Genomic DNA, 116,992 nt, shown 5'->3' with positions numbered 1-116,992 from the left:
GTTATTAATTAATTAAATGCTTTATTACTATTGCTGTGACCCTTGTGGTCCTCCATACCCCTGCGTAAATCATGCGTATGATAATGATTTTCACTGCCACACAGATGTGTAGCTTGGTATTACTGATGTGTCCTTTATTATGTCTTGCTGTGCCGAAATTAAGAAAAAGATGTCCAAACATTTCCTGTAGTTGCAGTTCCCTGCACCAAATTATACATAATTGTAATCACTGCTTCTGGCCCCAGCACCTGGCCTGTAACCTTCAGTTTTCAAAGTCTGACACTGTGGGCTGACCTCAGACAAAATTGAGATAACTGCACCCTGGCCAGCAACCCCATCTACTGTGACCTCCTGTGAAAATTGCATATTGTGATGATGTGAAATTATTGTTTGACTGTATGTTTACTGGCTTTCAATACAGGGCATATATCTGTATATGAATGGAGCGTGCAGCAACTCCCCATTCCTTGGGTTACCTTGCCACCATGCCTGTCTGATCCAGAGCTACACCTTCTGTCCCTGCTGGTGTGCGGCAACCTCCTGTCCCTACTGGCATGCGGCAACCTCCTGTCCCTGCTTGTGTGCGGCAACTCCCTGTTCCTGCTGGCGTGCGGCAACTCCCCATCTTGGCTGAAGTGCGGCAACTCTCTGTCTTGGCTGCCTGCAGCATCCCCAGTGGCGTCACCTTCTGAGCCTGCAGCACCCCCCGTGGCATCATCCCCTGGGCCTGCAGCACCCCCGTGGCATCGCCCTCCGAGCCTGCAGCAGCATCCCCCATGGTGTCGCCATCTGTGCCTGCAGCAGCACCCCCTGTGGCGTTGCCCTCTGAGCTGCCTTCACTGCCAGCCTGCAGCCCAACCACCAGAGCGGCTCGTCACCATCTGGTCGCTCTCCCAAGTGACTTCTGCCATCTGTCCTGCACCCCAGTCGCCCTCCAGAATGGCTTCAGCCTTTGGCCCTGCCCTCCGGTTGCCGGTCTGAGACCTTTTTCTGTGCCCCTGTTCAGCCCCCAGGCTGTTCACCTGGGACTCCTTGCTCTGTCTCTGCTCAGGCCCTGGGGCGTCCCCCTGAACTTTCTGACTCTGCCCCTGTTTGGCCCACGGGTCTTCCACCTGAACTTTTGCTCTGCTCCTGTTCAGTCCCCCGTTTGCCTGGGGCTCCTGGCTCCGCCCCTGTCCGGCTTCAGGCTGCCCATCTGAGTGCCACCTCCTAGGTTCCCAGTGTCCTGGCTGCCTGCCCGAGTGCCACCTCCCTGGCTACCTGCACCTTGTCCTGGCCTGTGGACTGTCGGTTTTGGCCTCCTCCTCCCCCGTCTTGCAACGGCCATCCATCCTGTGTCCCTTGATGGCATTTGTGGGACGTCTGGGATCCGTCCCTTATGGGGGGTCTGTCAAGTCCTGCCTGGACTTTATCTGTTATTTTTGGACTCTTTGTGTATTTTGGTCTCTTGAGTTTTCAGTGTTACACTTATGTTGCCTGGTTTTGGTTTTCTCTGTGTTTCCCTTGTGTGTTCCTTTACTCCTCCTGTGTTCATGTACACCTCCTCTCACCTTTGTTAGCTCAGCCCTGCTCCAAGTGTCTTCCCCAGTTTATCAGCTCCCAGTCTGCCCGTGTGTTGTCACCTGTTGTCTGATTACTTTAGTTCCTGTTTTATTTTGAAATGTTTTCTCCTCGTGTCTTGTGCGCTTTACTTCCTGGGTTTTCCCATTTTACATATATTTTACTGAAAGGTGGGGCTCTGAGGAGGCCCAAAGTGTTCATAATTAAAGAAATATTATGAAAACAATATCATCAAACAAATATTATGAAACAAATAGGTTAATCATATGATTAAATACAGACTAAATATAAAATATATCCATAAAAATGTGAAATAATCCAATAGCAAAAATTTAAAAACTCAGTCTAATATTATTCAAACCACAAAAGAGTGTATTGCATACCATTTTATTTCACTCCAGCACTTTTTAATATTGACATTTTTTCCCCTCAAAGCCTATTTATGTCTCAGTTTTATTTTATGTCATGTTTCATGTCTTTAATCTAAGTCTACAAATAGGGCAGGTCCAGTTTTGTGATTGACTGTTGCTATGTGGTCAGAATGAGCGAGAGGCCAATCACATTGTAGCTACCTGCAACGTCAGGTCACAGTCATGGGTCATTTTAACGTCAGCTGTCACATGTTCAAACTGAGCTTGGAAAAAACCGGTTTCAAATACTTTGCTCCCTACAGATGGAATAAATTATAATATTTGCAAGAAAAGAAGAAAAACAGAGAATTAAAGAATTAGTCAGCAACCCACAAAATACGTGTTAATTCAACCGTCAGAGAAGAACCAGCGTCAAGGATCAAGTGTTGTGGTCATTACTCCTGGAATTAGAAACCTGGTAATATTGCAGGGAAATGTGTGTCATGTAACCTGTATAGCACAGATGTTTGTGTTTATGGAAAATTGGCATAATCTCACCATTTGATTGTAAAGTTTCATCTCTCCCAATAGAATTTTTAAATAAATCTATAGCAGTGAGCAATGCTGTGAAGAACATAACACACTTATATCAAAAATTGAGTTGTTGTAAAGGTAATATCTTAATTTACCCAACACAGTTTCATTCAAATCATAGAAGTCTGTTTTACATTGTACATGTGTTTAGTGTTTAATGGAAACAGTTCTGAAATAATCATCGGGGCACCTGTTTAATTGAAAAACTATGATGTTTTCCACAGATGATGTGCTTCTAACAAAAAGAGACAGGACAGAAAATGCATTTACAGGAAATTACAGGAAATCCACAAATGCTGTGGGTAAGAAATATTTGACAGTCACCAATGCCAGGAAGAAAACCACACACTTACAAAAAACATTTGGCTGTTGTGAAGGTTATCTCTGAGTTAAAGTTACTGGTTAAAAATGTTCACACAAAAAGTTTATTTGTGTTGGAAAAACACATTGGATACATTTTAAGAGTGGAATTATAAAGGAGTGATAGATTTCTGGAGGATCTGGAAAGGATCCAGTAACATACTGAACAGACACAGAGCTCTACTGTCTGAAACATGTTAGTTTAATGTCTGAATCTTTTATTATGTCATCCAGATGTCCCTTAATGTATCCGGGATTTCACACAAACATCTGTACCGATGTTCTATTTGTTTCCCACAGCTGGCTGCGCAACAGCAGCTGACACAATAAGTGTATCTGAACTTAAAAAGAGGCTGTGCGAATTTAAGCATGTGGCACAGCAGATGTAATTTCATTAGCACTAGTTTGGTCAGGATCTAAAGGTAGTTAATGCTCTGTGTTTTGCCACACATCTACACAGGTCAACGGTTACACACAGATTCCAGGTTGATATGGTGGAATTATTTGTAATAAAGCAGCCCATATGAATGTGGATGCCACTGTCAGCTGTAATGACCAAAATAAATATTCTTCTTAGCCTCAGTGAGACACTTTGACTTGCTTCTGGGAAATAATGAGACCAAATTGTCGATGGACTGGTGAAAGTAAACATGTCAAATTATCCCTCCTTGACTCTTTAGTTCTTGAAGCCCTCAATTTGATCTGAAACTAAAAACAATTAGCTGTTTCATTGTTGCACTGATATATTGAGCTGATTTAACTGGTCAAATATTTCTGATAAGCAGGCCAGTTTTGCACAAAACAGTAAAACACCTTGAGTTGAGTGCATTTTTCTGACTATAGTTAACAGTTTCTACAGCCATGTTCACGACTTTGTTGGGACTTGGTTAGGAGCAGGTTTGGTTATCAGCAATAATTAATGGTTATCAAAGATTACCACAATATATATACAAACAATACCAAAACAACTTCTCTTTAAGGTATAACAGAGTTTATTAATGTTAGCGATGTAAATTAATCAATAGCACTTCAATCAGTAAAGTAAAATCAAACACAAACAACTATAAACAACAAGTAACTACAAACAACAAGCAAGCATATGGTACATGTAGATGTGTGTGTGTGTATGTAAGAGAGGAAGAGGAGAAGCAAGATGACAGATGGAAGAGTTCCGGTCAGAGGAGGTGACCACAAGATTTGAACAGAGACAATGGCTAATGGCGTCCACTGGCTTAACACATGTCTCTGACAATAAGATAGCTTGGGGACAAGGCTAAGCTCTGGTACTGAGTTATCTACTCATCAAATGTGTTAGTGTGAGAGTGTGTGTGAGTGTGAGTGTGTGTGTGTGTGTAGTGTGTGTATGTGCATGGTTAATAAAAGGAGAAAGGGGCCAAAATATGAATCAGCTTAGCGTGATAAACACAACCAAAACAAACAGCAAGCAACACGAATACTTCCACGGTATTATGAGCAGCAACAACTAGACTCATGTTCTGTTAATTCACAACAACAGCAATAAAGCTTAAAATAACACACACTTTAGTAATTTATCTCTGCCCAGACTCAAGCCTCTTACTTGTATTGTTTAAGGAGGCAAGTAAAGTGTATTTCAGGCTGTCTTTGGGGTCCGGCTCGGTTCCTTAGGCTTGGGTGATGACAGGGCCGTGTTCCTGCTCTGTCGGCCGGTTTTACAGCAGCTTATCCTCAACGGGGTTGCAAAGGAACAGCAGAGTCAACTAATTTGAAAAGAAGTGGGGTTATCCTACTTTTTCACTTCTGCAGGACAGGGTGAGAGCGATGGGTTGCACAGTGGTCTTCTTCTTTGGATTGAGTAATGTGCTTGGTTGAACACAGAAAATCTGCTCATCCAGCTAGGTTTAGATTGTGTGTCCTAGTTAGAGTACATATGGGGGTACTTCCTATGGTAGCAGAAGTCACAACTGGAAGCATGGTTTTGGAAGTGTCTCAGGTGTTTATATCCTTGATGATGACATGGTCGAAGAGTGGGACCCCTCATAGGTTCCGGCAATCTTGTCCAATTGGAGCCAAGAGTTTGAATCTGCTGGATTTCGCACCTGGGTGTGAGTTGAGCAAAGTATGGTGGGAAGTGAAGTTTGTATTGGACTCCTTTTGCTCGACTTGGTATAAGGGTTATAAGGGTGAAGAGTTCCCTACAGGCTTCAGTCAGGCTTTATGACTGTGTGCAGGCCTGCCTTTGTCTCGTACACAGGGCGTATGAGGCCCAACAACTTCATGCAGTTCTGGTGATATCTGCTTTGTTGCTAGACTTTGTTGCTTCGTTTATGTATAAAACCTGTTTGTTCCATATTGATAAGTTTGGGGAGGAACCTGTTTAATCTGTTGGTTAAGGCCTTAGTCTGAAATTTGTCCCCAAAATTACCCTATAGGCTATGACAGACAGACAGACAGACAGACAGACAGACACACACACACACACACACAATCACTCTCTCCCCAAGTATCTCATGGTGACTTTTCCTGTCCCTCTCACTTCAAAGTGTCCTCAGTGAAAAGCTGGCCAAGTTACTTCTTGTGTGTAACGGTACGTGTAACCAGGGGCGGTGAGTACAAGGCTAGACAAGGCTAAGCCTTCCCTAAATTTACTGCTGGCTATTGTGCACCCTACACTGCATACTGGTAAAGTTTAAATAATTAAAACACCTGTGTCAGCAGTTCAGCAGTTGAAAAGACAGCAACACATTATGTAGCCCTGAAGTTAGCAACAACTTGTTAGCTACGCTGTTAGTTAACATTAGCGCTATTGAATCTCAAGCACTCGTGGTTAGAATGCCTATTTTGTCAGTCAAATGTATATCGAACCTGTGAGTGCTATAGCTCATTTTGGTCCGAAAAATTAGGACTTTCCAGTCAATATAATCTCACAAGCAAGTGGACATATCTGAGAGCATGACAAGTGAAATAAAAATACATGGGCTTTACTAATTTGGGAGGCTTCCTGCAGCAACTTCTAGTGTGGCATGACTGACATTATAAGCTATTGTATGAGGTAAACCGTCATTGTTCATTTTTTATTGGTAGAGAGCTTATTGGCTCTGAGGAGACCCAAAGTATTCATAATTAAAGAAATATTATGAAAACAATATCATCAAACAAATATTATGAAACAAATAGGTTAATCATACGAATAAATACAGACTAAATATAAAATATATCCATAAAAATGTGAAATAATCCAATAGCAAAAATTTAAAAACTCAGTCTAATATTATTCAAACCACAAAAGAGTGTATTGCATACCATTTTATTTCACTCCAGCACTTTTTATTATTGAAATTTTTTCCCCTCAAAGTCTATTTATGTCTCAGTTTTATTTTATATCATGTTTCATGTCTTTAATCTAAGTCTACAAATAGGGCAGGTCCAGTTTTGTGATTGACTGTTGCTATATGGTCAGAATGAGCGAGAGGCCAATCACATTGTAGCTACCTGCAACGTCAGCTGTCACAGTCATGGGTCATTTTAACGTCAGCTGTCACATGTTCAAACTGAGCTTGGAAAAAACCGGTTTCAAATACTTTGCTCCCTACAGATGGAATGAATTATAATATTAGCACTTCCACTTCCATGCTTAATCATATATGTTTATTCTTTTATACAGGTCTCTAAAATGAATAATTGGCTCTGCCCTATTTGTCTTGTGTGAAATATACTGTCAAAGAAAACGGGCATCTGAAGGTGAAAGAAAACGAAAGAGAAAAAAAAGGAGAACTCATCATCATCATCATCAATGACGTATTAGTCAGCAACCCACTCAACAAAATATGTGATAATTCAACCGTCAGAGAAAAAAAAAGGTCTTTTTGATAAAGGTCATGCTGTGGGAACAGTGCCTTCGACATTTGATATCCAAATTTCCCAAATTCCAATTCTCTGACCAGAACATCTAACAAGACAGCTGACCAGTTTACTGAATACCTACAATCTGTGTCACAATGGCTGGAATCCTCTGACAGTTTTTCTGTATGTGAACAACACAACAGGTGTTGAGGTCATCAGTGAGGTTGACAAAGTCAAGTACTTAGGAATCATCTTAGACTCACATCTAAAATTTGATTAACAAGTGAATAATATGTGTAAAAAGGTTAAAACAAATTTCAACTGCTTCAGACTCATCAGAAAGTACAGATGTGGCCAAAAATTAGTACCCTTCCACCTTTTAATAAAAAAATGAAATTTTCTCTGTATTAAGTTGAAACTGACAGAAGTATATGGTATCCATCATTCTTAACTTCACATTGAATATAACTGAAACTTTGCTTTTGATTTACAACTTAACATTTTATTTAATAGAATAAAACAAATGAAATTGCATGGCCAAAAATATTGGTACCCATAACTTAATATTTTGTAGCACAGCCTCTGGAGGCAATAACTGTAGTTAAGTGCTCTCTGTAACTCTGAATGAGGTTTCAACACTTTTTTACTGGTAGCTGGGTCCACTCTTCTTAAGCACACTGCTCCAGTTCTCTCAGGTTTGATGGGTGCCATCTTCCAACTGCTAGTTTCAGCTCTTTCCACAAATATTTAGTGAGGTTCAGAGCAGGACTCACTTCAGAACCGTCCAATGTTTTCTTCTCATCCACTCTTGGGTGCTTTTTGATGTATGTTTGGGGTCATTATCCTGCTGGAAGACCCATGACCTGCGACGAAGACACAGCTTTCTGACACTGGGCTGTATGTTTTGCTCCAAAATGCCTTGATAGTCTTCTGATTTAAAATGTGAAATGCAACACAATTTCAATGTTTTTAACAGAGGTGTTAAATCATGGCTAAAAGAGAACAACATTGTTCTCACACCTAATACTCCTGTATAGACACATCTGTATTTTTTTATGTATGTGCTTGTGCATGTATTCTTGTTTTTCCTCTCATCTTTCTTTTTTCTCTTCTTTACATTTTAACTTCTATATTCTAACCTTTTTTTTCTTAAAAAAAATAAATGCCTCCTGTGGACAGTTGTTGTAATTTAGCGTTTTGATACAAACACTAAACAGTGCATCTGGTGCCTGTGCATAATTGTGTGTTGCAGTTCCAATGCTATTGTGATGTCCATGTCAAATAAATAGATAAAAGTAAAAGAATAAATAAATAAAAGAAGTCAATGATGTTCTCTCCCCCCCATGTGTAGTTTCTTGTCTCTTCTCTCTGTGTATGTAAATTGTGTGATGTGAGTCTCCCCTGTATGTATGTGTAGTCTGTGCTCTACCTAGATCTCCATGGTGATGGAGATCACATGCCTCTTGATCACATTCTTCATATATATTGTAAATCCAACATAGTGGGGTCATTAGGTTGAACATTGTTACGTCCCCCAAAGAGGCTCTTTACAACAAAGGTGACACATAACTCACAGAGTCAAGAAGGAGCAGAAGAAACAATTACTTTTATTTGTAACCAACAAATTAACACTAACAAACAATAATAACATATCAGTGACAGGCCGGCCAAAATTAACAAAAGGGAAGCCACACACCCCAACCCCACAATGAGTTGTCGAATCTGGGTGCTTCCCCCAAACCTGAATCAACATTAAAACTAAGCCTGTACAGAAATAAAGTCACGAAAATAGGACCAATGGACCCATCAAAAATGCAAACAACCAACAAAAGTAAAGGAATAACTCAAGGCAGTCAGATATGTTGCTATATATATATATATATATATATATATATATATATAGCAACAGAAGTGTAACCATGGAAACCCCCAAAGAACACAAAAACACAAAGAGTCCAAAAAACAATCCAAAAAAAATCCATTCAGGGTGTGACAACATTGTCCAGCATCATGTAAGGAAGCTGGATTGCAAGCAAACTTTCAGTCCCACACCAAACGACTCATCCGACCACATTTCTGAATTATAACTCAGTGTTCTGCACCTGGCATTGCCCCTCAAAAGGCAATCAGTGAGAAAGAAAGAGAAAGAGAGAAAAAAAAAACACCCAAGTACCCCGCCAATGCTTCTCCCCAACCTTGAAACAATATACAGTATATGTTAATAGTCAGATCAAAAAACTATTTAACATTTAGTCCAGGCTGTGATGGCCAGCTGAATAATTGCAGCAGTATTGTACAGTATCTCTTAGGGTGACTCATTTTGGTCACCACTTCCACAAAGAAAAACCAAAAAACAAACAAGAGGCTTCATTTTATACACTGGGCCTTCAAAGTGCTCTCTGAAACTGGGAATGGGGTGGCTTATGTACATGAAATGAGAAACTTTGTCATAGAGCTAAACCAAATACATTGTTGGAAAGGTCTCGACTTGGAGAGTAACATATGTCAGTATGAAGATTCTACATGACTTCTGCTTTGAAATACTGACCTTTGAACTTTGACCTCGGTGCTTGTTTGAAGTCTTATAATTCAGCAACTAAAGGGACTGCAGACATGGGACTAACTGTTAAAGAGAGCTCTTGACCTCAGCTATAATGTGGGCCCTGTCAAATATGGCTAAAATATGCTTAAAATTAATTTTCACCCATTTAACAATTAGATATTTAAAATCTGATTATACAAGTGTGATTGCTATCTCCTTAAACTCCTCATTGTACTCTCAATTTAGTATTTATAACTTCCAATGCTAGGAAAAACACTAATATTTTTTAAAAAACAGACTGTCTGGACTGCTGCTAATGCAACGCCACTAATACACTATTAGCTTAGCCTCTTAGCACCTGCTACCGCCTATGTTACTGAGAAAAATACATAAAACATCTTGCAAGCTTATTAAATCTACAGAACTGTGTGAAAGTTAAATTGGGATCCTTTCTAAGAAGTGGAACAAAACCAGCTGATACAGACATGGCCGAAATTATTGGTACCCTTGTATTTTATTAAAATAATACACCGTTCGCCCTTAACAGTGTTCACATTTTAGACATTTTATTATCGATGCATGTCTATGATTGGTTTGCGGTGGACAAAAAAAGTTGTGAAAATAACTTTTATTGTCTTTTTTGATGGTTTGTTACATTTACAATTTAATCATAGTACCCTGTTTTGTTCTTGTTGGTTGTTTTGGGTTTTTTTTGTTTTTTTTACTATAGTTAATCATTTTATAACTACATTTTGATTTTGATTACCGTGAAAATTTGTAGACCCCTGTTTCCTTAGTTAATAGATTAGATAAGAGTTAAGATATTTTGTTGTTTAACTTTTATATAGTACAATTTATACAGCCTATTCATATTGTATGATAGTATTTTATATAGTTAAGATGTTATGAATAAAAGATATTTTATTTAATCATGTTCAATAATCTTTTCTCATTGTCTGTTCAAAATGTATTTCCTGTCTATTTTTAATGAAATGTTGCATGGTGTATGTTTGGGGTCACAGCTAGTCTTGGGTCCCTTATTGTAACATCATATGGGCATAGGTCCTGTAATATTTGACAATGTTTACTGTGATCATTTGTTTTTACTGGGTAATTATACAGTAAGAATGGGAGAACACATTGTTGGTTCTATGAATTTACAGAGTAAGACTGGGAGAACAGTGTACACTTCATAATCCAGCCCACCCCCTGTTTTTACTCCATACTTACAGAGTAAGAACAAGAGAACAGCACATACCTTGTAGTTTCTGTGTAGTTAAAGAATAAGAACACCTTTTTATAACTCCCTGCATACCTTATTGTGTAATTAAAGATATACCATTACATTACTGTACCGTTAGTTTTACATTACTCTGGGAACTGATTTTCAAAAGTATAGACCCATTTCTTGACTTGTCCTTATTCAAATGAATAATTGTATTATGTATAATAATACAATGAGGTAGAAGACATAAGAATAATAGATCCCTGGAGGGTGGGTGAAGCTTGCCTGCCAAATTCACATGCATAAAAATGATTGTCACAACTGCCCTGAGCAAAGAGCAAAACATTTATTGCACTTCATCCATATACGTATGTCACAGGGTGGTGAGTGTGCATGTGTGTGCAGGCCTGGAATTAAGTAATTTTTAGGGCAAGGCCACTTTGGCCTTTGATAAATACAAATTTATTGGGGCATCGCAGCCAAAATGTAGGGCACCAAGGCCAAAACCAATGGTTCAATAACAATAAGTGATAATTACATTGTATGAAGACAAAACAGTATACAATCAACAATTAGTAGACAGTGTACTGAAAAACAGTACTGAGTTTATTAAGACTGTACACTGAATGTTTGACTTTTCCACAAACAATTCATTATATTAATTGTTATTGTTATATTTTAGCGATGAAGTCTATAAATGGGTAACGGTGATCAAAATTAATCTGAACAAGTTTCAACACGTGTCCAACTACTAGCATTTGAGTCTGAGATCATAGGAGCTGACACAGAAATGACTTAACACTTTTTTAAATGTTAAACTTTAAACACACTGAGAAACTTCTCAAGGAGAGACAATGATGAGAACTGTGAATCAAGTAACAGCCGACACACTCTCCTGATCTGTCTTAACTGAGAAGTGTCTGCTTTCAGAGAAGTGTGTGTGTGTGTGTGTGTGTGTGTGTTTGTGTGTGTGTATGCGCGTGCGTGCGTGCGCGTGTGTTAATGTCGCATCGCGCTGAAAAAGTAGCAACCCATCAGGTCTCACTGCAAGTTATAAACACTATGTACATTCGTAGTTAGCTAAGTTCACACCACACAGCAAATATCCTAGTTAGGATGTCAACAGTTAACTGTGAGAATATTTTTGACCGGTTACGTATGTTGGTCTACAGGTTAATTTGCATACACACTCCACCAACGGCTTGTTCACATCAGATCTTCTTTTTCAATGGATGAAGTCCTGGTGTGAAACCGACTTCAACACAGATTTTTGCGTTATGGGTTGTTAGTAGCATTAATGTTGCTAAGCTAGTGAGTGTCATAAAGTCTGTTTATAGTGAGTGTGTTAGAGTCAGTCAGCACTAAAAGTGTTTTGTTAGTTCAGTTTAACCTGCAGCAGTTTCTGAAGGATCGTATATCGTGTTTTTCTGCCATGGAGGAAATAAATTCATGAAGAGTGAAAACGAGTCCAAAGTGTCTTCCAAGGTCTCTACTGCAGAAATGGATTACATCAAGCTGCCAGATGAGTTTTACCACTGTCACAGACAGGTGACACAGGCAGTCTTATAAATACTACGTTAACTGCCAGAGAAAATAATTTTTGACTGCTCCCGAGAGCCTGTTACCTTTGAGAGCCTTTGTTACGTGTAGTTTTAAATGAGGAAATGCGCAACTTTCTTTTAGGGGCACAACGGTCAGTTCAAAACAGGGCATGCCAAACTGGCCATGTGGGTAGTTAATTTTTGAAGGGCATTACGGCCACACTCCAGGGCATCTACGGCACTAGCCGTTTGGATGTGGTATAATTCCTGCCCTGTGTATGTGTGAGACATCCTGCGATGATTATGCCCTTTTTTTTATGGGGGGCCCATGGGTGCCAAAATTCAGCGGCACTGGGTCTGAGGTTAAGTTTGGAGAATGGAGACCCCAGATGGAGACAATGCTGAGTTTCCAGCCAATCAGAGACTCTCAGAATGCAGACTTTATATTGGGCTCATTAGAAGGGGAGGCAAAACGGGAAATTTTGACTTTAGAAAGAACAGAAATTTTTGATGTGTTGTCCGAACTGTACAGTGATAACACACATGCCCTTGAGGGCCCAGTTTCTCAACTGTAGCCACGAATCTAATCAGTCACTTATGGGGATGTCTTATCGAGGGATCACTTCATCATGGGTCTGAAGGAGGGCCCACCCGCCAGGAGCTCTGGTGACAAGTGAGGAAAACCCCCCTTGTGATTTTTGATAAGGTAAAAATGGAGGTGTTAGTGCTGGAGGAGGAACAGGAGGAACAATGGATGCCCTCTGGCTGCTTGGTGGTGAGTAAGCCAACCTTTGGTGGTCCAAAACCTGAAACAGATTGGAAACAAGAGCTGCGTACTGAGATTTTGAATGAGGTAAAAGAACAAAAGACAATGACTAAGACTATTTTAGATGAGCTGAGGGACTCTAACAGAACAAGTGAGGTTGGCCCTCGCCCCCATGCTGCTTCAGAGGGCCCCAATCAAGCTCATAGGCCCAGAGCCCAGCACAATAATGTTAAATACAAATGGGACTCCCAAGGCTGCCCAATATGCAATGTTTGTGAGGAAGTGGGACACATTAGCCGTTATTGCCCCTCCAAGGCATCTAATCAGGATTATTAAGATCCCCAACCGCTGCGGGTCAAGTCCCAGATAGCATACGGAAGTGGGCCACTTCAGGCAATGATGCGGCACTGCTGGCCTTCTTCTGGCCTGGACAAAATGGATGTGAGCCTGAAGTGGCCTACATGTAAAATAACAAATATGGCCCAAATATCCCAAAACAAATGTGAGCCATTTTTGGCAAAGATGTGGTGCTCTTGGCGATGTGTAAACTGGATGTGACCCTAAAGTTGCCCATGTGATACATAGTGAATATGGCCCAAATATCATAAAACAAATGTGGGCCACCTTTGACAAAGATCCGGCACAGTCGACAATAGTTAATGTGGGTGTAAACCAAAAGTGGCCCACATATGGTGCAGCAAATGTGGCCCGGTTATCTTAAAATATACCTAGGCCAGTTCTGACAAAGATACGGCACAGTAAGCACTGGCTTTCCTGATAGCATCAACTTTTGGGCCATATGTGGTATTTAACTGGCACATGTGGCTGAGATATGGCATGGCAAAACACATGTGGGCCAAATCATAACCACTTACATTTCGCCATACCTTCAAAATTGGAGGGAATTTCACTTCAGGATCACCTCTGAAATGTAGGTACCTGGCCCAGATAAGAATTGACAGCTTGGGACCACACCTGGTATGGTAATGGCAGTCATGAGAACTTACATGCATTCATGTTCCCCAAACATCACCAAAATACATTTATACTACACCCGTGTCAAATAGTTCACCTAATCTAGATCTATGCTACACATTACAATAGAATCATAGAAAACCTAAACAGCAGATTATAGTACACTAACACCCCTACACTAATTACCACATAGTATCTCCCAGAACCTTTAAATTGGTGCTCAGGTAGCCTGGGAACTCTTTTAGCCCGAACACCCTGGAGAGGAGACAGAACAGAGGTTTGTCAGCGTCAGAGGTTTGTTAATTGTCAACATCATGAGTTATTTTTGTTTCCTCCCACTGTAAACGTCTCCATGCACGCAGTAATGTCACTCCATCGCTGGACATTTTAGCAGCAAAACTGAAAACTGTGCTTATAAACTTGAAAGGAGAGAAGAAACTCTCCAGAGGAAACAGAATAAACTTTTAGGTTCTGAAATATTTTAGACAGCTGCGATGGAGCCACGGAAGTGCGGGGGCCAAAAAGTTTCTGTGTGAGTGTGTGTTTTGCAGACACGAATGCATTCCACATGTGCGCACTAATGAACTTGGTTGCAGAATTTCCAGAGTTGTGAATGTCACCGCTGTGCAGTGTTTTTCCGAACAGCCTTTAAACGCAATAATCTGTTACTCCACCCGGACTGCTGGATCATAATTCTTGTGTCTCACTGACACTTTAAACAACACGTCCACACCAACGCAGCCCCTTATTGTTTTACACAGGACTACTTTTTCACCATAAGGGCTTCTTTATTACAAACAGTTCCACCGTATAAACCTGGAATCTGTGTGTAACAGCTGACCTCTTTATATATGTCAGTGGTGTAGATTAGTAGCAGAACACAGAGCATTAATTATCATCAGATCCTGACTGATCCTTTTTAATGACGTTACCGCTGCTGTGCCAAATGTGTAAATGCGCACACCACTCTGTCAATTTAAAGACGCACTTATCGTTTCTGTTGCTGTGTGAAGCTGCAGGTGTTTAATAAAGTCAGAGGACAGAATCTGACGCACAACAGCTGTGAGCAACAAACAGAACATCAGTACTGATGTTTCTGTGAAATCCTGGATACAATCAGTGACACCTGAACAACATTAATGTAAAATTCAGACATTAATCTGACATGCTTCAGACCTGCCTGAATCATATTAAATGCACAATATGTAATTTCAGCCGCTAGGGGTCTCTCAATCAAAACAATAACAAAAGACGGAGTGTGATGACGGTGTGAATTAGCAAGGGATCATGGGAGTTGTTGTCTTCGTCATTTAATAACCAGCTTCACTGGAATAGGATTACTCCAGTGTTAATCATTCGAGATGTTTTTACCGGGAGCCGAATTACCCGCGGAGGTATCCTTTTCTCCAGAACAAATGAACCCGGAGATTACAGGTAAAAACACTAAATAAAGCTGTTTCACCAAAAAATCAGTGTTTCTCTGACAATGTACGGCGACCACTGGACGTCTGGTACGGGCTGTTTGCTGCGCTGCTGCTAACACTTACGGTTTATTTCCACATGTGCGCACTAATGAACTTGGTTGCAGACTTTCCAGAGTTGTGAATGTCACCGCTGTGCAGTGTTTTTCCGAACAGCCTTTAAACGCAATAATCTGTTACTCCACCCGGACTGCTGGATCATAATTCATGTGTCTCACTGACACTTTAAACAACACGCCCACACCAACGCAGCCCCTTATTGTTTTACACAGGACTACTTTTTTACCATAAGGGCTTCTTTATTACAAACAGTCCAACCTGTTTGCCCATACACTTGAGATTACTCCACTACCAAGGCTCAACAGTCTGGGTCTCAGCTTCCCATCCTCTGGGCCCAACAAGACTTTGTGGGTAAAGTCAATTGTCTTTTGATTGCAGCGCATAAATCAGTGCAAAAAGCATGACAAATGTGTCAGCAAATGTGGGTAAATCAAATGACCAAAATCCTGCCTGGGCAGAAGGACATGGCATCTGTTGAATTGGCACTGATCAAGAGGAGCCAAGTCGGTATGTCGCCAATGTTTGGTTCGTCAGACTGCGCCACCTGCAGACAAGAACAGAGAGGTTACCTGTGACCCTAGACTGCCTCAGCTACTTCCAAAGGCTGCTTGCCGAAAAATGCATCAATGGCCTATCAGAAGACGAATAGCAGTCAAAGACAATGAATTACAATCCATAAATGTGATTTGATTCAGTGGTTTCAATTAATATGTGCAAGTATACGTTTTGTTAACACATGGCACAGTAACTATAGCATTTATTAAGATCAAGCTCAAATTTGGTAATATTACCATTGTTGCTTCAAGTGCAGAATTTCAGCATTACAAAATAGATTGTGGTATGGAATTTATTCAATGTTTTCCATTACATCACAGCAACAAGAAAACCCTGTTTATTTTCGTGTAGCTATAGATTCAATTAACTTACACTTGAGTCTGCAGTCCTAGTGACAACAGTGAGAAATAGCTGCTTAACATTTAAGCATACTGCTCAGAACTCGTAGTTATGGCTACAGGTCTAGCACATCATTTTACCATTGAAACTTGATTTATTTTACTTTTTTAACCAACCAGCTTGGAATAGATCATGAAATTGTATATTTTAGAGAGTATGAATGATTCAAGCCAACAAACATTGGACAAGAATCAGTTACTAATTTATTGCGATTATCAATACCCATGTAATATGGAAATTTTGAATGGTATGTACTATTAATTGTTTTGTGCAAGATGTGGATTTTCATTCATTCACACAGTGGAGGCATTGCTTTTGATTAATAACATGAAAATAGACAATTTTGATGATGTTGTCTAGATACTTATTATACCTCATTCCAACCCTACAAATCTTGGAATGTGTACTGTTATCGTAACCCTAACCCCTAAAGAAAAACATAACCTTAATTAAAGTAGGATTTATTGCATATGGACAATTTTAAACTAAATTGAAAGAAATGAACAATGAAATTACATTAAATGTGTTGTTTTTCCTATTTATGTATGCATGCACTGTACCATAATTAAATTAAAACATATGTTAAATGACAATTATATTGAACTTTATCTTTAATGACTGAATTAATTGTTTTTCATTGTGACATGAATTTTCCATACCATCTTTAAATGAAATCACAATACAGAAATCAAATTGAAGATGATTACTGCATTTCAGTGTTGCCCAGCAGAGAGAAGCATAGAGCTCCCAATACTAAATACAAAGCATCATTAGGTTTTCATGAGGATGTACAAGCTTTTAAAATGAAAAACAGTTAATTCAGTTATTAGAGACAAAAAGCTAAATTATTTTCATTAAAAATATGTTATATATTTAACTATGACACAGTAAATGCATACACAACAGGAAATGCATGTACCATTATACCATTGTTGTTGTTGTATTGTATTTCTGGCTGGACCCAAGGATCAGTTCTAGAAACACTAATGTCAGTGACTGAATGATAAAGTTACACCATTGGTCAGCCAATCACTTGCCTTGCCGTGTGTCGCCACTTCCTGTATCTGTTGTTTCAAATAAAAATCCCTCTATTGTTTCACACACAGTCCAGCCATATAACAGGTTTTGACCTAGTCTTGTTTGGTTTGATTTGTTTTCGTTTTTTGTTTCATTTTGGGACATTTAAATTTTTCCATAATTAAAGGGCTGTTGAGTGACTGTAAATTCTTAAAGCCGGCTTCAAATAATCGCCAAGTCTAAAATGATAGCCAGGGGCGCGGCCAGCACGAACAAGTAAAGACAGGTTGCTGATAAAGGCCTGGTGAAAACACACTGAGGCGGTTGGAATTACCTGTAGCCAACTTCAACACCTCACATAGTAAATTTAATATAATGCTCATTTCCACAGCACTAGGTCTTGTTACAACAACATTGAGAAAGTGTTGATTTTGTATCAAATAGAAAACATGAGAAATTGAAAATGAAGGCCTGTCTCTTACAAAAGCCTTTCCCAAATGAAAACTTTGGCCATCATTTGAGACTGCAGAAAGAGCTTAATTTCAAAGACATCCATAAGTGGACAGCATATTCAACACGTGCTTGTTTTCTGATTTGTGTCCATTCTATACTTTATGATCACTACAATTTTAATGGTAATATTCAAACTCATAATCACAAAAAAGTGATTTACTGGATTAGATTAACAAAAAAATGTAACTCCAAAATAAGTAATATACTGACTTACATCCCATTGCTTCAGAAATCCAGAGTCATCCTCATGCAGATATGCAGGGAGCACACAGAGGACAGCAGCACGTTTGACATGGACATCAACTTGTTCCTTGGGAGCGAGAACATATTCTTGCCTTACTATGGATGGTAAACAGCATAGCCACACAACACTATATTAAAACTATATTAAAAGTAGCCCTACCAAAATTCTACCAAAGCGCTGGATATCCGATGTCTTTAGTCACTGAAATCGTTGACAGAGCAGCCACGGAGGCCTGACCAGATGTTTGGTGTATTCCTAATTCTATAACTCGATGTTGTACATATGCACAACATTTGCATGCATATGCAAATGAGAACTACTACATCATGACTTTGGCTTCATGAAAACACAGTAGCTATCTAGCTATCTGTGACCACAGAAGATGGGCCAGGATGGAGGTTTAACTGGCCATCCCGACTGTCAAACAGGCATGATTTGCAAATTCTTGCACAAAATAAATAAATTAAATTAAACGTTAATTTAGAGTTTATTTCAAAGACAATTTTTAAGCTTAACCACTCATTTTAAGAACTGCTGTTTGTTTAGAACTACACTGTAACAGATTTCCCTGTAAAATTACAGTAAACTACTGGCAGCTGAAGTTGCCAGCATTTTACCGTTTTTTACAGTGTCAATACCGTAATTTACTTTAACAGTTAACTGCTGTAAAAATTATAACAGTATTCTGCTGTAGAATGTGATGAATAGTTTCTTACTGTAAGTGTTACAGTAAACAAATGAAAAGTTTTCCTCTTATGCATATTAATAAAAACAACTATAAATTGCAGACATATACTATAAATAATGTGTTTTCAGTCTTAATGAGTAATGAGATTAGCTCAGTTTTATATTGAAAAAATGCATAACCCTTAACATCTATCACAAAAAAGGATGAGACAAGTGGCAGCTTTATGGAACTGAACATTTATTCAAAGGCTTTCAAATATGTCAAGTAGCCTATATTCAATAGGGGTGTGTCCGAATACCGATACGTTATTGGCAAAGCACAAAAAAATGTTTTTTTTTACGAACATTTATTTCATACAAATATTTTAAAAATGATTTGTTTTTTGGGAAGAAAAAAAACTCAAAACATGTCAAATACCAGCTTGCAGGTTGGTTACATCGCTATCTCAGCCTCTCTCCTCTGCTCCACTGTTACTTCTATCAGCAGGTCTCAACAAGGGGAGTCACCACCTGCTACATGACACACATTTCCTAATTCCGACATCACTCCCACATTTGGGGGTGTTCCCCAGAGATAAAGCTGAGCTACTGACACAAGTGAAGTGTTTACAAGGGACTCTCCATAACTTGTTGTTCCCCTTCTCCTTTCCACAAAGTTAGGATGTAAAAATAGGCAATAAACGAAACGTGCAAAGCAAGAACCGCCAGTACATGCTGTGCTGTCTCTGTGTTATGTGTGTATAAATAGATAGAGGAATGTAGAAAGAACAGTACCTTAATGTTTATTTATGCTGGTAGTTAAATCGTGCCTAAACTTGTGTCAGCAGACTCCCACAGACATTCCTTATTACGGAAACTAGAAAAAAACACTGCAGGACAAAAAATAAGAGGAGACAGACCATATAAGTTGTTATGCAGTTTACATGTAGTTACATGCAGTTTAATGTTTGTGGTGCTGCACATAACAAGACGCATAACAACCATAATAACCAGGCCATGGATGTATTACAGGCAGTAAAGTTACTGTTCACAGTTAACTGAGTGGTTTCCAGTGCTTCTTGCTTTCCTCCACATTTCAACAAGATTGGTCAATAATGAAAATGTCAGAGAGCACAAAAGCCTCAAATTGTGTGTGTGTGTGTGTGTGTACACAAACATAAATGTTTTTTTTATATATTTTAAATGGGAGATTTAAATCCTGTGTACTCCTCATCTTCATCAGGGTACTCTGTCATCAGGGTACTCCTGATGAATACAGAGCACAACACAGGAGGGTATGACAACCCCGTTGTGCTTGCCCAGGTATCCCCAGCACCAGGAAAGCTTCTGTAGGCCAGGTATCGAGCACGCCTGTAATGACAAATAACACAAAAAAGTCATGTGATAATTTTACATGTCTTATGTTTACTGTCAATTTTGGTAATTCTGGTAATTTCTTACAGGACACCAGAAGATGACAAACTATGGGTAGAAGAGGAGACCAGCAGAACAAGATCCCTCAGTTATTGACCTGTAATAGGTTATTGTATGTGTTGAAATATATTTGTGAATCTTTTTCACCACCTATGTACAGTTTTGTGCTTTGGCAAACTTGTTTACTGATTATGAGGAGGTATCTGGGTGCTTATAGGCTGTTAGTCAATAGAGGTGTAACAAATGCTGATGATAGTTTAGTGTTGAAATGAGTCTGTTTCCACCTCTCTCCCTCCTGCTTTTATTAAAGGATCACCATTAATATATTCCAGAGTACTGTTCTACATTGTATATAAAAGCACTACATGAATGCAAGCTATGTATTATCAGCATAGAGCTAGTTTATTATTAGTGTAACATTATACTTGCCTATATATTAGGAGCAAATTAAATTGGATTCAGTGCACATTGATCCTCAATACTTACAATACTGTAACGTGAACCCTCCTATAGTTTATTTTCCAATGGATTCATGTATATTTTTATCAAAATCACTAATATGATTACATAAAGAGTGCAACTTGGTTGCAGCAACATACTTGGCATATGAATACCAAAAGTTAAGTGTGTACATGGTGGAATGTGATTTCCCTGCAGAGATCCTTCCCAGCCAAACATCTTGAGTGTGGCTGATGACATCATCTTCCATAGACCGGGCTCCTCTGGACAATTGTAGATAAGGACGGATAGTAGGCAAGAACCCTATGCAAATTGGTATCATCAAAACAGTCACACAGAGCATAACAGTCATCACTCTTTTACACAGTAACCAATAATACCACCACTGTAGGAAGGATATGGTTGCTGGAGTCTCCTGTGCCGGTGATGGAGGTTGTCTGCTCCTCTGGGACGCCATGACTTCAATATTCCTCAAGTCCACCAAGTGGCAGCAGCAGCCCAACAGCCCTTCAGCTCCTAAATACTCAGGGCCCACTTTGGAAACACACCGAATTCTTCACATTCTTCTTACAGGTCACCTGAGGAGTGGCTGAGAAGGCAGTACGGACTCACTACTCACTCACCGGTGGCACTCGTTTACAATGTGTCTTATGTACCCACGTGGTTCGGCCCTCAACTCGAACTGCTGTTGGAGTGGTCAGTAGCACGGTATAAGGCCCCTCCCACCGTGGCTCAGTCCACTTTTTCCTCCGGAACACTCAGGACCAGGTCACCCGGCTTGAGATCTGATTCTGGTTCTGGAATAACATCAAACAAATATGGTGGTAAAACATTTGCACGGAACTGTCTTTGACATAAGGTTTTTCTCATGTAGTCAGTTAGACTGTCCTCAGCTTCCTGAGCTGGTGTATGTCGTAGTTCAGGAATTTGGTAACTTCTACCAAATAAGACCTCGAAGGGTGACAAACCATCTTTTGTGGGTGTAATGTGCATTGCTGTTAAGACCAAAGGTAAACAGTTTTCCCCGTCTCTGCCATTGCTTTTCTCAGTTTACTTTTAATAGTCTGATTTGTCCTCTCCACTAAGCCTGCTAATTGTGGATGATAGGCACAGTGGTATTTAACCTGTATCCCAAGACTTTGTGACATTTTAGTTATCACTGTATTTACAAAATGTGTCCCATTATCACAATAAATCTTTTCTGGTATCCCAAAAGATGGTACAATGTGTCTACACAAAGCCTTTGCAACTGCTATAACGTCTGGATTTCCTACAGGAAATATTTCAACCCATTTTGAAAACTTATCCACAATCACTAATGTATATTTTTTCCCTTCACATCTAGTCAACTTGATAAAATCCAATGTACTGGAAAGGATACCCAGGTTCTGGAAAAGAGCCTGATTTAACCTTATAATTTCCCTGAGGATTATTTTTGGCATAAATCAAACATTGTGAACAATATTTTTTTAAATAGTTCCCCAATCCATATGCTGTATACGTTTATTCAACTAATCTCACCATCTCACCATCCCCCCTGACGAGACATGAGTAACCCCATGGCTCGTCATAGCTGCATAGCAATAAAGAGACTTGTAAAACTGGTTTACCTGCGGGTCAGATGTAAAGACCATCTGCGTCTTAACTAACTCCCTTAGTCTTCCAAAACTGTTTTTCCTGTTTAGGAGAGCTCATTTGCATGTCCATTAAAAAGTCAATGGTTATGTAACCCTGTTAAAAAGGGACAATAAATAGTTTAAATATGTTCATGTTTGATAAAATGTGATTAAAAGTATTAAGAATAATATTTCATGAAGGTTGATAAAGTTTGTTTAAAAATAGTTTAATAAATAAGTTTAAAAAGTTTAAAAAGATTCAAATATGCACTTTAAGATATTTCATGTTATTTTGAAAAGTCTCAGGGTTAAAGAGGAAGTACCGATTGAGAAAAGTGTAATTCTGGTAATTAATTGGTTAAGATCTGGCTAAACAGGAAGTGTGTATTTTGTTGTGTGAGCGAGAAACTTGACATGCAAGAGAGAGCGCGCGATACGGAGCAGAGAAGGGAGAACTGCCTGGCGTTTAATATGTTACAGTAAAAAAATATGCAGAGTACGGACACTGTTTATGAATAATAGGTAGAGATAAACGGACAGTGAGTCTCAAAGGACTGTTATTCAGTGCAGCACCGTGTTCGAGTTTAAAGGAGTACTTTGGCAAAGAGTGTTCAACGAGGAGCACAGCTAACAGCTAATGTAGCTCACATTAGCTTAGCTACGGACTTCATCTGCGTGCAGCTAAACCAGCTACTCAACTGATGAAGTTAGCCTGCGGTGTGCCGGACCTGTTCAGTGTGATCTGCGGTGAGTTCTACCGGGAGAGTGGGAGAAGTCATCTGCAGCCGACGTGGCCGCAACACGCTGGTCCTGACAGGAGGAATCGTCTACCTCATCCCATGTATCAGCAACCCGCTGGTATCGCACAGGGGACGAGGAGTACGCCTTTACGGCAGTGAGTTGCCATCTGTTTTATTTCAGCGCTTTAGCGTGAAGCAGCCATTTTGTTTCTGGCTACAACGCACACAAGCATCGCTTCAGGCCTGCATCATTAACACTGGGTACCCATATCCTTTTCAGTTAGTTATAACTGCCGGCTTTAGGTGTGTTTCATTATTTGGTGGTTTTATAATGAGTGCACTCAAAAGGGGTATTTGAATATTAAGAAATTGATCATTTAAAAGGTACTGAAAAGTCTTTTGAACTTGAGTGTTATATTTGTGTTTTATTTTCATTATTAAAAGAATATTTGTGTTTACATTTACAACAGTAAATCTTTAAAACTTACTTTTTTCTTGTCATTTGTATAAGTGTCTTACATTATAGAATAAATAGAACTTAGTTCACCAATATTATATTACAGTGTACTTGTCATTCAGTATTAGTTAATCTTAAAGAAAGAGATTTCTAAAACATAAAGAACTTGGGAAGCGTACCTCATAAAAATAGACCAGCCGTCTAGAGGGCGCTACATAAAATGGAGGCACCGCTGGGATTGTGGGTTAATTAATGCTGAAATTGGTGATTTGTGACTGTAAATTTCCTAGTGTGTGAACTATTCAACTGTGAAAAAAAAAAAAAACTAAGAAAGACAAACAAAACAATATATGGTGATATTTAACTAACAGCAGCTAAAGTGTCACAATGTACAGGAACCAGCTGAAGAACTGGTGTCGAGGTGAAAACCTGGATGAGAGCCATGCCTTGCTGACCATCGTTCCTGAGAAGACAGAAACAGCACACATAGTAGAGACTTTGCAAACTGTAAAGTGCTTGGGACGGGTACAAGTGAGAGGAAGAATGTTAAACGAAACTACAAATGAAGTGCTGGTGCTTTGCGAGTGCAAAGAGAAATTGACTGATGCAGACGTCCCAAGTGAAGTTTTGAGCTCAGATGGACAAACTGCATGGAAAATATTCACTGTTGCTCAGAGCTCAGACCCTGAGTTGGACTTTAACCGTAAACTGCATGCTCTTCTACAAGCAGAAGGAAAGTCCACAGAGGATGTGCAGGCCTTGCTGACCCCGCACATACCTCCCTCTACAGAAGCCATCCTTCGTGCTGTGGGCGATCTGTTTGATAAGACTGTCAAGCCCTCAGCAGAAAGTGGAGGATACCGCCGCCTGCGGATCTTTTCCGGTATTGTGCCTACACCAGCAGGAGAGGAACAATTCGACCACTGGTTAGAGCAAGCTTACCTGATGGTTGAAGAGAGTGAGGGTTCTGCTAAAGACAAGAGGAGAAAGATAATGGAGAGTTTAAAGGGGCCAGCTCTGGAAGTGATAAAAGCAGTGCGTCTCTCCAATCCTGACATTGCCCCTGACAAGTGCCTGGAGGCTCTGGAAAACGCCTTTGGATTAGCAGAGTCTGGAGACGATTTGTATTTCACATTCAGAATGCAGCAGCAGCAACCTGGTGAGAAGCTATCTGATTTCCTCAGGAGATTAGAACGTTGCCTGTCCAAAGTGGTACAAAGAGGTGGTCTCACTCCCCTAGCCATGGATGGTGCACGGCTTGAGCAGCTTCTGAGGGGTGCAGTTAATGCTGATCTGATGTTAATCCAACTGCGACTGAGGGAGAGAAGAGCTAATCCCCCAACTTTCCTTGAGCTCCTGAAAGAAATTCGTTCAGAAGAAGAATATGAATCTTCTCGAGCAAAGCTGAACCATTCAGTGTATACAGTTCACACCAAGCTTCAAGAAGAAAACAAACACTCAGAGATACAGAGTTTGAGAGCTGAAATTAAAGAAGTGAAATCAATGTTTGCTGCGCTCTCTACACGGGACAAAGAGACACAAAATGAGAACTTTCAAACTAAAGTGAGAAATGTCCCAGAGACTAATGCTGATCCAGAAGTGATAGCTCTGAGGAAACAACTGAAACAGTTACAACAAAAGGTGAACTCCAGATTACCTCAATCGTCTACACCTTCTCCCACAGTGATGACTGTAAACACTCAAAACAGACAAGGGGCTGAGACAGAAGAGCGTTTCTGCTATCGCTGTGGCGAAAATGGACACATGGCAGGGAAGTGCAAAAACCCTGAGAACCAAAGCAAAGTGATCCAAAGACTCATTCAAGCTCTCAAAAAGGCTAAGACCCATAGCACTCAACCTACTACTGATGTCCCCTCACCCAAAACTGACTGCACTGTGAGGAGGAGTGTAGTAGATCAGCTTGCCCCAACAGGCATACCAGAGGGTCTAATAGGGCCACCATCTTTGGAGCCTCTGAAAGTTAATGGACATTTGTGTGATGCATTACTCGACAGTGGCTCAAGAGTTAGCATCATCTTTGAATCCTGGTACAGGAGACATCTTGCTGATACTCCTATTCGCCCAGTAAGTGACCTTAACATTTGGGGTTTAAGTGACTCTGATTACCCTTATCTTGGCTACGTGGCAGTGGACCTAGAGTTTCCCAAAAAGGTAGCGGGTACCCCAACAGCCCTGTCAGCCCTGGCTCTCATTTGCCCCGATCCACCTGGTCCTGATCAGACACCTGTGATCCTTGGGACAAATACCAAGGCTAACCTATCCAAGCGGCTAGCCCAGCTGCGTGACGATAGAGTTGAAGGCACTGTAGCCCACGCCTTTGGCATACAGAACACTTTCCCAGAAACAGTGAAAGAAAAAGCCATTGACTTGTCAAATGAAGAGGATGACGAAATAGGTTGTGTAAAGTTGGAGGGTCGAAGCTCACTTGTCCTACCTGCAGGTGGCAGCATTAAAGTAGTCTGCAAAGTGGTGCTTGGAAAGTCCCTGCCAGATGACATCTTGATAGTAGAGGCCTCCAGTACAGCTACTCTCCCATCAGGCGTCATGCTCCAACCTATGGCAATACCCAGTAATGCTGTGGACATTAACCGGCTGACAGTTGTGGTTCATAATGAGTCGCAGAAAGAAGTGACCGTTCCTGCCGGTGCTGTCCTGGGTCACCTGTGTGTAGCTGATGTGGTTACCACAGTGCCAAAACAAAAGCCAGAGACTGAGGATGCTTTTGATGTCAGAATGATCGACTTTGGTGAGTCACCTGTCCCCGAAACATGGAAAGCAAGGCTCAGACAAAAACTGTCTGAAAGAGCAGATGTATTCTCTCTTCATGAACTCGATGTGGGACTCGCCAAAGAAGTGGAGCACACGATCCGCTTATCTGATTCACGACCCTTTCGTGAACGCTCCAGACGCATCGCCCCTGCGGATATTGACGACGTGAGGCGTCATATTCAAAAGCTACTAGCTGCAGGCATCATTAAAGAGTCCAGAAGTCCATATGCATCGCCCATAGTGGTTGTGAGGAAAAAGAATGGGGATGTAAGGATGTGCATTGACTACCGCACACTAAACAGCCGCACTGTACCAGATCAATACACTACCCCACGCATCGATGAGGCTCTTGACTGCCTGTCGGGTAGTAAATGGTTCTCAGTGATCGACTTAAGAAGTGGTTACTATCAAATAGCCATGAAAGAAGAGGACAAAGAAAAGACTGCCTTTATCTGCCCTCTCGGGTTCTACCAATTTGAGAGGATGCCTCAAGGCATAACCGGAGCTCCTGCAACCTTCCAGCGCCTCATGGAGAAAGCAGTTGGAGACATGAACATGCTCCAAGTAATAGTCTATCTGGATGATCTGATCATATTCGGAAAGACCCTGGCAGAACATGAAGAGAGACTCTTAAAGGTGCTGGACAGACTCAGAGAAGTAGGGCTCAAGATTTCACTTGACAAATGTCAGTTTTGCCAAACAAAGGTCAAGTATGTGGGTCATATTGTGACTGCTGAGGGTGTTGCTGCTGACCCTGCAAAAATCGAAGCTGTGACCACTTGGCCCCAACCTTACAATCTCAAGACCCTACGATCCTTTTTGGGTTTTTGTGGTTATTATAGACGATTTATCCACAACTACTCCTCCATCGTCCGCCCTTTGACTGACCTCACTAAAGGTTATGGCCCCCCTCAGCGTAGCAAAAAGCCAGTAAAAGGGAAGAGAGATGTTTATTTGGATGAGAAGGAGCTGTTTGGAGACAGGTGGGACGAGTCATGCACTGAAGCCTTTGAAAAAATCAAACAGTGTTTGACAAACGCCCCTGTGCTCGCCTTTGCAGATCCTGATAAGCCCTACACACTGCATGTCGATGCTAGCCTTACGGGACTGGGAGCTGTGCTTTATCAGGCATACCCAAAAGGCTTGCGACCAGTGGCGTTCGCAAGCAGAAAACTGAGCTCGTCAGAAAAAAACTACGCCATCCATCAGTTAGAGTTTCTGTCGCTGAAATGGGCAGTTGTGGAGAAATTTCACGACTATCTCTACGGAGCCCACTTTACTGTGCGTACAGACAACAACCCTCTAACTTACGTCCTGACATCAGCAAAGCTCAACGCCACAGGACATCGGTGGCTGTCGGACTTGTCAGTGTACGATTTTAACATTATCTACAGACCAGGTAGAAATAACATTGATGCTGATCTGTTGTCACGCATAGAGGCAAGAGATGAGGAGACGGAATGGCAGAGCATCTCGCAGGCTGGAGTCAAGTCAATATGCCAGCGAGTCGGTGTTCTTGGCCCATCGGCAGACTCCCCCAAGTATGCTGAACAGCTTGGAGCTCCACCTGACTGCATTCCTGACGTGTATGCTTTCCCCACACGTCTTCAGCTTAACTCACTGGAACAAATGTCCAGGCAGGACTTAATGGCAGCCCAAGCCCAAGACGGCTTGATAGCACCCACCATACAAGCTTTAAAGTGTGGCAAGTGGAAAGACAACCCAGAGTTACTCCCTATGAAAAGAGAGATGGGTAAGCTAGTCATGACTGACGGGTTACTACATCGGGTGAGCACATGCCACACAGGGAAAAAGACACAGCAGCTAGTGCTACCTGCCAAGTTCAAAGCAGTAGTACTCAAAACCATGCACGATGACCTTGGTCATTTAGGAGTGGACAGAGTCACTGACATGATCAGGAGCCGATTCTTCTGGCCAAAGATGTCAGTCGATGTAGAGAAATATGTGAAAAACTGCGGAGAGTGTGTGCTCAGGAAGACTCCATGTCAAAGAGCTGCACCGTTACATCAGATAGTGAGCTCTGGACCTATGGACCTCGTCTGTATTGACTTCCTGTCTATGGAACCTGACTCAAGAGGAGTGAGTAATGTGCTTGTCATAACTGACCATTTTACGAGATACGCCCAAGCTTTCCCCACTCTCAATCAAAAAGCTCTCACAGTGGCAAAAGTCTTAGTGGAAAAGTACTTTGTACATTATGGCTTGCCATCTCGTATTCACTCTGATCAAGGCAGAGACTTTGAGTCTCGACTCATTAAAGAGTTGTTAAAGATACTGGGCATACAGAAGTCAAGGACCACCCCTTACCACCCCCAGGGTGATCCCCAACCTGAACGCTTCAACAGAACTCTGTTATCCATGTTGGCCACACTCAACCAAGAAAAGAAGCGGCAATGGAGTCAGCATGTAGTGCACCTGGTGCATGCATACAATAGCACCAAGTGTGACGCCACGGGATACTCCCCGTATATGCTGATGTTCGGCCGAGAGGCTCGACTCCCGCTGGATGTATGCTTTGGGACATGCCCAGATGGCAAAGTTGACCAACCACATTCTGCATATGTTGCCAAACTGAAAGAGGATTTGCAGACAGCCTATAACCTGGCCACAGAGGTCTCTAACAAGAGACACCAGCAAAATAAAAAGGCATACGACAAGAGACTTAGGTTCCACAAACTAGAACCTGGCGACAAAGTATTGCTGAAAAACCTTGGATTGAAGGGAAAACACAAACTGGAAAATCGCTGGTACAATGTCCCTTATGTTGTAGTGGATAAGTTGCCAAACTTGCCTGTTTACAGAGTAAAGCCACTAAACGTCAAAGGGAAGGTCAAAACATTGCACAGAGATAATCTCCTTCCCATAGGAGATCGAGTGAGGATACCAGTGCAGGAGGAAATGGAGAATGTTCCAAAGAGACCTGTGACTCGAAGTCGTGTCCCCAACCGACACAAAAGAAACTCCACAGATCACACTGTACAAAGAGAAAGCCATACCTTGAGTGATTCTTCTGATCTGGAGTGTGAATGGCCGACCAAACCCTATAGGGAGTTCATGGGAAATCTCTTGCGAAGGAGAGAAAGACATAGTGCTGAAGGATCAGAGCAGTTGGAAGTCCTCAGTCCTTCAGAAGAGAGTCACTCAGAGAGAGACCACTCTCCTGTAGAGCATGTTCCAGATGTCCCTCAAGCAACCGACTCTGAGTCAGGACCACTCTCCAGTGAAGATGAGCAACTACCCTCGAGCTGTTCTAATGTACATGTGACACCAAAGCCAAGTAGGCCAAAAAGATCATTGAAACCAGTTGTAAGACTTACCTATGATGAGCCAGGAAAGGCCAAAGATCAACCCATTACCATTGTACATAGAGGGGTTACTATAAAAATTGGTAAGCACTAAGCTGGGTCTCATAATCTCACCCTTAATACTTTGAGTAGAAACTTAAATTAAGTTTTGTAATCTGATGAGGACATCAGACGTTTAAAGGGGGGAGGGTGTAACCCTGTTAAAAAGGGACAATAAATAGTTTAAATATGTTCATGTTTGATAAAATGTGATTAAAAGTATTAAGAATAATATTTCATGAAGGTTGATAAAGTTTGTTTAAAAATAGTTTAATAAATAAGTTTAAAAAGTTTAAAAAGATTCAAATATGCACTTTAAGATATTTCATGTTATTTTGAAAAGTCTCAGGGTTAAAGAGGAAGTACCGATTGAGAAAAGTGTAATTCTGGTAATGGTTAAGATCTGGCTAAACAGGAAGTGTGTATTTTGTTGTGTGAGCGAGAAACTTGACATGCAAGAGAGAGCGCGCGATACGGAGCAGAGAAGGGAGAACTGCCTGGCGTTTAATATGTTACAGTAAAAAAATATGCAGAGTACGGACACTGTTTATGAATAATAGGTAGAGATAAACGGACAGTGAGTCTCAAAGGACTGTTATTCAGTGCAGCACCGTGTTCGAGTTTAAAGGAGTACTTTGGCAAAGAGTGTTCAACGAGGAGCACAGCTAACAGCTAATGTAGCTCACATTAGCTTAGCTACGGACTTCATCTGCGTGCAGCTAAACCAGCTACTCAACTGATGAAGTTAGCCTGCGGTGTGCCGGACCTGTTCAGTGTGATCTGCGGTGAGTTCTACCGGGAGAGTGGGAGAAGTCATCTGCAGCCGACGTGGCCGCAACACGCTGGTCCTGACAGGAGGAATCGTCTACCTCATCCCATGTATCAGCAACCCGCTGGTATCGCACAGGGGACGAGGAGTACGCCTTTACGGCAGTGAGTTGCCATCTGTTTTATTTCAGCGCTTTAGCGTGAAGCAGCCATTTTGTTTCTGGCTACAACGCACACAAGCATCGCTTCAGGCCTGCATCATTAACACTGGGTACCCATATCCTTTTCAGTTAGTTATAACTGCCGGCTTTAGGTGTGTTTCATTATTTGGTGGTTTTATAATGAGTGCACTCAAAAGGGGTATTTGAATATTAAGAAATTGATCATTTAAAAGGTACTGAAAAGTCTTTTGAACTTGAGTGTTATATTTGTGTTTTATTTTCATTATTAAAAGAATATTTGTGTTTACATTTACAACAGTAAATCTTTAAAACTTACTTTTTTCTTGTCATTTGTATAAGTGTCTTACATTATAGAATAAATAGAACTTAGTTCACCAATATTATATTACAGTGTACTTGTCATTCAGTATTAGTTAATCTTAAAGAAAGAGATTTCTAAAACATAAAGAACTTGGGAAGCGTACCTCATAAAAATAGACCAGCCGTCTAGAGGGCGCTACAGTTACTTGAGCTTCATCAATCTGTACAGAGACACACACACACTCGCAGGCTGCTTTTTTCGCTGCTTCGTCTGCCAGCCTGTTCCCACGAGACACACTGTCTGTATTGTTTGTATGTGTCACACACTTACAGACAGCAACCTTGGCAGGCAGCTGTATTTCATCAAGTAACTTCAACAATAGATCCTTATGTGTTACTGGCCGACCTGTGGATGTTATCATTCCTCGATTCCTCCACTGCTGTGCAAAGGTAAACAAAGTGGAGAAGGCGTGCTGGCTGTCTGACCAGATTGTGACCTTCTTATCTTTCCCTAACCTGCACGCTGCTGACAGACTCTAAAACTTTATGCAGTGTAACGACAGCATATCCAACTCTGTTAGTCCCATCTACATGTTTGCTTGCAGAACCATCTACAAACATCACAATGTCTGCATCAGGCAAAGGTGTGTCAACTAAATCAGCGCAAGGTAGGGTTAATTCATCGGTAATTGCCACACAATCATGAGGAATCCCCTCTACAGGTGTTGGGAGAAGCGTAGCTGGATTCAAAGCCGTACATCTCTCAATGGTCAAGTTTGGCTGGCCTAACAATGTGGATATGCAAGACAAGTGTCTTGCTGGTGACATGTGTGAATGTTTGTGCTCCAGCAATAGCAAAGAGACAGCATGTAGCACTCTAAGAGTCAGTGGCCTAAACAAAACTAAGGCAGCTGAGGTCTGCACTGCCATAGCCGCTGCCACCACCGCCTGCAGACATCCGGGCAGGGCTCTGCTTACTGGGTCAAATCTGGAGGAATAGAAAGCAACAGGTCTTAATTTATCCCCATACTCTTGTAACAGGACAGATGTCATAAAACCATTTTTGCAATCCACTGTTTGTATGAAATCCTTTTTCATGTTGGGTAAGGCAAGTACAGATGAGGAAGCTATCAACTGCTTTAACTTTGTGAAAGCCTGTTCGCCCTCCTCAGTCCACACCATGTTATCTGACGCAGCTATTGCTTTACCATAAATCATATTCTGTAATGGTTGTGCAATTTCGGCATAATTAGCAATCCATAATCTGCAGAAGTTGCAAGTGCCGAGAAAAGACATCATCTCTCACTTTGTTGTAGGCTGTGGTAACTGCAGAATAGTTGTTTTTCTCTGTTCATCCAACACACGGCCTGCAGGAGTTAGTGTGTAGCCCAAATATTTCACCTCCTGACTTCACAGCTGGAGTTTAGACTTAGAGACTTTAACACCAGCTGCAGCTAGATATTTCAACAAGGCCAAAGTCATGTTTTTGCACTTTTGCTGCGAACTAGAAGTCACAAGAATATCATCAACATAAGTCAAAATCTGAGACTCATCTTCAGGAGGTTCAAAAAGGTGAATACATTTTTTAATTTCTTGTGAAAAAAATAATAGGGCTATCTTGAAACCCTTTAGGAAGCCTTGTATATGTCAATCGTCTGTGTTTGAAAGTAAACGCAAACCAAAACTGTGACTCAGGGCTCAAAGGAATGGTAAAAAATGCGTTTGCCAAATCAATCACTGAATACCAGACATTAGTGGGTTTTATGTTGTTCAAAAGAGTGTAGGGGTCTGGTACGAATCACAGCTCGGTTCACAGCTAAATCATTTACTAACTGCCACCCAGATGTAGGTTTTTTCACAGGCAGAATTGGTGTGTTGCAAGGTGAGTCAGGACAATCAACCAAAACCCCTTGTTTTATCAAACTGTCTATCACTTCTGAAATACCTTCCTCAGCTTCCGGTTTCAAAGGATATTGTTTGACAAATGGTCTATAAGAGCTTTTAGGTTTAATGGTAACAGGTGTGGCAGTACGTAACAACCCGATATCACCATCTTTCCCTGTACTCCACAGTTCAGAAGGCAACTCTTCTAACTCTTTTTCCTGCTCCTCTGTCAACAAACACACTTTGTCCTGCAATGTTCACAAAGAGGGCTGCAAATGAGTTGTGGCTGCTCCCACTGTTACCCAATTCAGCGCCTTCTTGTACAGACCGTGTCTCTGGTGGAAAAACACACTGTCCCCACCTGACTCATTCTGCACCCAACCCTTTAAGGCCATCTCCCCCAACTCCACTAATGCACCAACGTCCGTCCAGTGCGTCCTAGGCGCATTAGCAAGACCAATATGGGGCAGGGAATGACCTCTGTACACTCTGTCCAGTTGCTCATCCCCTTTTACTGCGACCCCCACATTTCCCAATTTATCCCAGTACAGTGAGGTCAAAGTCAGTCGGTAATTGGGATATTGGAAAAAAGTTTCCTCATAGGCAGGGTCTGGCCCTGCTTCTAAATTTGAGTGTGTAAACACACAGGTCACCCTCCCCTTGAACTTTATTACTTGGCCTAGTTATACTAGCCGCTCCTTGTGATGAAAAATCTGATCCCTCCCCTTCCTCAGAATCATAGTCATCATCTTTAATTTTTGTTTTCTGTATTGTGTGTGTGTGTGTGTGTGTGTGTGTGTGTGATTGCATGACCTGATTCTGTGGGGGAAGCTAGTCAAAAGTCCTGCTCTCTGTCCTTCTCTCTATCATCAGGTCCTCCTTTTTCTCTCCTTCTTCCTCTGCCCCGTCCACTGCCTTGACCTCCGCTCCGCCCGGGACTTCTGCATTCTCTGGCGATGTGGTCCCTTTTCCCACAGCGATAACAAACAATTTCCCTCCTGCGGGACTCAGAAGAGAAAAAGCAACCATCATCTGTATCACTGTCATTATAAAACACCTCTACTTTTTTTTGTTTTTCTTGAGTCTATTTTCCAGAACTTTTTCAGCGTGTTTCAGCAAGAATAACCCTTCTCTCCTCTCCTTCCCATCCAACCAGATGCTCTTTGATCCAATTTGCAATCTCCGGTTTCAAACCCCTCCGAAAGCAGGATGTTAACTGCAACTCATATCGCGCATTGAGTTGAATTCTTTGTGATACAGGGCTATTCAGGCTCAATCTGTTATGCCATCTGTAAGTCCACTTATCTGTTCCGAAGCTGCGGCTCCTTACGGTGGCGGAGAAGGCTGTGTGGTCGGAGGCGAGGATGAGGCGAGGTCGGGGATCGGAGCGGTTACCTTCACCTGTTCAACAACAACAGAGTGCAAGACAACAGAGCTTGCCACAGTATTAGTTCCATCATCATCTTGTTGTTTAACTTGGGCTATAGACAAAAGTTTCTTTTGCCCTCTGCACACACTTCGCTTTTTTTTTTTTTTTTTTTTTGGTTGAAGTGCCTTTATCTCACTATTTCCCCTTAACAGCCAACCAATTTGTACGGAATTCACCCGAGCAACTGGTCCGATCAGTGAAATGTAGACTTTTGTTGTCACCGTTAGGTTTCCAGTCTCCAGACAATTTGTTGACACCGTAAGGTTACCCTTGTCTGGTTATTTCACTGAGACACTGTTAATAACTACCTTCTATAACAAGATCCCAACCTACGTTTGATATAAAAGAAAAATTTTGTAGTTTTTTTTTGTTTTAATTTTATTTTTTATTTGTTTTTTGTTATTTGTTTTGTTTTAATGTAAGCTACTCCTCTTCTATTTTTATTGCTTTGTCTTATTTATCTTATTTTAATGTAAGCTACTACTTATTTCCCCCCTTTTATATATATATATATATATATATATATATATATATATATAAATGTCTTTTTAGGTTAACCTGTCTCACACTTTTAACCTAGGTAGACGCACCTCTTCTCCCTGCACTCTCCCAAGCGTTGCCAGTCTTACACAGCCGTAAAAAATCACCACAAAACTCTCTCCCACATAGCTAGATGCTGGGCTTACAAATTCAGGCCTTTTACACAACTCAATTGTTGATTAAAGAGACAAACTTCTCAACTCACAAAGGAATCCGTGGGGCTCCCGACCCTCTCCAGCCCGCAAGCGCCTTTATCTCTGAACGTAGCAGGAAAAGGATTTTGTAACCTATGTCGTGCACTCTACTCCGCTCCGGCTTGGAAAGATTGCCGAGAAGCACATCCAGGAATCCGGCCAAATTTGATGGATAAATTATCAATAGACTGAGGTTGGTTGAAGTCAAGCGTCTCTTTAATTCAAACAGAACATATGTTGCAGACACGGAGAGTCCGCAGAGTCTCCGTGGAGAATTCTGACAAGACAAAGGAAAGTCACTAGTATATATTGACGACCTTGATGCCCTTGGGAGGCACCTTTAGTTGTTTACAGATTCCTTCGAACAGACCTAGACAAAGCTTTACAGAACTCTCCCTTCCACATGATGACCATGATGTCCATTATTATATTTTGTGGCCCCCACCTTGATATGAAAGTTTAATGTTAGTGCAGCCCGCGAGTTTTATATGAATGACACTTTACTGTGTTGCGTGTAAGGTCCCTTTATTGCACAAGCTGGGGCTGAACGAACCTGCCAATCACAGGGGTATATGGCTGTTTCACAACAACAACGCTATTTCTACAGGAAGAATGTGCGCTGAGAATGTGCGCACCTCACGCTAGATTGTGTCGTTATTTCTGCTACACAGCTTTCAGTAAAATTCAAAGGTGAATTATCAAAGCATCATTCTGTTTATTTCAGCATCATCTCTCTGTTAACGATCACTTCATTTTGTTTTGAAGCATTTTGTAAAGTCCGTTTCAACACGAGCTCTATCAATAAATCATTTATCATTCTTCTGATGTTCTATAATGATGAGTGACACTTTACAGTGGTGACGGTTTGCAGAAAAATGTGATGAATTAGGGGTAAAGTCGTTTCAAATATCCACAGCAGCCGTGCGTAATGATCAGCTGTTGGAGAGCCTGTGCGTAATTCTCACTGAGGTCTGATGAGCGGAATGGACACAACTGTTGACGTGCAAACGGAGGTTTAAAGACCTTTACATCAATTTTTGGCTCACTGTGACAGCAAATGAGGCTCGTGCATGTGATTCCAAAGTGTGTGACATTAAAAAAAACAGAATCAGGTGTATCTGCGTCTTTATAAGTCTGGCAGATAATAATGTATGTGTATATTTCTGTCACATAATGCCACGTTGTGAAGTGAATTAAAAGTTAATATATACGTTTTCATGAACACACTTATGTTTATCCGACAGAGATCATAAATACAGAGTGTAACAAAACACCGAACAGCTGATGCTGCTGTGCCACATGTCATATTTGATTTGACAACGCCGCTAGCCTCGCAGCGCCCGCTGCATCCATGGAGTTATTATAGAAAATAAAAGCCAATAAATAACGCCTCCATGGCTGCATCCCATGGTTTGCAGCCATGGATGTGCAAACCATGGGATAATGGTGTCCCACTGTCCCGGCTTCATGTTCTCCACGTTTGCTCTGCAATGATGTGACATTCACGGACAAATTATTCGAAAAAATCTTTTGGGTGAATGACATGTACTGAATCATTTGCGGAAAGAGATTTATTCCTCAAAACATTTTACTCCATAGTAAATGCCTTGCACAATAAACATTATAAAGATATTTCTTTATGATGCCATTTGTTTCACTTGTTTCTATGGCGACGTTTACAACAACAAAAGCACGGCGGGTAATGAACAACCCGGTAGTAGTCGCCTTTTTTGCACCTGCTATCCTAGCCTGCGCCTGCTAAGCTTTTTTGTGGAATACCTGATGCGGTCCAGCCTCACCCAGACTCTGCCTCCAGTGGCCACCAGGTAATTTGAGTTTGAGACCCCTCACTGTAAAACCGAACAGTATAAGCTTATTAAAAATGATGAGTTGTATTACCTCAAAAATTAAAAACAGCTATTACAAGGCAAAATGTTTGAGTTATTTCAACGAATTTTTAATTTTAAGTGTACAGTACTTAACCACTTTAATGATTTTGATATATTGTACTCAAATAATTTGATAGTAATCACTTAATCCGCGTGACGTCACGCACGTGCGTACGTGCCCCTTTCGCCAAAGTGGAAATGTCCGCCATTACTGCTGCTACATCCCTGCAGTGCACAGGTAAGAAGTTTGCTTAAACGTTTTTTGCATGTGAGTTCTTTAGATATATTTAGAGCCTAAAGCGAAAGAAAGAGAGATTGGTAAACTTGCTGTGGGACTGCTTGTGACGATATTTTAAGCGAAACGTGCTGTGGCATGCAGCAAGTTTCTCGACCTGACCAGCTAATTGTTGCTAACTTTAACTGTTACCATGCTGGCTGCAATGAAAGCGGTCATATGGTTTTCCGTGGTTGCCTTAATATTTTATTCGTTAGTTTAGTTACGTGTTTTGTCGGGTTTAATTAACGTAACTAATGTTTGGCGTGTCTTAGAGTTACTTCATGCATTTGAAAAAACTGTTAACCATATCTGCCTAATTAAAGAGTGAAAGGCAATTAAAACGTTGAAAACACTGAAAGTTAACGTTAATTATTAGAGTACACAACAATAATAGTTATTCTAATGTTTCCCGTTGAGGCGGACCGTTTGTGATGCATTAATTTATTTGTGCAGGCTTTTTAAGTTTTCTGGTTCTTTTCTCAACCAGAAATTGGCGGCATGCGACCCCATTTTAATCGGGCAAGTTTTGGCAAGTTTCAGTAAAGGCAATGGTTTGCATTCAGTTTTTGCCCCGATGTAATGCTGGAACGTTTTACTACACGTCATGTATTTTAGTAAGGAGAGATCATTAAAAAAAATTAGTCTTGTGATTTGTGTGTGAAATAACACTCTCATGGTCAAGGTCAGGGCACAGTGTCCAGGGTTTGTGCAGTAACCTGACCTCCAAAGATTAGCAGTGTTGACGAAAACATAATAAGTAAAAAGAAAAACACCCAACATCCTTATTTGCCTGCTAAACTTAAGAGCCAGTATAGACTTTTGTTTGTTATATTTATTTGGTGATAAAAGGACCGTTCTAACCATTTGTATTTTTTTTCCTATGAATGTATGAGGATTTTTACTTAGCCAAAGTTTAAATATATTAAGTAGCCTGTTACATTTTTTGCTAAATTACACCCAGAAAAGCCTTTAGACGATCAAGGCATCAGCAAGACATAACATTACATTAGTAACCTGCTGAATGTATTTATTCTATGTTGCCCTCACCTTTTAGGATTTTGACATGGAAGACAACTTATTGTGCAAAGAAAGAGAAAATAAATAGCTTAATTTTTTGAGACCAAAAAGAACAAAGTGTTTTTCGGGTGTCCTTGGGTTTTGTATATTAAAGTCTGAAACACCATATTTCATGTAATTTCTGTAATGTAAGGTAACTGACAATTATTCAATGCTTCTCTATTACTTTGCTCTGGTTTTGTAAAAAGATTGCAGCCTATCTCACTTTTCAATCTCTTCTCTCTTCAGGTTGAAATTGAAGCAACAAAAGACTGGCTGAGATACAGATACCAGATTCTTCAATCTGGTATGTTTATAATGCTCTGCTCGTACCAGTTCTCACTCTAAATATTAGAGTTGTAAATAGAATTTTGGTTTCCAATGGCTTGGAGGTGCAAACTCTGTGCTACTCTCTTTGATAGAAAGGCACAGTTGCTTGAACATTATCGTTTACATCATAGCAATGTCTCCTCAGTCAATCAATTGCCTTGTCTCTATGACAACTGTGTCTGCACATTTCATTCAGTAAATGCATTGAAAATTCACCTAACCCGGTTACATACTCAGACGCTTGTGCAAAGTGACAATCAAGAAGGATATGTGTCATTTGTCTGTGCTGTGTGTAAATTTAAAGAACCTTTTAATGACAAAACTCTTCTCAGTCATTTAAGGATGCATTTAAAACAACACAAGATGGTGGATTGTCCATTCAAAAATTGTCAGTACCGCACTAATGTGTATTCCTCCTTTAATGCCCACAAAAGTAGGAATCATCTAGGCTGTGAATTCTCAGATTTTAAGACAGAAATTGTCTTGACAGAAACTGACGGCCAACCCATTCAGAAGATGACTCTATCGTCACGTCCAGAATCTGTGGATGAGTTAAAAACGATGATAGGAGAAAAGTTTAATCTTGACTTCAACTTCAGCCTATCATACCAAGATCCAGATTTTGATGGACAGTTATGTTCCCTTTTAGACATTGAGGAACTTCCACAGAAGGCTGTGCTGAAAGTGATCAGGTCTGAGAGTGATGCCAGTTCAGTAGCATCAGATGACACAATAATATTGCCTCATGCCATGACTCCAGACAGGGTCAACAGATGGCCTGATGTTTTTCCAGTGCCCATTTTTTCCTATGAGGTAGAATTCTTACTTAGTGATGGAAATGCTACATATGACAGAACAGGGAAAACTCTAAAGTTGTCCAGGGGACAAAAGCATGACATTCTTGAGACTCTTGCTGCCAAGATGCATAGCTTCAAAGCTTACCCCAATGATAAGGAGGTTTCAATGGTAGCAGAAGCACTTGTCATTAAGCATCCTTGTCTGAAAGAGCCAGGATCTCAGACGGGATGGTATGGTTGGAAAAATAGTTTAAAGTTTAAGATGGGGAACTTCCGCACTAAGTTGAGTCGTGCAGGATTTCATGAGGTAGCTATAAATTCTGGGAAAAGGAGCCGGAACAACCCAAACAAACCATCTCCTCACACCAACATCAAAAGACCGAAGAGGGCAGAAGTGAATTTCCTTCCCAATTTCCCAAGAGGTGAAAATGCTGCAAGCCTTGAACGACTGAGACTGCAAATTGTAGATGAAGTGAAGAAGAGTGACAAGAACCTTTCTCTGATTGGAAAGTTAATGCAGACTACCTTTGCCCTTCGGCGCAATGAGATCGTCAGTGATGATCCCCCTGTTGATGAGATCCTGGAACGCTGGCCTGCACTCAAAATGGAGTCACAAGTAAAGACATTTTTTGTACTACACCTATTTGAGCAGATCTATCACATATAATTCTTTTACATGACTTTGTCTGTGAGGACATGAATAGTTTTACTCAAATGTAGATTAACATACCCTACATGGGTTGGTAGTGTCATTTTTTTATTGCTGTTTTTTATTTTTCCTTTTCAGAAAGAACACACACTATACGCTGACTTAAGTCATTTTATGTTTTTGCAGATCTGTGCTGAGTTTCACAGAATCTCAAACATCAACCTAAAGAACTGCTTCTATGCTGAGTTGGATCGACATGCCCCACGTCTTCAGCGCTTGTTCAGGAGGAAAGCTGCACGGACAGGGAAAGCAGCTGAAGTCCTCAGTCGGATCTTCCAGATGTATGACCTCCAGGTAAGTTGTTTAAGCTTCTTGGTGCTTTATAATTATGTTACAGTAGATTTTGGTTTATCTTTGGTAGAATTTTGGTAGGGCTATTTGTTTTAATATAGTGTTGTGTGGCTATGCTGTTTACCAGCCATAGTAAGGCAAGAATATGTTCTTGCTCCCAAGGAACAAGTTGATGTTCATGTCAGACGTGCTGCTGTTCTCCGTGCTCTCCCTGCATATCTGCATGATGACGACTCTGGATTTCTCAAGCAATGGGATGTAAGTCAGTATATTTATTTTGATCAAAGAGTCAAATTTCTTTGTTACTCTAATCCAGTAAATCACTGATTATACAAGTTGAAAAATTTCAGAGTTTGAATATTACCATTAAAATTATAGTCATATGAATAGAATGGACACAAATCAGAAAACAGGCATGTGTTGAATATGCTTTTCAATCATGGGTGTCTTTGAAATTACGATGTTTCCATATGCAATAAATCCTGCTTTAATTAATGTTATGTTTTTCTTGGGGGTTAAGGTTACGATCACAGTACACATTCAAAGATTTGTAGACTGGAATGAGGTATAATAAATAACTGGACTGAACATGATTAATAAATGTCTATTCATTTTATTAATCAAAAATAATGCCTCTGCCACTGTGTGAATGAATGAAAATCCACATCTTGGAGAAAACAACTCTGAGTACATGCCATTCAAATTTACCATATTGTATGGATATTGATAATTTTGATAACTTAATAACTGGTTCTAGCCCAATTTCTGTTTGCCTGAATCATTCATACTCTCCAAAATATACAATTTCATGATCTATTCCAAGCTTCAGTTTGCTTCAGTATGCTTAAATATTAAGCGGCCATTTCTCACTGTTGTCACTTGGACTGCAAACTCCAGTGTAAATTAGTCAAATCTATAGTTACATGAAAATAAACAGTACCATGGAAATTCCATAGTGCTACCTTTTTTTTGTAATGCTGAAATCCTGCCCTTGAAGCAATGGTAATATTACCAAGTTTCAGGTTTATCTTAATAAATGCCATAGTTGCTATGCCATGTGTCAACAAAATGTACACTCGCCCCTAAAAGATTAATTGCTTATTTTTTATTTTATGTTACATATGGTGAATCAAATCACATTCATAGATTGTAATTTTTTTTTTTTACTGCTATTTGTCTTCTGATAAGCCACTGATATATTTTTCAGCAATCACCCTTTAGAAATAGCTGAGGGAGTCTAGGGCCTAAGGTAACCCTTCTGTTGTTGTCTGCAGGTGGCGCAGTCTGAACCAGACATTGGTGACTTACCGGTTGGGCTCTTGATCAGTGCCACTTCAGATGCCATGTACCTCTGCCCAGAGAAGGTTGCGGTCGTGCTCGAGGGTAAAACAGTCATTGATTTTCCCACATTCGCTGACGCATTTGTAGTGCTTTTCGCACTGATTTATGCACTGCATCTGAATTACCCAAAAGACATGGCAAATACTTTTGACTTCACTCAGAAAGTCTTGATGGGTCTGGAGGATGGAAACATGAGACCCAGGGTCTTGAGCCTCAAAAATGAACTTTTGGCAGTGGAGTAGTTTGTTCCTGTTTTAAAACATCTTAGAGATGTGTTTTTCAAAGATTTTTATTGTTCAATTTTGAATGTGTTAATGTTCAAGAAAACTCATTCTGTACTGGTAAGATCCCATACCATGCGGTTGTCCACTATGTGGTTCTTTTGTCAGGCCATTTTGTTAGGCCCTTGCACTATTGTTCAATGTTACTGTTCCTGTTTTTGCACTGAATGGAAGCGTATAGGGCAAGATATTGATGTATAACGTGAAAGTTGTCAACCAGCAGAGATATTGCCTTAATATTCATTGTCATGTAACTCTTTTTAATATGCGGCCATTATAAGCAAACTGAAAAATTGGTGAACAGAACGGTTTATGGCAATATTTGGATAATTTTGGTATCAATTGCCTTTCCTTGTCAGGAAACGTACAAAAATGTTTTTAACTTGCCACGATTGTATATTAATATCATGATAAAAATTGGCATGTACCATTATAGGAGTATATACATATTGTCCACTTCTATAGTTTGGGGAAAAAAGTAATTTCCCAAAGGCCCCTGCACTGTTTTTGAAGGTGTTATCGTGCTAATTTCAGTGTAAAATGTTTTTGGTTACTAAATAAAATAGTAACTTGCATTTGAATCATCTGTGTTAATGTGTTTTTAATGTTTACTCAAAATATGTTTGTATTTTTTAGTCAAATCTACTTAATAAAATTGATGTAATCAGTTTCAAAAAAAAAATTAAGTTGCTTCACATGGAATTTTGAGTTAAAATTTCAAGTGAAATATTTAAGTATAGGGAGGATTGTACAACTTTGTTGAACTTAAACAAGTTAAGTTCACATAAAGTGAAAATAGCTTTACCAAGAAATGAAACATTTTCTGGTTAAGTAACAAAAATTTTACGGTTAGCTATACTTGATTTTTATTAGTAGTCTGAAAACAAAATACTGAGTAATAATGATGTAAGTAAGAAAGTTTATGTAACTTAAAATATTGAGTATGTGTCACTAGAAATTACTTAGTAAAAACTACTTGAACAAGTATGTTTCTTTAACTTAGAAAATGGAATAATTATCACTTAAAATTTTCGATGTAATCTGTTTCAACAATTATTTTAAGTTATATTAACTTATCGGGTTTTACAGTGCTGGGTTAGGGGCTCTCCGGGGCTCAGCCCCGGCACAGCGTCTTACACACACATTCCGCGCGCGCGCGTACACACACACACACACACACACACACACACACACACACACACACACACACACACACACACACACACACACACACACACACACACACCTGCGTGGGATTGATGTCAGGTGGATAAAATGTTTTTTTTTTTTGTTTTTTGCTGTGTTTCTGTCCCCATGCTCCACAGTGCATCGCTTTTCTTCTGTTTTCCCGCTCTGCTCCTACAGTGCTGAGTGCTGTCTGCTGCAGGTTATACACTGATTAGGTATGAGTTCCGGTTATGTTACGTCAAATAACTTATGATAATAATAACTATCATTTTAATGACTGTGACTGGGATGAATTTTTACAAAGTGTAAATTTTTGGAGGAAAATTTCATATGGTCATCTTGAGTTCTTTCATTTGTGTTGCTTCTTCAGGAGACATTCAGATCAACGCAGAGGACCAATTCAACCTCCCCAACTAAGTTCTGTGTGTCAATGACTACACATTAGGTAAGCAGTTATATCACTTAGAGTAATGTAAAGGTTTTAGAGGTTTATGCGGTACATGTTTTTGTGTCAAACTGTTGAGAAATATGCAGGACATCTAGTAGCACTGATGTTACTATTAAAAAAAAAGAGTTTGTTACTTGTTTAACATTTTAGTTTAAAAATGTAGTAAGAAGACACTGTCAAAAAATCCCTGATACTTAGGCCTGGGGGTCAGTATAGGCCAGTGGGTCATCCATCATCTGCTACAGCCCTAATAGAAGGTAACGCTGTTCCATTGCACCAATATATGGGAGCATTCTTTTCTAAATTTTTACGTAGTTAAGGCGGGAGGTGTGTGTTGTTAGGCAGCTTAAAAATAAAGTGCCACGGGAAACACTGTTATCCATCTAGAGCTCTCTATCTATCAGCATCTGATTCGAAACTCATAACTTCTCTTTACTTGTATGAAACAATTTCTTAATTTCTGTTGTTTGTTGCACAGGGAATAGCAGAGACCAGTGCACATGAAGACCTGAAAACACACAGTGTGAGGATCTACATTTGCCATGAGCCAGATGCAGTGGGAATCATAATCGAGGGAATCCCTGTGCTGAAATCTCTCAACAATCTGGCCAGAGGATGAATCGTCAGTACCCAGCAATACTTCACAAAACCTTTGAGGTGTTTCAAAGACTGTTTGTTGGACTTGACACTCAAAACCGCCCAAAACCATCCCCCAGGTTCATGAGCCTCAAAAACATCTTCTAGCATAGACAGTCAAACGTGATTGTTGACCTCACACGCCATACTGGCTGTTTTATTGTTGTTGTTCAATAATGTTATATTTTTCTGAGTCTGAGTGTGATTCTTCAGATTGATGTACCTGAATCTCCAGTTTCCTTCAACACTTTGTTGGCCTTTCAAGGCCCTTTTGTGGAACCGGGCCCAAAACAAATGTCTGGCCTGCACAGTGAAATATGTTCTTCAGTTTAAGAACGCCAAATATTATTCTGAGCCTGATTAGTGTGATTTCTACAGAATGATGTGTATGAATCTCCACTTTTCTTTCAAAACATTGAAAGCCTTTAAAGGACTTTTTGTTGACTGGCTCCAAAACAAGGGCCTGGCCTGGACAGTTGTTTCTGTGCAATAATGTTATTCCTTTTTCATGACCTTGATGAATGGGATTATGTGGGCCATGTGGTTGTATTGGCAGCTCAATAAATGTTGTAAAATAATACCACTCTTTCTTTGATAAATTTATGTCAATGATAGCTAATTATTTTAAGTAGATTGTGCTTTGATATCAGAGAGGAAGCATTCGTAAATATTTTTTAAAAATAAGTTTTTTTTAAAAAATAGCACTTAATTTAATGAAGTTGGATGTAGTTAAAATGTTGTCTATTTTTACAATGGTTGAACTCAATTTCTTGGGTTTTTTTTTTGAAGACTACTTAAAAATTTTACTTTATGCTAAAATTTTATCACAGAGTTTGCTCATCTTAAAAAAAACACGAAGTTCACTAAACTAGCAAAAAGTGCTTGGAAAATGTTGCCTCATATTTTTTTTAGTTAGATCTAAGTAACAGTTTTTACAGTGCTCCAAAATATCCGATCTTGTAGTAGCCTTCAATAAACGATGCGTCTCGTCCATCCACCCTCAAAGCAACAGCGCTTCATTCATTCACAATAACCGATAGCGAACATAATCCAAGAGGCGATAATTGTGAAAACGATTTAAGTGAATTATAATCGCAACATCAAGGAGACAGTATGATGAATTCGGGTATTGAAGGAAAAACGCATCCGTCAAAGGAAGGCTGAACATACCCACGCAGCGTATGAGTCAGCGGAAAGGCGGCCAACGGATCAAAAAGACGAGCCAAGAGGAAATGTAGAGGACCGATGGACACCTGGTTTGGGAATACGCCAGGAGGCTCAACAATGAACAGGAGGAGACAGTTGTACTTTCCCTGCCAGACATAATGAGATAATCATTCTGCGCGTGCAATAAACGTACATTACAGTTTGATTGAAACAGTGAATTGAAAAAATGCACTATTTATTTCACTTTTTCATTAAGGAGGTTATGACTCGGGAGAATTCACTGTGGGATTAGAATCTACAGAGTCTTGACTTCACTTACACACATTAACAATGTCTCATATTCAGCATACTATGAAAAGGAAACTGTCTGTTTCCAATCAATCATTCCACTTCTCACACATCCTACTGGACCCCAGCTAGCTGCACAACAACTTCCACAGCATTTCATTGTGGAATTAAACAATAAAGGCTCATTGAAAATATTATACACCAAAATATGTTTAAAAAATTATTTTAAAAAATCTCTCTGTTTCCAATCAATCTTTCCACTTCTCACACATCCTACTGGACCCCAGCTAGCTGCACAACAACTTCCAGAGCATTTCACTGGCAAATTTCACAGTAAAGGCTCATTGAAAATATTATACACCAAAATATGTTCAAAAAATTATAAAAATAAATCTCTCTGTTTCCAACCAATCATTCCACTTCTCACATATTCTACAGGACCCAAGCTAGCTTCACAACAATTTCCAGAGCATTTCACTCTCAAATTTCACAATAATAATGATAAATAAAAAATATATCAATAAAAACAGAAGGGTGCATATTTGAAAGTTCACACAAATATATAATATCATGCAGCAACTACAAATATCAGATTGAAAACAATTAAAAAAAAATTGTATTAATGTTGCCCAACTCCCTCCTGAACTGGCAGAGCACGGTAAGGTTCACTCCAAACGCTAGAGGGTGTATGTTTTACCGTGACGTCACCTGTTGGTTTCTGAAGAGCATTTTTGAAGCTCAAAGTGAGCCGCTCTAGCCATCGCCATCTTGGCAGTGCGTGACGCTGCCTAACTCCCAGCCAATCAAAAATGGGCAAAGAGGCGGGCCGAATGGCTGAAACATGCCACTTAGCGGCTGGCGGACCTGTCACTCAAAGCAGCCATGTCTTTCATTATGCATAACTTTACAGCTTAATAAAATTTAAACGGGTGAGTTATAAAAAAAAAATCACCACCCGTACAGTTGTCATGAAAGGGGAAATTAGCTATAGAGACCTAAACCGTTTTTTGTACCAGGCTGTAAACATGTTTATTTCTGCTGTAAAGTTGGGCATTTTAACATGGGGGTCTATGGGGATTGACTTGCTTTTGGAGCCAGCCTCAAGTGGCCATTCAAAGAACTGCAGTTTTTGGCCCTTCCGCATTGGCTTCACTTTACAGCCCCAGAGGTTGCCGCTTGACTTTCACTCCAAATCATAAGAATACTTGATCGAGAAGAAGTTGTAAAATACATCTGGTTGCCAATTTATTGGACGTACTACAGATTTGCTAATGGTTAATTGTGGATTAGTGTTTTGTGAGGTTTTGCAAAGACTGCTGATATGGTCAACAGGTCAAAGAAACAGCAAGGGTGAGTATTCCTTCATAACTAGCATAGACTTCATCAGCTAGCTAACAGTTTGCAATTATGGTTCAAATATCCAAACCATTCAAATACATATTTAATACATATATACATATTTTTCTACCTTGGTGATTCACTTTATGCCACCCTTTACGGGCCTAAGATGAAAGAAGTTAAAAATTGCCTACATGTTTTTAAATACGTTAAAGCTCAGGTGCACGACGCGTTTATAATGCATCTACTAATGGGTCTGTTTTTTTCTTTCAAAAAATATAGTTGGAAATAACAAATTAACATATTAAAATGGGGGCCAATTACATGTTGCTTAATGGTAAAATTCGGCCCGTTAGGTTGCTTTTCAGTTCAGTTTTTTCCTCTAAAGAGAGATTTACACAGTCAAGACCGTCTTAATTGAAGCGCTGCGAGTTTGTTGTAAGGACAGTGGTTCGCGTTGCTTCGACCTGGTCCACCATGGTACAGTGCATTGAACACTTGTGTTTTCAACTTTAATTGGCGGTGTGTTACCGAAATAAAACTCCAAAATTACAGAAACCTCTGTTAAGTATGTTGTGCTTTCTGCTGCATTTTGGCATGCCACTCTCAACTTCAAAATGCAATCTCACCAAGCGGGTAGGTCCCGGTTTGAAAAGTGAAGCCATTGCATAAGTGCCTTATACTTGCATTGTTTCTGATGGCCAGCAGGGTGCGACTCCACTGGCTGCAAAAAGAAGTCCGATTGTATAGAAGTCCATGAGAAAATGACCCTACTTCTCACTTGATTTATTACCTCAGTAAACACTTTTCTAATGAGTAAATGGTCACAGTCGCTAGTGTCAAGTCTTTTTCAATGCATCATGGTGTTCATTTTGTAAATTATGTCCCCATTTAAAAGTAAAATAGACGACAAACCATCATATGCATTAGGGCGTGGCTACATTGTGATTAACAAGTTGCCACCACGGTAACAACTTTGATTATGTAACTTAACCATGGTGTAACCCTATTCACAGAATATAGGTGTAGCTGCTGCTATTTCACAGTGTGTTTTCAGTTCATGAAAGTTAATTGTAACATTTTGTCGCCTAAAAAGTCTTGTCCAGCGTTTGGTTGTGATTAAATATCCTTTAAGGAGTCGGATATTCAATTTTTTTATTAAGTACATTTTGTTTTAATGGCCTGTTTTGCGCTAGCGGAAATTAGCATTAGCATTATTACTGTTAGCCATAGATTGTAAATGCACCGTGCCAACCAAGCTAGCAGCGCCACCCTCTCTTCCAAATATCCTTTCTCAAATCCAAGAACGCAAAGAAATGACTTGTGCCCTTGGAGAGAATGTTCTTGCTAGTCGTTCTTGGAAGAATGAACTCGCAAGGCCACGAGCACACAGACAGCTCTGTTGACAGTTTGAGACGGTGCGTTCTTCCTGGTATTGCACAATACCCCCAGCACAGAGGCCACCTGCAGTCCTCCAAAATAACAAAATTTATGGCCCAAAACAATTGATGTTGTACAATTTGCTAAACTCAGCTGATTACTTCACAATTGTACACTAACAATGCAATGTCTATTTATAATAATAAAGTAATGACAGTCCCCTTTCATACTACTTCTGTTGTTTGTTTTTTTTCCTGCTTCCCAGGTGGCAGCAATCAATCCACCCGCCTCCACCCCTTTCCCTGTCGGAGGATCCCTGAGTTCCTAAAAATAACATATTAATGAATGAATATTTGTTTCCAGCTTGACTTTTTTGAGCTGATGAATAACAGTAGTTAGTATATATGTAGTTTAGTTTACAATTTTAGCACATAACTACTGATTAATAAGTTATTTGTCCTTGCCCATTGCATCTGTATAATACGTTTTCCCCACTAGTCAAAATAGTTGCATATTGAAAAGCAAATACAGTGGCAGATTACCTTGTATTTCTTCTTGAGATTGTTCCATTTTTTCATGGCCTGTTTGGCTGTGATAGCCAAGCCTGACTTGTTCACAAATACTCTGGACAAAGCAAAAAAAAAAAAAAAGAGACAACTTAAACATCATATTACTGTGAATAACACACAAGCTGAGGGAGACTATTGATTATGATGTAGTTATGGTATGACAATGCAGAAATTTAGTATAAAGGCAGTATTGCACTTTGGTGTGCAGGGCAGTACATATATGCAGGGAACAGTCGAGTGACAGTTCTACAAATAAGTTATTATTGTTAATGTTAGTAGTAGTATTAGCAACGGTGTTTAAGTTGATAACTACATCATAATTGTCACATGTGCTATTTCTTTTGCCTGTCACTAGTACTTTGCACCGTTTGATATTACACTACAGCCCACTTTAAGTCATATATATTAACCAGATTACAATTTACACAACTTCTTTGATTCCTAGTTTTATAATATTTTCTTTCTGAACTTTATAGTATCCATTTGTTTCTTTCTTTTTTGATGCATCAAAATTTTCTAAGGGGCTGGCAACTTTGACACAACTAAACACACTAATCAACCACCACCACTGGCTTGCAAAAACACAAAAGGCATACTCACTCCCATCCGTTTTTGGAGGAATTCCTCCGACCGGTGACCGGTTTGCTGCTCGAAACGAAACAAGACCCTCATTATAATATAATAACAGCGGTAGTAGTACTGTTTACCAGTACATTTTCTCAAAAATGAATGCAATGACAGAGTAACAGTGTTGCCAAAATTGAAAATTAATTACAAATTATTATTAAAATTAAATATATCTCACAGTTGTGGGCCTGGCTTTCTTCTGCCATTATGGTCTTGACTCGGGGTAAGGAGGAAAATGAAACAAGACGGGTCAGTGAGCAGACTAGCCGGCTGGCAAGCCAGTTTGTGTAGCTTCTGCAAATTTTTTTTTTAAAAACTTACCGCTGTTCGCCTCTCTCTCTGCTGCTTTCTTGCTGCTCTTGAATGCTGAAAGGAATGCTGGGATATTTGTGTTGACAAGTTCACACAAGTTAACAACTGATGCATCCTCGGTAATAGGGGCGTGTCAAGAACATGTTAACCATTCTTGGCGAAATGCGAACTTGTGTATTGGGACATTTCTTGGGCTGCGACTGATGATGTTTCATAAGAACACAAGCACGAAGAACGCAGATTGAGAAAGGCCAAGAATGGTCACTTCTGGCTCCAAAATCAAACATAGCAATGGTCAAATCGCTAAATTCGAGGCTTCCAAATGGCAGTTCACAAACCCATGGGTGACGTCACGTTGACTACATCTATATTTTTTACAGTCTATGACTCTAACGAGGGATGGGTGAAAGTTGTTACTGTTACGTATTGCGGTTTTTGCTGACAATTCTATATAGTTACAGTGACTTCAGAATCTAATTTTGGGTCAGCATTTTATTCATCCATGAAGGGCTGTCTATATACATGTTTTCAGCCCACAAAACATTAAAGCACACGATTTCAGTAATTTGACCCTCGGCTCAATTCGGTAATTTTTGAGGTATTGAATATCATAAATACTTAAATGTGACAACATACCCGCAATCTCACTCTCACTACGTGATATCCTTTGGCAGGACTGTTATGGCTTAACTGTCATGCACCAAACATGTGTTTGTGCTTTACATGGTTAATCACCTTTCTATTCTTAATAGATTTTTCAATAGTGTGAGGTCACAGATTTCCATGTGTGTGTGTGTGTGTGTGTTTGTGCGTAACTTATGTGTGTTATCACTCATGCCTGGAGTAATTGTATGTCTGAGTGTATGTAAATAAATGCCTAAATTCAGAGGCCTTCACTGCATATACCCTCCTTACGTTTGTCATCCAAAAATATGCCTTATTTAGATATGTATTTCAATCCAGCATTTGTAATATAGAAAGAACTAAACTATTTATTTAATCTCCCCTCACTCATGGATTATTTTTCCAAAGTTCACACTTTCAAAATATTTGGGAAGGTGAGTATATTGTACATATAATTACCATTACTCTTTTTTTTTTTTTTTTACTTATTATAATCATGATATATTTATCAGAACAGTCCTAGTCAGACTTTGAAATTACAGTACATTACTTTACGTCCTATAGGGAAAGAAAAGTAATCACTGATGAAGAAATAGCGGAAAATGTTCAAGAACTTCACAAGACCTACAAAGAGCAACAGGAAATTGGGTCTGCTTCTCTGAAAATTGGGTTTTGGGCAGATGTCTGCAGTGTATTTGGAATTTCAAATACATATAACAACAGATACAGGCTTAAAAAAGCCTACGACAGCCAAAAGGTAAATGGTGTCTTGCATCAGATCAAATTGATGTTTAGTTTTGAAACAATTGTAATTCATATGGGATATTTACTTTTAACAAAATTGCCAGTGGATACTTTGAAAAAGATCATAGTTCTTGTTGCAATGAACCTTAGATAGTCTGTACTGAGTTAAAATAATTATACTATATTATTTTCCTATCTGATGTTTAATATATGGCTGTATTTCCTCTGAAGGCCAAGTCATTATCTATGTCACCTCCCCACAAATCAGAGTATTTCACACAAAAATTACCAGAGGAAGAAACGTTTTTTTTCATTGATCAGAAAGACTGGAAGAGACTGAAAATTAGAAGGGGAAGGAAGGGATTCAAAGTTTTATGATGGAAAAATGTACTTGCCAAAGGTATATGAAGTACTTTCCCTTATTGCTCCTTTGGCTTCAAAAGACACAGATTGAAGACAGCTGGCAGTCAACACCACACACGCGATTTCTCATGTTAGGGGTACTGTCGCTTTTATGATTGCCCTGTGACTGTGGAAGTCAACATTGAGGATGAAAAAGAGTTGAAGGCAACAGTGGAGTTCTACGGAGAGGAGTGTTGTCACAATAGCAAGGAACTTCAAAGAAGACCTGTAAGAGCTTGTAAGGGACCGAGCTGGCAGACAAAGGAGACTCAGGTGGTTTCAAAAAAGAGGGTTTTTATTTTACCCAAAAAATGCAAACAAAAGGTACAAATAACAAACTATGTAAATAAAGTTCAAGGCCCATAAAAGAGGTCAAATAAACAGAACTCAACAAAAGTGAACTTAACCCTACTAACAGATCTTCCAAAATGAACACAAAGGGGAACATATATACTGGCTGATCAGACCACAACAGAAGAGGGGTAACTAACAAATGACAACCGCTACCAACTAAGCAATAAACAACAGAATTCCCCCTAACACAGGTTAACTCAACTAAACCAAAAATACCCAACTAAACATTCAATAAAGAGAAACAAACAATATGACTAAACTTGAAATAAACAGTTCCCCCCTGAGGTGGCAGGACTTGGTATGACTCAATTGGCCACTTCCTGTATTTAACCATTCCATGATCTGGTGCACATCCTTTGCCCAGGCCTGGCCAGATGTCCTCCAGGAGCAGCACCCCAACACTGGTAACTCAAAAAAAAAGAGGAAAATTAGAACTTAAACTAATGACTGTACAAAAGTTAACTAAATGTGCGCGCTACAAATAGAACTAATGTACTGCCAAACTGTAAAATAAAATGAGTATGATGTATGAAACAAAATCCAGTGTGTTGTTATTTATTTGTATGTAATGTGAAATGTAATTAAATTAGCTAACTGAGGAAAAAAATTAACTACAAATGTAAAAGAAACCAAAGTGTGAGTGCCAGCTGGGATACAAACTTCAAAACGGCTGTGTGGCTGCAAGTGCAGCCATCACAGAGCTAATGACCGGACAACCACAAGCGAAAACCTCCAGTCCAAGTTACCGAGAGCACTGTATTTACAAAATTTAAATGCTTTAGAGGACGATGTTTTGGAATCTGGCTGTAGGGACGAGGCACCAAAGCCAAGCGTTTTAAAAACAATATCGTAGGAGGCACGGAAGAAGAACCGTAGACATGACAATGAACTGCTTAGCCTTCAGAAGATGCTTGATGAGAAAACCCATGCACCAAATGAGGTGCTTCAAAAAGTTATTATGCACCCTAAAGGAGTTCTTCTGTGGTACAGATGGAGTATTGATGTTTTCAAGCAGCGATGCAGTGAGGACATTGTTTACTTAGATGCCACAGGTAGCATCATGAAGACAAGCAAAAACTCTGCACCGTACTATGTTTATGAGCTGGTTGTGTGTAATCCCAAAGTCATGTGATGAAGAATGCCAAGGGCTTCTGCAAGAAATAGTAAGCAGAGCTGAAACCTCCTAAAATTTCCATTTTATGTAATTTTTTTATTTGAGTAGTTATTTACTGATTTGACTTGAACGACTCTAAATCTATGTATCTGTGTTATAGCTAAACGTGTTTGAGGTGATATGGTCAAAATACTATATTCTAACAAGAGAGATCGGTGGTAATTTTTTTTTTTTTTCTCAGAAAAAGACACAGAATGATCATGGTAGCAGTGCAGTTCCAGAGGCAGCTGGTGATTTAAAGACAGAAGGAGAAAAGGATGAAATCCTCGAGCTGTCATCCAAGGTATCACTTAATAAAAGCAAACTTTGAAATAGCTAGTAGTGTATTTTTACTCAGTGAAAGTACTTTACAAAATTATGCAATACAAATGTAATAAACATAATATAGTTGCTGTATTGCACGCAGGCTCACATCTTCTAAATTTATGAACAATTCCTATACACAATGTTTCCTTTGTGCCAAACACACAAACTGCCTACAGACTGATTCGGAAATCATGGTAGGGCCCAGTGGAAGAGAGTCTGGTGCCTCTTCAAAAAAGCAAATGCAAAATGTGGATTTAACAGAACAGCAGGTAAGAAGGCCCCCTTTAACCTCCTATTTTGTTGTAAAAAACAATTATATCAATCCACAATGTCCACAAAGGTCCATTTAAATATGCAAGTAATGTGTCAACAGTATTTTTCTGTTCCCCTTACAGCTCCAATCCATGTGGAAAAGAAAGTACACAGAGGTTGTAGTGTCTGTCCTCCCAAGCCAGAGCAGTGGAAACACCGTGGTGATCCACCACAGTGAACTTTGTTCACTTAGACCTCACTGGTGGCTAGTAGGCAAGGTATCTTGTGCTTCAATTACAGTCAAAACTTTGAATTGATACTACACATATATCATGGTCCCTTCATGTACGACAGGAATATCATCAGTGGTTCAAGTAACCCAGTCCACATGCATTGGCTATTAAATTGTTACAATGTAAAAACAGTAATATATTTCTGTGATGAAAGTGTTTGACAGGTTTGCATTAATAATACTACAAAATTAAAGCAAAAGTAAGATAAGCAGTGGCATACAAGGCACTCCACAGACAACAGTCATCAGTGTTTGCATAAAAATAACATACAACGGACATGACATCTTCATCATCATTAATAATTGCATGTACATCAGTGCTTAGACAATGTATAGGAGAGGGCTGTTTGTATGAAGTTCACAAAAAGAGGACATTTCTGTAATATTGCGTGAGAGCACTAGAATTTCCTAAATAAAGTCAATGTATTAACAACATTAACATAAATAATTTTACAAAAATTAAGTTATGTAATTTATCATACAGTAACTGAAATTTTGTAGGCAGAAATACTGGCGTTTGTAGACTGAAAGGAAGGATGTGTGATGATATCGTTCAAAGGAAGAGCTGGCGAAGTTCTTATTTTGAAGACGTTTATTAGACGATGGCCATCGAGTCCATTCCATGTACAAAGATGGTCTGGGCAACGTACCACTGTCGGTGCATAGCTTATATGGGGTTACACATCTGTATCTTATCACATGAATAACATAGGTTTTCCATGGGCACTAATTCAGTTGGGAGCCCTCCAATCAAGTGGTTGACAGCTACCTCACAACATATTATGTATCATTACATACCACATCTGTTCCAAACTTGACCATAAACCCATTATTTGTATTTAAAGGCCCCCCTAAGAAGGGCTATATCATATTACCTAAAATGACATGCAAAATATGGAATATTTAGGTCATCTGTCCAACATCCAAAATCAGTAAGATACATAGGGTCAGATAAAAGTCATACTAACATAGACCGCAATGTAAGCCATTAGATGTAAATTTTCAGTAGTGGCAAATTGCTCATGTTATAATTTACAACTTTGTTATGTTTATCTCAATCCTCTAATTAAGGTTATTGAGGGCCTACTTCACCTTACTGCAAAGCAACTCAAGATGGAGAACACCATATACATTTTAAACCACTACTTGGCAGGCGTAATTCTGTTTGGGGAAAGAACACTGGTCCACTGGCACAGTTTGTCAAAGGTAATGCATGTTTTCTTAGAGGAGGGATACAGAGGTCATAACTGCCAAAATGGTCAGGTTAAAGTTTTATGAATTTCGCATATATGGCTATGTATGGTGGGGTGTGGGTGGTCCATTGTTAAATTTGGATAATTCATCACCTTGTTGAAGAAAAAATAAATTCTTTGAAGGAATTTTAAAATTACATTTAATATGGGTTGATTTACTTTAATGTGGGGTTTAATTTGCAGTCCTATTTTATGCCATTATTTGATTTTGTATTATGTTACAGGTCAACTTAGAAAATTACCAGGCTGTCATTTCTGTTGTCAACACAAACAATGTCTACTGGAGGTTTCTTGTAAGTATTTACTCTTACATGAAGTATGCATGCAGAATGTCTTGATCTAGTTATGATTCTCGTAACAATTGAGTAATATTATTTTGTTATTACAGTTCATCCATCCAGCCAACAAAGCGGTATATTTGGTGGATCCAGCACCGAATTCCAGTGAGGATGTGGACTCCAATCATGCTGCAAAAAGAATATGGTCCTTCTACATTTATGAATAATGTTCTTTATTGACCTGGTAAAATGAGTTAAGATATTTTCAACATGCCAACTGTACTTCTACCCACTATAGATTGACATATTACACAGTGGTCACAATTCTGATAAAAATACAGTTGTTTAGAATGATGAAAAATTTGTTGAAATAATTTTGAAATCATTACATGTACAATAAGAGACATGGAGCTGGCCTTCATGATGTAAATTGCATTTGTTGGTGAACACCTTGCACAGACTAAGGGTTTTGCGAACAGAAATAAATAACCTACTTTGACAGAGGTTTCTGAATGAGCTAAGGTCGTATTCAGACCAAATCAGGCGGTGCGGCGAAAACGCCAGTCCTCCCGTTCATTTGAATAGGGGAAGTGTGTTTCGGCTGCGGGTGTTTTGGCCGCTGCGGCGCCGCACCAGACTGTGGCTGGAAAGTTGAGCCAGAGTCAACTTTTGGAGAAACGCAACCCGACGTCACTGCGGCTGAAGGCTGCAGTGACCAATCACAGCGGGAGATCAGACTGATCAGAGCTGTAAACTCTGCCATGAGGGAGTACAAAGACGTTACAAGGACAAAGGGAGGATGTCTCTCTTCGTTTGATAACATTAAAAGTAGAGTTAGACTGTGTTGTTGGCTTCCCGACTCATTTTACAAAAGATGAGAGAAAGAGAGAGAGCACCAGCAAGGGAGAGAGCAGCTGTGGTTGAGCGAGCTGGAGAATGAATGAAGAGAGGGAGCGCTGGTGGCGAGAAAGCCGGTGAATTAGATCAATAAAATAATAAAATGTTATTTTCTGATTGTGTCACAGCAGTTAAGTTCTAGAGCACAAATAAACACGCCCACAGCCCCACACACCTCCGCTCAACCCTGCAGCGTTGGGATTTGGTCTGAATACAGTCTAAGACAGTGTGAGTCTTTGATGTTGGTCATAATCTGGGTTATTGAATGATGAATTCACTATCAGGATTATCAAAAAATACAGATGCAAATAATCAATAAATAGTAAACGTATTCTGCGAGTAGAAATGGTTCCTGTGCCTCTGAACAGGACACAGTATAAATGCAGAATGCAGGTTGTTATTTAGGTGATTGTTAAACAGGTAACAGGCTGCAGAGAGGAAACAGCTGCTCTAGCGGTGATAACTGTGAACCTTTATTAGTATTAGCGCAGTGCACATGTGTGCAGACACAAACTCCATCAGAAGTTTCTACAGCTGTTAAAGCCGACTGACAGCTGATCCAGCTGTGATCAGCTGTCGCCGTTATCAGAAACGGACATCGCTTCACATGACGCTTCAGAGGAAAGCCCTTCTCAAGTCTCTTAAAACAAATGTCCTCGTTTCCTCTCTCCTCGCTTGGTTTCCTTGCGTCTCTCCTTGCATCCACAGTGGGAGGGACTAAGATGCAAGGAAAAGACACAAGTGAGGGAAAAGTGGATGCAATTTAAGAGAGTTGGGATGCTCCCATAGTCCCCGGTGATCAGCTAGCAGACAGGGAGTTCGGCCTTTCTGTTCGCGGTGCAGGCAACCCCAGCTTTTGAACACCCAGATCCGTGGGAGACAGTAGATTTCACCTGTAGAGGTAGGCACTAATAGTTGTTGTTTCCTGTTTAGTGTTTTATTGAGTTGTATCGAAAATGATGAGTTCTTTGTGATTTAGGGGTCCAGTGCGGAGGAGCAGTTGAGCTGCGCCATAATTAGCCGGGGTTATTATGGTAGAGGTAGAATGAAACAATTAAGCATATCAATTGGAAACAAGGAGATTTTTAAAAAATAATTTTTGAACATATTTTGGTATATAATATTTTCAATGAGCCTTTATTGTTTAATTCCACAGTGAAATTCTCTGGAAGTTGTTGTGCATCTAGCTGTGGTCCTGTAGGATGTGTGAGAAGTGGATGATTGATTGGAAACAGAGAGATTTTTTTTAAAATAATTTTTTGAACGTTATTTGGTGTATAATATTTTCAATGAGCCTTTATTGTGAAATTTGCCAGTGAAATACTCTGGAAGTTGTTGTGGATCTAGCTGTGGTCCTGTGTGAGAAGTGGAATGATTGATTGGAAACAGAGAGATTTTTTTAAATAATTTTTTGAACGTTATTTGGTGTATAATATTTTCAATGAGCCTTTATTGTGAAATTTGCCAGTGGAATACTCTGGAAGTTGTTGTGCAGCTAGCTGGGGTGCTGTAGGATGTGTGAGAAGTGGAATGATTGATTGAAACAGAGAGAGAGATCTTTTTTAAAAAAAATTTTGATCATTATTTGGTGTATAATATTTTCAATGAGCCTTTATTGTTTAATTCCACAGTGAAATTCTCTGGAAGTTGTTGTGCATCTAGCTGTGGTCCTGTGTGAGAAGTGGAATGATTGATTGGAAACAGAGAGATTTTTTTAAATAATTTTTTGAAAGTTATTTGGTGTATAATATTTTCAATGAGCCTTTATTGTGAAATTTGCCAGTGGAATACTCTGGAAGTTGTTGTGCAGCTAGCTGGGGTGCTGTAGGATGTGTGAGAAGTGGAATGATTGATTGAAACAGAGAGAGAGATCTTTTTTTAAAAAAAATTTTGATCATTATTTGGTGTATAATATTTTCAATGAGCCTTTATTGTTTAATTCCACAGTGAAATTCTCTGGAAGTTGTTGTGCATCTAGCTGTGGTCCTGTAGGATGTGTGAGAAGTGGAATGATTGATTGGAAACAGAGAGATTTTTTTTTAAATAATTTTTTGAACGTTATTTGGTGTATAATATTTTCAATGAGCCTTAATTGTGAAATTCTCTGGAAGTTGTTGTGCATCTAGCTGTGGTCCTGTAGGATGTAGAGAAATGGAATGACTGACTTGCGAAATAGGAGCATCAATTGTCAGTTATCGCTCCCAGTGCGTTTAGGTCTTTAGAAAATGAAACGAAAATATCAAAGCGGTGCATCAAAGAAAAATCGCCAAACTTACGAAAATCACTATTATATTTGGAACGGTAAATCCTGTCAGACGTGAAGAAGGATGCAGTATGTTAACAGGTGGGTTCCTGGATAGTTGACAGTGTTTAGCTACTAACAGTTATCGATCATTTTGGCAAGATGAACAGTTATTAAACAGACTTATTGTGTGAAGTTAGTTAGCCTATATGTTATGCTGAGTTTTTTTTTCAGAATAATATAATATTGTAAGGCTTTCATATAGCCTAACCTACGGGGAATTTGTCTATAGGCACAAAAACGGCTATAGCCCACATACAGAGAAAAATATAGCTACTGCCACTCAAGTGTCATAAATACAGGATAGGCTATTTCATACATCAAAACACAAGCTATAATGAAAATGTTAACGGGATGTTAAAAATTCAGCTTCAGCACTGGGACAGGGAGAGCACAGGCCCGCAGCGTCACCATCCAGTCAGGGGGAGAGCCCCGTGCGCCCCGCAGCTTCAGCAGGACAGTTTTTATTTCTCTGTATTGAAATGTTTTGTCAGAAAAAATAAATTGCTTATAAAAGGGAAAAGCTTGTTCTTTCCTCACAGCACAGTTCTGTAAGTAGTATTGAGTATTTGATTATTACATCTTGCATTCTGTGACAATGTGTAATGGGGAGGAGTCAAATGGACCATGGACAGTTCCTGTAGCCTATCTTTACAGACACTCGCTCGCTCTACTGTGTTAATTTGTGCTTCAACCCAAAAAAGCTTGTGGGAATGGTTATTTAAAAGCACCGTGAAACAATCAGAAAAGCATGTTCTCTTCCTCTCATTCACCGGCTTTCCCGCTACTACTACCGCTCTTCTCATTGTTTCACAGTAGTTACAGACATTAAGAGCACAAATACGCCCACAAACCCACATCTCCGCTCGACCCTGCGGCTGGACGCCACACCGCCTGATTTGGTGTGAATGCAGCCTTAGTGCACACATACACACATTTTTGGACCGGCACCTCTGATATAAATCTGGCGCCCTGATGGCCGTCCAAAGGCCAGAAACAGTCACGCAAGCAAGCACAATTCCACTAAGATATGTGTTGTCTTAACCACAAATAGACTTCAAGAGTGAGTATTGCTGCAGTGGGTCTTGCTCACAACACCCAAGAGTTTTAATGCTGCTATGAATTATATTACAATTAAATTAAATCTAACAGAGGCTTATGTTTAATCTGCCAAACTAAATGTGAAACTGGGTGTCTTGCTCTTTACATGTTTTACAATATGAACAACATGAACAACATGAATTCAGTTAAATGACCATGACTCCGTGGAAAGCAATATTTATACTGGATGGATTAAGTTCAAAATAATGTTCAAATAAAGTAAAGTGTACTGAAATTGAAGCAATTATCAAAACTGTGATTTACAATTTTGCATTTCTCTGGGTAACCAAACTAGTTACATTTTAGCAGTAATTTCAAGTAGGTCTCCTCCAAGGTTACTAGTTACAAGTGGTACAGAATCGTTCTGTTACAGTTTTAACTGGAGCGAGGACAAGTGCACACACCAGTTCTATATGAAGTCTCTGCTTTGGCTTCCAGTTAGTCAGAGTATATATTTTAAGATCTTAATATCTGTCTTTAAGCCATGCTCTTCCCCCCTTTATAGTTGATATGCTGCCAAAATATGTTTTTTGTAGAGACCTCAGATCCAGAGAATTACTGCTTACAGTGGCAACACCTCAGACCAACTGGGAACGCGCCTTAAGGTGTTTAATATAATCCCTCTGGATCTGAACACAGAAACATCAATTGAGGTTTTGTTTTCACTGCTTTAAACGCAACAGACAAAGACTTTCAATCTTGTTTTTTTAAATCATAATCCATCATATACATGGCTCACACTGTAGTAAGAGAACTCAGTACAAGATTTCAAATATTATTAATGGTTTTAATTGTGACTTCTTCTTCTTCTTTTAATGTTGGTATACATTTACTGTCAATTTGCTTTCACTTTTTGTTTTATAAACTTTATTTTACTGCACAAGGCTATAATTATCTGTTGGTACTGGTTTTGTTTTACTATGCATGTCAACCATGTCAACCAACAACTATTTGCTGAAATTTGTTGATATCAATATGAATCTGCTGGGCTAGTGAATGATAATACTAATGAGTTTCTCATGTGTTTCAAAAAGTCCTGGGAACACAATAGCTATAAACATCCTTAAAGTGCAACACTAGTGACTAAATTTAGTAGTGAGTAACCAGAGAGTCATCAACCAGAGCACAACAATTGTCAGCAAAGCTCTGGCTTCATCCTCCACATTCTTACAACTTTCTATTGCCAATACATAGAAAGAAAGTAAAATAACCCTTCATTTCACTTGCTAGTTTTCTCTCAGCATTTAGATTAGAATGTGCCTATATAATGTATTGTTAATGCTGTGAAAACAGTAAGCACCATACAGAAAGATGATGAAACTGTCTGGTGGCTGCAATTTGGCCATCTCCTACAGTATGTTTCCCACAATAAGTTGGTCACAGGAGAAGGGGTCTGCTATTGTTAAACCAATCTCAGCCTCCTCCACTTAAGTCTGTACTTTGTGCGTGATACCTCACCACAATCATGTACATGCAACCACATTGACAATCGGACATGAAATATTCCCCAAAGACAGACATATGTTTTGTGTGTGCCTTAAAAAAATGTTGGTCTATTCTGTATTATTGTGTGTTGCTTGCTTGTTTGGTGATGAATCACATTCACTATAAATGTTCTGATGTGAATAATTGAAACACTGGCAGCTGTTATCTATATATACATGTTTGAGGTTTGAGGTCTCTATCTGTGATTGGTCATCTTTTACAACAGCCGGAATGATGAAGATTAAGCTTTACGTAATCAGGTTCTTCTTACTACTGCATCTCCCAAACAAGTGTACTGTTGAGACAGACAGGACAAACAGTGAGAGAAACTCTATATATACAGTATATATGTATAGGGGCCAGGGCTTCTCCAAGTTTGGGCCGCGGTCGGAATGGCAAGTTGACCAGAGCCCATACAAATACGATACATTATGAAATGTAACTTTTTCTATTTTTAGATAAATTTTCTATCGATCAATAAATTAAGAGTAGGCTTAAAACTTTCCTTTTTGATAAAGCTTATAGTAAGGGCCGACCAGGCTCACTTAGTTATGCTGCTAAGGGCTGATCCAAAGAAGTCCCCCTAGACTGCTGACCATCATGGGAAAGCACTTTTTTGTAGTTTCTCATCTCGCAGGAAACCCTGGGTTGCAGGCCGAGTCATCGTGGTCCTTCATCAAAAATGGCAAGCATAATAATCATCATCTGTTTTTCCTGCAACCATCTTGAGACAGTGAGAGACTTAGTGCCAACTTTTTTTGTCTACACTTTTGACAAACAAGGAGGTGACTCAGAAATAAACTAGATCTTACTTGCTTAAACTTATTTTTTTTAACTTTACATTTCTTGCGGCTGTGGTCAGCCATAGTATGATGCACTCTAAGATCTTTCCTTTTCTTTTTTTTTTAAATTTTGATAGTGCAAATGATTTATAGATAGCATGCCCCTCTTGCAATCCATAATGCAGGCTAATCAGTAAGGCAGGGATAGTAGTTAGTAGATAGTAGAGTTGTTATCAGCTCCATCAAATAGTGATTTTTCCCTCTGAACTTCTCACATGGTTTCATTTCAAGAAATGTTCAAATGATCCAATATTTACCAAAAATCAAAGATGAGAGAAAAAGCTATTAGTTAGACACCTCATGCTGCTCAAGTGGAAGTCTATTACACCCTCTTCACATAACAATGGGTTGGAGAGGTGATGACTCATTTGAAACTCGAAAAGTTTGGGATCTGTCCAGAAAGTCTAGCAACCATTCTTGGCTTCCTTTGATTCCATATGCTTTTATGAAGAGTAAAAACATCTATCTGCATTTTCTGTTTCTGTAATGGGGTTATGATGTGAACCTTAGGAAGTAGCTACAGCCTGTTAGAGCTTTTGTTGGGTTTTGTTTTCTGTCTGTTTGGGTTTTGGTTTGGCTAATGTTATGTGTGGTTTTCTGTTTGGAAAAAATTTTAATAAAAACATTTGAACTAAAGATGAGAGAAAAAGTCCAAAAACTGAAAACTGATTTGTCTTACCAGAACTTTGTTTTTTCTTATTTCCTTTCCCATTAATCATCTCACGACCCCTCAGATTTATCTGGTGACCCTTTGGAGGGGCCTGACCTCTTGGTTGGGAACCACTGAACTAAACTAGGTAACTGTATTTAAAGTAGTTGAAACTAGCTCCACCTCCAACAGCTACAACAGTTATAATGCCAAAGAAGTGGCAAAAAAAAGAGAAGAAAAAAATATATGTCCATGCTCCAAAATGTATGAAGTATGTGAAGTTGCTGTCATACATTTTTGAGTATGGACATATATATATAATTTTTTTCTTTCACTTTTTGTAATATTATTGCTTATTAGTATCTGTTGGGTATTTTCAGGTTTCATTTATTTCCACTTAATGTAAATCACTTATTGTTATTATGCCTTGTTGAAGATTCACATTTCTTTGGCATGTATGCATGTATGGGGCCCATGCTTGTGTTTTACCGCCCTCTATTGGTTATATACAAAGCCTCATGTGTTAAGTAGAATGTCACCCACGGCTGGTATATAATTCAGATTGATTATGTGTTTGTCCGTTTGTCAGACCCTGATGAAGACTTAGGGCCAGATCCACAATCTCATATCACCGTGAATTGTACAGCATTTGCACCCGCAATCTGGCCCGTTTTAAGGGTCTATTCACAAAAGATGTTGCGCTGATGATATGCCGCGCAAACACGCCCATGAAGTTTTGCAGCAGAGTGCAATTTGCCCTGATTGAATATGCGGAGCTGTTTCCAGTGTTTCAGGCTTTTCTCCATATTTCAGTACACAGATTGGTTCATAATGACAACTGCAGAGAGCACATAAGCCTTTAGCCGTCTTTAATTAACAGAGGTTCTGTGTGACTATCACACAGAGCTCTACACAGTCACAAACCAACTTTCATGTATTTTCTTTTACTTCTCTAATATTTCGCATCTATAACATAATCTACTGAAATGTCAAATGTCAAAACACAGCTGTAAATAATGTCTCAGGAGGGTCTGAAACATGTTAAATTAATGTCTGAATCTTACAATAATGTTGTTCAGGTGTCACTGAATGTGAAACATTAGTACTAATGTTCTGTTTGTTGCTCACAGGTGGCTGCAGGTCACAGCTGGCAGCAGCATCACACAGCAGCTGAAACTATAAGTGCGTCTCCGAACTTTTATGTTCTTGTACTTAACTGAATTTGCCCTTATTAACATTCTCTTTCATTTGATTGATCACAACTATTACAGGTTGATGAATGATGTGGACTGTTTTGTCTCTGTGTGGTGTTATAAAAATGTTCTGTGTTCCATTGATGAGGAGGAGCTCTGTTTTGGACGCATGCTGGGCTGAATATTTTGGTGTTGTTTTTTAATGCTCTATTGGTTTGATGACTAGGTAAATAAAGGTTTTTGAAAATTCAAAAATTCTCTCTCTCTCTCTCTCTCTCTCTCTCTCTCTCTCTCTCTCTCTCTCTCTCTGTCTGGTTGCTCAAAAAATAAATTCACTATATTATTTCACCTGAAGACGGAGTGGACCACTTAAAGACACATATCTAGCAAGACATGCTGGATCTTGTTTTTCATGAAAAGGGGAATAACACATAAAAAAAAGAAACGTATTTGATATAATATTGCTTTATATGCTATATTATGTCACCATCATCATAAGCCACGATCATAAGCCATGGTCACCACTTATTTTCTACATTTTGGGCCAGAATAAAAGAAGAAACTATGCAGTTAGTTTATAGTTTAACAGTGTCTACAAGGTGGTATTCACACTTTTACGTTAGTTAAGAATCTGTCACCTGTGTCCAGTGCATATAATCTCAAATTAAACGCATAAACATTTTGCTACAAACGTAATACTGGTTGAATTACTTCTCTCAACATAAATCAGACAATTTTTGTAGCCTAACTAACGTATTTGGCAAATTGCAAAATTGTTCATAATGAATGTATGAGTGAAATGTTCACTGACAACGTACCTAGTTGTTTTTTCCCCTCCAAAATATCCGATCTTGTAGTAGCCTTAAATAAACGATGGTAAAGCAATATTAAACTTTTTAACGTTTATGGTTAGTATGTGCACTGGCGGCACATGGTTATGGTTAATGAAAGATCGCGGTCTTGGTTTAATATACCGCAGAAAATCTCTGCAATGACTACTATGCTCATTAAAATAAGCCACATCACGTACATCCTGCGTGGATTTAGGATGTGACACTGTATTTGGTAATTAAACATAACCAACATTCCAGGTCACAAAATCTCATGGGTCTTCAAATCCGGTATATCACAAGGTCTGTGGAGACAGAGTCCTGCGTCTCGTCCATCCACCCTCAAAGCAACAGCGCTTCATTCATTCACAATAACCGATAGCGAACATAATCCAAGAGGCGACAATTGTGAAAACGATTTAAGTGAATTATAATCGCAACATCAAGGAAACAGTGTCGACGTATGATGAATGCGGGTGTTGAAGGAAAAACGCATCCGTCAAAGGAAGGCTGAACATACCCACGCATTCTATGAGTCAGCGGAAAGGCGGCCAACGGATCAGAAGAGGAGCCAAGAGGAGATGTAGAGGACCGATGGACACCAGGCTTGGGAATACCTCAGGAGGCTCAACAATGAACAGGAGGAGACAGTTGTACTTTCCCTGGCAGACATAATGAGATAATCATTCTGCGCGTGCAATAAACGTGCATGTAAAAAACAAAAAGTGAGTCACTGAAAAAGAATGCAAGGAGCAAACTGCATGCTTGATGATATTTAGTCTACACCCGACACACCCTATCTGCTAAATGTAATTGTCATATTGTAACATCATCATTTAATAGCAGCCTATCCACAATGATTAGTGCTCATAACGGTGTCAAATTTTTCTTTGTACAACCCATTATCACAAATCACAAATTTGCATTACAATCTGTATAACAATATAAATACAACATAATCTATCCTGTGATCCTTGGTTCGGATAAGGAAAAAACTCCCTGACAACATCATTTAAAAGGAAAAAATTGAAGAAACCTCAGAAAGAGCAACAGAGGAGGAATTGACAGAAATAGCCTACGGCGTGAACAAAAAGGATGACAAAATGAGATGGATTGATAACATACATGAAGAAAACTGTGTGATATTAGAGAAATGTTGTGCAGTCTTCCAATATCTTATCAGTTCAACTTACACAAATGTACTTAATTTAATTTTATACATATGTGACATTTGAACTGAATAAAGCTAATAAAAACATATTTCTGTATTTGTTAATTGATTATGCTCAGGGGTTGGTCCGTCTATTGTGAACGTTTGACCTTTGCTCCACATGTTTACAATGATGTCATATTTTTAGGCGATATCACATTAAGGAGGAGTGGCCAATTGTTACTATTTAGGCTCATATCTTTGCATCTTTTTGCATCTCACTCTCTGGTTTACCAGGCTGGCAGATTAACAAACAAGGCTCCAACATGTTGTCGCTTTGGGCTTTCAGATTAGGTACGGACGCACCTTTAAACAAATGGATTTAGTTTTCTTTCAGTGATAGTTTGTAACCAATAACTAATCATGTTTCTGGTTACGTTAATTTCAGTTTGGCTGATTTGCAGCTTAGTCAACGTTTGTGGTAAGTTAATTTTCTTTGATTGGAATAGCTGGGTGAAAGGATGTTAGATCAGACAGGATACAGGGTACAGAGGCTGTGAATGAACGGTCCATTGAGTCCAATCACCATGACTATGGGCTTCTACATGCCTGTGTATCTTACTTTACCCATGCATTACTTGACACTTGTTGCTTGCAAACGAAATCCAATCATTTCATTTGATCCCGAACGAGTGATCCCTCCCAAAAAGTTTCCAATTTAATCAGTTACACTGTCGTGCTATTCTGGATGACTCGGTTACCTAAGAGGGAATTTCTGTTTGTTGACAGAGTTTGCCACTGGAGCGGATGCAGCGTCAAAAAAGGACTGTTACAGGTAGGTGTACCTTCATTATGCCCTGTTTGTGTGTGTGTGTGTGCGTGTGTGTGTGTGTGTGTGTGTGTGTGTGTGTGTGTGTGTGTGTGTGTGTACTCGCTCTTGTACATCTGTCATTGTGAGGAAGTTTTTGCAAAAGACATTCAAAGGGCTGTTTTTGAGAAGTGGTTCTGGAAAGTAGACTGGAATTAAGATTAGGGGAGGAGGAAGACATAATTAAACTGTGCGTGGGATGCACCTACAGTACATGCTGTTTTGAGGTTGATACTAAAGTCCTGACAACAGTCTTCGTAAAAATCCATCTGCAAGACGATTATCGGACACATTTGCCATTATTCACAATCTCTAGAGGATCACTCCTAACCATTTTGCCCCCTGACCCTCGTGCCCAGGGTTAAAGGGTTAAAATCTCACCAACAGTTTGGGCCATGCTGTCTCATGTCTTTCTAATAGTTTACAACAGGAGGCGGAAGCGCTGCATGGTTCCGATGGCTCATGTGACAGGTGCTCTTTAGTGGTGCAGGTGAAAATGCAAAAAAAAAAAATAAAAAAAAAAATCCAGGAAGTCTTGCTAAATATTTGTCCTTAAGTGGTGCAGACAATCTTGGGGGGGAAACTGAGGCACTCCGTCCTCAGGTGAAATAATATAATGAATTTATTCTTTGAGCACAGGCAATCAAATAGACCAACACCTATCGACTCTAGACCAAATCAGGCTGTGCGGCCAATCACAACCGGAGATCGGACTGATCAGAGTTGTAAACTCTGCCATAAGGGAGCACAAAGACGTTAATAGGACGAGGGGAGGACATTTCTCTTCGACTGATAACGTTAAAAGTAAAGTTAGACTTTGCTCAGGGCTTCCCAACTCATTTTAAAAAAGACGAGAGAGAGAGAGAGAGAGAGAGAGAGAGAGAGAGAGAGAGAGAGAGCTCAGAGCACCAGCGAGTGAGAGGGAGAGATAGAGAGAGAGAGAGAGAGAGAGAGCTCAGAGCACCAGCGAGTGAGAGGGAGAGATAGAGAGAGAGAGAGAGAGAGAGAGCTCAGAGCACCAGAGAGAGAGGGAGAGATAGAGAGAGAGAGAGAGAGAGAATTTTTGAATTTTCAAAAACCTTTATTTACCTAGTCATCAAACCAATAGAGCATTAAAAAACAACACCAAAATATTCAGCCCAGCATGTCCCCAAAACAGAGCTCCTCCTCATCAATGGAACACAGAACATTTTTATAACACCACACAGAGAAAAAACAGTCCACATCATTCATCAACCTGTAATAGTTGTGATCAATTTTCAGTCTGCTTGTTATCATTTTTGATTAGTATGGTGATAACATCAAAATTCAAAGAACCATTTATCTTGTTCTTTCTGCTGATATAAACGGCCATCTTAGCTTGGCCCAACAGAAAGTTGAACAACTGGCACTTGTCACGAGTCCTCCTCGAGTATTTATAACCCAGGATGAAAACATAATTGGAGTAGTGGCAGTAGTGGCCTACGCCGGCCGAGCCGGCTACTTCCAGTTTAGCCCTCTGGCTAACTTGAATGGGGATAAAACAATTCAACTGTGCGGCTCTTATACACGGTTTAACCGCTATGTCAAATTGGCCTCACAGCCTCACCTGGCGCATACGCCAAAAAAGTTTCTAGCTGCCGGGTTTGCTTCCGTGTTGTGCGGCCCACTGAATATGGCAGTAGTGTTTCCACCCGCTGGCCCCGCCCGCGAGCTCCTGCTCTGCCCATACACTTCCATGACTTTACATTGTGATGATGTCACAGATTTTTAAATCGCTTTTCTCAGCTCGAGGAAAGTTTTACAAACATAAAATCAAATCAAAATTTCTTAACAGAAAGAGTCATGATTGACGTCTGCAGTTTGAGGGGTTCTGTCAACAGTTTTACAGGCATCTCTTTCACAATGGTGGTCTATAGGGAAAATCCTTTTTGGGCCGCAGGGGGATTTTTCACTGCAGTACCGCAAGTGGCCACTGTGAAAAATTGGCTGCAAGGCTGAGCAGCTGCGCCCTATCCAGCTCTTATTATACATCCATGGGACGGGTGTCTGCTGTCCTCCTTAGGGCGGGATCGCCTACATCAATTTAATGTACTTCATTTTTTTCATGCTAATCTATGATTGGCCAAGACACGTAAAATGACGCTCCAAGGGAGGACATTCTCCCTAACCAATCAACCATCAGAATGCAATATTGACATCTCGTTGGTCCAATGATAGTTTCCAGATTTCATTTTCAATTCTCTCCACTGTAAGGCAGAGTAGCAGCAGTAGATAACAAGCAGTAGATAGCTCCTTGTGTTAGCCAACACAACAGTTAGCTTGTTGTAGCAGCCTGAAGGACTCTTTATACATCCATGGAAGGACTGTTAAGGACTGTTGTTAAGCTAACAGGAGAATGGATCTGGACTGTGCGGCGCAGCAGTGACAGGATGCCGCCAGGGAGGCTGGAGAAACAAGCTACCGGAGAAACAACCAGGAGAGTTAGGTTGTTTGTCATTGTTGCTAATGATATCAAACTGGTTAACCAGCAGCCACAAAGTTCTGTTAACTAACAAACAAGATGACCAACAGCTACAAATGGATGTTATGACATAAATACTTCATCTCCATGATAGAAAGAAGAAGACGTCATATAACGTGAATCAGATACAGCTTCTCTCTCTCTGTCTCTTTGGTCGCTAATTTAATCTCTGATAGTTAAATGTCTCTGTGGATGTTGTGCGAAATTATCTCCTTAACAAGAATGCAGCAGAGACCATATAATGTGCAGTAGGAGGTTTGCTTGTTGAAGTTACAGTGAGCTGTCTGGACTCACTCATTCATTTGGAATTTATCCAGTTTTTAATTGAGTGGTTGTTCAGTCACCTGTTGATGTTGTGTGATTAGTGAATGAGTGTGCAGGAGGTCTGGCTAATTGCTTGTGACAATTTCTTCAGTTCGTTTTTAACCTGAGCTGCATATTGAGTAGTAATCTTAAAGTAACTAGAATAATAACAGTACTGATGAGAACATAAATCTGCTGTCACAATAGAACAATACTATAAATTTGAATTTTACCTTGTTGGTAAAATGACACATTCTGACACACTCCACAGCTAAAATGAACACTTCTTTGTTTAGAAACAATATGTATATGCTAAATGTCTTTAAAGAAGCAGCCTTTTCACCACTCAGGGGTTGTTGTTCTTAAAAGCAAATTGTTTTATTGGCATATAAAATTGCTCCCCACCCCTCTGATTTCATCAGGTGGGAGGACTATGATATAGTATGATGCGTTTGTTGTAAGATTCCATGTTCATTTACCTCCTGTCCTCCTCAATTTTTGGAGTCACCAGCCGCCACTGGTGCTGGTGAATACTGTACATACCAGAGCTACAAAGATTCGTTGATTAATCGATTAGTCAATTGACAGAGAATTAATCAGCAACTATTATGATAACTGATTACTCATTTTAAGTCATTTTTAAGAAAAAAATACTAAAATTATTTGATTACAGCTTCTCACTTGAGAATATTTTCTGTTTTTTATGACAGTAAACTGAATATCTTTGTGTTGTGGACTTTTGGTTGGGACAAAACAAGACATTTGAGGATGTCACCTTGAGCTTGGGGAAACAGTGATCGACATGTTTTAACCATTTCTAACATTTTATAGACCAGACGATTAATCAGTTAATGAGTAATCGATTTATTAATCACAATTTCATGCAATTTGTCAATTGCATGAAATTGACAAAAAAGCAGTTCAGCTCAGCAAGGAGATTGACATCAACTGTGCATCCTTCAACTCTACTGAGTTCTACCCTAAGCGGGACTCGAACTCACAGTCTTTTGATTTAAAAGGAGTTAAGAAGCAACATGACCTTAAACCACTGAACTACTCAGACATGCCCTGTAGATCAGGAAAAGATGTATTTAACAAGCATATCAATCTGCATTTTAGGTAATAATGTTAAGGTAAGCTAGAGTGGAACTGAACTATGGTACATGATAGAGATGGAAAGCAACTTTGTACATGAGAGCAATATTATGAGGAGCACTGCAGTGAGCGGGTATCAAACACATAACCTTGTCATCTAAGGTGACACTGATCAGGAGAACAGTGTTCTAAAACACTGAGCCAACAGACATTCACAAAAATGAGAGGAAAAAAATCTCCATTTTGATGAGGAAAATGTATTTGTCTCAAACTAGAGCTTGAAGCCCAGAGATTTGTACATCATTAGGGAAAGCAAGACTAGTTTAACATGAGAATGAATGATATGTGTAAAAAGTGTTTGAAGGAAGAGAGAATCTGTAAGTTTAAGAAACTGGAGTGAGAGGAGACACACATCCTGCAGACTGTATTGCAGTCAATGACAACATGACAGGAACTCTCTATCAATTAAGGTTCAGATCTCAAAAGCTATAAGTCCTATGTGAAATGTATTTACATTTTGAGAGAGAAGAGGCTTGTGGCAACATACTGAGGCAGGATATGTGCTTGAGGAGTTAAAACTGTGGAAGTGAAAGCTGTTTAGAATTTTTTTTCTGGTCTAAAATTATCTGTGCTCTCCACTGTGCCTGATCACATGACACACTGGTGAGACCTGGCAAAGTCTGCAAAACCCCCGACTTTGGGCTTAAATTGCTGAAAAACTAAAAAAGATATCACTTAACAATCTGATAACTTTGAAAATTCAAAGTTTTGTGAACATTTTAAAGTTTGAATGGCGTCTGTAGGATAAGAGATGTCCAAGCAGTTGAGTGTCAAAGTGACAAAGGTTCCAACTCAGTTGGATGGTTCGTCCCATAGACTGCCATTATAAATTTTAATGATTTAAAAAATTATATAAAATCGCTGAAACATGTTTCATTTCATTTCAGAAAAATACAAGCACACATCTGCTGAATGAGTTGTACAGATTGACGTTTAAATGGTTTTTATAGCACAAAGTACGCAGCAGATTATTGTGTGATTGCTTTCAGCAATCACACAATAATCGATTAATCAATTAATGAATACAATTGTTAGTTGCAGGCTTAGTACACAGATACAGTGTATCTTGGGTACCTGTCTAGTTACAGTCCATCAGAGGGCAGTATTGCAAAGGATAAGGGTGAAATGTGGATCGGTGACACAGGATGCTATCGGTTTATCTGTAAAATAACTGCATTTTCCACATGTTTACAGCACTATCTATAGAATATTTGTGACTTGTTTGTGATAGCCGGGGTTATATTATCTATGCCTTCCAGAAAAACCTGCATGTCTACAGAGTATGACACCCGCGAGGCTGTGTGCTGTGAGAATCAACTTCATCAAGGCGCAGAGGCAGAGTTGTCATGTTGTGGACAGGAGGTTTTCAACCCTGCCGTAGCCACTTGTTGTAAAGTAAAACATGAAAACACCACGACAGGTAATGAGGAATTTTGGTTTTATGCAATTTAGTTGATACATGTGTCTATCCTTCAGAGTCTCTTCATTCGCTGAATGAAGAGTTAGATCTATCATAAACCTCTTGATGCTCATGAACACAAAGAACACTATGTGAAAAGCCTTCTTCAAATACCCTCTCGTCCTCCTGAGCCACAGCCACCCCCAAGTGTAGCACTGTTCAACTATAGTGCTGATGTCTGTATCTTGACTTGATCTCTGTTTCACAGTTAATATCACGCAGGGTATAAGCAAAATGGTGTCAGATTGCTGTGGACTGAAGGCCTTCAACTCACTCAATGAAATATGCTGCCAGTCAACTATCATAGTCAGACCTGTGCCAAATGCCCAATGTTGTGGTAAAGGTGAGCAGAGCATGGACACAATTTATGGATGAATTGAAATAATGTCAGCAATAGCAGCTGCACCATTACAAATACATATAACTTATTGGGTATTTTTCCTTACATCACATATAGATAAGATGATTTTCTGACACAAAACGATTGAAGTAAACGACAAAAAAAACTTTATTCTGCTTATGTTGCAACTGTTTTAGCTCAGACTTGCACAATTGTTCATGTAATGCATCTTCTGTTCACTTGTTGTCTGCAGGATACATGGTAGCTTGTACCCTGATTTGTGGCATGATACAGTTTTAAGTATAATCATGATCTTTTCCACAGTGGCTTTTGATGAAGAAAAGCAGCTGTGTTGTGGTCCGAACGAGACGGTCTTGACCAGGAAATCACCAGATGAGCAATGCTGTGGACATGAGGTGTACAACACCAAGACAGAGTGCTGCTATGAGGCAGACGATGTTTTAAAGAAGGCGTCCATCTGTTCACAATGGTGTTCAAAGAAGTCAGGTGTGTCTGACCATCATCCCTTATCTATATAAGGCAGTTTAATGTTATTGCATTGTATTTTTTGGGACCATGTACAGTGTTAAACATAAATGTTACTATTTGATGTACTGCTGGAACTAGCTGGAACCCTGAAGAGTATTTGCCAGATGATCCATGACTGTGGTCAGAGAAGCTTACTATTCAACAAAATACAGAATAGTTCACAAACGGGCTAACAGAAGTGCAGAAAAAGGAGATCTAGCCAAAGATATGGAAGGGAAATCATTCCCAAATTATTTTTAATGTGCACTGGCTTCTTTATAGTGAGAGTGGACAGGCTCTGTATTTCATCCCATGCCATCTTTTCTCTCATGAGCAGACAAAACCATCCACAAGTGTGTTGGACAGCAAGGACAGAGTTAAGCTAGCAAACATCAAATGGCAAAAAATGTACAAAAAAATTCCTGAACATGAGACACACAAGCCCCATAAGCAATGCTATTTATAATGGAAAAGCCTTCAGTACTCATTATTGGCCGCAACAGGAGCTGATTCTCACTTTCAAAAACACCTGCAGACTGGAAACTGACAATTATATTTTACTTTTAAAGACACTTTCCGCTTAAGTCACATTGAGGAAACTGATTAGAAATGACATGTGTTTCACCCATCCACCATCCAAAGTGCTTACAATGTTTCTGCTGCTCATTCACCCATTCACTCTCACATTCATGCACAAAGTCACACTTGGATGGTGGCAAGCTACCATGCAAGGTGCTGGCACAACCAATTTGGGTTCAGTATCTTGCCCAAGGACACATCGACATATGGACAGGAGCAGTTGGGAATCGAACTACCCACCCTCTCGTCCTCCTGAGCCACAGCCACCCCCAAGTGTAGCACAGGTCAACTATAGTGCTGATGTTTGTATCTTGACTTGATCTCTGTTTCACAGTTAATATCACGCAGGGTATAAGTAAAACGGTGTCAGATTGCTGTGGACTGAAGGCCTACAACCCACTCAATGAAATATGCTGCCAGTCAATTATCATAGTCAGACCTGTGCCAAATGCCCAATGTTGTGGTAAAGGTGAGCAGAGCATGGACACAATTTATGGATGAATTGAAATAATGTCAGCAATAGCAGCTGCACCATTACAAATACATATAACTTATTGGGTATTTTTCCTTATGTCACATGTAGATAAGATGATTTTCTGACACAAAACTATTGAAGTAGACGACAAAAAAAAATCTTCATTCTGCTTATGTTGCAACTGTTTTAGCTCAGACTCGCACAATTGTCCATGTAATGCATCTTCTGTTCACTTGTTGTCTGCAGGATACATGATAGCTTGTACCCTGACTTGTGGCATGATACAGTTTTAAGTATACTCATGATCTTTTCCACAATGGCTTTTGATGAAGAAAAGCAGCCGTGTTGTGGTCCGAACGAGACGGTCTTGATCAGGAAATCACCAGATGAGCAATGCTGTGGACATGAGCTGTACAACACCAAGACAGAGTGCTGCTTTCAGGAAGGAGATGTTTTAAAGAAGGAGCCCATCTGTTCACAACGGTGTTCAAAGGAGTCAGGTGTGTCTGACCATCATCCCTTATCTATATAAGGCAGTTTAATGTTATTGCATTGTATTTTTTGGGACCATGTACAGTGTTAAACATAAATGTTACTATTTGATGTACTGCTGGAACTAGCTGGAACCCTGAAGAGTATTTGCCAGATGATCCATGACTGTGGTCAGAGAAGCTTACTACTCAACAAAATACAGAATAGTTCACAAATGGGCTAACAGAAGTGCAGAAAAAGTAGATCTAGCCAAAGATATGGAAGGGAAACCATTCCCAAATTATTTTTAATGTGCACTGGCTTCTTTACAGTGAGAGTGGACAGGCTCTGTATTTCATCCCATGCCATCTTTTCTCTCATGAGCAGACAAAACCATCCACAAGTGTGTTGAACAGCAAGGACGGAGTTAAGCTAGCAAACATCAAATGGCAAAAAATGTACAAAAAAATTCCTGAACATGAGACACACAAGCCCCATAAGCAATGCTATTTATAATGGAAAAGCCTTCAGTACTCATTATTGGCCGCAACAGGAGCTGATTCTCACTTTCAAAAACACCTGCAGACTGAACTTGAGAAGAATAAAGCCATTTTACACAGATTTTTGGATGTGACCCTTCGCTTGGCGTCAAGGAATCTAGCATTAAACGGAAGAAAATAGACTTGAAGCTTAAAAATAGGCTTTGGGTTACAGCCACACATGTAAAGGGTTAGCTGCTATGCAGCCTGTGCAGACAGTTGGATTGATTAATAAAACAAAATTGGCAACCGAACGTATACATACTTTGTTACAAATGACAATTATACACAAAATACAGAAGTACTTGCACAATTGTCCATGTAATGCATCTTCTGTTCTTTTCTATCCAAGCACTTGTTGTCTGCAGGATTTGTGGTAGCTTGTACCCTGAGATGTGGTGTGATAAAGTGTTAAGTATAATCATGATCTTTACCACAGTGGCTTTTGATAGAAAAAGCAGCTGTGTTGTGGTCTATCATCTATCATAAACCTCTTGATGCTCATGAACACAAAGAACACCTTTGTGTTGTTACTTATCCATGTGAAAAGCCTTCTTCAAATATTTTTGTGGTTTTGTTTTTACAATTCAATTGAAACTGTAAAACCTGTCACATGAATAGAATAACACACAGCAACGTAAATGCTGGCAGAGTTACAAACAGCAGAAGGTAATACACCTACCTGATGACACCTATTGAAAACGAGTGCAGTGTAATACAACAGCCTATCATTAAATTTACATTAATGAATGTAATAATGTTCCATTTTTGTTGAATCTGTTTTAGAGAGGTGTTGATTCAACTTCAGAGTCATTTTGGAGGCTGTAATTTGTGGTGCTGTTGAACTGTATTGTTTTTAATATTTTTCCCACCATATTTCATATCAGTTAGGGTAGACTATATAACTAAAAATATCAGGGCTATTGTTTCGTGCCATGTCTACGCATTCCTGTGCATAGACTCCGTCAGTACACAGGAATGCTTTCAGACACAGTGCTGTTACTGTTTGGCAGTTCTCAGAGCCAAATATGCAATAGCTGCACAGACTTGAAGCATAAAAATATGCTTTGAGTCACAGCTACGTCAAAAAAACTGTGAACAGTGGGATTGATTAAAATTACAATAAAATAAAACTGCAATAGACCGTATATATACCAACTTTGTTAAAAATGACAATTATATTTTACTTTTAAAGACACTTTCCGCTTAAGTCACATTGAGGAAACTGATTAGAAATGACATGTGTTTCACCCATCCACCATCCAAAGTGCTTACAATGTTCCTGCTGCTCATTCACCCATTCACTCTCACATTCATGCACAAAGTCACACTTGGATGGTGGCAAGCTACCATGCAAGGTGCTGGCACAACCAATTTGGGTTCAGTATCTTGAACCAAGGACACATCGACATATGGACAGGAGCAGTTGGGGATCGAACTACCCACACTCTCGTCCTTCTGAGCCACAGCCACCCCCAAGTGTAGCACTGTTCAACTATAGTGCTGATGTTTGTATCTTGACTTGATCTCTGTTTCACAGTTAATATCACGCAGGGTATAAGTAAAACGGTGTCAGATTTCTGTGGACTGAAGGCCTTCAACTCACTCAATGAAATATGCTGCCAGTCAATTATCATAGTCAGACCTGTGCCAAATGCCCAATGTTGTGGTAAAGGTGAGCAGAGCATGGACACAATTTATGGATGAATTGAAATAATGTCAGCAATAGCAGCTGCACCATTACAAATACATATAACTTATTGGGTATTTTTCCTTACGTCACATGTAGATAAGATGATTTTCTGACACAAAACTATTGAAGGAGACGACAAAAAAAATCTTCATTCTGCTTATGTTGCAACTGTTTTAGCTCAGACTTGCACAATTGTTCATGTAATGCATCTTCTGTTCACTTGTTGTCTGCAGGATACATGATAGCTTGTACCCTGACTTGTGGCATGATACAGTTTTAAGTATACTCATGATCTTTTCCACAGTGGCTTTTGATGAAGAAGAGCGGCCGTGTTGTGGTCCGAACGAGACGGTCTTGATCAGGAAATCACCAGATGAGCAATGCTGTGGACATGAGCTGTACAACACCAAGACAGAGTGCTGCTATGAGGCAGACGATGTTTTAAAGAAGGCGTCCATCTGTTCACAACGGTGTTCAAAGGAGTTAGGTGTGTCTGGCCATCATCCCTTATCTATATAAGGCAGTTTAATGTTATTGTATTGTATTTTTTGGGACCATGTACAGTCCCATGATGTACTGCACCAGAGTTAGCTTGAGCTAATTTTCATCTCCAGTCCCTTAGGCAGGACACAATTAAAACATATAAAAGCACAACAGCAAACGGTAGACAATAAAAAACACACAGGAAACATGCAAATCAGTTTAAGTTGTACCCTCAGGTTTATATTTTCTAGTAAACATTTTTAAGTTTGCATGCCCACTGCAATTCACCCCCATGAAATGAGAAAGCAGTAACTTCGAATTATTACATAGACATGTTGGTGATGATAGACCCTCATTGAATATATAGCCTTTTAATGACATAAATAACACTGCAATCTGATTTTTAATCACAGATTTCCTTTACTTATTTGAGGAGAAATGATTGCCGTGTGTTTGAATGATGCGGCTGGTGGGACCTCCAACAATGCAATACTTGTTCTTATTTCCTCAATCTGTTTCTTTGGAAAGCCATACTTTATCTCCCTAACACAGACATGTGTGATTTATTTTGTTGGTCAGGTTTTTTTTTCTGGTGTTCAGAGTCTCCAGGAGCCAGAGAGTGATTAAGGCAAATGTCTTGACATGCAGGATGTGTCACTGACACCAACGCCTATGGTTTTACAATGACTGAATACAATGAATACAATGCATGCACTTTGTTTTTCTGCTGAAATGACATGTATTCCATCCTAAAAGTACAATGTGCTCTCTGTCTACAGGTGCGCAACAACAGGTAAGAAACAAACGCCTCTCTTCAGTTCATGTTATAAGAGTCTCAACAGCTAACCATAACAATAACTTCACTCATATATGTTCCTTATTCAATCAATCAATCAATCAAATTTTATTTATATAGCGCCAAATCACAACAAAAGTCATTTTGTTTTCATTTTGGTGTTCTGCATACAATATAATATAAAGGGGGTAAATAAACAGAACACCTTACAGTATAATTAAATCCACTACAGTAGTTCTGCAATAAAGCTGACCTTTGTGAGGCTCATAATGTTTTTGTTGAGACTGTGTTAATTCAACAGGATCATGATCAGCTTTAAAGCCATAGTGTATATTGTATTGATAATGATGATAGGGGTCAGAGTTGTGTAGTAGTGTGTTGCCCTATAATATATTTACATAATTTTTGTTTTGTTTTTTAGAAACCAAGCTCCCAGCCCAACTGGTAAGGTTTTACTTGTCATACTGAGACCAACACAACTATATATATAAGGAATTGTGTGTCCATGCATTGTGTTGCTGCTTTTGTGTTTATTTTTTTGCTTATCTTTTTAAATCCACAGCACCAAGCCTCAGACACACCTCTGTGGGTCATCATGTTACAATCCGAATGAATTCCGCTGCTGTGAGAGAAACCAAACAGAGCCCCATTGGTGCTGTGCAGGTATGACTGTGGTTGTGTGGGTGTTACATCTGTCAGTTGTTATCTGATGGGACATTATGTTATTATGTTGGTGCCTGTCTATGTAGCTTAGAGTAAGTAATTAGAGTAAGATGACATCATAAGATATAGCTGACAAGCAGGTTTATTTAATAGAGCTGTTAATCTTTTCATGACTGACATTTGTCTGTGGACACATTAAGTAACTGAAGCATACAGTAAGATTAACATGTTACTGGTTCAGGAGACCTTGTTAAGCTATTCTTTTTATGCAATTAATGTCTGTAGTCCCAAATCTTTATAATTTATTTTAAAACATAAGTGGTTTTCTGTCCCCCTAAATAATGTGTAGACACAAGATTTTTTGCTCTTAAAAAAGATATTAACTTGCAGCTAGTGGTTAAATAGCATTCTCTCGTCAAGGAATCCAGATCACCAAGTTTGTAAATTCATCCCCAGATTTTCTCCTGAGGTGTTGATTAGAAAAGAAAATATCCTGATTGTTCATTTTGTCTTTATGGTAAACCATTATACAGGAATGGCCAAAGATGATGGGCTTCTGAAAAATGATTCTCTGCTACAACTTGTCAATTTAAACCCTTGCTTCCACAAGTGTGTTGCCTAATCGTAGTTCCAAATTGTCCTTATCTCTGACACAAAATACTGTGTGGATAGATTCAACAGTAAAAAAATATAGTATGCAGATGACATGTTTTGGAGAAAGTATCTCTCCAAAGGGATGGGAAAAGTAAGATATGGGTGTGGGAGCAGGATCAACTAGAAGCAGTCCTTTTTAATAACTTATTTATGTACTTATTTATTTTTGGAATTTCACAACTTGGGTGACCTGCTGGGTGACAAATTAGTGTCAAAGGAAGGTATTGGGCCACCCTGAGCATATATTGCATACTTTAGCATACATCCTAAAGCTCTACCAGAGGCATGGAAACCATTCCTCCGATAGATATTCCCTCATTTAGTGTTTGTGTAGCATTGAGATCTGGTGACTGTGGTGGCCATAGCATATGAGTCACATAATTTTCATATTTAATAGTCACTGACCCCCTGTACAGAAGCAGCTGTGTTCATTACGTTTCTCCACTGCATATACTGTATATTATAGTTAATATAACTCCCCTGCATAAGGTTTGAGAAATTATTGATTCAAAACAACATGTGTTAGTGATGACCCAACATAGCCAGTGCCTTCTAAATCTGTTACATATGACTGTCACAAAACACTGTCTGCTGATCTGCCACAGCTGTTGTTAATACTAGGTTAGGTTTAGGCACAAAAACTATTTGGTTAAGGTTAAGGAAAGATCATGGTCATGTGTAAAAGAAAGTTCATTGTTAATTGCACCTTCCACTTGTTTCCTGATGGGAGAGTCATATTTCACACAGCTGCTAACGGTCACATAAATGTAATCACAGTTTGTTTTGGTAATTGAAACAATGATAAATCACCCCCTTTCCCCTTTCTTCACTGAATGAATGATTTTTTAAAATATTTATTACCACACTTAAGATGACAGCACACAGGAGCAAGCAACACTAAAAGGCTGTTACAATTCAGTCCAGGAAGTACAAAAAGAATCTACCGGAGAGGGCAGCTTCAGTCCTGAAGCTAAATGACTATTGCACATCTGTGCATTTTACTCCTCTGTGCTGAACATAAGAAACAGAATTAAACTTGCATTCTGATGTTAGGTTTGTCCTTTTTCACCTGCTGCATTTTTCTTTTGGAAGAATGAATGGTAAAGGACTTCACATAAACCACACTGACCGATGCCTTTGGAATGCCAGTCCTCTTATCACCTCCAGGGAAACAGTGGAGTATGTCTGGTCATAGACCACAAAAATTAAATTCTTATTTTTTTAATGTACAAGATTGATGTCAGGGGAGATGTGGGTGGTATCTGTGGGGAAAGAGGGCAGGATGTACATGTGACAAAAGTTGTTCACATGGTTTAAAAAGGTACAATGCCAGGACACACCCAATAGTTAACCAAAAGTGTTGAAATATCAAATGAGTCACTGCATCAAGAAGCTTCTGTAGGTCATAATTACATGCAGGTCATCCTCTAATCAATAAGCAACTCAAGGGAACATGTTTGTAATAGAAAATCAGTAATAATATGTAATAATAATGTTAACAACAATAGGGTCTGTGGCACAAATCATGAATAATGAATGTCAAAGACTTCCAACTCGCCACTTTCCCTATCTTTCCCTTTCCCTATCTTTGCTGCTGCAGTTTTCATTTATCTTTTTTTGTGTATTTTTGTGAACAGTATAAAATGGGAGTCCACACAAACATAAAGTTTTCCCTTCATTTGCACTCTGGAGGTTTAATGACATCATGTAATATTTTATCAAAGAGGGTTATGTCGTGAGAAATGTTGCAGCTGCTAGAGAAAACCTTAACAGGTGGTGCTGAATTTTTCTCACCCTCATCTATTGTTGTCTTTATCTTTGTGATTTCCCATGAAGTCATCTCTTTCAGTAGTCATTCATCCCCAGGCCCACTTCCAAGACTCAAGTTACTGCCAAGTTACTGTCACTGCTTCTGTTAATTTCTCTGTCTTGTATCCACCCTTGCACACCCACACACCCCTCTGTTTAGGTCAATGTGATGCTGTACCGACAGTGTATAACCCACGTACACATGTCTGCTGTGACGGCTGTGTATCTGATGGGAAGCCTTGGATTGATCAAGTAATGTACCTATAACCTTTTCTGTTTCTCACTGCAGACTTTGTGTTCTTCTGTAAGAAACTTAAACTACCCTCCCCAGTGGGTGTTGTAGGCTACTAAAAAACAGTTCAATCACTCCTTGTTATTCTAAATTTTGTTCTAATTGGTTTTTTTAAAAGGAGTTAAGAATGAACTCACTGAACTCCAAGAAAAAAGAACTTCAGAGGTTAGAAAAAAAATTCCAGTGCTTGTTTTTCTAAGTGGCTGGCCTTCAGGCAGGCAGCATTTCTAGTAGATAAAGTAGTTTAGCATATTTGCAATATAATCTACACAAAGTCCCAGTATCCCAGTTATCACTGTAAAGAAAACAACCTCTGTTGTGTTGGTGCAGCATCACAGAGAGAGCTCGGAGCTCCTCCCAGCCCCTTACTACAGAATTTGAGGGTGTTTTTTATTTAATGGATAAGAAGTCCTGCTAACGTTAGTGCGTATGCAAAAGGATGATATAACAATGCCTTGGTAAGACTTGCACAACATGTACATATTTTATGTGTAGAATGTAGTATTTGAAAAGATTTTTATGCATTTGGTCTGCATTTTTTTCCTCATATTTTTGTCAGAATTCATGAATTCATGCACAATTTACTGTATTTTCTCTGATTCTTCAATTGCTGCGGAGAGGCTCTGTATAGTTTCGCACAACCTGGAGTTCTCTGTTGTAATAACACCTTGTACGCGGGCAGAGAAGATGGAGAAGAATGTTCAGAGGACAGTATTCCTTACAACCTGGCTAAAGGGACTATATGTTTTTCTCAGTTTCATGGCTTACCTGGACTGGAGCAGCACTGCTGTGGGAGAGAAGTCTACCGGCCTGATACTGAGATCTGCTGTGATGGACACAGGTGAATGCATACATGTGTGCATGCTTGTCTGTGAAAAGACAGATTCAGTGAGACTGAAGACCTTTTTTTATTAGCTTAGTATATTGCTGTGTCTGGCGTCTGGTCTTTTTCCCTCTTGCTGATCAACAGTTGAGTCTGTTTTTTTCCATAGTCTGGAGGACATGTGGGAAACAATTTTGTTTTGTTTCTCCGAGACAGGGTTGGGGTTTCAGACAGGAGTGGCAAGGAAAAAATTCTCTGTGGCTTATTTACGCAGTGTCGAAAGCATGGGGCATTCCAGCAGCCAGAATGACCTGGTCTCTTCTTTGTTTAGTTTCTGGCATGCAGCGACAGAGTCAATGAGTTTGTCTGGGTAAATTTTTTTTTTTTTAAGTTTTAAAATTTAAAACAGATATGTGCATGTTACAAAAATGGAAATACTTCCCCCCAAAGTCCCTTTAACAGGGAAAAAACTGTATGTTTTTGGTGTGGCATTCTGATTACAGCTGCAGTAATCAATATTTTTAATTATGTAAATTTGTGATAATGTGTAATATGAAAGCAGCCACATGTGGTGATTAATCCACAGGGAATGACTATTATTACCCATCGAACTCTGCAGCTCTCTCAGCTTTTTACCATTACTTTACTTATTCCTGTGTGGTCAACTCTCAGCTGCTCTCATCAGTCTTTTTTCCAGCTCCAGCAGCTTGTTGTTTTCCACAAACAAACACTGTACGCTACCTGGCCAGCATCAAACAGCACAAAGACAAAGTTAGCAACTAGCTGATGAAGAAAGTCAAACATCTAGCTAGCAAAAAACCTAGATATTTTTTTGGAGGAGTTGGTGGGAATCAAAAGGAGAGAGGATTTTGTATCTGTCTGGGTCAGGTGGCCAACTCTGTGCCTGCCAGGTGTGTAAGTTGGCAGTGTTTGTTAATGTGTTAGCCAGATCAACCTGATAATAGGGCTTTTGTCTGTCAGCCTCTTTTTCCGTTCCCCCGCTCTTAGCACTAAAAACTTGATTAATATAGCTCCAAAGAAGTTATCCTGCAACGTGACATCCAGAGAAAACTTATTCTAACTCATACTCCTGTGAATGTAGAATTATCTGTCTTAGTTAGAGGTGGATTTGGGTATGACATAACCAATCCACATTAAATACAGTTTCTTTGTCAATATCATGTCATGTAATATTAGTTACCTTTATTCAGCACTTATGGGCGGCCAACTAATTTTTCAGTGCAACAGAAACACCTGATATCATGTTACTTCTTACTGTACATAAATAATGTTCCATGCAGTGAGGTATTAAGATTTTGAATTTAGGAAAAAGAGAGCACTGGTATTGTGTGTTATAATTGGTATTGGCAGATACCCTACATAGAGAATATACCTTATTTATTTGTCCCTCCTCATTTGATATTAATTAAGATCTGTGTTTCTCCACACGTACATCTCAATAGAGAGAAGATTCATTTAAAATGCTGTGGGATTAAAGCCTATGACATTAAAGACCCACAGATGAAGTGCTGTGCAGGGAGACTGTACAACCTGACGTCCATAGGCGAGCAAGGACATGACGAACAGTGCTGTGGATCCATTCTGCATAACTCCTCATCAGTAGGTTTTATTGATAACAATGATAATAACAACAGTCCACTGGCTCCTTTGTCAGAGACAATTTCATTTCATTTTTTTTTATATCTATGACCTAAAATGTATCTTGAAGTAGTTTCGAGGAAATATGCTCATTTTTCTTTTTACATACTATCTTTTTTTTTTAATTATACTGTAGTCCCAGGGTGTATTTAGCTTGTCTTGGCAGTCAAAAAATGATAGGAAACAACTAGCAAAGCTCTGTCAAATGTAACAAAAATATGCCTTCAACAACTCCAAAGTTTCACATGTCATAAATCATCAGTGCATTCATGAGTAACCTTTTGTTCAGAGTTGTAAAAAGGTGTCCAAAGACAGCAACCTCACTGTAAGCAGTGGTAATGTGAGATTCTGTGTGCTTGAAATATTGTATCAATATTGTGTCACCTTTTTGTCTATTTTTCTGCACATGTTTGACAAAGCATGGCAAACTTGCAACCATCGCTCAGTCTATTTGTGAATAAAGACTTACAGATCCTTCCTTAGTTATGGGCAAAGGCAGAGGACCCTGCGCATATTCTTAGACCAAATGGAAAGAAACATTTCTAATCTAAACCTACACACAATCATGTGTTTACTTTAGAGTAAATGTAGAGTAAATGTATGTATATGCCTAAAATTCTGCCCCAATGAGATCCATGAGAGAGACAGATATCTGTATATGTTATATGTCTGGAAAGAATGGCAAAGAAGAATTTTGTTGCTGCCAATTAATGTGACCATTCAAACTGTTTATAATATTCCTTCTTTGGGTCAAGAGTGTATGCTGCTCGAGTGAGGACAACGAGGTGCTCTACTCTATCAAGACAGGATTCAGATGCTGTGGTCACCTCTACTATAACTCCACCCTGTGGTCATGCTTTGCAGGGAAGCTGAGCCCAGTCAGTCAGTTGTGTGCAGGTTGGATGTTTTCCTTACGGAATTGTGCTTTGTTTTTTGTCATTTTGAGTCCAGTGGTATGTTTCCTATCAATAATTTGTGAAATCTTCTTTTTCAGAATCCAGACTTCTGTCACTGAACAATCTGAATGAAACAGATCTTTGCAAAGAAAGTAAGTATTTTGGGGGGGAACATGTGAACTTGGAAACAAATTTTGTTTATGCATACAGTATATGTGGATTTGTGTATTTAATGTGTATGTGTATATATCCCTGTTTAGTGTACATCGGGACTGTGGAGAGTGTGTCTTTGGTCACCGTCGTGTTCAGAAACGTGCTGAAAATCCATGGAAGAAACGGAACGGTGAAACCTCTGGCTTTTCCTCATTTCCTGAAAATACCTGATCACTACAATTCTACTAAACTGATCCCTGGCAAGACCTACTTCTTTCATGATTCTACTAAACTGATCCCTGGCAAGACCTACGTCTTTCATAATGTGAATTTCTTTGCAGATTTCAAACACCACTCTGACCTTCAGTCACTCGATTTCATTTTTTCTAAGTGTTATGAGCAATGATGGTCTGGGGCTGCATGCAGCCCTCCAAAAGCCCTGTCCTCACAGTGAAGCTGCAGGGTTTATGCACTTTCCAATTTTGACCAAAACCCAGGTGATTTCTGAATGTAGTCTTAATCGTGCCTTGTCAGCTACCTAAGAAGATATAATGTATGAATATGACAACTTTGGAGTTACGTGAGTTACCTTAGGTGTATTCTTCCTCTTCCGATGGAGGCTATGCACGGACAAAGACAAAATTGATATCAACCCTACCAACCAACTACTGGTAAGACATTAAGCAAGTAAACAATCCCAAATTTCAAAGTAGCAGGGCATTACTTGAATTATTTACTATGATGTTTTACTGAGTTTCTAATTGTAATCCTTATACCACTTGTTACTAAGGACAGTAATTAGTACATTGACCAATATGGTGACAAATTCAACTGTACACTGTGAAGTACTCCTCCTATTCTACTATGATTATTTTCCAAAGTTTGACAAAAGCTACAGCATTAAAACCTTGGTTTCTGCAGTCTAAACTATACAACCAATATTAATTTGGTGTGAAAGTAACCGACTTCCTAGCTATCATGGTGGCAGCATGCAAGTGTATCAATACATAGCTTGATTCTTACATAAGCTAAACAGCTAATATGTTTTGTTTTTCAGAATATTATGCTAATTTTCATTGTTTTTATATACCTTTGAATTTTGTCCAGATCTACTCAGAAATGTCAATTGTTTGCACACGTCCTCCACTCATATGATTGTATGTTTATATGTAAATGGCATAAAATATTGCTCGTGTCATGATTTATGAAGCTAGTAATGAATTTGCCTTTCATCAAAAATATCAGGGATACAAATATGTATGTGGATGACCTTATCACCTAGTGGTTCCATTGTGGTGACTTTGATTTGTTTTTCACCATAACTATTTTTTTTCTCCTTTGGTGCATTCATGCTTCAGTTGTTAATCAAGTGAATATAATTTTTGTACTGTGATACACTAAGAAATTGTGAAAATAGCATCTGTTTTGCATTTGTACTGTACTTTACTCATTCATACAACTGTATGTGAAAGACATAAACAATTTACATCTAACCAAAGATATTTTTCATAAAAGCAACATAAACACTTAGTATTGCATGTTTTAATACAGTATGTTTGACTTATAAACATACAATTTTAAATTGCATGTTTATTTTTAATTGACTCACATGTGACACCACATACAGTACTTTGGGTGCCTAATGTGTTTTTAAGTTTTCAGTAAAAAAAAACAAAAAACAGTTATTGTTGTATCCTCTCTTTGTTTTTCACCACAAACGTACTTCTGAAATCACAGGATGTACATTTTGGTCTGACGTTTTTGTGTGGGCTTTTTTGGCTCTGACTAAGAGCTCCAGCAGTCAAGAGGAGACTGTTTTGCTGTGTTTCTCTGCAACAGTGTGAGGATTTCAGATAGGAGTGGCAAAGGAAAAATTCTCCTCTTTGTTCAGTTTCTGGCAACCTTTAAAACACACCCAGTGACAGAGACAGGAAGTGTTTGTCTGTCTGGGACAAAAAAAAGACACTTAGATGCTCATAATATATTTGTGAAAAGGTTATTGTCACAATCATTCCTCCTCTCCTTAATTACTCTCCTACTGATGCTGTGGCACGATTTTCCTAACAACTTCAGCTGAACATGTGTTCTTGCACAGATTAAGGACTATGGATTTTGTCCAACATTCTTACAGTAGAGTAGAGAGAGAGATAGAGAGAGAGTAGTTGGCAGTTATATATTTCATTTGGCAGCAAGTGAACTTCGTGCTTAATGACTTAGCAGCAAGAATGACAGCGGAATAAAAAGGAAAGGTAGAGCAGAGAAGGAAAGAGAGAAAAAAAGAAAGGTAAGTAAACATGCTAGCTAGCTAACGTTTGCTACCTAGCTAACGTTTGCTACCTAGCTAACGTAGCTAATGTTAGCGATGCATCATCATCATCCCCTGTCAAGATTGAAACTGCCAAGAAACTGGACAATCAATAATAAAAGTGGTAGTTCCCTTTCTAATTTCCTCAAAAACATTGATATCTAGTCTAGTTAATGTGGTCAATATTATTTTAAAATTCATCCGTTTTGGTGAAAATTTCAGTCAGTTGGTTCATACTTTGAGCTCATAATTCAAAATTATTGAGACAACACAACATCTTCTGTCACACTATTCTATGTTATTTAATGTTTGTGTTGGTTAAAGGGCTATTTTAACCTTTGATGGGTAACGGTTAGTGTTTATCAGTAAACTGAGAAGGTTATTGTGCTCTTGCTCTGTTCTTTGAATAGGTGAAGAGAGTTGTTAACTCTATTATATTGGTACATTAAAAGATATGGTGTGCTGTGCTATTGCTTTTTTCTTTTTGAAGGTGGGGAGAGTAGCATTGGTGCATCTAGCAGCATCTAGCATTGGTGGTAGTAGTAGCAGTGTTGTCTCCCTCCTTAATGATATCTACCTTTGGTTTTACCAGTTTTTGGCTCATTAGTTTGTTATTCACATTCACTAAAATTCACCAGAATGCAGGAAATCAAGTCTTTGTAACTAAAATTTTCCTAGTGTAGGACCCCCAGACCCCCCGCTTAAAAAGTGGCCTGACTGGGGTTATATTTGACGGTATATTTCCCAGCCTGAATGATTTTACCAGTCCGGCCATGTATATATCACAGTCTCTTGACTTTGTACTACATTGTACATTGTAAATAACTTTAGTACAAAGAGGTTCTGATATGTAGCACAACAAGCTACCAAAGCTCTGTAAATGGAACAGTGTTCCTGTACATGCATAGTGGCGTTTGCTGTTATTAGTCTTTGGAATAATTTCTAAACAAAATACCATGACTATAATCTTCATGTTGAAGGGACATGTCACCTAGTGCAACAGTGTGGCTCATTAATGTATTTTAATAGCTTTTGGACAACAACAAGCACTACATTTATCAGTGCTAATGATATACTACTACTGACATTGACAATGTCCTGGCTTCCCTATTTAAGATGCGGTTCAGAACATCAGATATTTGAGAGTTTCAATCCACCCTCCATCGCTGTATAAGAAATAATTACAAGACACATAAAACAGAAATAGACTCTAATTTTCAAAGGTAGAAAATTTCTCCCTTATCATTTCACTCTTGCAATTTTTTTTAGTTATATTCAACCTTTCCCATGACCTTAAGAGCACTGGACAAAATAGCACTTCAAAGCTCTGGTTGTATGAGGCCAAAAACCTCCTAGCTATGGATATGGATTCTAATTTTGTATTTTGTATATTTTTCTATAGTTTTCACGGTGCTTTTCATGGTGCAACGAGATGGTGACTAATTATGAGAAATAAACAAACCATGAAGCATCAGTTTGGGACTCTCCATGCTCAACTAAGCCAAGGGCTATTTCAGGTTAAGACTTGATCTGCTCCACCATCTCTGCTGAGCTATTTAAAAATAATTTGGCATTATTGTTACAGAGTTAATCACTGTTCTTGCGTAAATATTATGCAAGAATATACCCAGCAGGCACCTTCAATCACTCATATTTCATAGTACTAATTGCCATTTGGGAGGCAACCCAACTTCACCCCCTCACCGGAGAGGTAGCAGAGTTCACACTCCTGCAGGGCTCCAATCACTCTAAGACCAGAATCATTTCAATTTACCTGGTCATCTCTTTGCTTCTTTTTTTTAATCTTAAATTGCAACTATGATGCACTCTTAGTGTGACATTCTTATACATCCATTTCTCACAGCCTTGTTGAGGCCCAAGGTCATGGCCTCTGTACTACTCCGTCCTGGTAAAGACCTCCTCTAAGCCCATATCTTTTGACACACTCAGAACTGTCAACTCTCCTGTTTTTTGCGGGTTTCTCCCACCGTGTTCCATGCTCCAAAAGGGGCTGATGCGCTGAAACTGAGCAAAACAGAGTCTTAGGAGAGACTCAGTGGCCACACATTTCTCCAGTCTCTGTTTAGCGTTGTTAGGTTAGGCTAATCCATTGTTGCTAACTTCAGGGCTAACCCCCTTCACATTTCCAGCAGTTGGGGAAACTGACAAGACTTTTTTTGGTCTCAAGAAGCTGCAGCATTTATTAACTGACACACTGTAGCTTGTAATCTACATTTACTGCCAGATTGACAACTTGCTGCTTTTCCTCTGCTCCGCTCGCATTCAAATCACTTTTCCGTTTGCTCGCTCTCTCGCTCAACCACACACCTGCTGCGCACACACATTATGCACTGCCCTATTCCTTAAAGGAGCTACACTACCTAGAGTTTCCCAAGCAATGACACAGAGGTTGACTCGCGTTTTGGAACAGTGCTGCACAGAGAGGCCCCCCAACGCTATTGATTTTGGAATTAATGGATATTTGGTGTTATTTTTGGCATTAAAAATTTTTTTTGGCCTGGCAAGGGTTCTTGTTGGACTGGTGCCCCGCCAGGCCTGTACAATTGTAACCGGTTGACTCTGTGTTGTGTCGTAAGGAAGAGGCTCAGACGAGTGTTTCGTTGGAGGCCACCATTCATTCCGGCAACTGACAAATGTAAATGAAAAGAAAATATCCTCCGGTCAATCGTGACGCTAACTTAGGCTCCTCTCCCATGAAGTATAACAAAAAGGGGCAGCCATGTTGCAACAAACACACCAAAAACACAGAAAACGTACCTAACAGAAGTAAATGAAAAGAAAATATCCTCCGGTCAATCGTGACGCTAACTCAGGCTCCTACACAAATCAAATAACGGAATTGTGTTACCATACTGTACAATAAGTCCAAACTGATAAACAAACTTCAAAAAAAAGGGAGTGCACAACGTCGCTTACCTTTTCTATGAAGTATAACAAAAGGGGAGAGGTAAAGGTGGGGGACATCATTTATAGGGGGGGCACCCACAAAAGTGAACGTAAGGGTACAGTGAACTGAGCCTTAAATGTTCCACCTGTTGGAGGAGTGACACGTCAGGACTTAACTATTTACAAATTTTGTGTGATTATAATATGCTGCACAGTTGACCCTGTTACACAATTATAGGGGAAACATTGGAATGGCCATCATATACTTCCATCATAATGTTCTAAGCCCTTATATACTCTAAAACTTGAATAGGTGCCTAACCAAGACAAAATATTTATTACTAAAACTTTACACGCAGTGCTGAGCTGCATCTTAAATTAATCTTCAAGTTCCCAGCTTTCAGATACTGTATACCACTTCTATGTTGCGTATACTGATGACCTGCTATCTCCCCCTAAACATCCGCTGTCTCCCCCTTAAAAGGACAAAAACGAGTCTATGGTAGGGAGGGGTGGAGTGGAAGAGGTTAAATTTTATCTGTATTTTTTTATAATAACACAGAAGCAGCACTTGCACCTCCCTCGTTACCACCACTGAGGTGCCCTTGAGCAAGGCTCTTAACCCTGGCTCCAATCAGAATTTGGTTGTACTGGGCAGCTTCCAGGTATGAATGCAGAACTATGTGAATGTGATCAGGGCAGTCCTGAAAAAGAGAGCACTGCTCTCAGTGAAATTCTCCTGGACAAATAAAGGTAAAAAAACAAAACAAAAAAAGGGGTAAATTAATTGTGTGACTGATTACTTTCATTAAACGTTGGTTCTGGTATAATGCTGTGGTATGGTAGCCTGCATGGTCACTCTTACACTCTTGTACATGCACCCATGACAGGCAAAGAAGGAGAGGTTACGCGCTTCACCTGGCGGAGATCCCAATACACTACAGACCTCTCTGTGTTTTAACATATATGCTGAGGTTCATATTAGACTCCACGGGGTAGGTATATCAACAATATCAACAATATACCTACCTTGCAGCCTATAACGAGCCTGCAAGGCTCATATCTGGAGAAACACTAATAGCTGGGATCTGTATCTGGTTTACTGTCGGGTTTTGCAGTTTGTGCGAGTTCAGTGCCTATGGTTACTCCCGCACTATTCCATAATTCATTGGGCATATTAGTCAGGATATGAAAATGCACCTGCTGTTATCCTGATTATTAATTTTCATGTAAACAAAGCCTCTTTTAGATGTTTTTTTTGTGAACCCCCAACCTTAAAGTTCAAACTGGTAAGGAAAATTAGAACTTAAACTAATGACTGTACAAAAGTTAACCAAATGTGCGCGCTACAAATAGAAACTAATGTACTGCCAAACTGTACAATAAAATGAGTATGATGTATGAAACAAAATCCAGTGTGTTGTTATTTATTTGTATGTAATGTGAAATGTAATTAAATTAGCTAACTGAGGAAAGAATTAACTACAAATGTAAAAGAAACCAAAGTGTGAGTGCCAGCTGGGATACAAACTTCAAAATGGCTGTGTGGCTGCAAGTGCGGCCATCACAGCAGGCTTACTGGTGGTTCCTACAATCTTTAAAAGTAGAATGGGAGGCAGAGCCTTCAGCTATCAGGCTCCTCTCTTGTGGAACCATCTTCCAGATTCGATCCAGGGTGCTGACACCCTCTCTATGTTTAAGAGTAGGCTTAAAACTTTACTTTTTGATAAAGCTTATAGTTAGGGCCGACCAGGCTCACCTTGGATTAGCCCTTAGTTATGCTGCTATAGGCCTAAACTGCTGGGGGACTTCCCCAATTTTTTGTGCTTTCTCATCTCGCAGGTAACCCTGGGTAGTGGGCCAAGCCTTCGCGGTCCTTCACAGTCCTGTTGGCATCCTTCCCTGGCTGTTGCTGCTGCTATTGTTATGATTGTTGTTCTTCTGTCCCCCCTGCCCCCCTCTTTCTTTCTCTCTGTCAAAGCAAATGTTGCAGACTGGAATGTCTAAATAACATGAGTACACCTACAATAGAGAAAATACCAGAGAATTTTCTGGATGCTTTTAGGGAGACTCCAAAGCACTTAATATGCCATTATGGACTAGGTCATTTAAAATGAAAAAAGAGTTGTGTATAAATGAGATCCTTTAAATATCACATTAACTTCTACCAGACAGACTTAACCAAAACATAACATATTTCTAATTTTTAGCGCAGTAAACACAGGTGTTTCCATAGAGGTAAACCACATGATACAACATAAATCAACATCATGATCTATGATATGTATGACAATGCTGAGCAGGCCCAGCTGACCTTAATTAGGGGTTCAAGCACCAAAGGAATTGTAATAATTATTATTATTATTACTATTTGAACTTTAATGTTATTATAGAGTTTATGAACAGTTATAAGGATCTATTCTGGTTTGAGGTTCACATTTGCAAACACAGAAACTGGATGCTAATATATCAGATCACCTGGATAGTTTGCACATAAAATTATCTTATAAGATAATGAATCAGCCTTCAGCTATCAGGCTCCTCTCTTGTGGGACCACAAGGGAACAAATGCAACACAAATGAAAGAGTCCCTCAAAAAGTCCAACTAAAAACAGAAAAGGTCAGAGGGCATCAGAAGGATAACAAAAGCCAAGGAAGTCAAAAGAACAAAAACACAGAGTCCAAAAGTCGCAGTAGGATGTGACAAAAACAATGTTAACCAGTTGTGTGCCCAAGAAGCCACAAAGAACACTTTCCTTATTTTCAAATAAGGCACACATATAGGCACAGCATGTAGCTTCCTGGAAAGGAGTGGACCTTACAGGAAATGTTTTACTATGATTTATGGGAAGAATGGAGAAGGGGTCATGAGACAGTCAGAGGAAATGATGTAGGGAGGGGTGGTCATCTCTTGTTATGTGTTTCTTGATGGACTTTACTTTGAACTTAATGAATGTGGCCTGATCTTAATATTATTTTGCTGAAAACTCACTCACAAAAATATAATATAATATAATATAATATAATATAATATAATATGTGTGTGTGTATAAAACAGTATGATCAATACAGGGTACAAGCCAGTAGGTACCAGGAAAAATGGTGTAACAAATTTTTGTGCTTCTGATATGCTGTGTAGGATCTCAAATACATCTTTGTAAGTAAACATATACATAGTAATGTATTACAGCCTGCATACCTAATATTTGCTTTGTAATTACAATGAAAGGGGGTGAACAAGAATGTCTGCACTGTTTATTGGTTTATATAACAGGGACAGTGTACATTAATTAACATTGCTTTAAACACGCCAGAGTTAGCCAAAAGGCTATTTTTCCATCTTTCCCTGGGCAGATGTGAAACAAAATTACCATACCCTTATAAAATATTTATTTCTACATCCCTCTCTTGTCTTTTTGCCTTGTACCAATATTTTTGCCTGGCTATATGTACCCAGTTTGTATTTTATTGATACTGTATACTCTGTACCGTATGTAATTTATGAGGTCATATCTAAAGCATTTCTAAGACAGTTTTTGTTTGGGCACTGCAAAATCAGACCATAGCTTTCATTCTAAAGTGGGTGGTTTGGTTGTGTATGGTTCCAACACAATGACTCATATGTCCATGTTGTAGACTGGAATGTCTAAATAACACGAGTACACCCATAATAGAGAACATACCAGAGAATTTTTTTTAGGGAGACTCCAAAGTACTTAAAATGTCATTATGGACTAGGTCATTGAAATGAAAAAAGGAGTTGTGTATAAATGAGATCCTTTAAATATAACATTATCAACTTCTACCAGACAGACTTAACCAAAACATGACATATTTCTAATTTTTAGAGCAGTAAACTCAGGTGTTTCCATAGAGGTAAACCACATGATACAACATAAATCAACATCATGATCTATGACATGTATGACAATGCTGAGCAGGCCCAGCTGACCTTAATTAGGGGTTCAAGCACTAAAGGAATTGTAATAATAATAATTATTATTATTACTATTTGAACTTTAATGTTATTATAGAGTTTATGAACAGTTATAAGGACCTATTCTGGTTTGAGGTTCACATTTGCAAACACAGAAACTGGATGCTAAAATATCAGATCACCTGGATAGTTTGCACATAAAATTATCTTATAAGATAATAAATAAGAGAAATACCACAGAGAGTGAGGATGGACCTGAAAGCATAAGAACTATTGTGTCATACACTAATGATAAATAATCACAAACCACTAATAGAAATAACAGGACATAAAGATAAAGAGGGGTCCAGCCCAGCCCAGGATCAGGGTACACTTATAGACTTACATAGTGTCTGTTTTATGTCAGTGTTTCCATGTTAACCAAAAAAGACTAAGGGAGAGCAGGAGTGCCCATGTTTGTGTTTGTCTGTGGCTCATAAAAGGAAAGTAAAGATGGATTATTGAGCTCGTGATAAGAAGTAGCCTACACAGATCATTAAAGTTATTGTTAAAGCCACCTGCAGACTCAGAAGCAATTATAACCAACACACTTTTGGATAGGGAAACTGTTGTTTTGTAAGTAGTGTTAATTCAAGACTTGCAACAAATAAGATAGACTTGCATTGAGAAACTAGATAATGACAGACAGAGAAGAGCTTACTGGACTAACAAATGTTTCTCCTGTAGCACCATATCAAAAACTGGTGGAATCAAATAACTGAACAAATGTAATTTATCTTATTGCTGTGCATGTATTTTCACATTTTAAACTGTTTTACAACACACAAAGAATAAAAATCAATCTGTAAACCTTTTCAAATGTCACTGAAGAAAGATTTCTCGTGCTGCTGCATCCCGCATCCCTGTTCCCCAGCACGGAAACTGCTTGTTTCTACCTGCTTGGTGTGCTCATTGCTCTTTACATGTTGGCTGGTGCTGCCATATTTTCTTCTTTGGAGAGACCAGCAGAGCTACATGCCCACCAGCTCTGGGAAGAGAGGCTGAGGGGTAAATCAAGAAAAACAGTATACTGGGAATATTTTATCAGAAATAGTGAGCAATCCTCATCCAAAAATGCTAACAGCAATAAAAACTACAATAGTATGTCAAATAATACTTCATATGCATCATGCTCAAATGCTCAATGCTCAAAATCTGTTGATGTGTACTTAATGTGTTGATAAATACAGTAGTTTGTATTATTCTGACAGCAGCTGCCAACATTTTATGCCATGCAAAATGACAAAGAAACAGATGAAATAGACTCAAATTGTTCAGCATGTTCAGATACAGGGAGGATTCCATGAGGATCGACCAATACCATACCAAAGTAACACAAATCTATAGCAATTACATAACTTAACTAATCATATGAACCTAATTAGGTGGAGATATGAAGCCATATTGTTCTGGGGAGGCCCACAGGGCAGAGGTGTTTCAAACTCATCTGCAATCCATAAAAATCAATATCTCACCTGAATCTATGGAGGACAAACATGTCTCCTAGATAAAAAATTAAACCAACTTCATCTCTGAGAATCAGTTTACAGCCTTCCTATTCTTACCACTATCTTTAGACACTCTCAGCTCATTGTTTAACTGTCCAGCTGCAACTTTACTGTTACTGTTTACTGTAACTATCACTTTCATAATATCATTTTCAGAGAAAAAGCTCTAAAGACCCACTGTACACTAACTGCTCAGCACCAAATGGCCAGCACATAAATTTAGTGACTAGCTGGTGAACATAGTGGGACATCTAGCAGCTGAAGAGCCAGATATTTCCCTGAGGAGTTGATAGAGACCAAAAGCAGAGCTAATTGGATTTAAACATAGCACAAAAAGTAAGGAAATTTGTGGTTGGTAGATTATTTCTTTGTTGTAACAATGCTTCTTGACAGTAAATCTTATACCGTTGGAAAGCCTGTTTATTTCCCTTTTAAATGGTGCCACATTTATAAGGAACATGCATTTGTGGGATGAGCAGCAGAGCTTGCGCCGATGAAAAATTTGCCAAATCTTCTCTGGCTAGCACTTTTTGAGCAATAAGCACAAAGTGCTTCCCAAAGGAGAGGAAATTCAACACATAACAACATTAGTTACAATTGCAAGAGGTAAAACACAAACATGCATATACACATATATGCATATATCTACACAAATAAAAGATAAAAACTCTCAGTGAAGGAAGAAAAAGATAAAAACTCTCAATAAAAGAAAAAAATCAAACAACTCATGATCATAGAAACGTAGTGTATAAGCTGTTAGGAAAAGCCATTTTATAAAAAGATGTTTTAAAAAGAGATTTAAAAGCAGTGACAGAGTGAGCTGATCTGATGCTCAGTGGGAGACTGTTCCAGAGCTGAGGAGCCAGTACTTTTAAGGCTCGATCACCCTTTGTTTTTAACCTGGACTCTGGAATAGTCAGAGAGGCCTGACTGACCTGAGAGGCCTGTTTGGACAGTACGGTGTGAGGAGCTCAGTTATATACTCCGGTGCCAGACCATCCAGAGCCTTGTATGTGATTAAGAGTACTTTAAAATGGATTCTACATTGTGTTAGGGGTGACGGGGCCAAGGAGTGGCTGTATTTGTTTTGAGATGTGTTCATGGCCAATGATGAGAACGTCTGTCTTGTCAGAGTTCAATTCTAAGAAGTTCTGGGACATCCAGCTTTTTATATCATATAGACAGCTATGTAATGAGTAATCTATTTTACTTGCATCAGAAGGTTTAAATGACAGGAACAGCTGAGTATTTGTCCCAGGGGTAACATGTACAGGGTAAACAGAATAGGTCCCAAGATTGATCCTGGTATTCCATAATTAGTCTGAAATGTTCGTGAGATGAATTCCCCAACAGAAATGAAAAATTTCCTGTTGGGTAGGTATGAGGAAAACCAGTCCAGAGCCAACCAGTGAAACGCACCCACTGTTTTAGTCTGTTTATAAGGATGGAATAGTTGATAGTATCAAAAGCTGCATTGAGGTCAAGCAGTAGCAATACAGAACATGCACCAGAGTCTGCAGCCATCAGTCATTTGTCACTCTAAGGAGGGCAGTTTCGCCATTTGAAAATAAAAGAAAATAAATAAAATGTTAAAATAAAGTGCTTAACTTCAGAAAAATAAAATGAAAGGAGGAAAAGTTTGAATTTCCCCTTTTCTGTTTCACATCTTGACTCAACAGTCTCAACCAGTTTAACAGATAATACAGTTGAACAACTGAACAGTTTCAGAGGCTCACTTTCTTCCCCTCTTAGATTCCACTTCCCCACTTTTTTTGCTCGGTGAGAAAATTGAGCTCTAGCTTGTCCTGCAAGGATTTTAAACCTGGGCTTGAATGGAGTCAGGGCCATTGTCATACACATGTGGAGGTGCTCATTGGTGAGTCTGGAACGATATTTAGTTTTGATTATGTTCATTGTGGAGAAAGCTGCCTCGCAGTTGTGTGTGGAGCCAAACATCTCTCCCTTTCTCCGTCTCACTCGTCTTTTTCTCTCCCTTTCTCCGTCTCACTCGTCTTTTTCTCTCCCTTTCTCCGTCTCACTCATCTTTTCCACAACCTCAACCGTCCCACCCGTCGTTCCCCTGGCACTTTCATCTGTCTGCACAGTGGAGTCGCAAGGTCTGTGCGTCTCCTCATACACTAAACCACTACCGTAAAGACTATAAAAGCTGCGCCAGTTAAAATAGAAGCGCCCCGTCTGGTTTTAAATCGTAACCTTCTGTCGTCTTGGCTGTGGGTCCGGGTCCATATGGGACAGCTTCTGGGTCCGTACCCGCCAGTTAGTGACCTCTGGTTTACAAGCTTATTGATTGTATTAAACAGGATTCTGGGGTTGTGCTGGTTGGCTGAGGTTAACTGTGAAAAATGGACGTAAGTTTAGTCTTGAGAGGAGCAACCATGCCCAGGATGGATAAGCATTATTGATTAAAGGCTAATGACTGGTCATTTATTAAAATAAAAAATTTGGATACTTGGTTTCTGTAGCACTACAAGAATCTGTCGAGCGTGACGGTGAAATCGCTAATATAATAATGATTTCTGACATTTATTGCTGGCTTACGGGAGCTTATTATATATGGATATAGCAGAGATTACACTGATCACTGTGTGACTTGCATACTCTATGTGCTGAAATGATCTCGGCCTCAGTCACAGACACAGACAACAAAGTGAGCAACCAATACTACACAAATCTGAGTCCCAATGTGATCGCAATTACCCCCCTCTTAAAAACCCTCAGATTTGAAGCATGATGTCAACATAACCACATAGGAAAGGCCTTTGCTACATCTGGGATATTTCTATTTATAGTCACTTCCAAAGGCCAAGTGAGAGGATAGCGTGGGTGAAACCACTGAAAGATTAAATGGGTGGGGATATAATGGATACAGGTAGTACATATAAAAGGAAGAGACACATTTGGCCAAGGAAAAGGGTAACAATGTTGTGCACAATGTTACTGGAGCAAATGTCATGAGATCACCAAAACTAATAATTTCCGTATCCTGGAAATGTGCTTGTCACATGTAATCCAATCTGCCCATGAAGTTGTAAAAAATAAACAAAAGGAAGGAGGTAAGCATCCGCTACCGCTAATTAAGTTCAAAGAAGCAAAGGAAGTCCATTACTTTCCGCTTCATAACTCAAATACAATCCATTTTTACTTCACGATTTGCACTTACTTACACTCGTCTTTTTCTCTCCCTTTCTCCGTCTCACTCATCTTTTCCTCAACCGTTCCACCCTTCGTTCCCCTGACTATAAAAGCTGCGCCAATTAAAATAGAAGCGCCCCGTCTGGTTTTAAATCGTAACCTTCTGTCGTCTTGGCTGTGGGTCCGGGTCCATATGGATGTTTCTTGTTTAGTGACCAAAAGGTTAAGAAGTTGTAAATATTGTCTATTTCAGATGACTGTGCGTGTTGTGTTTTCTTAAACAGTAGAGGCTCAGATTAAAATCTCTAGAACTGATGTTATTTCAAAAACTTTTGGTGCTGCTAAGTGGACAATTACCATGATTAAATCAATGGCTGCTGATTTGCAACCCTGTTTAAATATTCCCCTTTGCATCATTGTCAGCATCAGCAATTAAAAGAACTGAACTTATCTCAATGATGTAATGTGACCTTATAGCTGCTCCTGAACTTGATAGGAAGCCAGAGTGGAATGTCTGAAATGTATGATCTGATTGTTACCAGCAGACCACACAGTGAAACATATTTTATTTTGTCTGATCAAGGCATGCTTTGGTTGGAGTTTTTTTCTATGGAAATAAACATTTTAAAGTCATTACTTTAAAATTGTTGCTAAAATTACTCTTGTTGTCAATTACACGTATTTTCTCTGGGAACTATGCTGCATGATCTCATCATGCTTGCATTCCACCCTGAGTGAATGTACGGATGGACTACAAATCTTAAAGGTCAGCCAAACTTAGGAATGATGACAACAGAGTTGAAAATAAATTGTTTATATGCTTACCCTGCATGAGTGAAATTCTTCCTGTAACAGCATGTGCAAATCTGTCTATCTGAGGCCTACATCTCTTGCCACTTGACTGGGGATGTAAACAAAAAGCTGACTCTTATCTGTGGTCTGTCAAGGCAGGGTTTGACTGGTAGGAAGCAGTGGAGGCCTTTGATCTTCCAGTCTAACAGCTACAGACAGGTAACAAATTAAAGGAAAAACTGGTACAGGTCTGAATGCTTGACCCCTACAGTGAGGAGATCTGGTGGCTCTGTTATGCTGTGGGGGGAATTCTGCTGGCATGGTTTGAGTTTACTTGTTCCCTTAGAGGGAAGGATCACTGCAAATCAATACACAGTTGTTCTGAGTCATTGCCTTTATCCTGTGATGAAACATTTCTATCTTGATGGGAGTGGTCTCTTCCAGGGTGAAAATGTTCCAATTCTCAGGGAACAAGGGGTCACTTAATGCTTTGATGTGTAAGAACATGATGTGAATTGGGTCGGTATGTGGAAAACCAGTCCAGAGCAGGTCCAGTGAAATCCACCCACTGTTTTAGTCTGTTTATAAGGATGGAATAGTTGATGGCCTTCACAATCACCAGATCTCAACCCAACTGAACACCTGTGTGAGATTTTGGACTGATGTGTCTTGTCTTAACTGTAGGCAATACTAGAGAAATGTCTCCCTCTGCTGGAGTGCATTGTAACTTACATATAGTGAAATTTTAAATCCATCCTGTGCTGTGAATGTATAGGTCTTGACTCATTACCTCAGTCATCATTGTCATTCCTGTAAAATTCAAAAATTTTACAGAAATGTGTATGATGCGGTGCGGCCATAAGAACAGATTATAGTTAAAAGCAAGGTAAAAAAAAAAAAAAAAAGGTAAGTTGTTGCCCTCAGATCCAGAGACATGCATTCCACAGTTTGTGTTAGGGACAAACTAATTTACGAGCAGTAGATGGCAGATTTACAGGTCTTTGACATAGTTTTCTTGGTATATTTAACAGCATCTGTGGATCTTAGGGCTTTATCAGGGACATTTGCATCAGAATTGACATTTCCAACCAACTAGCTGGGGGCAAGTCCATAAACAATCGACAAGTACTAGAATCTTGAAATGTATCCAGACTGGAAGCCAGTACAGGGACCTGTCTTTGTTCAAGTTAATCACTAGCAGCCTCTGCATGAACTTCAACTGATTTCTTTACATTTTGGGGAGACCAGTGAACAATGCATTGCAGATGATGAGAGTACTTTCTGATAAAAGAATGCACGAGCTTCTCTGTATATCTGGGAGGGGGAAAAGGCCTGGTTTTGAAAATATTCTTTAAATAATAGAACACTCTTAGGCCCACAGCATATGTGTATGGAAAGTCAGAGTCAATTTGACAACACCCTGGTAACTACATGGTGGAAAATATTTTTCTCTTTGCTGTTTTTCACCTTACAACTATGATTTCCTCTGTGACCTTTTTGCATTGGATTAAAGAAATATTTAGTCATCCATCCCTTATGATGAGCGTACAGAGTCTGCCACGGGCCTAGACTTAAAAACTGTGAGAGCAATTTTTTTTAACTCCGTACACACAAAACCTGACTCAGAATTCACCTTGCAGCTACAAAAAAAATATTAAATATAGATTTAAAGATTGCTTACAACTTGATTGTGGTTCATCAACGACAGGACATTTTTAGGTTTGTCATTGTTAATCTTCCATATTTTGTCAATGCTCGAGACGGGGTGGTGGGGAGGTATCATTGCGCGCTTTATTTATATAGTGCAGCAAAGATTGTGGCTTCGCTTTTTATTTTATTTTATATTATTATTAAAATTGACATTAATTAACATAGATTCAAGGATATTGAATGTGTATTGCAATTAAATAACTGTCACATGTGTAATGTTTGGTATTTTGGTAATGCATTGAGACTGCGTGGAGGTCAAAAGATGTACTGGCGGAGGGATACTCTACTCAAAGTAGGGCATAGCACGCTGGTGTCGCTAGATTGAGGTTTCCGGGCAACTCTACTGCAACGCCGGTATACAGTCTCAACAGATCCCTTAAACATATATTGTATTAAAGCTCGATATCATTTAAGTACTTCTGTAGATTAACGATCTCTTGAGTACCCTGAATACAAAACCTACCAGTTGGCGTTTTGTCATCTACACGGAGCTTGAAAAGTCAACGGGACAATGGTGAGTACAGGCTAGCTAACTAACGTGAAGAGCACTCGTCGCTAGTTAACGGTAACATCGATTGCACTGTTTTCAGATGGTCTCGAAATAACATACACCAAGTAAGCGTTATTGTATTCAGTCGTAAGCATGCATTAAAGCATAATCCTCTTCGAGTCATCTAATAATCCTATTTAACGCCAAAACTCCATACGAGGGAACGACAGCTTGCTAAATGAGTTTACTAGCTAGAAAACGGCAAATAATAATAATAATAATAATAATCCTGCTGCAAATAACGTTAACGTTAATCGGGCTATCACAGTTTTGGTCAGTGGGTTTCTTTGTATCTAACGGTGTGTGAAAATGTTTTTTTAATGTAATAACCGTCGACTGCGCAGCATGGACGCCGTGTTGGGAGAGGAAACGGGCGGTGTGTTTCCTGCTATAACGTGATATCAATAATTCAGCTGATGTGCTTTGTCGTTTGTAAATATTGTGATTTTAACTTCCATGCAATCAAGGGGTTTTTTTTTGCAGCGTTTTCTATCGCCAGCTTTGAGTCGAGAGTGGGCGTGGTGGTGAAAGAGGTTGCTGTGTAAAAATAGACCATCCAGCGTTAACGTGATCTTGAAACCCACCTCGTTAATCTTGCAAGACATATATCAAAACACCCGCTAACTGTCCTGCTAACTACCATTTAGACATCCCGCATAACAAGCTGCTGCAGCACGGGCAGTACATCTTGCAGGCACATCAGCGGGGTGTTTTGAATGTAGTGTGGCATGCGCAACAAGCGAAAAAAGGTTGTAATCGCCACCAATTGCGATTACATAATAATACTGCCCACAGGTAGTCTGAGCGTCAGCAACAATTGTTTGTCATTCGGCAGTTTCTAGATGATGGTGATGTTGCAACATTTTGGACTATGTGTTCTTGCAAGCAGACACCATGACAGCATCTCCTCCGTTACGTATTGCGCCATAACGTTGAACCGCATTCTGCTCCTGCTGAATGATCCTCTTTGCCACCCCTCCTTCCGCGCCTCCCTTCCCCCCGCATTGAACCAAACCATGCTTGGTGCAGTAGGCTGTCAGGACCCGCAGTGCACCCTTCAAAATGGGAACTAACTATACCAAAAAGCCCAGTTGTGGCGCTGCATATGAATCTCTGCCTCTGTGTCACATCTTGTTTATATTTCGCTGTGGTGGTTATCCATATTGTGAAAGAACATACACATGGTCTGGTAGATATTATTATTTGCCAAGCAAGGAGACTTGGAATATACAACAATATCAGTCACATACAGAAGTTGCATCTCATGACTGTATGATTGACTGTAATTTCTGGTTCTTGACATGAAAATTTGTTGTTAACTGATGAGTTGGAAGCCAGCAGTAACGTTCGGCTGAGTACAGCAACTGTATAAATCCTCTAACACAACTGTGCTGCACTCTGATCCAGACACTGCTTGCTTCAGCACCACCGAATTGGTTGGCAATGGACAGAGCGGATACTCTGCAGTGTGTCTTGCTCCCTTCTTTTTTATCCCCCACCCCCACCACCACAGTGACTCATTGAAATTGACTCGAACACATGGCATTACCAATGAAATGTTGGCTTTAATCCCTTTCATTTTGAGAAGTCAAGGATTGTAAAAAAATAAATAAGCCTTCATCTATGTTGCAGAGTTGTTTTTTTTTTGATTATTTGATGCATTAGCTTTTTAGCTATATGAATTTAATTGCTACTTTCATTTGAACTAGAATTGAATGAGTCCTCCTCAGGCTGGATGACAATAAAGCATTATCAGCTTATCTTCACCACTTAGCTTACATCAGCGCTGTATTATTGTAGGCTTTGTAGAGTTTGTTTTATGCAGCAGTTAAGTTCTTATTATCCCCGATCGTGCCAGTTGTTCCCCAGTCATCTGATGATCATATACTGACAATATGGAGGAGGAGACAAGGACAAGCAACAGTTGGCACAGGGGTTAGTCTTTGAAACTGAACTGAGCCTCACATCTGTTCAATAAAAAAAGATTGAAAGAGGTGGTTAGTTGCAGTGATATTCAGTGTGCTACATAGGCGACCCTGTTCGTGTCTCACTAATTATAGCAGGCGTGTGTATTTCGGGCTGTGGAGTATTTATACTTGTCCCTCATCACACTTTCTCAGCTTGAAGTGGGCATGTTGACTGACTTAGACAGGCCTGGTAAGACCTCACAAGGACGGCAGAGTGACATCTCAGATTAAGTTGAAAAATGAATAGGGTCTATGAATGCAGTTTGGTCACTTTGTGATGTTTTTTAATTGGCAAAAACATTTAAAAATCTCACAGCAGCTGGTAAGGATTGGTAAGAATGTCCTCATTGACTTCTTACCATGGTGCGGTTGTGTGTGTGTGTGTGTGTGTGTGTGTGTTGTTTTTTTGGGGGTTTTTTTTGTTTTTAAATAAGAAAACCCTGACAAACTAATAAGTTAGTGCTTCTACCCTCTGCAATCAATATTAGTTTAATCAAATCAATGATTTTATTCCAGTAATGCAACAGGTTTTCCATTTTACATGTCACACACACCTGATCTTATATTCCATTTAATATTGGCTTAAATAGAATATGAGACTCAGCAATTAATTTGTCTGCTTAATAAAGATGGGTGTCTAAACCAGTGGGGTTAGCCTAAACAATGTATTTTTCTGTTATTGCTTTGCATCTGTAAGCATAGTGTTTAGGTAAGTCATAGGCAATTGCTGGGTCTAGCTGTCAGATGTTATCACAGTCTGTTTTGAATTAGTTTGTTTTTATTGCATTTGCATTGGCGTAGAACTGTGAAGGTTGTTTACACAGCGTAGTGTGCTACAAACGTTCCTCATTAGGTCTACCGGAAGTTTTTATCTCTTAAATCATTGCGTAGAAGACTTTGAGGATAAACTCCACCCAAAACGTGTCTTTTGAGTATTTAACACTCACCGTTTGTTAGTGTTTTAACAAAGGACAACGGCGTGTGACAATGGGGTGTCTTTTACAGTTGGCGTACTCTGATTGCAGTAGTTTACACTAAGTTATGTAGCTTATACTGGTCAAAAAAATATGCAAATCACTTACTACAGCAAATCTTGCATAGTATTGCTGGGGACTGGAGCCAATTCCAGTTTTAGGTAGAGCATAGCCTGGGCAGGTCTAGTATACACAGGGGTTGATGTGGTGTTTGAAAATTCACACGTTGTGGGTGTCTGAAACTGAAACAGTCCTGCAGAAAGTACACTATTCTATTTTAGTAATCTTCTTTGTCTTGGCGTGATTTTATGATTAGAAGCGTAGGTAGTTATTTGTTAATTTGTTGAATGTGTAATGCTCCCCAACAACCTGAACTTGTGCCATCCTTGGGATTTGTAGATGTGTGTTATTCATATTGTCTAATTAAAACTGCCATTAGTCTGCCAAATTAAGCCCGTTTTAAATACATTCTGTAATTGCAAAAATGTTTTAACAGGAGTGCAAAAAAGATCATTTTCAATATGGACTATCAATGTCTTATTCTTTTGTTAACAGGCTGATCAGCTGACTGAAGAGCAGATTGCTGGTGAGTATATATCCTAACCATGTTTGGTTGATTCTAGGTTCTTAATTCACCAACAAACCCAGAAAACAGGGCTAGTTAATTACATTCACATGGGTTCCTGGGGTTTACATCTGTCCCTGATGGTGTGGCTAGAATAAAAATCATCAGGGTTTTGAGTAAAGAGTTCCAGGTTTGAACCACTAATCATTACCATAAACTCACATAATCACATTAGTTTTAGAGTCTTTGCAACAGATGCACCAGTGCTGTCACTCAGGCTATGCTACTGTACAGCATACTAACTGTGTTATATCTGTAAATACACAGAGTTCAAGGAGGCATTCTCGCTGTTTGACAAGGATGGTGATGGAACCATCACTACCAAGGAGCTTGGGACTGTGATGCGCTCTCTGGGACAGAACCCCACTGAGGCTGAGCTACAGGACATGATCAATGAGGTGGATGCTGATGGTGAGAAGGAGAAAGCACAAGAAAATGATACTTGTTAATACTTAAAATCACTGTGTCCAACCTAAATATATCTGCATGTAGTATAGAGATATTTAGATAATCTTTAAATTACCAACATGACATTTTTTTGTCTTCCTTAAGTCAAAAGGCAACATCTTTTGCTGTTGACTGCTCTTGTCTTGCAAATTATGTGATTGGCCAGAATCTTAACGAGTACTTACATTGAATACATTTGTGACTATTTGTATTATGTCAAATGTAGAAATGCATGAAAGAAAACTACTTTAATTTAAAGCCATGCATAAAATTTTAAAATTTCCCTTTTCTTGTACTTCATAATGGTAGTATCAGAATAAGATACTCCAGCAACATCACTGGCATGGTAGTTTTAATAAATGCCCTTTGTATTGTAGCATCTACTTAATAAATGGAATTTAATGCCAAGTGTGAAAATTGCATCCTCTTACTTGTGAATTTTCACCCAACTCCCACGATCCTCTCGTATTTGTCAGAGTTTGCACGATAATACAACGATGGAAGAGGATATTTTATTCAGTTTTGATGATCTGCTATACCGTTATGTATAAGTGTGGCTCTACTTTAGATAGAGTACAATCTGTACTTTTGCTGTATTTGTTAAAATGTTAAAATGTGTGGTATTTACTTTTATATTTTGTGCCATAAGACTGTTAAGACCTCTTTGATGCATTCAGTGTTCAGTCAAACTATTCTGTGACAAAAATAACACTCACCTTTCTGTTTGTATGACTGTTTAGGTAATGGTACAATTGATTTTCCTGAGTTCCTGACCATGATGGCCAGGAAGATGAAGGATACAGACAGTGAGGAGGAGATCAGAGAAGCCTTCAGAGTCTTTGACAAGGTGCAGTATAACTGAATAGACTGAAACAATAACTAGCACCCATTTTTTTGTTGTATCCATGTGATGCTTAGCCACACTTTGTTTCTTAGAAAAAGCAAAACATGGTCTATCCCTGTCATGTAAAAAAAAAAAAAAAGTTTATTTAGCTTTTAATACAGAAAAAGTTCAAAACTGATTTGTGCATAATATTGAGCCATCACAGAAGCTCACTGTTTCCTAAATCAGCACTTTGGTTTAGGAAATGGCTTTTTAATGATAATATTTTGCATACTATCATGCTGACATTTAGCATCTCTAATGGGGTGTTCACACTACAAGTGACAAAGCTACAAAATGGCCAAGCATTGCCAGCTACATTGTCTCCGAGTCACCATTGAAGTGTTGCTCAAGTGCTCAATGACGTGGTTATGTCGTCATGGGCTTGTGTAGCATATTAATTTACAATTATATGTAATAGCTGGTAAACATGATTTAGTATTATTAGATAACACACTACCACAGCTAGCCATTGAGCATTCAAAAATGTGCGTCACATACCCAGTACTCCCGCAATAGCTGCCACCCTCTGCCAAGCTGCATTTTTTTTTTGTTAGTGTCACGGTAAAGGAAAAGGGTAGGGTTAAATAGCAGAGGTAACTGGCAATGGCAAGGATCAGTGTTTCTTCCACTTTTTTTAGATGGAACAGAACCATGTCATTGGAGTGCTGAAAGAAGTTGAGGCCAGCTCGACTTTGATTTGTAGTGCGTCACGCCCATCACGCAGCAATAAGTGTCAGGCGTCAGTGTGTAGCTTCATGTTGCGGGCTTCCATTGAAAATTACTTGTAGCCTGTTGGTTTGGCGCTGCCAAATAATAAACTTCTATCTTGTTTGTGTCACTGAGGAAACAGAAGTGATCAAGTACTTGCTAGCCGACATCACAGTAGAGAAATAAAACCAGTATCAGTGGTATTCGACTTTTAGCTGCATGTAAAATAGTAAATGAATACAGTGACAGTAGTTCTTTTGTTCCCTCTGCAGGATGGTAACGGCTACATCAGTGCAGCAGAGCTACGGCACGTCATGACCAACTTGGGGGAGAAGCTCACTGATGAAGAGGTGGACGAAATGATTCGTGAAGCTGACATTGACGGCGATGGTCAAGTCAACTATGAGGGTGAGATGTTGTTTTTGTTTGACTTCTTTCTTTTGCTGCAAACAACTCAATAATGGGATCACCATCACCATTTTCACATCTGTCATTTAAATGTTTTTTTTTTTTTCCTTTTCTTTTTACAGAGTTCGTCCAGATGATGACTGCCAAGTGAAGAGAACACTGAAATTTCTCTCAACGTTGCTTGTCCTCCTAAGATCACTGTCTTTAAGAACAAAAAAAAAGGAATATTTATCAAATGATAAACAACCCCCCCCTCAAAATCACTATCTGTAGAATTTTGCAATTTGTGCTTTGATACATCCAAATACTTCTAAGGTATCTGTTAGCATACACCAACAGAATAATCCCTAAAGAAGTTAATGGACCAAGCTTTAAGAGGGCTGAAAGCCCCGTACTTCCGACCAAGATTCTGCTGAGTCACCCAGCTCCTGATTAATTTAGAGGAAAGAGCAACACTGAAAAGGCAAAGGGATAGGAACCCATGCCACAGTTCATATAGAGAAGTTGGCTATTTAATTCTTTCCAATATGCTTCAACAAAGAAAATTGACTCTCTTACACCAGTGGTGATTCTCTTAATACCAATTTGAGTACCCTTCTTGCATGCACCCTTTCTGTGGCGGTCTCTTGTCACGACAAGGTGGTTCTGATCCCATCAGAGGTAGTGGTCAGATTGTGTACACACTGGAGGTATATACATTAATATATAGCTATATATCTGTAAAATATGTGTCACTATTGATTATTGCAAGAGCAGATAGTTGCAATGTAGGGTGTTCATTGGTGCTCGGTTGGAAATGAGCAACCTTGAAGAGTTTGGACAAGAATGAGAGGCTGTAAGGCACTGAAGGTTTTTTTTCCCTTATGGGAGGTTATATCGTCTTGTTTTGAGTCATGGGCTTTACATTGCCTGGATCACTGATTGGAGACAGTAGTGTGTCGTATTGCTTCAGGATGAATATTGTGAAAACACACTTGAGGACTGCAGTTAATACCTTTGTTCTGCAAACAGATATCCTGATGATACAATATTGATGTAATGCTTTATAAATGTGTTATCAAATATTAATGTATTGATGACAAACTTTGGTCACAAAATATATCTATATATATTAGCGTGTCGTAAAGTTTGCATTGCCTATTGTTGTAGTAAATGACCTGTGACATGTTTTCTCTTTGGTTTTGAAATGTGCCATAATACTCTAAAACGCCTCAACCTTCTTGCAAGAATCGTAGTTCATTAGAATATAATAAATCTACTTAGTATAATAACATATTAAAATACATGCAGTTGAACATATTTGCACTTTGGTATAAACCATGTGGATATTATAAAAAGTTTTGTTTAAAAGAAGAAAAAAGAAACCAAATTTCACTGTTGCTGCTGCTATAACAACTCATGTGTTTCACTCATTTTTTTGTCCTTGTTGGTGTCTGATCTTCAATTTGTAGTCCGGTGATTCAAACTTCAATCTTGCTTGCTGTTTTACTGAACAGAATACATATACTGTATATTCACAAATACTACTTGTGGTCGGGGTGATATGTCTCATTTGGGCTATTAGGATGGAAACTTCAGATAAGGATGAAATGGGGTTGAAGCAATGAATTCAGCTTTAGATGTATGATTGGTTTCAGGGTTAGGTTTTTGAACAGTTGGTTAAATTTATGATGCAAGTTAGCCGAGGTATCTTTCGATTCCTCAAAGCGCAAAACTGAAACACTGCTCTCTGTTTGAGGTGTTTTAATTGGTTACCTTTGATTCAAATGTCGGGAAGTAAATGGTAATGGACTGTTAACTTCTGAAGGTGTCTAAAAAAAAAAAAAATGTAAAGATGTGATATATTTTCCATAAATCAATAAATTGACTGAGCTTTACTTCACCTGCATTTCCATGTCATGTTTTGGGGTTTTCTAACGTGCATCTTTAAAGCTATAATTTAAAGCTAAAGATTTCAGTCCTAGTTGATTTGGCAACACCTATGGTCATTGGAAGTAACAGCAAGTGTAGTTTAGCACTACAGCAAACACGTCTTGACAGCTACTTTGTCATAAATACAACAGAAGAGCAACTGGCATATCTGTTTAAAGTGCAGCCAAACAAACAGTGTGTAATACAGAAGTGGCCTTTTCCATCTTGCCATGAGAAACAGCAATCTCAGTTCATGCTGCACACAGTGTAGAGTAGTTTTAAAATTACAAATGCAGACACCGGATTGATTACATGCGGCATCGTTCCATGCTTCATGCTGTGTGTGTGAAGGCCTTTTAAAGCCAGCACCGTAATGGCAGACCCTGCAACAACCAAGGAAAAACTACAGGGAGGTTAATGAGGTTAATACATACTTGAATGGCTGTTGTTGAATAGTATCAAAATTGGTTATAACTTTAAAGTGTAGTTTACAAGAGCACCTGTCCTGTTGTTGCTTTTTTAAATTAAAGTGGGTGATTGAAATAGAAATCTATATTTATACTGGAGAAAATTATGTATTGTGCTATATCCTTTCCGTGCCAGTGTCCCTGTGCCAGAAAGGAGCACTAATGCCGCCCAGAAGCAGACAGCCTGAGATTGGGTCAGGTCAGGTCACCCTAGCCCTTCACTGGAGAAACTATCCCAGGCACAGGCTATATTTAGTGGCTCATGGGATTGCTCCAGGAGCCTGTGGTAATCCAGGTCAGCTAGGGTCACAACCTCTCACCCGCACACTCTAATGCAAACTTGAAGCACTCGTTCTCCCAATGACAGGCAAGATCAAGAGCCAATGAGACAAGGTTTTATCTGGAGCAAGTAGATCTGATTGGATGTGTGTCCACATGCTAATCGTTTGTGCGGTGGTTAATTAGATAAGGTAAATGAATTAGGAAACAGGAGCACACTCAGCAGGACAATAAGAACTGCAGCAGCATCACAGGCAGGTGTGATTATCCCTTCATGGTTGTGTAATGGCCGGCTGAGAGGCTAATTAGTGTAGGTCCCATAGTGTCCGAACACCACAGAGAGACTTTTTGGAGTGACAGCCTGGCTGCATCAGGTGCACTTTGAATGTAAGTTATATATATATATATAGTCTACTGTGCCTGAGGAAAAGACATGAAAGATAGCTAATATTGAGGTTTTAAAGTGGGGCTATTTGGACAAAAAAAAATATTTTAACGCATAGTATCACATCTAATGAGAGCATCTTGACATATAACACAAATAAAAGTAAAGTTAGTAAGTTCTACACCCCATACAGGCTGTGTTTTATGAAAATTGGCACCTCAAGCATAATATAGTAGCTTAAGAACTTTACCATAAGTTCAACACTAGGTGGTGTAGTTTAATCAAATTCTAAGTCAACCTGCAGTGTCTATTTTTGGTGCAACTCATACAGTATGTGAAAACAGCTGAATGAAGAAATGATTTAAACACCAGTGAAAATTTATATGCATTTAGATGATTGAATGCAGCTTGTTTTTAGCAGCATGTTCTTCTTAAAAATGCTGAAATAAGATTGTAATAAGTGTGCGTGAGTGTGTGTATGTGTGTGTTTGCATGCATGAAATCCACTGAAAATCATCCATGTGTTTACCCGGGTGCACCACACCCACCACCCATAATTGTGAACACTTTGCAATGTAACCTAATCACCCCTTCGCTTCAGAAATACTGAGTATTCCCTTTCATTCAGACAATGCCTGCAGGGGGGAGGGGCGGTTGTGGAGTGTTATGTAAACTGTATTGTAAAATAAAGAATCATCATTAATGTATAGTTTTTGGACAGTTCATTTAATGTTAGCGCACACTATCACCCCTCCTGATTACATACTCTATACAGTATGTAGAACAGAGTCTCTCCATCTTTCTTTGACATCATCTGACACAATCTACCATCACATGCATCTTGCCATCCTCTCTGACTTTGCATGTGACCAAACCAACACTACTAACTCATTTGCCTTCTCTGGCACATTTTCCCCCTTCTCATCACTTAAAAATCATATGACATCCTGCAGATACCATTTCTAAGCTTTTTGCTTGCTCAAAATGCACGAACAGGAAGGACATCTGGATGTGTTGTTCTGGTTTGCACCTTTTTGTCATGATACTCAAACAGAAATACACTGAAGCTAATAGATGCACATACTCTATGTCTACGATTGTTCCCATTCAACCAGACTGGTTTTTCCTTCTTTTTATCTGAATACTTTTGGAAGTCTGAAGAGGTAAAATTAGTGAGTTATTTACAAGCAAAAACCAATGATTAAACGTCTGAAAAATAAACATAATTTTGTGTATCTGCCTTTCTATCCTGTTAATCATCTCCCAATCTGTAAGATATTATTACTGAGGCCTGATTACCAAGTCAGGAACTGATCTACTTAAGTCTTTTTTGTGGCACTGCTGATTAACACACTGTTATGCTGGGAAGAGTGAGCTAATCAGCTAGTAAATAATCTCAACTTGTTACACCATTTTGTAACTTTCTTTTGATGGGAAAAGATTTAAACTTTGTCTTTAAATTGAGACTTCCTTTTTAAGATTTGTTTTCACAATTTCATTTTATTGGACAGTTGATGGGATGAGAAAGACTGGAAACAAAGAAAGAGGCAATGTGCAACACAGGTCCCTGGAATCAAACCAGGAATGCTTCAGTCATATGGTTACATCTGGTTTTAATCTAGACTACTTGGCCACTCACAGACGCTCCATTTTTCAGAATTTCCTGGGAATTTCTTAAGAAGGACGCACAAAATTGTAAAAGGGTGTTAAGATTATATATTTACAAGCAACAGATCAACTGGAAGCTGATAACTACTGTACAATGAGTTCATGTGATATTTCCTCACTTTACAAGTTGATGAAGAGCATCTTTAACAAATGAAGCAGTGGATTATAGGATAATCCTCCAACTTTTTGCTTGAATATCAAGGACACCTCTCAAATAAATTGTGCTAGTCTGCTTTTCTTTTTCACATGTATGTGTTAAATTTTACTTAATCACTTAATAATTTTGACTCATACAGAATACTGTTCATTTATTTTATTTAATGTTTATTTGTATAAGGACAAGTATTCTGTATAGCATGAACTAATGTCACATACCACAGCATTTATAGCCCAATAGTTTGTAATGCCCATCCCTAGATGGGCCTTTAAAATACATAAAACACAACAATAAAGTACTTATGGAACTGCAGAGAACTCGACAAGAGAATACATACAAAACAGCACAAAACACAAACAATTTACAGTCAATTATACAGTAAAAGTATCAAAACAAAAAGCACCAGATCACTCATGACTACATGATTGATCCTTCTTTAAAAGCTCTTCATATAAACTCAGAAAGACTGCTTTCCAGTACTGTGCATCTGTAACAGCTTGAAGTTAGAGACACTTGTTCCTCTGAGGCCCTTTAAAGTTTTACTTGCTGATATTCTTCACAATTTTTGTGATTGTAATAGTTTGTGGTAGTGTGTATATGAGTGTGTATGATGATTGTTTTGTGATTGTGATGTGAATGAACTTTCTTTTGTGATTCTGTGTACAGTTTATGTAACCTGTTCTCAGGTCTCTCTTGCAAAATAAATCTTGATCTCAATGAGATTTCCTGAGTAAATAAAGCTCCATAATAATAATAATAATAATAACAACAACAATAATGATAACAAAAACAACAACAACAACAACAACAACAACAACAACAATAATAGGCTTAGCATCACGCAGTAATAAGTAAAAGCAATTTGCACAATTTGGCCACTTGGAGACGTTTTGGAGAAGTTCAGGGACACCAGTGACATAACAAACTAAAAACTCCATAGCTCCCCTAAGATTAGGCCTAGAGGTCTGAAATTTTATGCAGCTGTGGTTGACTAGATGTAGAATGTATGTGGTGATTTGTATAGTTCTGGCATAAAGCATTTTCTAGTTATTGTTATTCAAGTATGACTCATTATAGATGAGGACTAAAAACACTTTTTTAACCCATATTTGAACTGATGTAATTTTGGTTGTGTTTTTGTCACATCCTAAACAAGCACATTTCCAGAAACTAGAAGATTACTTTTCAAATGAAGCCTAGAACACTGAAATGCATTTTGGCCTTACGGTTCTGTTATAAGCTTTTCCATTTGGCTATGCCAATTGGGCAAAAATTCCAAAAAAGCTTGGATGTTAAGAGGCTACAATGATCCCAGTCAGGATCCATTTTGAGTTCTGTGGGTCCACATGTTTATCCCCTGAATAGAGAAAATATAAGTGAGAATTTACGAAAGGGCGCATTTAAAGGACATCACTTGAGGACCTTTCTGAACAATACTTGATAAGAAATGCTAATTATGTGTGTTCGTAATAGTCATATTCTTGTGAGGAGTCATTGTTTCAAGAACATATTCCAGTAACTGGAAGAAGATATGTAATACAGTATGTCAGCATAAAGTATTGCATTTAGTTTTATTGTGGTACATGTACATGCTCTTATAATGACTAGACTGTCTCTTGAACAACATGTCAGTCACCGTTGTGTGTTATTGTTTATTCTGATTATGCTATTGTTATGACTAAAGCTCACTATATCTGACATTTCAATAAACAATAATCTTATAAACATTATATTCTCATATAATTTTTCCAAATTAAAATAGCTCTGGGTTATTAAACCTAATGTTAATAAAACATACTGTGATGAAAGCCACTGTTAAGGAAATGATGATGGGTTTTAAAATGAGATTATGTTTGAGTTATACCCAGAAAACTATGCACTCAAATCAATAAAAGAAAAAAAAACACATTAGTGTTGAGAAAATCCCCTCTTGGCCTTAAATGGTCTATCAATACATCAATTAAGTGGTTTCAGATGGGAAATTCCCTTAAGGACCCTTTTCTAATTACAGACCACAATGCCATTTTGTTTTTTGTTTTTTTATATTGGACTGTGATGAGTGCCCATTAACTTAAAAAACACCCTGTCATATTGTAACAGCTGATTAAAAAACAGAACACTAAATAGATACTGAGAACTGTCATTCTGAGAAATACTTAAAGACATTCTGGATACACGCAGACTGTGTTTTACAGTTGACACGATCTCAACTGAAGGTCCACTTACATGCTTTGTTCACGGTTTTCATCTGCTGCTCATCTGTTCACATGTCATGGAACTGTAGGTGTTGAGTTTGAATTTTTAAGCCATCAAGCTCAACTTTAAAGCCAACCTTGACGAGACGTCCTTAAAGTTCTCAGAATAATGGAAAGTTTGAATATACAATTCAGTGACATCTTAGTTTCACATGCTTATGAAGATTTCAAGACACGATCAAAAGCTCAAGAAAAAGTGATTGTTTTGCTAACTGCTGTTTCTGAGTCTTAAACATGTTTGAAACATCATGAAAGGCTCATTTAAAAACAAGATTGGTGCGATTTGCTTCATTAAGAATCCATCCCCGCTGCAGGCAAGATGTTGATATGAAAAACATTAACAAAAGAAAAACAAATTGGAGTGCATGCTGTTGTGTTGGTGTGTCCATCATCATAAGACTGAAGATTGTGAGACATACAATAATACCCTACCATTCATCCAAACATCAGAAACTGTTCCCTGTATCGTACTTAAATAGAAACCAGCTGAAAGACCAGGACAGAGTCCCTGATCAACTCTTGAACTTCAATAACTGTCGGTTACTGGTAAGATGAAGTAAAGAGGGTGGTACTTTCAAGACTACAACAAAGGGGAACTACGAGTAGCCTTTCCTCTTAGTTTCGTTAAGACCAGGGGAGAGTTGAAATTATGTTTCACTTTTGGTAGAGTGTTTCACTTTATGTCTACTTCAGAGTACAGCAGTACCTGGATATCAAATAGCTGGGATTTCAATTTCTATATCTCACACAATGCATATATAGATATTCTGTGCATCTTTGTAGTCTTGATTTGACAAATCCTACAAATGAGGATAGCTGTACACATTTTCAAACTGTCTTTTCTTGCATTTACAATGTTACACTCTGTCCTAAACACGGCAAGTGACGGAAATGTAAAAAAGTTAAAAAAGAAAGCTAGAGAAGTAAAAATGCTGTATTCATACAATGTCAGCAAAAGGGGAAAGAAAGACAAATTCTTGTAGTTAAAACATTAAATACATTTCCCAAATTAGCTACTTTTGTTGAGCTACAAGTAAAACCAGATACAGATAAATTGTGTAGTTCTTTTAAATTTGCTGAAATTATTGTATTAGTACTATTATTGTATTTTATTTGGATGTGACTCCCAGAATTACAACTCAGAGGCTGACGTCATTTTTTTTCCATCTTGCCTTAAACCTGCAAAATTAGACAGACACAGAACTGAAACATGCGCTTGTCTACTGTTGTTAACTCAGTTTGGCATTATAAAAATGTTATTTTGGTATGAGGAAAGTAGCCTAAGACGAGGTGACGTCCATGCCCACCGAGGCCTGTTTAGACAGAGACTAAACTGTACTGAAAAAACGTCTGTTAGCAGAGAAAAGATCTTCAAATTCCATTATGGTTTGAATTACATCAAACAAGGTAAGCCAACACAGGCCTGGCTCATTATATCTATATTACAGGTGCCTGTGTATTGTCTACAGGATTGGGAAAGCCCTGTCTGTTTCTATGTAAATTTCCACTGGACCATAACTGCATCTGTGGGTTACTGAATGTGTGCTAAGTGTTTTCAACACTACATTTATGATTTGGGGGTAAATAGTTAAATCTCATTCAATGCACAGAGAACAAGATATGTTTGAGCAGTAAAAATGATGCAGCATACAATATGTATCCCACTAAAAAATGCATTTTGTGTATTTCTTTGTTTTTAGTGTATTGTATTTCTAAAGTGTGTGTATGTTTTATTATGCCATAGTGAAGAGATGTGGTCTCAGTGGAAAATAAGTCACAGTGGAGCAATAATTTCAAGCTTCACCTCATTTTAATGTTAATATTACACATCTCAATGTACTGTATAAACATCTCAGACTTTACAATGTGTACTACTGCTGTTCAATATGGACTCTTGCTTTACAGCTTGGTCATTTTTAGTTTTCCTTCTCTC

The 116,992-nt window shown here is 39.1% G+C and overlaps 3 protein-coding genes and 3 long non-coding RNA genes across 17 annotated transcripts; 5 read left to right on the top strand and 1 right to left on the bottom strand.

Moving 5' to 3' along the window:
* Positions 1-18,909: 18,909 nt before the first annotated feature.
* On the bottom strand, positions 18,910-50,173 carry LOC137186122 (uncharacterized). Of its 11 annotated transcripts, XR_010928978.1 has the most exons (7): positions 49,762-50,131; positions 49,619-49,652; positions 49,414-49,458; positions 48,787-48,868; positions 21,224-21,360; positions 21,135-21,152; positions 18,910-21,097 (listed from the first exon to the last, which is right to left on the bottom strand). It is a non-coding gene; the product is annotated as an uncharacterized lncRNA (long non-coding RNA). The 11 variants fall into 11 exon arrangements; XR_010928970.1 differs by adding an exon at positions 33,479-33,663 and having other exon boundaries at positions 18,910-21,360; positions 49,762-50,173; XR_010928969.1 differs by adding an exon at positions 33,479-34,066 and having other exon boundaries at positions 18,910-21,360; positions 49,762-50,161.
* On the top strand, positions 34,063-34,426 carry LOC137186124 (uncharacterized). Its single transcript, XR_010928979.1, has 2 exons — positions 34,063-34,321; positions 34,358-34,426. It is a non-coding gene; the product is annotated as an uncharacterized lncRNA (long non-coding RNA).
* LOC137186121 (uncharacterized) lies at positions 38,840-42,380 on the top strand. The gene is made up of 4 exons (XM_067594797.1): positions 38,840-39,793; positions 40,013-40,180; positions 40,340-40,435; positions 41,452-42,380. Exons 1-4 carry the CDS (start codon positions 38,897-38,899, stop codon positions 41,758-41,760), a joined length of 1,470 nt encoding a protein of 489 aa, XP_067450898.1. The 5' UTR covers positions 38,840-38,896; the 3' UTR covers positions 41,761-42,380.
* A 4,570-nt stretch (positions 50,174-54,743) lies between the features above and the next one.
* LOC137186737 (uncharacterized) lies at positions 54,744-56,520 on the top strand. Its single transcript, XR_010929092.1, has 3 exons — positions 54,744-55,106; positions 55,378-55,446; positions 55,542-56,520. It is a non-coding gene; the product is annotated as an uncharacterized lncRNA (long non-coding RNA).
* Positions 56,521-66,175: 9,655 nt separating this feature from the next.
* Positions 66,176-86,245, top strand: si:ch211-195m9.3 (uncharacterized). 2 transcript variants are annotated; one of them, XM_067594796.1, is made up of 18 exons: positions 66,176-66,234; positions 66,329-66,361; positions 66,670-66,715; positions 71,969-72,129; positions 72,377-72,511; positions 72,833-73,015; positions 74,423-74,590; positions 76,641-76,775; positions 77,098-77,280; positions 78,056-78,069; positions 78,494-78,516; positions 78,635-78,735; positions 81,359-81,450; positions 82,246-82,331; positions 83,777-83,935; positions 84,724-84,869; positions 84,967-85,020; positions 85,129-86,245. In XM_067594796.1, the coding sequence occupies exons 1-18, from the start codon at positions 66,207-66,209 to the stop codon at positions 85,425-85,427; spliced, it is 2,046 nt and encodes a 681-aa protein (XP_067450897.1). In that variant the 5' UTR covers positions 66,176-66,206; the 3' UTR covers positions 85,428-86,245. The 2 variants fall into 2 exon arrangements, with proteins under 2 accessions (XP_067450897.1, XP_067450896.1); XM_067594795.1 differs by lacking the exons at positions 66,176-66,234; positions 66,329-66,361; positions 66,670-66,715 and adding an exon at positions 68,959-69,215 and having other exon boundaries at positions 83,777-83,933; positions 84,728-84,869.
* A 15,431-nt stretch (positions 86,246-101,676) lies between these two features.
* On the top strand, positions 101,677-109,819 carry calm3a (calmodulin 3a (phosphorylase kinase, delta)). Its single transcript, XM_067594794.1, has 6 exons — positions 101,677-101,886; positions 105,419-105,449; positions 105,756-105,899; positions 106,676-106,782; positions 107,802-107,937; positions 108,060-109,819. The coding sequence occupies exons 1-6, from the start codon at positions 101,884-101,886 to the stop codon at positions 108,086-108,088; spliced, it is 450 nt and encodes a 149-aa protein (XP_067450895.1). The 5' UTR covers positions 101,677-101,883; the 3' UTR covers positions 108,089-109,819.
* Positions 109,820-116,992: the final 7,173 nt, after the last annotated feature.

This window comes from Thunnus thynnus, chromosome 7 (assembly GCF_963924715.1).
Source record: "Thunnus thynnus chromosome 7, fThuThy2.1, whole genome shotgun sequence".
Taxonomy (NCBI): Eukaryota; Metazoa; Chordata; class Actinopteri; order Scombriformes; family Scombridae; genus Thunnus; species Thunnus thynnus.
Note: the sequence above shows the minus strand (reverse complement) of the source record. Positions and strands in the feature narration are given on the sequence as shown.

Bases quoted from the DNA above. Each gene is read 5' to 3' on its own strand.
- si:ch211-195m9.3 (XM_067594795.1), top strand. From the start codon at position 69,085: ATGGAAGGACTGTTAAGGACTGTTGTTAAGCTAACAGGAGAATGGATC. The intron at 76,776-77,097 runs GTGAGCAGAGCA...TCTTTTCCACAG, and splicing joins TGCCCAATGTTGTGGTAAAG to TGGCTTTTGATGAAGAAGAG. The intron at 78,736-81,358 runs GTATGACTGTGG...CCCTCTGTTTAG, and splicing joins GCCCCATTGGTGCTGTGCAG to GTCAATGTGATGCTGTACCG.
- LOC137186121 (XM_067594797.1), top strand. From the start codon at position 38,897: ATGACTCTATCGTCACGTCCAGAATCTGTGGATGAGTTAAAAACGATG. The intron at 39,794-40,012 runs GTAAAGACATTT...ATGTTTTTGCAG, and splicing joins CACTCAAAATGGAGTCACAA to ATCTGTGCTGAGTTTCACAG. The intron at 40,181-40,339 runs GTAAGTTGTTTA...CTTGCTCCCAAG, and splicing joins TCCAGATGTATGACCTCCAG to GAACAAGTTGATGTTCATGT.
- calm3a (XM_067594794.1), top strand. The intron at 105,450-105,755 runs GTGAGTATATAT...GTAAATACACAG, and splicing joins GACTGAAGAGCAGATTGCTG to AGTTCAAGGAGGCATTCTCG. The intron at 106,783-107,801 runs GTGCAGTATAAC...TTCCCTCTGCAG, and splicing joins CCTTCAGAGTCTTTGACAAG to GATGGTAACGGCTACATCAG.